Genomic DNA, 113764 nt, shown 5'->3' with positions numbered 1-113764 from the left:
TACGGCAGTCCTACAATATTTGAAACTAAATAGTTTTGTTTGAACAGAACAGAAACATATGACAAACAGAATGTTGCTTGAAACTGAGGTACACAAAACACTTAAAAGCGATCTGTTGCAACACAATCAATGTTTATCAACTACCATTAGTTGAATTATTGTTTATCACAATGGTAGTCACAATTTATCAACAGCTTTGATATTCTACACATACACAAAAAGTTGATATTTTTAGAATTCACATACTCAAACATTAGTAAAGTAGAAAAAAGTAGGATAATACATGGACATAATTTCAATTCTACTAGCAATATCATCAATGGACACCACAGTGAGAAATGGCAACCATTCATTTAAGTAACGGTAAAAAAGCAATTATGAATTTTTTTAAATGTTATATTAATTTGTTTTGGTTCTGGGAAATTAAATTTTACAGTAATGTGCAGTTTTATAAAAAGTAGTTTTGTTGTTCCTAAAAAACAAAATAATAAAAATTTATGAATATTTAGGAAATGAAATTAGTCAACTAAGATTAAAATTTATTGATCCAACATGAAAATAAGAACAACATCAATTATAAAAATGATAGAATTGCCAATACATAAACCCGCTATAGTATACGGAATAAAGTTTTCTTCTTGATCACGAACAGAATGTATTATACAAACTATACCAGATGTCATATAAAAAATTGAGCCAGGAATTTCATGTAGAAATTGTTTAAAATTAGAAGGTTCTTCATCTTCGCCTCCAAACATATATGTAATGATAAAACCAGTTAAAACCACCATATATCCTCCAACAGTAAAACCAAACAATACAGTAGTTGTAGGTGTAAATGGTATGAGATACCAATCCATATAAGACCATAAACTTACTATAACAAGGTTTATAACCCATGCAATAAATTTAAAAAGAAATACATGCTCTCTGATTGGAAAACTAAATTTTACCATTAGAACTACAAAGTGGAATTATCTTTTTTATAAAACATCTTGTCACAAAATAATAAAACTAAAAACACTAATAATTTTTTGATCACTAGTTCTAGTATTAATGATATAAAACTTGTAACCATGACAAAAATTTAATTCCTCTGAGAAAATTTTTATAATTTTTTAGATCAAACTTTATGTAACAAAAATACTGAAAATTCTGATATCTATTCAACTTCAATGCTGTAATCAAGAATGTAATAAAGAATTATTCATAAAAAAAAATTCTGAAAAAGAAAAAAGTAAGTTGATAAATAATCATGATTTAAGTAACCAATATCTAAAAAAAAAAAATAATACCAATATCTAATGAAAAATGCCAAAGTATGGGAACATCAGTGAAACTTCTTCATTAATTTTATTTAGAAATTAATCTCTAAACTGTAATGAAATTAACTAAACTAAAAAAAAAAAAAACTGAAATTAACTAAATTAATGAAATTAACTTTTTGACTAATAAATCGTATTTATATAAGCATTTTTAATCGTTAGTCTCAATATCCTGATTGAGCTGCGAACACATGACAGTTTAATCCATAAATCATTGCTACAGAAAGTCTTGTAAGTTGTTTAAATCTATCTTAAGAATATGAATCTTAGACATGCAGTATAGCTTTAGAGTACATAATGAATTACTAGATCTTCTTTGCAAAAAGATTGAATTTTTTCTCAAAATATTTTGGTAAATCACTTCTTAAGAAATTGTTATAGAGGTTGTTGGAACTCTTGACAGAGATTTTAAAAAAATTGTCAAACAAAACTTGTTAAAAATTTAATTTAAATTTAATTTTTAAAATTGTCTTATTCATTTTTCATACAATGCATTCTATATTAATTAAATACTGAAAAAGATGTCTTTCCTTCAAGAGATGTCAAGTCCTCCAAAAAGAAGCTCCAACCCCTTCTAACTAAATCACAAAATAACCTTAAGGAGTCCCTGGTTTTACTTCTAATAGGGAATCTTTAATATAGAGTTTCCAAGTAAGTAGATGCAGTTATGTTTCTTTACAGGAAATTTGAACACTTGTTGCAACTGAACTGTTTACTGATTTCAGTAGTAGTATATAGAACATCAAATTGGAATTCTTAAACTTTAAAGTAAGAATTAAGAGTTAAAACTGTAGTTTAATCAAAGAAGATGATATCTACAGATATATTCTTGCACTGTAGTTCACAACTAAGAATTACTTATATTTTATATTAAAACAACAAATATTTTCTTAAATCACTAAGTAATCATTTGAAATAATTGTCATATAATAAAAGTTTTTGATAGTGTTTAATTGGGGTTATGTGCTTTTAGTACTCTCTGCTTGCAATAAATTATGCCAGTCATTTTTACTGGCATAACAAAACATTATCTTATATTACACTTGTAAAGTTTAAAATTATTTTAAAAATAACATCTTTCATTGATTTTTATTAACAAAATCAAAAGAAATATTGAAGACGTTACTCAATTCTCATTTGTATAAGAATTCATGTTTAATTTTTAAGAATTTATAAACTTCGAATGTTGTTTTTTGAAAAAAAAAAATTGGCTGGTAACTGGATAACCATCTAACATGGAAATCTTAATAAAATTGGTACAAAACAAAATAATTTTAAAACATTGAAATTATTTGCATTCATATTTATTTGTTGTATATATTAAACAAGAACGCAGAAAAATGAGGTTTATTTCATGTTTTACTCAACAGAATACTGGTTTTGTTAAAATCAGTTGGGTCAGAAGTTTATCTTATTATGAATAGTGTAATTGAAAAATAATTGTTGTCTAGTTTTATATAAGTGTATATTGTTTTTAGCAGAAGTAATTAATTTATAATACAAAATGCATAAAATATTTCTTTTACAGCTGTATTATAACATTTGAATTATGCGGCTGGAAACTGTTAGGTAATTTGGGTCATTAGGAAACACATTTTCATTATGATACAGGTGTTCACAAGGCTATTCTTTTCAACGACTGACTGATCAGAAGTGGTTAGTGTTGTTTAATGTATCAGCTGTTTTTTTTTTTAGTTTGATTAAAATCTGATTTAATAGTTAGCAAGCAGAGGTTAATTTGAAAGTACACAGATAGGTAACTAAGTTTCTATATTTCACTGTTTATCCTTTCAGGATGACACTGATGTAAATGCCTCGGCAGACATTTACATCAATAAAATTATTATCTCATTGCAACATCTTCATTTTCGGATTCTTTCAGACATCTTCATTCTTCTTTTCTATAATATCACCCTCTGAAGCTACCCTGCACCTAGTCTAATTTTAATACCAACGCTTGTGACTGTAAATGCATCAAATGTTGACTAAGTAATGAGTTAATACAATGTTAAACACATACCATTCAAAATGTGTTATATGTAACAACGAAATTCAAACCTCCATCCCATCACCCAATATAAACATCATACCTGAAGACTGCCCTCAGCAAGATAGTACCACTCCTCATGGTTGCATGACCATGCCCTCGGTAGGGCAGTCACCCCCCCCCCCCCCTATGACAACAGTCACTCAACTTCAACAATCACTCCTTTTGAATTACCCGCGGCTCGTTGCCAAAATGCCAATCAAATCTCTTGGGCAAAACCCCAGCCAATGAAGTCACTATCAATCATTCCCTAAGGACCTTCCAATCAACTCTAGAAAGGAGTTCACTTTCTCAAGTTCTCTAACTACTCTGGTACATTCAGCCTCATATCGAGGACAGACATGGAGAACATGGTCCACCGTGTCATCAACCCTGCAATCCGAACATAGACCTGAATACTAAACAAAACCTAGCCAATGTGTCCTGAAAAGCACCATGTCCGGAAAGGAATTGTGTAAAATACAGATTGGGGTAAATTCACCTACCCGCACGCAAATCAGACACAATTGTAAATATGCTGTGCGTGCAATGAGCAACAGGGGAGGCATCCCATTTGGCCTGTCAAGATGTAAAACCCTGGTCTTCAATTTCCCACATATGTAGGCTCTAAAAAGAATGTCCCTATAACACTAAAGATCATGTGATGAGCCCAGACAGGTGCAGCGTATAATATCTAATGGGAAGGCCGGTCATTGAAACCCGCACTCAGCGTGAATTGGCCAACCGACACTTTAACAACATCATCGTGGTTTTTTCTGAACTAAAAATCATCTTATGCTGGAGACTCCACAACCTAAGAATCTCACATGTACGCGCAGATCGTAGCTCTATCTTGTTCCAAGAGTCTAGGCAACCTCAACTGTAACATAGAATCGAACTCAATTATTCAAAGAAGGACTCAGTACACTAACCTGTGGGTACCTTTGAATAGGATCTTCCCTACTTCTGAGCTGCCATCACAGAGGGTGAAGGTTCAATGGCTGAAATAACTTGAGAGAGTCTATATCATTCCACTTACAACAATGTTTCTGCATTTGAAACCAGGCAGAGGGCCACCATAAGTTATTAAAAGCCTGGGATATATTGAGAAAAACACCTAACACACATACACTGGAGGAAGAAATATTCATCACCTTCAATATGGGATTCTCTGTGCTCTTTCCGGGCCGGAAGGTACAGGAAGATTGGGCCTTCAAGAACCCTTACATGTTTTCTTGGATAGTTCTTACTTAATCCTTTCTCTAATAATGGTTCTGTGGAAAGAGGACAAACCAGTCTGGTTCAACATTTAGGGTTCTCCATGAAGAGTTAGTTCATCTGGTAGGAGTCTGGCTGTGCAATTTGTCACTATTTATCCTTCTAAAATAAAAAAAGTACAAAAAGTTAACAAATAGTGAAAAAATTTTAATTTTTTTATTAGATTTTTATCACCATCTCTAGTTTTTTCTATTTTTGAGAGAACTATTTGAAATACTATTATGTTGCTTTCTTCTGCACTGTATGTTGTTGCTGAAAAACCTTTCCCCTTGTTTTCACAACTATATTATGGCAGTTAAATTGTAATATTTATATAAGTTTCACCAATGATTTATTTGGATATTTAATTATGCAAAAAGATAATATATCGTGGTTATATAAATGTCTCTATTTAACTAGAAAATTTCCATTATTCACATGGAATAATAGAAGAAAAAATAAAGTACACTAATAATTCCAAGAAAAAGAAAGTTGTTTAATAATTCCAAAACTTAATATCTAAACAAACATTTTCATATAGAAGTTTAATCAAATAAAACACCATAAAACAGTATCAATTATAAAAATAATAGAATTAACCATACATAATCCAGGTATAATGTAAGATATAATGGACAACTTCAAATCAGTTGCTGTGACTAAACCACAAATTCCAGTTGTCATGAATAAAACTGCACCAGAAATTCCATACAGGAACTGATTAAAATCTGTAGGTTCTTCGTCTTCATCTCCAAACATGTACAAAATGAGTAAAACACTCAGAACTATCATATAACCTCCAGCAGTATTGGCAAACAATATTAAAGTCTGTAATCTAACATATGGAAATTGGTACCAACTTACAACAGACCATAGCATAACTATTATGAGGTTTATAACCCAAGCAATTAGTTTAAGGAGAAAATTGGGGTCTTTGATAGGAAAATTAATTTCTACCATTGAAATTAAATGAAAAACTATTTCTATTACTTCTTAGCATAATCTAAATCTCTTAAAATTTAAAAATATACTGTTTATTACATATATAAAAAATAATTAATGACCAATGATGTAATATTGAAACAATTCAAAATTAAATGTTTGTAACCATGACAGTCATTAATCATTGCCTATAAAATCTTTTTAATTGAGAACTTATATAAAATAATATTATTATTACAAAGTAAATTTGTTTCCTTTAAAATCTAATTTGAGAATAAGTATTAGTAATTCTTAAATAATAAATTTGGTTTTATTAAATAATATGAAAATGCAAAGAATGAGGGGTAAGTAAGAACAGTAAAAAATTGATGAAACATGTTTGTTTTCTGATAATTTTCATAAATTTTTTTTAACAGATACAGGTTAGCAGTATCACCTAATAACAGAGCTCTCAAAATTTCATCACATGTCATTTGACTGGTGATTCATTCATCTGTTGGGCTTATTGTACATCCATTAGACAGGAAGAAGATTCCCATGAATTCTTTTTAATTGTTCCATCACTTGATTACTCATGTCCTCATTTGATCATAAACGTCTTTCCTACTTTCTTTTCTATTACTAATGGGCCTCAAGTTGTCCATGTAATTAATATACAGGAGATAAAAGTTTTAGTTTTCTTTTGTTTCATTTTTTTTTACTTAGAAATTGTATACCAAAACCATAATTCAGTCTCGCGACTTTCTGAACAATTTCAACACTATTGCAAATCTTTTGTTCTTGTAAGGTGCACGGATAGTTTGAAAAACAATACACAACGTTACTACTCTTACATGAAGCACTGACCAGTCTTCACAATAAAAATTAATTTCTGAATACAATTAGCAAACTTTTAAATTTACTAAGTTGCACGGTTTAATATAATTTTTTAAGAAATTCAATGTTCATGATCTATTTCGTTATCTATTAATGTTTATTTACATGAATTTAATGTTCAAATGTAGAAATGAATTTAATTTAATGTAGAAATATACTTGTACTTTAATAAAACGATTTCCTAACACCATTACTCAGATTCTTTATTATAAGCTTTCGTGATTGTTACGGCTCTTATTAATATTACTAGCTGCAGGGCGTGCCTATGGCATGTCTCCGCAGCTCGGTCCCCGGGCGGGCGGCGTCTCGTAATGGGTGTTATGCAATTTTTTCTTATACGTGTTTGCACCCCACCTTGAGTAATCACGCATAAGAAAAATTTTTGAAAAACATCAGATTTTTAATTTCAAGCTATGACTTTCACATAATCTTACATATCATCAGGAAAGCTTGTTAAATCCATTGAGATACCGAATAAAATTATTTTTTATATTTTAGTGCGTTTAAGAGTGGTGTTTTAGTCTTAAGTTTATACTTTACAGCTGCAGTGGCGCACAGGTTTGAGCGTATTTAGCGAAAGATCGGATCGGTACGTTTTACGATGGGCGAGTGTAATCAAAACATAGAGCTAACGATTTAATTTCCCGATAACAAAGATCCTGTCGATCAAGAGTGTACCAGATGGGTTAAACGTTAGCGATCGACCTGATATACATTGGCCGTTTGAATCGTAAAAATCGGACGAGCGGTTGCCGAGATGAGATTAATGTATAGAAAACGTAAGAATGTAGTTCGACATCTATGATTATGCGCTAACTGAATCACAAAATTCAAAGAAAAACGAAGTGGAAATGAAATTCTGGTCTATCGTCTCTTTCTAACGCATGCATGTTTCTCTTAAATTCGTCCTTTTCCACTCGGGCGACGTAGTGGAAAAGGACGAATCCTTTTCACACTATCACTAAGAAGATAGTGTGAATTTTCAGTTCTGCGCACGCTATCCGAGAAGGTGAGAGAGACATCGATGTGGTACAATAGCCTTTAGTAGCAGTGTAGATATTTCACTGTTTACGACAAATTAGTAGACGAACGCAACCACACACTTTATTTGGGAGCGTATACATCCATTAGAGCAATACTGTCGTTTAAGGGGTTAGACACGGTATACATTCATCGCTGAAAACCGGAACTTTAAGCATCTAAGGAAATTTGAAACCAAACTCGGGACAGTCCCGGAAGGAAATTTGAAACCAAACTCGGGACAGTCCCGGGTAAACCGGGACGCGGTTGGTCATCCTAGCTGCGCTACACTCGCAGTCTCTCTTCTTGAAAAATATCAAAAGGTCAAAGCTATTCCCGCCATGCACATTAAAGGGGTATATGTTACCTATCTTTTGTATATTATTTCCACACATACACAATTGCTTAGCAAATGAATCGTACATACTCGCCGGTTGCTATGGTAACGAAAATAAATAGAATATTGCAGGTTATACCGTAATTTTATAATAAGTTTAAAATCCGCGCAACATATAAAGATTACATGTTAACTTTCTGGTGAATCGTTAAAGATCATAACCGTGAACAATATGTTCATTAATGTGTTAAAATAATAAGTTATATAGGATTCTTTACAAAATAAAGAAGAAATCTTTACGTGATTTCATGTCTGAACAATATCTACTTGTATTCTGATAATGTTACAACGAATAAGATTACTAAATAAATCTCTAGAAACTAATAGAATACAACTCAGCTGATCGATGATTAAAATACGTTTTACTCCAACAGAATTATACGGTGTAAATTAAGGTTTGTTTTCAAAATTTGTTCAGTAATGTGAAAATAATTTCTAATCTAAATTTCTAGTTATAAGTTGCTTTAATTTTATTTAATTTATTTAATCGTATTTCCGTAATGTTTACTGCAAAACTTGAAAGGAACCTTTTATTCTTCTATATTGGTACTATTATTTATTTTTAAATAAATCGCATAAAACTTTGGATAATGACAACACCGAAAAAACAGGTAACATTTTGAGTTGCATAGTGCTTTAATTTTATTTAATTTATTTAATCGTATTTCTGTAATGTTCACTGCAAAACTTGGAACTAAAAAAGGAACCTTTTATTCTTCTATATTGGTTCTGTTATTTATTTAAAAATAAATCGCATAAAACTTTGGTTAATAACGAGAACACCGAAAAAACAGATAAAATTTTGAGTTGCGTAGTTAGTTGATACGTTTTTATTTTGTTTCTGAGTGTTGGTTAATAAAAGGGTTGTATAATAATGGAAATTGAAAGTGAATACATATCTTTTAGTTATAGACAAAAATGTAATAACATATAATAAGTGCCAGAATTCTTATTTTCTTTTTTTATTGGATAGAAAAATCCAAGATTAACGTATCGAAAATGCGGTACAGGATACTCATTTTGAAAACTTGACGTAATCGGTATGGTGAGTCGATGAAAAAGCAACAAGAGTACAATAGTAGTCGTTTTAATTTTTTTTCAGGGAAGTTTTACAGTTTTGTTAGCCACGAATCTACAGCGATCGGTGGGCCAAATAGTTTTATTGAGCCTCGAGACCCACAACGGATCGAGAAAATATGGATTAATCGTTGAATGAGTAACAAACATGGAAGAGCAGCAAACATGAATCCTTTGTATCGGTAGGAATAAAAAAGGAAAATTTTGTATTATCAGCGATAAGAAAAAGAAATTCTAAAATATGCTATTAGTAAGTTATTAACCCAAAGTTATTACCATTTTGAACAGTGGAAAGCTTAGACAATAGTCATATGTACCATACACAACAATAAATTATACAGTGCATTTTGTTGATCAAACAATCTAGACAGTCTAAATCATACTCTAAACGTTGAAAGGATGTTAGCCTTCATTAAAAAAAATAAAGTAAGATAGTCTGATGATATTCTATATGTAACCATTAAAATGGGTCTAAATCTAGTATCGGGCTGTGGATTTTTGTTAAATTCAACTTTTATTACATTTTCTCTTGAGAAATTCCGTAGGCCTTCCACACTGTATAACGCTTCCGGTAAAAAAACACGATGTCTTATTTCGCGTTTTTAGGTAACACTTTTTTATTGTGTTTATTGGAAGATAAGCCACTTCCATAGTGTAAATATTTCAACTAAATATTTAAATTTTTGAAGTTTTGGTTGATCTTTTTTGTGTTATTTTCATTATTGGAAACTGTTTTGTTTTTCGAATACATTTGAAGACTAATTTTGTTTGCAAATTTTTTTTAATTGTTATAATTTTAATTTTTGTTTCTCATCGAATTACCGGTTCAACAAAAGTTAAAACATTTAAAATTAAAGATTTAGATTTTGTCACCATATTTATATTTTCAATTTTCTTATTTAGATTTTCCTATTCTTTTCTCGAATTACTTCTTCCAGAGCGTAATTGAACAACATTTGTGAGAGACCATTGCTTTGTCATGCTCCAGTTTTTATTTCAAACGGTTTACAAAGTAATTCCTCCTAAAAAGTTTAACTTTTGAATATGTTTCTGTTAATGTAATTTTAAAAGAAAGAAAAAAAACATTTTTAATAATTTTTTTTATTTTAAAACCGATTTTATCAGAAAATATTTTTTAAGCAACTTCTATAATTTATTTAAAGAAGTTCAGAATAAAACAAAAATAAATTTAGTAATCAAATTAGTAAATTTATTACTAAATTTATTTTTGCCATCTCATGACCACCAATTTTATAATCACTTTTGTTTTATCTCCATTCCGAGAAAATTACTTTTTTCTTTTTTTTATAATCATTTAGATGTTCATAATTTTATAAAGTCATTTCTTCATATTACATAGACAACGGCTATACTTATTTCCCCCCACAACGACATTTTTATATTTTTATAAATCTGTTAGTACTTTGTTAAACATTTTATAAGATACCTTTAGTTATTGCAACACTTTTAGTTATTGTCGGCTTGTCTTTGATGATAATTTTATACATATGTATAAATAGTATTAATGCCAAGCTGATCACAATAATGGGTCCTTCTTGAAATCCATATTCCCATTGAAGATGCAGTTTTGAGATTAAAATCGGTTAATTTTGATTAGTTAAGATTTTTTTTTACGCTTAATCGCTAAACAATGGACCGCGGACCGCTCAGAAGAAATTTCTGTACTCTTGTTCTACATCATGGTGACATCCTAAGGAAGTTTATCGGTCTTCAGACATAGCTACTACATCAAGAGGAAATGAACCTTTAATTTCGGCAAGGGATGTTTCTAATTTGTTCGGTAAAGTTTTGTCAATCACTATATTCAGAGATGGACACATTAAAATTGTTTCTTCACGAATACATTATAAGCTTTATGACAAAACTGTCAAGTGCCTACTGATAGCTACGTTTACGGGTAAAAGTTACAATTTTTTAAGGAAATAACACAAATTAAGAAAAAAAGTTTTATAATGGCATTATCTTATTTAGTAGCAGAAATTAATAACCTGAATTCTATCTGTAATCGCTAGATTCTCAACTAATATGAAATACGATCGAAAAAGGTTAACCTCGTAAATAATGTTCATTCAAGTATTTTTTCTACATTATAATTTTACCGAACAAAAAGTAGTAGTACGGAAAGAGGCATTCGGTCGTCAAAATCAAGATGGCCGACCTCAGCCACCTTGATTTCATGACGCCAGTGCTGCCAACTTGATTTATTTTGTGTTAGTATTGTCAACCTGGTTATAACCTTTGAAATATAGTATCGCTGCTGCCATCTTGAATTTTCCCTTTTTTCGCCGTGGGAAGTTCCTTTTCCGTTTTTTTGTTGAGTGAAAAATAAAAAATGTATATGTGACAGCTTGTACTGCACCACTAGTTTTCCTGATGACCACTAGGAGCGTGTGTCGCAGCCACCATCTTGGATTTTCCCCTTTTCCCGTGGGAATTTCCCCTTTTCCCGTGGGAATTTCCCTTTTCCCTTTTTTTGTATTGAGTGAAAAATGAAATATTATATTATGTGTATGCCTATGGTGTGGTGGTATAAGAAAGGGTAGTAAATAAAATAAAAAAGAGTATAAACTATAAATTTTTCTTCTGTTACAATGATACATGTTATATATCACATTTATATTACATTTTGAGGGTCGGGGGGCGTTAAGAGAATTTTTTCTTTTTGCGTAACAGATAATAATTGTTGCAAACTTTGTGTTCATCATTAATATTTAATTCCTGGGTGTAAATTTACTACTTTATTTGTAATAATACAAAGTTAGAGTATAGTGTGTGTGTTTGTGTGTTGTATGACGCTACTGTCGATCGTGGGAATCTTTTAACACACACACACACACAGCCGTAAACATCTAATAAAATATCTAATCAATGTTTACGGGATAGAGAGACAGAGACAGAGAGAGACAGAGACAGAGAGAGAGAGAGAGAGACAGAGAGAGAGAGAGAGAGAGACAGAGAGAGAGAGAGAGAGAGACAGAGAGAGAGAGAGAGAGACAGAGAGAGAGAGAGAGAGAGAGAGAGAGAGAGAGAGACAGAGAGAGAGAGACAGAGAGAGAGAGAGAGAGAGAGAGAGAGAGAGAGAGAGAGAGAGAGAGAGAGAGAGACAGAGAGAGAGAGAGAGAGAGACAGAGAGAGAGAGAGAGAGAGAGAGAGAGAGAGAGAGAGAGAGAGAGAGAGAGAGAGAGAGAGAGAGAGAGAGAGAGAGAGAGAGACAGAGAGAGAGAGAGAGAGAGAGAGAGACAGAGAGAGAGAGAGAGAGAGAGAGAGAGAGAGACGAGAGAGAGAGAGAGAGAGAGACAGAGAGAGAGAGAGAGAGAGAGACAGAGAGAGAGAGAGAGAGAGACAGAGAGAGAGAGAGAGAGAGACAGAGAGAGAGAGAGAGAGAGAGACAGAGAGAGAGAGAGAGAGAGAGACAGAGAGAGAGAGAGAGAGAGAGAGACAGAGAGAGAGAGAGAGAGAGAGAGACAGAGAGAGAGAGAGAGAGAGAGACAGAGAGAGAGAGAGAGAGAGAGACAGAGAGAGAGAGAGAGAGAGAGACAGAGAGAGAGAGAGAGAGAGAGACAGAGAGAGAGAGAGAGAGAGAGACAGAGAGAGAGAGAGAGAGAGACAGAGAGAGAGAGAGAGAGAGACAGAGAGAGAGAGAGAGAGACAGAGAGAGAGAGAGACAGAGAGAGAGAGACAGAGAGAGAGAGAGAGAGAGACAGAGAGAGAGAGAGAGAGAGAGAGAGCTGCTTAATTTAAAAAACTACAACTGCACAAGAGATACGGACCACATTATAAAACTAATATATGGGACCGAGACTTTTTGGATGTTTATTAGATAGCACTTCAAACATGAATGAATCGCTGGAATAATCAGTAATGTACGTGCGGCAAGGCATGTAAAATTTCTCTACAAAATTAAATTACGATTTAAAATCATACAAAGGCTACTTTTCGATGAAATTCGGGATTTTCGACAGTTTTTTCGGGACGTATTACAGAAATTTGGGAGTATGGTCACCATACTAAAAACATACATGTGTGGCTTAAATAAACAGTTGCCATGGAAATATATTCTGAATACTCAATAGAAATCATTTGATTAACTAAAGTGGATGGCTTAAATAAACAGTTGCCATGGAAGTTATCTGATTAACTAAATTAACAAAAGTGGAAAAATCTGTTGTAAGACATACTAATTATTTTATTAAAAAATTTTTTTATAGATTTATCTACTTTTAATTTACCTTCACTAAAATGGGATTTCAGTTTCCAATATTAGAATTACAATTCATAACCAAATTTATTGCATGGATCGTTAATAGCATAATTATGATTATCATAATCTTCCAATCGACTACACCTACTATACTTATTTTTAAAAATTATGAATTAGTACTCTTTTCTTTGGGACCACCAGCATTTCTCATTATTCTCACGGGGATTGTGATACAATTTTTAATGGGTAAGGAAAACAGACCGACAAGATTTCAGATTGCAGTTTATGATATTTTTTCAGTACTTACATTCCTCATTTCTGGGATTACAGGAATAATTAGACTTGTAAAGGACGTATCAGAAGAACTAAATGAGTTGGTAATAACAGTAATTGTATTAATAATCATTGTTCCTGTCATACTAATTGTTGATATAGTATTAGTTATCATAAATGTGTAAAGCTTGTACTAATCTTTGAAATAAAATATGATCATTTACTTATGTCATTTTTCTAAAGAATCATTGTTCTTACTTAGATTTAGCATGCTGAATCATACTGTTACCTGTATATGATGAAACTGCAGCTGTCATTCCTATTGGTAGCTATTACTTAATTTTTAGTCTGTGCATCACACTTCCAACAGTTTGTGTGACGTCTGGTAGTTGTTTTGAGTGTCTGTCATTATTAATTTTCTAATATTATGAAAATTTTATTTTTGTCGGTGAAGTCAAGAAATTTATTCTGATTATTGTATTCATACCATTTATTTAGTTTTTTAATTTGTATGTACTTTTTGTGTAAGTATGTGTGTAACAATTGTTCACAATGTTTTAAAAACACATTTGCACCAACATTATTTTATGAGCTTCTGTGTTTGTTTTTTTAGAATTTACTCCAGAACCTTTAGATGAAAGGTGCTACCTCTTTGCAACAGTGATCACATAACAAATAAAGTAATATAATTTTCACTTTAACCAAAAACTTTTACTGTAGTAAGTCTGCGGCACCCTGAAATATTAAAGTCTAGACAAAACATTAATAAAAATGAATTACAATATTAATAAAGATTAATAAACATTAATAAGGTGAAAAAAATATGAACAAATTTTAGAAACAATGGTACATGATTTCACCAGAATATTAAAATTTCTCCTTTTAACATGGAAAAATACAAAATTATAAGAGAGAATATAAATGAAAAGTGTGACCCATAAATTATAAAAATCAGTTTACAAGACTTTTTCAACCAAAATAAGTACAGTCTGATTTCATGTATTATTTGACTGTTAACAGGATACAAGACATTAACCGAAACTTCAAAATGCAGAATAGTGTAAAATTTGTGTTCTCAATATACTGGAGTAACATCAGATCAATTATTACACAACACATAATCACATCAAAGAAAAAATAAAATTACATTTAAATGCAAATATTAACAGTGAATACTGGTCCCCTTACACAGATCTCTGATGAGGAAAACAATCACAGTTGCCATGGTGTCAGAAATATAACAATGACTTAAATGGATTAATTTTATTTTTTTTAATTCATAACTTTACCCCCAAGGGTATTAGTCTATGGCTTAAAAACTTTGCTGGGAAAACACAACTGTATACTGAAAATTTGAAAGCAATAAGACAAGAGGCAGGCAGGCCGCCATACCAACCAACTTTTGGCTTTAAGTATAAAAATATATATAATATTAGATTTCAACCTAAATAAGTCAGTTAAGATGGAAAAACATTCTGAATACACTAACCAAAAGATATGTATCATAAAAAATTAAAGAAAAACATTTTATTTTATTCCTTTAAAAATATTTTATCATTTTTTTTTTAGATTTCACTTTCAAAGTTATATTATATACTTATGTTCATGAAGACAATCAATTTTCAATGATTTTTCAATAATTTTTTTGAAATCGATTTCTACTATACTTTCCCTTTACTATACTAACTATAGCCATGACTGCTATACTAACTGTATTAGCCATGAAAGAAAAGAAAGAAAAAAGGCAGAAAATTTACTTCTTCTAAATGTAGTAAATTTTGTTATTCAACATTAAACGACACCTCACAAATTCAGCTTTCTACTTTGATAATTTTAAATTGTGAAAAAATCCTAAATGTATTTCATTATCAGTTTGTTAATTTAAATAGATGGTTTTTCTCACCAGATACGGTACAAAATTCTTATCTACTATTTCATTCACTTTACAATCAGATGTTGCATAAGAATCTTGCCATCAGATTACAGAATGATAGTAGCCTAGGTAACTTATCTGTTTCAAACCAGGAGATACTAAAGAATGAAATAATTTTTTTTGAAATAAACTAGTGGCTCACTAAAATACTACATACAATAAACAATCAAAATCAAATCTTTTTAAGTTCTATACAACCTGGAGTTGCCAATTAGGCAAAAACATAGATGTTTATATGTGTACACTTGTTACACAACAGTACATGTAATGGCATATATTCCACTTCTGAATTTTTAATATCTAAATTAAATTTTAAAAAGTTACGTAGTAAGTCACGTTTATATTTATACTGACCGGTATAACTGTATTTTATATTGAAAATTATATTAACAATCTAACAAAAGACAGAGATGATAATATTATGAAAGCAGTGAACAATGTATGTATCTAGGAGAGCTTGCTACATACATGTTGGAGATGGTAAATGAATCACTGATTTTACATAGGATGTAGGAATCAATGAATAAATAATGAAAAGGCAGTATTTTAATTTCTGAATGTCTTTCTTTTAACACTGTTTTTCAGCAGCAAACAGCACGTGCTACTGCGTCATTAAATCAAGGTGGCTGTGGTCGGCCATCTTGAATTTTGACGACCGTATGCATATTTCCGTACTACTAAAAGTAAATGAGACTAAACAAAACAGCAATGACATTTTTTCATTAATCTTATTTACTGAAAAATTAAAACATATGAAAATATCACCACTATCACTACCACCACTAACAGCCATATCAGCTGAAAGTCTTATATATAATAGAATTATTAATTATAGCGCAACATGTACATAATTTAATATTTCAAAAAATTCTACAACATCAAATTTGCATCATCTGGACCGAAAATAAATTTTAAAAAACATATAACATGTTAAAGTATGACACATAAAATAATCAGTTATAACCGAAGTTATGTTTGGATAATCTAAACATTTTCCGTTGGTCTACTGGTGAACGCGTCTTTGCAAATTAGCTGGTTTGGAAGTCGAGAGTTCCAGTGTTTAAGTCCTAGTAAAGTATGTTATTTTTATACGGATGTGGATACCGGTGTTGTTTGGTGGTTGGGTTTCAATTGACCACACATCGCAGGAATGGCCGAACCGAGACAGTACAATGTTACACTTTATTTATACTCATAATACCATCCTCTTTTATCCTCTGAAGTAATATCTGAACGGTAATTACCGGAGGCTAAATATGAAAAAGGAAAAATATTTGCCGTTAACAATATAAATATTACTTGTTCTTACTTCATGACATGTAGACTGATGATCTTGTGGATCATCTGCATCAAAATGGCCTTGATCTTAATGATGAAATACTAAAAATTAATCAAATAATAAAAATTATGGCACTCAAAATCCATCCTATGAATTTTGGCAAGAACATTTTTTCATTTACGGGAAATGAAAAAAAAATTATACAAAAAACTGTATAATTAATTAATTTTAATTTTACATAAGAAAACTGTACACAACTAACTTTAGTTTGTTTATATATATACTTATTAAGTAACTATGGCAACATAAATTTGAAATCTATCACTTCATTACATTAATTTAAGATTGCCATACGGTATAATAAACAAAAGTATATTAATCAACTGTGTTATTCTTTAATTCTTGGGCCTTTTACCCATTATTACTTCCTTGTTCGAAGTAAGGAATTAAAGTATTGCGATCGCGAAAAATTTCGGTTTTTAGATTTCAACGGAAATATCCATTTTCACCATCCCTGAATCCATTTTATTTTCGGGGTGACGACTGTACGTACCTTACTCGCATAACTCAAAAACGATTAGCCGAAAGATTTTTTTTTAGGAATGTTATAACCTAATTATGCACCTCAAAAAAGCCCAAAATCAAAAAACAAAAATTGAATTTTGGACTTTTTCTTAACTGCAATAATAAGCTCTCATTGAGAGCTTTTCAACGATGTATCGTAAGTAGTACTTATTTTCATTGGTTCCAAAGTTATAGCCAAATAAAATTTAAATTAATGAAATATTTGGATCTCACAAGGGGAAAGCACATCGGTTCGAATCAGACATATATATATATATATATATACCTAGTTATTTTATTTTTAAATAAAACAATTTAAAGAAATATTAAATTATACCTTAAAATCAAAAACCTCAAACTAAATAGACCTATAGGATTTAACCTTAAATGTGCTGTTATCCGTAACGTTGGCAGTACCTAATGATTTTGCGGGACAATTCGAATTTCGTCCCGATTATCCACATGCTCAGAATTAGCAGGGATCAATATATCTATTTTCTAGTTACTATGCCGTTTGTTCCTGTTTTGAAATTTTAAACAATTCTGTGACATATTCTCATTCGTTGGATCAACTGAAATTTCCCGTAAAAGAAGAATAATAAGTAGTACTTATTTTCAATGGTTCCAGAATTACAGCCAAATGAAATTTTAATCGGTTCGAATCAGTCATATATATATATTTTTAACTTTAAATATATTGAATAATAACCTATGATTACAATAATTACTAACCTATAATTATTTATTTAAACAAATTTGTACAATAAATAATAATTCAATAATAACAATAAAAAAATCAGAAATTATAGAGAAATAAAATTTTATGTACTATCCTAAAATTCTAAAATTTTAGATCGATGTATCTATGGTTACGGATCCGACAGGTTCTCACTTACACCACATAACTAATTGAGCGACGTGAAATAGAATTAATATATAGTCTAATATAAAATGGTAATACTGTATACAATGTGGTGTCCACCACAATGCAATTGTGTAACTACAGTTTGTTAAAAAATTGGAGGATTGTATCTCACTTTCAAATGAAACAAGTGTAAATTAAATGCAGCAAAATATACTTTTCATAATTTTTTCAAATATTTTATAAAATACGGAAAATAACGAAATTGGCCTATGATTTATTTTTAAATTAGGCGTTGGTAAAGTGTAAGAAAGTAAATTAAGTAAATTAACCGTTCTTGGGGATAACAATACAATTCTTAAGGCGGTTGAAAAATACTCAGCAAACTCATTTATAAAACTTGTAAGAGGGACAACAACGTCAGGAATTTCATCATACCCGCTGAATGTTTATTATTTATATTTAGAATACTATTATCTGGGTACAGACGGGAAATAAAAAAACCGTAATACCAGAAAAGGATTTATTAAATTCCTTTTCTCCAAGATCACCTGATTATAAAACGTAACGCGAGGCTTTTATATTTTGGTGAAGGTATCTGATAAATTTTATTTTCAAATCTATTTCAACTTTTAATAACTTCTTGGACAGTACATGCGTTATTGTTTAAATTATCAGAAAAATTATACTTAGATATTTCACGGAGATTCCTTAATGTAGAGCTAGATTTTACGAGTATTCTGTTTTGTTTTTTTAAATTCTTTCCTAGAAGTTTCCCGCCACATGGATTTTGTTATTATTGTTAAAGCGATAGTTTATCTATAGTTTATGACATCGATAATCAGGACGTATTAAAGAAGTACGTTCTTCTAAGGTATTCAGATATCAAGTGTATCTTTATTGTCTAGGCCTAAAAGTTATTTTCCTTTCTAATAATGAAACCTACAGTGAAAGACATCTGAAAAATCGGTAGTTGGCAGAGGTTATGTTTTGTTACATTCTACGCTCGTTAGCCTCTCTAATTAACAATATACAAACTTCTGGAAAAGAACCCAAAAATTTTACGATAATGCCAGCATCTCATAAAAATATCTCTTCACGGGGACTAATTTATGAGCTCCGTGATTCGAATACTATTACGGAAAAACATTAAGTTTCTGGTAACCCTTCAAACAAACATTCAAATTTGCGTTTCAGGAGCTAAAATATTTTTCATCACTGCCTCATTTTTAGTTCTTGCCGAAGAAAATTTAGGTACGAATAATTTACAAGAAGATTAGTAGATGTACCTTCTAACGATCTAAAATGGTTGTTTTATCGTGTGATAGGAAATTTCTGCCTCTTTCCCTAGAATATATTTGCTATATTGTTGAATGATCTTACTGCATTGCGTGCAAAATGCAATGTATAGATTACGTCTTTTTGTAAGCCATCGTTAAATGTGCACTTACGTTTCTTGCCCTTTTAAACAAAATTCACATCTTAATAACTCTCACAAGATAATACACGCACTGCTTAATTAAAAAACAACTGCACAAGAGGTACGGCCACTTTATAAAACTAATATATGAGAACGAGACTTGTTGGATGTTTATTAGATAGTACTTCAAACAAGAATGAATCGCTGGAATAGAGCTAACTAAACAAATACATTAATGCGACGTGCGGCAAGGCAGAGGAAGTAAAATTTCTCTACAAAATTAAATTAAGATTTAAAATAAACAAAGTCTCCTTTTCGATGAAATTCGGGAGTATTCCGGAATACCATGATATGATCACCATACTAAGTAAACATACATGTGTGGCTTAAATAAACAGTTGCCATGGAAATATATTCTGATTATCGGAAATATATTCTGATTATCAGAATACATATCATTTAATCAATAGAAATCATTTAACTAAAGTGGATGGCTTAAACAAACAGTTGCCATGGAAATTATCTGATTAACTAAATTAACAAAAGTGGAAAAATCTGTTGTAAGACATACTATTTATTTTAAAAAATTTTTTTTATAGATTTATCTACTTTTAATTTACCTTCACCAAAATGGGATTTCAGTTTGCAATATCAGAATTACAATTCATAACCAAATTTATTGCATGGATCATTAATAGCATAATTATGTTTATCATAGTCTTCCAATCGACTAAACCTACTATACTTATTTATAAAAATTATGAATTAGTACTGTTTTCTTTGGGACCACCAGCATTTCTCATTATTCTCACTGGGATTGTGATACGATTTTTATTGGGTAATGAAAACAGACCGACAAGATTTCAGATTGCAGTTTATGATATTTTTGCAGTACTTACATTCCTCATTTCTGGGATTTTAGCAATCGTTAGGCTTATAGATGAAAAGGGAAAACAAAATGAGTTGATAATAACAGTAACTGCATTAATAATGTTGGTTCCTCTCATACTAATTGGTGATTTGTTATTAGTTATCTTAAATAAGTAAAGCTTCGACTAATATTTTAAATAAAATGTGATTATTTTAACAATAAACGATTATTTTTATATGAGTAATTATCATTTACTTATTTGCAATTTTTCTAAAGAATCATTGTTCATACTTAGATTTTAGCATGCTGAATTATACTATTACCTGTATGTGATCAAACTGCAGCTGTCATTCCAATTGGTAGCTATTAATTTTAGCGAGTGATGGACAGATACATACAGATTTTAAGTGATTTTTTATATATATCAGAACTTTGAGATGCATAGTTAGTGATGATTTGATATTGATCTTAGCTTGGACGAGTTAACTAGTTCTTTAGGTCTTTAGGTATATTTCAATGTAGTTAATAAAAGTTTTTTAAATCAGTGATTATACACTTCATTTATTTTTTTGTATTACAAAATTCATTAAACATTTATTTAGTGAAGTGTAATTTGGTGTTATAGCAATTTGTTTAAATATTTAATATATAATGTTGAGTTCCATCTGGTTTTCAGATAAAACGGGTACGTTAAATAGTCTGTGCATCACACTTCCAACAGTTTGTGTGAGGTCTGGTAGTTGTTTTGAGTGTCTGTCATTATTAATTTTCTAATATTATGAAAATTTTATTTTTGTCGGTGAGGTCAAGAAATTTATTCTGTTATTGTATTCATATTTATTTATTTTTTAATTTGTATGTACTTTTGTGTAAGTATGTGTGTAACAATTGTTCACAATGTTTTAAAAACACATTTGCACCAACATATTATTTTATGAGCTTCTGTGTTTGTTTTCTAGAATTTAATCAGAACCTTCAGATGAAAGGTGCTACCTCTTTGCAACAGTGATCACATAACAAATAAAGTAATATAATTTTCACTTTAACCAAAAACCTTTACTGTATTAAATCTGTGGCACCTGAAATATTAAAGTCTAGACAAAACATTAATAAAAATTAATTACAATATAATAAAGATTAATAAACATTAATAAGGTGAAAAAAATATGAACAAATTTTAGAAACAATGGTACATGATTTCACCAGAATATTAAAATTTCTCCTTTTAACATGGAAAAATACAAAATTATAAAACAATTGAGAGAATATAAATGAAAACTGTGATCATAAATTATAAAAATCAGTTTACAAGACTTTTTCAACCAAAATAAGTACAGTCTGATTTCATGTATTATTTGACTGTTAACAGAATACAAGACATTAACCAAAACTTCAAAATGCAGAATAGTGTAAAATTTGTGATCCCAATATACTGGAGTAACATCAGATCAATTATTACAGAACACATAATCACATCAAAGAAAAAATAAAATTACATTTAAATGCAAATATTAACAGTGAATACTGGTCCCCTTACACAGATCTCTGATGAGGAAAACAATCACAGTTGCCATGGTGTCAGAAATATAACAATGACTTAAATGGATTTATTTTATTTTTTTTAATTCATAACTTTACCCCCAAGGGTATTAGTCTATGGCTTAAAAACTTTGCTGGGAAAACATGACTGTATACTGAAAATTTGAAAGCAATAAGACAAGAGGTAGGCAGGCTGCCATACCAACCAACTTTTGGCTTTAAGTATAAAAAATATATATAATTTTAGATTTCAACATAAATAAGTCAGTTAAGATGGAAAAACATTCTGAATACTCTAACCAAAAGATATGTATCATAAAAAATTAAAGAAAAACATATTATTTTATTCCTTTAAAAATATTTTATCATTTTTTTTTTTAGATTTCACTTTCAAAGTTATATTATATACTTATGTTCATGTAGACAATCAATTTTCAATGATAAAAAGGGCTGATTTTTCAATAACTTTTTTGATTCAATAATTTTTTTGAAATCGATTTCTACTACACTTTCCCTTTAGTACAGCTACTAACTGTATCAGCCACGAAAAAAAAAAGGCAGAAAAGAAAGAAAAAAGGCAGAAAATTTACTTCTTCTAAATGTAGTAAATTTTGTTATTCAACATTAAACGACACCTCACAAATTCAGCTTTCTACTTTGATAATTTTAAATTGTGAAAAAATCCTAAATGTATTTCATTATCAGTTTGTTAATTTAAATAGATGGTTTTTCTCACCAGATACGGTACAAAATTCTTATCTTCTATTTCATTCACTTTACAATCAGATGTTGCATAAGAATCTTGCCATCAGATTACAGAATGATAGTAGCCTAGGTAACTTATCTGTTTCAAACCAGGAGATACTAAAGAATGAAATAATTTTTTTGAAATAAACTAGTGGCTCACTAAAATACTACATACAATAAACAATCAAAATCAAATCTTTTTAAGTTCTATACAATCTGGAGTTGCCAATTAGGCAAAAACATAGATGTTTATATGTGTACACTTTTTAATATCTAAATTAAATTTTAAAAAGTTACGTAGTAAGTCACGTTTATATTTATACTGACCGGTATAACTGTATTTTATATTGAAAATTATATTAACAATCTAACAAAAGACAGAGATGATAATATTATGAAAGCAGTGAACAATGTATGTATCTAGGAGAGCTTGCTACATACATGTTGGAGATGGTAAATGAATCACTGATTTTACATAGGATGTAGGAATCAATGAATAAATAATGAAAAGGCAGTATTTTAATTTCTGAATGTCTTTCTTTTAACACAGTTTTTCAGCAGCAAACAGCACGTGCTACTGCGTCATTAAATCAAGGTGGCTGTGGTCGGCCATCTTGAATTTTGACGACCGTATGCATATTTCCGTACTACTAAAAGTAAATGAGACTAAACAAAACAGCAATGACATTTTTTCATTAATCTTATTTACTGAAAAATTAAAACATATGAAAATATCACCACTATCACTACCACCACTAACAGCCATATCAGCTGAAAGTCTTATATATAATAGAATTATTAATTATAGCGCAACATGTACATAATTTAATATTTCAAAAAATTCTACAACATCAAATTTGCATCATCTGGACCGAAAATAAATTTTAAAAAACATATAACATGTTAAAGTATGACTCATAAAATAATCAGTTATAACCGAAGTTATGTTTGGATAATCTAAACATTTTCCGTTGGTCTAGTGGTGAACGCGTCTTTCCAAATTAGCTGGTTTGGAAGTCGAGAGTTCCAGTGTTTAAGTCCTAGTAAAGTATGTTATTTTTATACGGATGTGGATACCGGTGTTGTTTGGTGGTTGGGTTTCAATTGACCACACATCGCAGGAATGGCCGAACCGAGACAGTACAAAGTTACACTTCATTTATACTCATAATATCATCCTCATTTATCCTCTGAAGTAATATCTGAACGGTAATTACCGGAGGCTAAATATGAAAAAGGAAAAATATTTGCCGTTAACAATATAAATATTACTTGTTCTTACTTCATGACATGTAGACTGATGATCTTGTGGATCATCTGCATCAAAATGCCTTGATCTTAATGATGAAATACTAAAAATTAATCAAATAATAAAAATTATTGCACTCAAAAAATCCATCCTATGAATTTTGGCAAGAACATTTTTTCATTTACGGGAAATGAAAAAAAAATTATACAAAAAACTGTATAATTAATTAATTTTAATTTTACATAAGAAAACTGTACACAACTAACTTTAGTTTGTTTATATATATATACTTATTAAGTAACTATGGCAACATAAATTTGAAATCTATCACTTCATTACATTAATTTAAGATTGCCATACGGTATAATAAACAAAAGTATATTAATCAACTGTGTTATTCTTTAATTCTTGGGCCTTTTACCCATTATTACTTCCTTGTTCGAAGTAAGGAATTAAAGTATTGCGATCGCGAAAAATTTCGGTTTTTAGATTTCAACGGAAATATCCATTTTCACCATCCCTGAATCCATTTTATTTTCGGGGTGACGACTGTACGTATCTATCTCGCATAACTCAAAAACGATTAGCCGAAAGATTTTTTTTTAGGAATGTTATAACCTAGTTATGCACCTCAAAAAAGCCCAAAATCAAAAAAACAAAAATTGAATTTTGGACTTTTTCTCAACTGCAGTAATAAGCTCTCATTGAGAGCTTTTCAACGATGTATCATAAGTAGTACTTATTTTCATTGGTTCCAAAGTTATAGCCAAATAAAATTTAAATTAATGAAATATTTGGATCTCACAAGGGGAAAGCACATCGGTTCGAATCAGATATATATATATATATATATATACCTAGTTATTTTATTTTTAAATAAAACAATTTAAAGAAATATTAAATTATACCTTAAAATCAAAAACCTCAAACTAAATAGACCTATAGGATTTAACCTTAAATGTGCTGTTATCCGTAACGTTGGCAGTACCTAATGATTTTGCGGGACAATCCGAATTTCGTCCCGATTATCCACATGCTCAGAATTAGCAGGGATCAATATATCTATTTTCTAGTTACTATGCCGTTTGTTCCTGTTTTGAAATTTTAAACAATTCTGTGACAGATTCTCATTCGTTGGATCAACTGAAATTTCCCGTAAAAGAAGAATAATAAGTAGTACTTATTTTCAATGGTTCCAGAATTACAACCAAATGAAATTTTAATCGGTTCGAATCAGTCATATATATATATTTTTAACTTTAAATATATTGATTAATTATTAACCTATGATTACAATAATTACTAACCTATAATTATTTATTTAAACAAATTTGTACAATAAATAATAATTCAATAATAACAATAAAAAAATCAGAAATTATTAGAGAAATAAAATTTTATGTACTATCCTAAAATTCTAAAATTTTAGACCGATGTATCTATGGTTACGGATCCGACAGGTTCTCACTTACACCACATAACTAATTGAGTGACGTGAAATAGAATTATTATATAGTCTAATATAAAATGGTAATACTGTATACAATGTGGTGTCCAACACAATGCAATGTGTAACTGCAGTTTGTTAAAAAATTGGAGGATTGTATCTCACTTTCAAATGAAACAAGTGTAAATTAAATGCAGCAAAATATACTTTTCATAATTTTTTCAAATATTTTATAAAATACGGAAAATAACGAAATTGGCCTATGATTTATTTTTAAATTAGGCGTTGGTAAAGTGTAAGAAAGTAAATTAAGTAAATTAACCGTTCTTGGGGATAACAATACAATTCTTAAGGCGGTTGAAAAATACTCAGCAAACTCATTTATAAAACTTGTAAGAGGGACAACAACGTCAGGAATTTCATCATACCCGCTGAATGTTTATTATTTATATTTAGAATACTATTATCTGGGTACAGACGGGAAATAAAAAAACCGTACACACGGAACGGCTTTGTCAAAACTGATTAATATTACTGTTTGTAATACCAGAAAAGGATTTATTAAATTCCTTTTCTCCAAGATCACCTGATTATAAAACGTAACGCGAGGCTTTTATATTTTGGTGAAGGTATCTGATAAATTTTATTTTCAAATCTATTTCAACTTTTAATAACTTCTTGGACAGTACTTGCGTTATTGTTTAAATTATCAGAAAAATTATACTTAGATATTTCACGGAGATTCCTTAATGTAGAGCTAGATTTTACGAGTATTCTGTTTTGTTTTTTTTAATTCTTTCCTTTTTATTAAATGGCAAGCTAAAATGACATGTTTCTTGAATTGTGATTTTTTAACACAGCTCTAACCCCAGTGTTTTCTTTTTTATCCCCAAAACAGAAATATAATTTTAGATAAATCTTCTTTAGAACGAATGAATCGTCGTACATTGCGCGCAGATTAAAGAAGATACGATTAAAACGATTGCAGACCCACGGTTGCAAACTAGTCTTAACACAATTTATTTTGCTTCGGTCGCTTCAAGGATTCGACATTCAGCGGACCTCGCCACAATTAGCTAATGTTATACAACCAATTGCTTCCATGGCTCTTATACTTGTTGACGAGGCGGAAGTGGTACGTGTCATTCAAATGACATGAAAATCACTTGAAATTGATGGGGTATCTCTGTGTGGTTGCTAAAGCAGAGCTCCGGGCACATCATAAAACCACTTACAGAGACGATCAATTGTAACAGGACTTTTTCCTGACTCCTTAAAAAACAGCGAGAGTAGTTCCAATATTCAAAAAAAAGATGACCTACAATAATTCCAGTTCTGAGTAAGATGGAAACATTTAACATTCTTGCTGCGGAGCAATAAAAAATAAAAGCACAACTGATGCTGTAACAAATTTTTTCAGGGGGCATTTTCAAGGGGTTAGATGGGTGATTTCCTTGACCTTTCTAGGGCGTTTGACTGTGTGTTTCACCACTTAGGACACCACTTAGGAGAACGTGGTGTGCAGGACCTGCCACATAATGAGTGGCCTCTTGCCTCCAGGACCGTAAACTGTGTGTCCAGATCTCAGGTGCTACATCTAACAAAGATTGACAATACGTCAACAACCTGAAATCGTTTGCCCAGCATGGAGGTATGATCCATACCTCCATACTTAAAAAGATAAATCTTTTAAATTTAAATTATTAAATTTTATAATTTACATTAATATAAATTTATATTAATGTAAATTTATAATTTACATTATTAAATTTTATCTCAGAGCATGAGCATACCTTCCGCGATGGTTGATGATGAACTCTTGAAAGAATCTGCCAAATTCCTCGGTATGCATCTTGATCGAATGCTGATCTGAGATAAACACATAGATCATGTTTGCGCTAAGGTTTTATCGAGCATCTTTGTCCTGCGTAAACTCGCAAGTGTATGCTCTTTAGATCTGTTGAAATATTTCCTGCAAGATTCGAATTGGGGATATTGTGGTCGGAGCTTACTGATTATTATGTATCGGCTGCAGAAGAAAGCTGTTTTAATGATAAGATTAAGAGAGTCGTGTAGGGACGCTTTCTCGGAGCTGGGATTTTCGAATTTGCCATGTTTTTTATATTGGATGTTGTGGTGTAGATTGTCGTTCAAAATTCAATTTAGTGCGGAACGGTGATGTACATCTTTACGATACCAGAGGAAGGGAACACTTGCGTGCCCAACAGCACAGTTTCGAACGTTTGCCGTCGCAAATTAGTGTCAAATTAATTAGACTCATTAGACTCCCAGAGGATTTCAAACAGATTCCCATTCTGAGTCTGCTTAAATCTCGACTAAGGCGCCTTTTGGTTTCTTAAGAAACCACGAACCATACGTTTTATGAGTTGGGGCGACGGAATGGATAGGTAGGACTTTTAAAAGTTTAATAATTTCTGTGACCTGTATTGTTTTTGTTTTTTACGCAATAATTATTATTATTTGTCCGCTCTACGTCAATAGGAGCTGAAATAAAAATGTGAACACACACACTATCCTTTTTAATGGGAAAGAAAGAAGAAAGATTACCCAACTGTTTTTTATTATATTGATTCTTGATGAAACAAATTTAATATTACATTCCAGTAAAACTCTTTAATACTACATAGCCTATAAAATCGTTTATAATTTAGTTTTAATCGTCATAATTTAGTTTTAACGTGTAAAAATAAATAGAAAATATTAAAAAAGGACATGTCAAAATAGAGATTATGAAATTAAATATTAAAATCATAGGGTAAACAGTGCAATTAAGAAAATTTTTCCTTTTCCATAAAAAAAGGGATGATGCGTGGGGTTTGTTTGTTTAATATCTATGCTCATATTTTTATTTTAGCTGCTATTAACGCACAGCGGGCCACGTGTGCGTCAGGCACACTTTCGTTTGAACGATTTATCTAACATTATATTTGTGTATTAGGGGTAATAAAGGTAGGGTTAAAAAATCACTCAAGAAACAACTAAAAATATTCAGCATTTTGAAGCTTTTAGTCGTTGTTAGAACTTTAATCCTTTTCAAATAGTCCACGAAACATAATCCACGTAAAATTTTCGCGGCGAGCCACAGGTCTCCTTTTTTCTCTAGAATTAGACGAACGATGGTTAGGTTATGTTGACCCTATATAACCCTCCGGGTCGGTCTAGTGGCGAATGCGTCTTCGCAAATTAGCTGATTTCAAAGTCGAGAGTTTCTAAGGTTCAAATCAAAGTAAACATCTTCATTCATTATCTGAAGTAATACTTGTTGATACATAACTTGTATCAGCACACAGAATCAACAATTCATTTGTTTCACATTTATTAACCTTTAAATAAAAATAGAGACTTTAGCATAGCATAAATTTATTATTTTTCCTGCTTAGCCTCCGGGAATCACGTCAGGCATTCAAAGGATGATATGTGAGTGTAAGTGAATGAAGTGTAGTCTTGTACAGTCTCAGATCGACCCATTTCTGAGATGTGTGGTTAATAAGTTTATTCTACTTAATTGTTGGTTAACGATGTTTTGCACCATACTTTTCTGAAGAAGACAATGTTTATCAGTTTTATTATTTTTTTGACATCTCTGGACAAGCTACAGAATTACAATTTGAATTATTAAAATAGCTTTTGCACTGATGACTTACCGAACCCCCAAAATTTATTAATTATTGAAAATGCTCTCTTAACGGAAGCTGATCTCATTTTGTTCCCGAAAATGATAGCAAAAACTCACATTTTTATTTAGTATAAGCCAATGTATAAATTAAGTATACGAAAGAATTTTTTATACTAACCTCCACACTATTGCAAAACTCCGACTGGGACACATGAACTGCATTGTTGATGCAGTTATTGAGAATTTTTATCTAAGGTTTCTTTTTAAAACTGAAAAAAAATAGTCCTTTAATTGATCGCTAGTCTCTCCTGGCAACGTTTCAAGTTCCAAGAATTGATACTTTTCTAGAAGTTTCCCGCCACATGGATTTTGTTATTATTGTTAAAGCGATAGTTTATCTATAGTTTATGACATCGATAATCAGGACGTATTAAAGAAGTACGTTCTTCTAAGGTATTCAGATTTCAAGTATCTTTATTGTCTAGGCCTAAAAGTTATTTTCCTTTCTAATAATGAAACCTACAGTGAAAGACATCTGAAAAATCGGTAGTTGGCAGAGGTTATGTTTTGTTACGTCATGTTACATTCTACGCTCATTAGCCTCTCTAATTAACAATATACAAACTTCTGGAAAAGAACCCAAAAATTTTACGATAATGCCAGCATCTCATAAAAATATCTCTTCACGGGGACTAATTTATGAGCTCCGTGATTCGAATACTATTACGGAAAAACATTAAGTTTCTGGTAACCCTTCAAACAAACATTCAAATTTGCGTTTCAGGAGCTAAAATATTTTTCATCACTGCCTCATTTTTAGTTCTTGCCGAAGAGAATTTAGGTACGAATAATTTACAAGAAGATTAGTAGATGTACCTTCTAACGATCTAAAATGGTTGTTTTATCGTGTGATAGGAAATTTCTGCCTCTTTCCCTAGAATATATTTGCTATATTGTTGAATGATCTTACTGCATTGCGTGCAAAATGCAATGTATAGATTACGTCTTTTTGTAAGCCATCGTTAAATGTGCACTTACGTTTCTTGCCCTTTTAAACAAAATTCACATCTTAATAACTCTCACAAGATAATACACGCACTGCTTAATTAAAAAACAACTGCACAAGAGATACGGCCACTTTATAAAACTAATATATGGGAACGAGACTTGTTGGATGTTTATTAGATAGTACTTCAAACAAGAATGAATCGCTGGAATAAACAGTAATGTTATGCAGAGCTAACTAAACAAATACATTAATGCGACGTGCGGCAAGGCAGAGGAAGTAAAATTTCTCTACAAAATTAAATTAAGATTTAAAATAAACAAATTCTCCTTTTCGATGAAATTCGGGAGTATTCCCGAATACCATGATATGATCACCATACTAAGTAAACATACATGTGTGGCTTAAATAAACAGTTGCCATGGAAATATATTCTGATTATCAGAATATATATCATTTAATCAATAGAAATCATTTAACTAAAGTGGATGGCTTAAACAAACAGTTGCCATGGAAATTATCTGATTAACTAAATTAACAAAAGTGGAAAAATCTGTTGTAAGACATACTATTTATTTTATTAAAAATTTTTTTTATAGATTTATCTACTTTTAATTTACCTTCACCAAAATGGGATTTCAGTTTCCAATATCAGAATTACAATTCATAACCAAATTTATTGCATGGATCATTAATAGCATAATTATGTTTATCATAGTCTTCCAATCGACTAAACCTACTATACTTATTTATGAAAATTATGAATTAGTACTGTTTGCTTTGGGACCACCAGCATTTCTCATTATTCTCACTGGGATTGTGATACAATTTTTAATGGGTAAGGAAAACAGACCGACAAGATTTCAGATTGCAGTTTATGATATTTTTGCAGTACTTACATTCCTCATTTCTGGGATTTTAGCAATAGTTAGGCTTGCAGATGAAAAGGGAAAACAAAATGAGTTGATAATAACAGTACCTGCATTAATAATGTTGGTTCCTCTCATACTAATTGGTGATTTGTTATTAGTTATCTTAAATAAGTAAAGCTTATACTAATATTTTAAATAAAATGTGATTATTTTAACAATAAACGATTATTTTTATATGAGTAATTATCATTTACTTATTTGCAATTTTTCTAAAGAATCATTGTTCATACTTAGATTTTAGCATGCTGAATTATACTATTACCTGTATGTGATCAAACTGCAGCTGTCATTCCTATTGGTAGCTATTAATTTTAGCGAGTGATGGACAGATACATACAGATTTTAAGTGATTTTTTATATATATCAGAACTTTGAGATGCATAGTTGTGATGATTTGATATTGATCTTAGCTTGGACGAGTTAACTAGTTCTTTAGGTCTTTAGGTATATTTCAATGTAGTTAATAAAAGTTTTTTAAATCAGTGATTATACACTTCATTTATTTTTTTGTATTACTAAATTCATTAAACATTTATTTAGAGAAGTGTAATTTGGTGTTATAGCAATTTGTTTAAATATTTAATATATAATGTTGAGTTCCATCTGGTTTTCAGATAACACGGGTACGTTAAATAGTCTGTGCATCACACTTCCAACAGTTTGTGTGACGTCTGGTAGTTGTTTTGAGTGTCTGTCATTATTAATTTTCTAATATTATGAAAATTTTATTTTTGTCGGTGAGGTCAAGAAATTTATTCTGATTATTGTATTCATATTTATTTATTTTTTAATTTGTATGTACTTTTGTGTAAGTATGTGTGTAACAATTGTTCACAATGTTTTAAAAACACATTTGCACCAACATATTATTTTATGAGCTTCTGTGTTTGTTTTCTAGAATTTAACCAGAACCTTCAGATGAAATGTGCTACCTCTTTGCAACAGTGATCACATAACAAATAAAGTAATATAATTTTCACTTTAACCAAAAACCTTTACTGTAGTAAATCTGTGGCACCTGAAATATTAAAGTCTAGACAAAACATTAATAAAAATTAATTACAATATAATAAAGATTAATAAACATTAATAAGGTGAAAAAAATATGAACAAATTTTAGAAACAATGGTACATGATTTCACCAGAATATTAAAATTTCTCCTTTTAACATGGAAAAATACAAAATTATAAAACAATTGAGAGAATATAAATGAAAACTGTGATTATAAATTATAAAAATCAGTTTACAAGACTTTTTCAACCAAAATAAGTACAGTCTGATTTCATGTATTATTTGACTGTTAACAGGATACAAGACATTAACCAAAACTTCAAAATGCAGAATAGTGTAAAATTTGTGATCTCAATATACTGGAGTAACATCAGATCAATTATTATACAACACATAATCACATCAAAGAAAAAATAAAATTACATTTAAATGCAAATATTAACAGTGAATACTGGTCCCCTTACACAGATCTCTGATGAGGAAAACAATCACAGTTGCCATGGTGTCAGAAATATAACAATGACTTAAATGGATTTATTTTATTTTTTTTAATTCATAACTTTACCCCCAAGGGTATTAGTCTATGGCTTAAAAACTTTGCTGGGAAAACACGACTGTATGCTGAAAATTTGAAAGCAATAAGACAAGAGGTAGGCAGGCTGCCATACCAACCAACTTTTGGCTTTAAGTATAAAAAATATATATAATTTTAGATTTCAACCTAAATAAGTCAGTTAAGATGGAAAAACATTCTGACTACACTAACCAAAAGATATGTATCATAAAAAATTAAAGAAAAACATATTATTTTATTCCTTTAAAAATATTTTATCTTTTTATTTTTTAGATTTCACTTTCAAAGTTATATTATATACTTATGTTCATGAAGACAATCAATTTTCAATGATAAAAAGGGCTGATTTTTCAATAATTTTTTTGAAATCGATTTCTACTATACTTTCCCTTTACTATACTAACTATAGCCATGACTGCTATACTAACTGTATTAGCCATGAAAGAAAAGGCAGAAAAGAATGAAAAAAGGCAGAAAATTTACTTCTTCTAAATGTAGTAAATTTTGTTATTCAACATTAAACGACACCTCACAAATTCAGCTTTCTACTTTGATAATTTTAAATTGTGAAAAAATCCTAAATGTATTTCATTATCAGTTTGTTAATTTAAATAGATGGTTTTTCTCACCAGATACGGTACAAAATTCTTATCTTCTATTTCATTCACTTTACAATCAGATGTTGCATAAGAATTTTGCCATCAGATTACAGAATGATAGTAGCCTAGGTAACTTATCTGTTTCAAACCAGGAGATACTAAAGAATGAAATAATTTTTTTTGAAATAAACTAGTGGCTCACTAAAATACTACATACAATAAACAATCAAAATCAAATCTTTTTAAGTTCTATACAATCTGGAGTTGCCAATTTTTAAAGTTACGTAGTAAGTCACGTTTATATTGCCAATTTTAAAAAGTTACGTAGTAAGTCACGTTTATATTTATACTGACCGGTATAACTGTATTTTATATTGAAAATTATATTAACAATCTAACAAAAGACAGAGATGATAATATTATGAAAGCAGTGAACAATGTATGTAGCAAGAAAAGCTACATATTCATAAAAGAAAACAAATTAGTTGGAGATGGTAAATGAATCACTGGTTTTACATAGGATGTAGGAATCAATGAGTAAATGAAAAGGCAGTATTTTAATTTATGAATTTCTTTCTTTTAACACTGTTTTTCAGCAGCAAAACAGCACAGGGATGGTGAATTGGATATCAAATGTTTTAAATCAGTTGAAGACTAAATAATTTAATATTATGCCATAAAACAAATTTTTAGAATATACATTTATTTCTTATTCTCCAGTTATTTATTAAATGATTATTATATTGTAGAGCTTGCATGATACAAACATAAAAAAATAGCAGTGTATGCACAATATAAACATTAGGAATAGATATTGAAAAATAACATTGTCATTAATCAAATTGGAAACTGTTGACATACTCACTGATAAACAAATGAAATCTCTTTACAATGTTTTAAGCACTTACACCTACAATGGTATTTGAATATTGTATGATTTTCTCATCAGTCTTGCTATAAAATTGTTTAATTTAATAACACAAGAAATATTTAATAAACTTAAAAATACTGAACGCTACTTGAAAAATAAAAAGTAACTGTATAAAATTTTCTTAAATGGTAAGCAGAAAAAAGAACATAATATAACATAAGACATAATATTTAATCTGAAAAAGCCCTTATACTATTTATTTGTTTATTCATATAGTGACATCCAATTATAATTACTTTACCTGTTTTAACCAGATAAGAAATTAATTTTGTAGTTTATGAAAAATTACAAGTCTGCATGGGAAACAAATCCTTAACCTACATATGAAGAGGAGAGATGCAACTACTCTACCGCAAAAATTAGCGAGATAACAGCTACACTTAGGTAAAACAATATGGTATTTCACTTACTTTAATACAATGTAATACATTCTGTATAATGTAATTTATCAGGATAAATGTATGATTATACTTCTAATTTTACATAAAAAATTATAAAATATTGGTACTCAAACTTAACTTACCCTTATTGGTACTTTTGGAGAAATGCCAGAGAAAAATTGTAAAAAATAGTAGCCAAAAAATTCAACTATATTGTTTTGTAAAAAGAAGTGCAGAAAAACAAAAATTTCTTCAGACCTCATAAGTAAATTTAATAGTCATATAAAATAATCAACAGTAAACATGCCCTAAGAGTTCATTAATGTTCTGACTTCTGAGTACGCACTAACACTTTCACGTGACCCATAAAAAAAAAAAATCACAAAAATTCATGAGGTATTTGACAGGCTGTGCAAGCAGTCCCAACTTTGGTCAATTCACCGATTGGAAACTGTTCTATCCTGATGATAAATAATAGGGTGATAAAAATTAGCTCATGCTCTATCATTTTGGAAAACACATGTGTTCATGCCATTACATATGACATTCTATGAAAATATGGAAACTCATTTAAAGGAAATTTAGATAATAGTGTACTGTCATACTACCTTTGAAAATATGAGGTGCAACATGAATTCACTATTATACCACCAATAAGCATTTATTGTAAAATCAAATGATACTGAACTATTTTAATGGTTTCATGAAAACTGCTATTGTTTCAAAAAGCATGTAGTACTGCTTATAGCATCATGCATAAAACACCGATTCATATGTAATGAGGCTGTGGAAGGATAATATTTTTTTTTTCTATCCACTGATAATAATTCAGGCACTGATTATTAATAACTGTTCCTTCTGTAATACGTTGAACAGGTTGAGGGGATTGTATAGATATAAATCTTTATTGTATGAAATGTAGGCATACTTACTCTTGGCACCAAAGTTTTGTTGAGACAGGTTGTTCCATTAAACATACAAAATCACCAGGATACACAAGTGTCCCTTAAGCTGGTATAGAACAACTCAGAGAAAGCTTTACATGTAGTCTGAAGAAATTAACTCAACATGCGTCACATGAGACTGGCAAACCACAAACTACTGTTTGCACGTATTATATAAACGACTACACTTGAAGCCATACAAACTAACCGTGATTCAACACATTACAGATGACAAAAACAAAGTTGCACGGTTACAGTTTTGTGTGGAAATGAGACAGAATTGCAGACTATATATCTTTAGACAATGTAATTTTTATTGATGAGTTGTTTCATATCAGTGGCAAGGTGAACACCCATAATTGCCAAATATGGGGTAGCGAAAACCCTCATGAAACTTATCACATTTGTGATAGCTTCAATAAGATCAATGGTTTTTGTGCTCTAAGACTGTATGGCCTAATCTTCTTCCAGGAGGCAACTGAAAATGGTATTGTTTATTGGGATGCTTTAAAATCTTTTAATTCCTCAGTTAGATGATGATAACCAAAATGGAGCCATTACAATCAGCAAGACAAGGCATCACCTCACTACTGCCTAGAAGTATCAAATTTCAGTTTCCCCAAGGCAGCCTACATTTTATATATACTGGGAAATACTAGTTTACTGGCAGCAACTTATACAAGGACAGTCCTTATACAAGGAAAGTAACTTATGTTTATGCCTAGCGTGGAGATGAGTGGAAACCATCTTGACATCAAAACATTTCTACATTCAGTACACATCAAGCTGTTGTAACGTGTGAACTGATAATTAAATCAATAATTAAAATCAATGATAAAATTTATGAATTAAAATCAATGATAAAATTTATGAAAATCGCCGCATTACAATTACGGAACTTTTGCTTCATTTCCCCCAAATTTCATGAAGTTTACTGCATGAAACTGCAGCAGGGAAGCTTGGTTATCACAAGTTTTGTGCAAGATAGGTGCTAAAATTCTAAATTTCTATAGAGAAGGAATTGAAAAACTTGTGCATTGTTATGACAAGTGCCTCAATTTAACTATGTAGAAAAATAGTTTTAAGATTGTTGCTTTCAAATGTATATAATAAAATTTCTTTTTTTAATTTGGTTGGCTTTTTATTTCAAAATGTAAGTTAACTTTTTGGACAGCCCTTGCATAATATTTCTGTTTTTTGTAAATGACTTTTTGAACCATAAATGACCATTTTTTGAGTGATTTCCATATAATTAAGACTTTGTTCATTAATGTTTTGTAAATTATTTATTTTTCAAATTATTCATAAAAAAAAAATAAAAAAAAAGATCTATGTTTACTGGTGAATGAATGTGATGGAAGGATGAAGAAAATACTGCTGAAGTTCGTGGTGAATTTAATACTAGGTTTCAAGACTGAAATTATAATTTTCATAAAATATGTGAAAATTAAACATAAAATTTGAAACAAAGGTAAATGTATAGACATCAAGGTTTGAACAACTACAAAATCAGTTTATATTAAAAAAAAATTTACAACTAGTTGCTTAGTCTTTTGTAAAAAGGCCTCATAAATTAGACATTGGCATCCTTTGAACTAAACATATTCCAAAGAAGTATGCAAAGAATATTGAACGATTTAAAATTTGATATCTTCCCTTCCATCTTTACTTAATTTCCTCCATGATAATGATTATGACAGACAAATGGAAGAATTTTGTAAGTTATTTGTGTCTGTAATAAAACAGATCAACATTTCACACGATTGATTTTACAAACTGATTGTACGTTTTATAATAAAACTAATGGTCATATATTATTTACAATCAATATAAATATATGCACTGGTCAATCCTCATATGCTCTGGTCAATTCAAAATGGCTGATGATATAATATGAGAGGGATTTCAAGAAATAGACTAATAGAACCTGACTTTTTGAACTGTTACATAGCAGCCTATAGAAATGCTAACAGTAACTAGTGTTACTGGAAAACAAACTTTCTAGCAATGTTAAAAAAACAAAAAAAAACAATTGAAAATATGAAATTCTACAGTTTTTCTGGCAGCAATATGGAGATCTCAGCACATTTTGAAATGGAAGTTCCAAAATATTTAATATTTAAAATATTTAATTAGCTTTTGTGCTCTCTTGGACTCTACGGCTTGTGGATTTTCTCTTTAAGGAATGTTATTAAGAATTTATTTTTTTCACTACCAAAATAGACGAAGTATAAGAACATTAAATGAATTGAAGAGTTAAATAGAGAATACCTTCGACATAATAAATCAAGATAAACAACCAATGTTATACAGTTATCAATGATCAGTTTACATTGTGCAAAATATATAGAAAATGGAAGAAATTTTAAACAAATTTTTAAACAAATTAATAAACATGTAATACATAAGTACAGTTAGTATAAGAAAATATATTTATCTTATCAATAATTCATATAGCTGCATTTTTCATTAAAATAACTATTGAATTGTGTGCCACTCTGTAGAATAGAACAAGTGTAAAAAAAATAAATACGGCTAAGAAATTAAAAAATTAAAACTAAAAAATTAAAATTGTTTTTGTAAATTAATAACTCTACTATCTTCAATTTAAGATATTGTATTTTATAATAAGCAAGTATATAGCAACATAGATTTTGCAAAGATTAACTTGTAAAAAATACTAAAAATTAAGCTCTTAAATTAAGACATTAATATAAAAATTGTGTTTTGATAATATTTTTTAAAAGTAATGGTTAGATTATTAAAAAAGAAGAACATATAATTCTTTGAAGCTAGAGTACTGCTCGAGGTGTGATATAAACAAGGATACATGCACCCAAACTAGAATCAAGATGAAAGTTTTATTGTGTGAAAGTTTTTTTCCCTACTTATTAGGTATAATAATTTCACTCATGAAATACTTTGAATTTAAATGATCATGAATATGGTTAGTTGTGATGTCCAACACTGTTTGTATATAATAATTATTTATGTCATTTGCGCTATGCATTAAGAAGATGCAAGAATCATTTATTTGACTGGTTCAACAGATTAACAATTTATTATTAATTGTTGTTTGTAGGATATGTGATTTTTATTTTGGTTTTTCAATATTATTGTACATTCATATGTGACCAACTGTGGTTAATGAGTTCCTCAGAAATTAAAAATTGAAAAACAAACAAATAAAAAAGAAAAAGTTTTAGTTTTTCTTATGATTTTCCTGTGCCGGTTGGTAAAGAGAATTATTTTAAAGCGCAACAACAAAATGAATAATAAAAACTTTTATAATAAAAAGTTTCCAATCTTCAGAGACTGATGCTGCTGTTCTCAATTAGACTGTGGTCAAAAGGTGTGTTTGATTTGAATTGTCTGTTCATTTAATATACTGTTATGTGTTATGTTTTATAATATTCAAGTGTGTTAAGATATGGTTCTTCTTTGTGAACTTATAGAATTTAAAGTTGTGATAATGATATCAGATGTATTTATAAGTAGTGTTAGAAAATGTAGACTCTAGTAAACAAGCATACATATTCTAAATTATACATCAACATCTATAAAAAACATATTCATTAACAATTTCAAACAACATAAAAAATATGATGTAGGCCAATCTAAAACAACAAAATTAAATTTTTAGGTCCTAGTAGGGGTAAGCTTCAGTCTCTTACAACACATTTTCTACAAAACCTGAGGACCAACTCCGGCAGTTAATGTTATACCTTGGAAAATAATAAAAATATTAAGGATTACTGGATCCAGAGGTAGAATACAAGAGATACACTCAAATGATTTAGGGTCATGTATCTTGGTTATCTTGACTTACCAAGATACAAAAGGATTTCACAGTTAAATTAAAATTTTTTTATTTATTTATTTAAAGTAGAAAGTCATTTAAAACTGACTGTAACAAATAATACCACTTCAAAACATTTTTAATTTCATGCTAACTTTTGATTTTTTAAAAATAATGACTAATATGTAGACATGAGGAGTGTCTTTATTACCCAGGAATCTATAAATGGAACATTTTAGAAAATACAACTAGTAGTAAAAAGAAAAAAAGTTTGGTGTCAGTAACTTCCCTTTGTACTCTCTGAATATTCTGTGTGAGGGACTATATGTATTCTCTTGTATATTATGGTTAGACCAATTGTAAGTATTTTCTTTAAGCTCAATTCAGAATTTAAAAGAAATATAAACAAATAATTGTTTTTCAATAATTTTGGATGCCAAAACAGCATTAATCCATCAAGCGATACCTTAGTCACAAGGATTAACAAAATATAAATATCATTACACACAAAGAAACTCTTGACTGGTTTGTCAATGCAGTACATATACTTTTTCTACTTAACAGCGGAATTTCACAATTACCAACCATATATAAGCTTAATATAACATTAAATAAAAGAAGGAATGTTAAAAGTTTAAGAACAACAATGTTAACTCTACTGATGGTGATGCTCTGCTAGTACTCAATTTGCAAGAAAAGGATACACTGTCTCAATGCATTAGTCACAACAGACCTAAGAAAAGTGGTCTATTGTTTTTTTGGGCAACAATGAAGGTTCATTATTATTGCCCAAAAGCAATGGTTCTACAATATATATACTAATTTTATAACAACATGCAATATGTAAAACTATTATATACTAAATAATGGAAAACTAAAAAATAAAATTAACTAACAAACTGCACAATAACACAGGATAAGTAGGAAAAAAAAAGAGCACAATATAAAATAAAAACATATTTTAGTAAGTATTAAATAATCAAATACAGATATCCAGCTTTAAGAAATAAGATATTTGATAACATCCTAAGACTGTGCTTCGTAAAATATCTCAAATGTTAGCTTCTAATTTAAATTTTCAACGCAATATCACATAACACATGCAGTCCACAAGGATGTGGTGTATTTTTAGTTGGCAGTCACAGCAAACACAAACGGGTACATCAGTGTGATTCATTACATGGTCTAATGTTGGACTCCTAAATAGTCAGATTTAACTCTGTGTGACTTCTTCAGAATTACATTAAAAATACTGTGAAGAAACTGTTTCTATTCATAATTATTGATGAATTAAAATACGCTTAAAATTACTATTATAAAATTATTGACAAGACATAGCAGATGGAAAAAAAATTTAATATCGCTTTTTCTGGTTCTTCAAATTATGGGAATCAAGTATTGCAATTAAAAGATGAAACATAAATTTTAATGTTAGTTCTTTTAATTAATGTCCCACTATTCAATATGCATTAGTAAATTAAAAACATTTAATTATTTAAAATTGGTTAAATAATTTTTAATTACTCTGTACAATACTAAAAAACTCCCTCTATGAATCATGAAACATTGCCAATGGTGAGGGGGCTTGAGTTCTCAGTGATACAGAGTAGCTGGACCAAAGGTGCAACCATATCGGAGAGGTACCTGTTGAGAGCCAGACTAAGGATAGAGGGCAGCAGCTCTTACAGTAGTTGTTAAGGATGTAGGTCAGGACGACTTAAACGGCCATATCAACATTACTCAATCCTCTGAGTACTGCGCAGTTGAAAGCAATAGAAAACTATAGCTGCTTTTTTCCCAAGAAAATGTAGTTTTCTGAATTTTCATATAACAAAGATGGAGACGCATTCCTTGGTAAAATATTTCAAAGGTAAACTAGTCCCTTGTTCGGATCTCTGGGCAGGGACTACTAAGGAACGGGTCATCAGAAAATTAAAAAATAACATTCTACGAGTCGAAGCGTGGAATGTTAGAAGTTTAAAAAAAATGGATAGGATAAATGTAGATGTATTAGGAATTAGCGAGGTTCAATGGGAAGAGGAAAACGACTTTTGGTCAGGTGATTTTAGAATAATTAACTCAGCTTCAAATAATGGGCAGGCAGGAGTAGGTTTCGTAATGATCAAGAAGATAGGTAAAAGAGTATAGTATTTCAAAATTCATAGCGAAATATAGAATCATTGTAATAAGGATAAAATCAAAACCTAAACCGACAACAATTGTTAACGTCTATATGACTACAAGCGCCCATGATGATGATGAAGTAAAGTGTGTATATGAAGAAATTGACAAAGCAATTAAACACATACAGGGGATGAAAATTTAATAATAGTTGGAGATTGGAATGCAAGTATTGGAAAAGGCAAGGAAGGAAATATAGTAGGTGAATACAGGCTGGGCAAAAGGAATGAAAGAGGAGACCAACTTATAGAGTTTTGCATGAAGTATAATTTAATTATTGCCAACACTCTCTTTAAAAATCATAATAGAAGAATATACACATGGAAAAAGCCAGGTGATACTGCAAGGTATCAGATAAATTATATCATGGTTACACAAACATTTAGAAATCACTCTTCGACTGCAAAGCTTATCCTGGAGCAGAAATTGATAGCGACCATAATTTAGTGATAATGAAATGTAGATTGGGGTTTAAAAACCCGAAGAACAGGTGTCAGATGAATTGGTGGAATTTAGAGAAGCTTGAGGAAAAGGAGGTAAAGAAGATTTTTCAGGACATCACAAGCGGTCTGAGTAAAAACGATAAGGTAGAAAATGTAGAAGAAGAATAGGAGAATGTTAAAAAGGAAATTCTTAAATCAGTAGAAGTGAACCTTGGCAGAACAAAGAGAGCTGGTAGAAAACCTGGATTTCAGAAGATATATTGCCGCTGATTGATGAACGTAGAAAACATAAGAATGCTAGTGATGAAGAAAGTAAAAGGAACTATCGACAAATAAGAAATACTACAAACAGAAAGTGCAAACTAGTGAAAGAAGGGTGGATTAAAGAAAAGTGTTCGGAAGTGGAAAGAGAAATGAACATTGTTAAAATAAATGGAGCATACAGGAATGTTAAGGAAAATTTTGGGGTATATAAATTAAAATCCAATGTGTCAACCAAAAATGTTACACCGATTTATAATACGAAAGACAAAGTCGATAGGTGGGTGGAATATATTTAAGAGTTATATGGAGGAATTGAATTAGAAACTGGTGTTATAGAGGAAGAAGAAGAAGTAGAAGAGGATCAAAGTGGAGAAACATACTGAGGTCTGAATTTAAGAGAGCATTAAAAGATTTGAATAGCAGAAAGGCTACTGGAACAGGCGGAATACCTGTAGAATTACTGTGCAGTGCAGATGAGGAAGCGATTGATAGATTATACAAACTGGTGTGGAATATTTACGAAAAAGTTCCATCAGACTTCAAAAAGAGAGTTATAGTCATGATACCAAAGAAAGCAGATGCGCAGATAAATGTGAAGAACACAGAAAAATTAGCTTAACTAGCCATGCATCAAAAATCTTAGAATTCTGTACAGAATTGAAAAAAGAGTGGAAGAAGTGTTAGGAAAAGACCAATTTGGTTTCAAAAAATGTATAGTGACAAGGAAAGCAATTTTATGGCTCAGATTAATAGTAAAAGGAAGATTAAAGAAAAACAAACCAACATACTTGGCATTTATAGACCTAGAAAGGGCATTTGATAACGTAGACTGGAATAAAATGTTCTGCATTTTAAAAACATTAGGGTTCAAATACAGAGACAGAAGAATGATTGCTAACATTTACAGGAACCAAACAGCAACAATAATTGAAGAACATAAAAAGAAGCAATAATAAGAAAGGGAGTCTAACAAGGATGTTCCCTATCCCTGCTACTTTTTAATCTTTACATAGAACTAACAGTTAATGATGTTAAAGAACAATTTAGATCTGGAGTAACAGCACAAGGTAAAAAGATAAAGATGCTACGATTTGCTGATGATATAGTAATTCTAGCCGAGAGTAAAAAGGATTTAGAAGAAACAATGAACGGCATAGATGAAGTCCTACAAAGAACTACCACATGAAAATAAACAAGAACAAAACAAAAGTAATGGAATGCAGTAGAAATAACGAAGATGGACCAGAATGTAAAAATAGGAAGAGGAAAGATTATGGAGGTAGAAGAATTTTGTTATTTGGGAAGTAGAATTACTAAAGATGGATGAAGCAGGAGTGATATAAAATGCCAAATAGCACAGGCGAAATGAGCCTTCAGTAAGAAATATAATTTGTTTACATCAAAAATTAATTTAAACATAAGGAAAACATTTTTGGAAGTATATGTTTGGTGCGTAGCTTTATATGGAAGTAAAACTTGGACAATAGGAGTATCTGAGAAGAAAAGATTAGAAGCTTTTGAAATGTGGTGCTATAGGAGAATGTTAAAAATCAGATGGATGAAGTGACAAATGAAGTGGTGTTGTGGCAAATTGATGAAGAAAGAAGCATTTGGAAAAATATAGTTAAAAGAAGAAGCAGACTTATAAACCACATATTAAGGCATCCTGAAATAGTCACTTTAATATTGGAGGGACAGGAAGAAGGGAAAAATTGTGTAGGCAGGCAATATTTGGAATATGTAAAAACAAATTTTTAGGGATGTAGGATGTAGCAGGTATACTGAAATGAAATGATTAGCACTGGAAAGGGAATCTTGGAGAGCTGCATCAAACCAGTTAAATGACTGAAGACAAAAAAAAAAGAATTACACTAAAATAAATATCTTAACACAATAATCTTATTCAAAACTTTATCAATTTACAAGCTAAAGACTAAAATAAATATTATTTAATATAAAAAAATTAATGCAGTGTATTGAACACTTTATTTTACTTAAGGTTGTAAAATAAATAAAAATACACATTTGGCATTCATACAAAATTCTATAAGTTAATGGTATAAGTGTGTTGTAGCATTTACTTTGTTTCTTTACTTTGTTTGTATCTTTCCCTCTGACTGTAAACTGAACAAAATGTCTGACATATTTTTAAAGGAGAAAGAAAGAAAGAAAGAAAGGAAGAAAGAAAAAAATCATTTATAAAAATATATATAGGCTGGACTTAAATGACTGAAGTATGCTGGTAGCATGACATCCAAATTCAGTTACCTTCAATTAGATCTGCACTGAAATCTATGAAAATCAAATTTAGTCCAGTTGATTTTGCTAGTAATGAAAATGATTATAATAGATGAAAAATAATAACACAGCCAATTGTAAGCAGGCAACTGAACTTCTAAAACACATAAAAAAAATAATTTTTCTAAAAAAAAAACATTTTCTGTTAGTTTAACTATCATTTGTTTGACACTATGTGCTACTAACATGTTCATTTTTAACTAACATTTGTAAGCAACTTGTTCATTAACAATTAATCTCTCAGTTTTTAAGTAAGAAATCACATGTCAAGAGTAATTTAGTTCAGTTCACAGTTTTGAAATTTATTCCATTTTCCAAGTTATAAAATTTTTTGAGAAATTGAAAGTTTATTAACTTTTTAATTCTTGTTAAAAAAAGCTACTTCTTTCTGCAAAAAATAAACATTTAATCTGAAATACATGCTACGAGGGTCGTTTAAGTTCTTAGAAAAAGGTAGAAAAACAAATTAATTGTGTAGATTTTTTTTTCAGCGTAATCTCCTTTTAACTCTACACACACTTCCAGGCGTTTCTCCAACATTTTTAAGCCGTCCTACCGCCTCGTTCGATGTAAACTGCATTGCCTGCTGAACCATTTTTTTCAAGTTTGGAAATAAAAAAATAAAATCACTGGGGACCAAATCCTGTGAATACAATGGATGTTGTAATAATTCAAACTTTAATTATATAATTTTGGCCATCGAAACTGTGCAGGTCTGCACCATGCATTGTCTTGATGGAAGAGGATCTTTTTCTTTTTCAAATGAGGACATTTTTTCCTGATTTCTTTGCTCAATCGGTTTAATAACGATGCATAGAACTCTCCAGTTATTGTTTGTCTTTTTTCCAAGTAATCAGTGAAGATGATACTGTGTGCATCCCAAAAAACCTTGAAACCTTGGCCATCACCTTGCCGGCCGATTTCACAGTTTTCGCCTTCTTCAGAGTCCATTCACCTTCAAAAACCCACTCTGTTTTGACTGTTCCTTTTTCTCTTAAGTGCAGTAGTGTATTGTCCACAGTTATGTATCAATGCAGAAACTCGTCGGGATTGCAACGGAAGCGTAAAAACAGCCTCAGAGTCAACCGCACGATTGTGTTTATTCTCCACTGGGAGCAAACACAACACCCATCTTGCTGAAATTTTTTTCACACCAATTTTTTGTATAAAATTGAAAACATTGCACCTTGCAATATGCCTGTGGACTCAACTATTTCGCCCACTTTGATTTGTTGATCACTCAAAACCATATCGTTAATTTGGCCAATCATTTTGTGGGTGGTCACTTCCACTGGATGTCCTGAATGAAATTCATCCTTTGTGGATGTACGGCCACGTTTAAGCTCTACCCAATTGTAAACAGTTTCAAACACAAGAGCAGGTGTGCCATGAACTTTATCCAACTCGGCTTTGATCTGTTTTGGCGTTTAGCCTTTTATATACAAGTGTTTAATCACCACTCGAAACTCACTTTTTCCATTTTTTGAAATAAACAATAGCTTGTTACATCAATTGACTGAAAATGAAACCACGTGAATGATACAGCTGAAACAAATGAATTATTTGAATTTTCAAAAAATTATTATATATATATATATATAATCACATCAATTTTTTATTTTATAAGAATTATGATTTTAATGTTGCTGTCCAAGGTTTTACCACAGTTTTCCTTCCATACTGGAAAATTCTGTGGTAGTTTGTTTTTTTAATCCATCAGAATACAAGATTTAATTAACTCAATTAAATAAACACACTCTTGGATGCTAAAGACAGTAACATCCTGGAACTTAAATGCCAAGAGGAAAAATGGTCTGTCATTAATACTGAGGTTTTATGGCATAAGCCATACTGCTGGATTGAATATACAGGAATCTGTCAATTCATTCAACTATAAACAACAAAGTTGACTTTTTTTGAAGGTAGATCCTGCCAATGGGTAAATTCATGTTTGTGACCATAATGTTGTACAGACATCTACCGCATAGGTAATCGCGCAGCTAAAAGAAGAGTTATTAGCAGCAAATAAGACTAGTCATAAAATCTCCCTCATCTAAAGTTGAAATTGATTTGTTTAAGTCACACGTATGAAAGGCACAATTCTATTCATACATTTTGTAAATTAAGTACAGTAAACGATCGTTGCTCATTAAAATACAATAATTTTTTGACTTACATATTTTTTTGATATTACAAACATAGGTTACAGTGGATCAGCCATTCAAATGCTTCCAGGGTAAGATCATGGATGTCCTTTAGCGAGCCTCTAAATATAAATAAATATATAAGTAAAATAAATATTTTTTTACAAATGTAGATAAATGATATTACTGATAACATGGAAATTTTATGCATACATATAAAAATATTATTTCAATATGAACTTTAACAATATGAAATTTACAAAGACAAATGAAATGAAATAAAAGAATAATGATAAAATTTTTAAAAGGTTAGAATTAACTTACTCAGTTGTGTGCTAAAGGGATTGCCTCATCCTTTTAAAGTAGGCTCATTAGAAATAGTGCCACCAGTAAATAAGTTTTGACTAATAAAATGCATACATGTGTGTGTGTCTGTCTCTCTCTCTCTCTCTCTCTCTCTCTGTGAGAGTGTGTGTGTGAAATGTGTGATGCACAAGCACATGCGTCACACATTTCAGCAATTTTATATGCATATTAATAAAACATTCTCTGTTTATGATTAATATTTGTCATGGTTACAAATTTAATTTGTATGTGTATAATTTAAAATTGGCAAGTTTATTAAATTGGTGGTAACAAATGATGTTTTATAAATTAAAAATTATGTAAAATATAAATGGGAAAATTTAACTTTGATATTACGAAAGTAACTTTTCTTCTCAAACTAATTGCTTGGATTATAAATTTTATATTAATATTATTATGGTCTGTAAACTTGATATTAAATTGGACATACAACATACCATTTATAACAGCATCTAATGTAATTCTGTTTTTTCACACTGTTGGTGGATATATGATTGTTTTAAGTAGCTTCGTTATTTCATATGTTTGGGAAGATGAAGAAGAGCAACCGACTACTTTTGCAATATTTGTTTATGAAATTCCTGGATCAATTTTGTTCATGATAACTGGAGTTACTGGTTTAATGACAGTTATTCATCATGAATTATCAACAATAGCTCCTTATGCTATAGTTAGTTTATGTTTAGCTAATTCTATTATTTTGATGATTGATCTTGCATACATTTTATTAAAAATACCAACAAATACTAATACATATGAGTAAATTATTATATTAATGTCTAACTTTAATTTTCTATTATTATAATAAATAAAAATAAATGTAAAATTATTGGAAAAAGCCTTTTTACAATTCACAGCATAAGCTCTAACCTCGTATAACTCATATTAAATAGTTATTATTATGTATATGGAAAAATGTTCCATATACCAATTGATCCTAATGATCCAAATGGATCAATGGATCATTTGGAAGATCCAAATGATCTTCCAAATGAATGGGCAAAGTTCTTATTATTTATGTATTATCTGAGTACTTTTTTTGAACTATTTACACTTTTTTTATATGATATTATACCTTTTTAAATATTGTACTTGGAAATATGAAGTAGTTGCCCTTGAATCTTTGTTACCCTGGAATCTGTTATTCAAAACAGCTACCTACTTTGCCAACACCTGGTTGCTGTATTTTTTAATATGCAAAAGGCATACAACACAACTTTGAGAGGAATCCTGAATACACTGATGAAAAATGTATACAAGGAGATTTTCTTGCATTTATCAGGGGTTTCCTCAGTAGTTGATCTTTTCAAATTTGAGTTGAAACGCCATTACCCGAAAGTTTCACACTAGAAAACGGAATACCACAGGTAAGTTACTTTATTTGCCGCAGCCATAAATAGTATATAACAAACTGGTGAGAAAATATATTATGTGTTCTTTATTTGTTGATGATTATTCAGTTTACGTAGCAATTAGCTACAGTAGGCTGTTCCAAAACACAACTGCTTTTGCATTGTGAATCGGTTAAAACATGCACACGGGCTAGATGTTAGATTTTTAGTAATATGGACTAATGTGGGTAAGACAGCCGAAAGTAAAATGTTTAAAAATATTACACATGCCCAGACTTTTATCTAATATTCTATGGGTATTTGATCGAGTATACATGTTGCGCTTCTACTAAGCTCTAGTCTGTTCCCGCTTAGCCTACGGCTGCGTGGCTTATTTGTCCGCTCGGTCCACCACTCTTAGGTCCACCATTCATTCATCCATCTTGCTACAGGTGCATTTCATTCAAGCCCTGTGGTAAGCCTACTGGTGGACAGTGGTGAGCCGCCCCTTTGGAATAGACAAAACCAAAGGATCTGCACTTACATAGCTCATATTAAAGTACAACAAAGTCATTCAACTTTTGATGCGGTATTATCTAACCCGTATAGGAACAGTCAAGATCTACTTCGCTGAGTGTAAGAGCTCAGCACCTTTTCTTAGCTATAAATACACAATTACTTCCAGTTGTAGTTGTAGTTGTAGTTGTTAGGGTTGCTCCATGTTACTATTTCTCCCTTGGCGGCCTTCTCTCATTAATTACGGTTTTGGTCTTTGTCATTATTATAACAACACAAATCCAGTTATGATACAGTAAGAATTTTATAATATTTTAAATACGTGAATCCTGATGCTATAATTTATATGGTCAGCTTTAAAAACGTTAATTCAGTTGTTTGTGCTTTTGTGGTTGGCAGCAGAACACACATGTTTGATCTACCCAGAATAGTCAGAGCTGTATGTTTTTAATAAGGCCTTAAATATAATTAGCCCAATATTTTGACAAGAACTAGCCTGCTCAGATTCTATGACATTCTATGCTGCATGTGGTCAGTCATGTACGTTTTCCTTTCCTCTTTATTTTCAATATTAAGATGTTCAATATTTCAATATTAAGAATAGTAAACATCTTAATATTGAAAATAAAGAGGAAATGATATTCTTTTAAATATTATATTATATTCTTTTAAATATAAAAAAGTTTTTATGTTGCTGGCATGGTTACCCAGCTATTTATATTTAATACATATTATTGTACTCAGTTATTCTTCAGATATGTAAATACACAGACACGAACAGTAACAACTACAAATATTACACATAAAACATGTCATCATTAATAAATAATATACTCAAAATATGACTAATGGTGGGTGTTCTTAATTAATATCCGTTAATCAGTGTTATGATATAAAAAAGTTGATTTTTCATTTCTGGTCCTCCAGCCAATGGATATGTGAAGATTTATTGTGATACTCTTTAATTTGAAATTATAACTTCGTCATATCATTTAAAACTATATACAATATTTGCTAAATAGGCTAAAGGATACTTTGAGTATATGGTACCCATATACTCATTATTTTCTTGAGGTTAGAGTCCCAAGCTTTTGTACATCTTGACACTTAAGCCCTCACGAACAACACTGTCAAAGAAATCCTTGAGTTATGTGACTCTAAATACAATCTCCATTGGCATCATGATTGCTCTGACCAATGTACATCTTGACACATAAGGCTCCACAAACAACATTACCAAAGTCTAGATCTCTTGTGATTTGTGATGGCAGGTACAATCAATCTACATGATTGTCCTGGCCAATGGATACATCTTAACACTTAAGGCATCACGAACAACATTACAGAGTAATCCTAGATTTGTGCAATGCTAGGGTACCTACTGATTAAGATAAACTATATAAACTAATTTATATATGAGTTTTATGATTTATTGCACAGCTAACTTTACGATTCATTTTGTAATTAAATAATTGAAAGTATATGTTTTTGACTTGTGGTTTATTATATAATTAGATAACTGTTACATACTATTTGTCTACTAGTGAGGGATTGAAATTTGGTCTAAACATGAATTTAGGAATTTATTTCCATTATGATATTGTGGTAGTATGTACTTCGTAACTTTTTATTATCTTGATAAATACAACATTATAATTTTATACGTTATGTACAATTACATGATGAACTATATTTGTTGTTAATTGTTTGTTATTAACAAACAATTAGTAGATTATTATTTTAAGTTACTTCATTGTCTACACTGTATGATATATATGTTACAAATATTATTTCAATTGAAATTGCAATTCAAAAATTGTTGATGTTAACATTGTTATTACTTGTAAATTTTGACTACAGTACAATGGAGGAAAACATCATTGTAAGTTTGTTCGGCAGGCAGTATGGTCAATTCTGATGTTTTCCTTTCCTCTTTATTTTCGATATTAAGATGTTTACTATTCTTTTCTATAGATGTAAACAAGTTTGCTATGTTGCTGACATGGTTAACCAGCTGTTTATATTTAGCTATGTTTAATACGTATTATTGTATTCGGTAATTCTTTAGATATGGAACTACATTAACATGAATAATAACATCTACAAATATTACACATAAAACATCTAATCATTAATAAAGAATATCCATGAATCAGTGTTATGATGTAAAAAAGTTGAGTTATGCGATTCAACAGTACATGTCACTTATTAGTGAGTGATATGTACTCCAGACACTCTTTATAAGTGTGATTCAAGGTATTATTTCTCAAATGACTCGACAAAAGACAACTGTGAGCTTCTGCTGGATCCCAAGCCATATTGGAATTTCAGGTAACGAGTGCTCTGAGTGCAGCAAAAGAAGCTTTTTTCCAGCCTATTTTCACAATCAACGGTCTTTTCAATTACCACTTCTTTGAGGATTGTATATTTATGTGGCAATGCGTAGTTTAAACTACAGGCTGTCATGCGAAGTACATTGGAGAACAATGAGACATGCTACCTAATCTTTTACGATTTCTCAGGGCCATGTTTATTTTCAAATATTTGAGTACAGAGTAGAATAGTGGGTGGTAATTTTATTGTTAATTTAATTTTTAATATTTACTTGCATAGTAAACAAAACATTTTCCTAGGTGCTGATACTTTGTTTTGTGCCCAGGAAAAAATGTTAAGGGTACATACAGGTACAATATTTGATTAGCATCCTCTCTAGCTGAGTAATTGGAAAAACATTTACCACTTTTTTGTAAAAAAAAAATTGTAATTTATAAATATTAAGCAGCATCTAATTTTTCACAGAAATGAGTTATTTCTCATAATTTATCTTTATTATATGTGATAAAATTATTATAAGATGTTATAAAATATAACACCTTTTAATATATATTATTTTATAATATATTATAAAATAATATAAGACATTATTATAATATAAATAAAGTTCTATCCTATAACTAGTACCTAGTAGTACCGCTTTGATTGAATCCAAGTTTACAAATCCTGGCTTGTCAAAGGAGAGGGTCATTAACCAAGAGCCCAAGATATTTTACCCTGCATTCTTCTTTATTGGTAGCTTTTAATTTAAAATCAAATAACAACAGAAGCTTTATTTTTTTAAATATTAACTTGCTTGATCCCTTCCCAGACCTTAAATAATACAATCAAACAAAACAAAAGCGATTAAAATATCACATTACTCATTGAGTTAAATGTTTATTGGCAGTTCATGCAGAAGCAGTATATTAATTTTTATGACTTTTTTACATATAAATAATGTTGGGAGTGTTGTTCCCATACTAAAAGGTGAGGTTATATAAGGTTAGTGTGCAATATCCTGTGATGTTAATGTAGGTTAATTCTATATTTGTTAAACATATTTTAAGAGCAGTTTAGCTATTTATTGTACATTAGAAGAAATTAAGACATTTTTTTTCTTTCTAACACCTGTTAGAAAGAAAGGGTAAGTTTGTTTCTAAAACCTAGCCCCTTTAACAAGGATTTGGTTTTCTCCAATCATGGATAAAACAATATAATCAAGAATAATAGTCTCCATTATACATATAAGTTGAAATGTGAATTTACTTCAGTTGATTTGTACGCTCCCATAATTGTTTAAAACATAATTATATTAAAAATAAAAAAATGCAGTTTGGTGGTTAGTTTCTAAATAAAATTAACAAAGAAATTTCACTGACTTTCCCATTACTTGGCATTTTTCATTGTTATTTTTTACTTAAATCTTGATTATTTATTATAAACTTATTTTTCTTTTTCAGAATTTTTTATGAATAATTCTTTATTCCATTCTTGATTACGGCATTAAAAAGTTGAATAGAACAGAATTTTCAATATTTAAAGAATTAAATTTTTGTCATGGTTACAGTTTTTATATCATGAATACTGGAATTGGTGATAAAAAATTATTACTGTTTTTTGTTGTATTATTTCATGAAAAGTTGTTTTATAAAGAATATAATTCCATTTTGTAGTTATAATGATAGAAATTAGTTTTCCAATCAGTGAACATGTATTTCTTTTTAAATAAGATACCATTTTCTTCTATAATACACAAAATAACTTTAATTTTGTACACATCCAAAAAATCAGACGTTGGGATTTTGTGCAGATACCCAAACATCTGCATAAGAACGTTTGGAATCCAAAAGGTTAAGTTCCTGTGGATTTTGTGCAGATACCCAAACATCTGTATAAGAACGTTTGGAATCTAAAAGATTAAGCTCCTGTTATTTGATTTTTAAAAGCTACCAGTCTTGGGTTCTTGGTTAATGAATCCCCCCTCTCCTTTGTAACTTAAACATGAACAAAGGAACCTTAATTAAAAGATGCAGAAAACAAAGATATCAATGTCGTATTAAATTTATCAAAGTTAATCTTACAAATGAAGAATTACAATTACTAAATAAAAGCATGAAATTTTGAATAATGTCCAAAGGAGGATATTAAGTTATGGTTGACGTAAAAACAAATATTAAACATTTAAATGCAAACGATAAGTCTGAAATTAGAGCAAAGATTAAAAATACGCTGCAGGAAACGAAGAAACAAACCACATCTATGAGTTAGGAAAAAAGGATATTATATACAATAAAACAGATAAAAGTAATACAATAGTGATTTTAGACAAAGGGGAATATAACAAAAAAGTAAATGATGATTGAAAGTGGACCTTATGAAAAATTCAACAAATCTCTGTTACAGACTTTTACCAGAGAAGGATAATATACTGGCAAAATATAGTACTGCAATAGATAAATAACAAAAAAGAAATCTAGAAATTTCAAACACTAACATCCCTCGACTATACTGTTTACCAAACATTCACAAACCAGGAACACCAATGAGGCCCATTGAGTGTAAATGTACCAACATACAAAATATCTAAATGGTTATTGAACGAATTTAAAAAACTACCGCAGCAGGATAAATTCAGTATACGAAATAATTTTCAATTTATAAAGGAACTTAATAAAGAAAATATATAAATAGGTGAAATATTAATTTCATTTAATGTTACTGTATTATATCCAAGTGTACCCACTAAAATGTGCATCAAACTATTGATTGAGAGACTGGCTTACATCATGCAACTTAGAGGATGAAAAAGTTAATGAGTACATACTACTTCCTGAGTTAGGCATAAAAAAGAATGCATTCCATTTTTTTAATGAGTATTACAAACAAACAAATTGAACCGTTATATGCCGTTATCAAAGCTTTTGGCTAATTAATTCATCAGTCACACTGAGGATACTACTAAAAATAAATTTCAATATTTTCCAAGTTTTTGGAAAAGATACGTAGATGACATTCTGGCACACTTTGTATAACCTGAAAAACTTCATACAAAAAATCAATCATTTATGTCTTACAATAAAGTTTACACAAGAAACAGAAAACAATAGAACACTTCCGTTTTTCTATTTATTACTAACTAGAAATAAAGGAAAATATTAATATAACATTTACAAAAAAAAAAACCTATGTAGAAAGATATAATATCACTGGTGACTCGTTTCATCCTGCACAACACAAAAATGCTGTATTCAAAGCAATGGTCCAGCGACATACTATTATACCGCTTGAACAAGATGCTATAATAAAGAACTTGAGCACATCAAATATGTGCCAGTGGTCAATGGATATAATCCTAACATAATTCTCAGCATACACAAGAACTTTAGAAAAATAAACATTAGAATAAACAAAATATACATAAAGAACAGAGAGATGGATAAGTAGGCAACAGCTGAACATATTTAAGAAACGATCACAACTTCAATTCACTATAAAATTGTTGAAAAATGTCCAAAGTACAAGAGTTAGATGCATGGGAATCATATTTCATTAAAAACACTGAAAATATCATAAACAGAGAAGCTGGACCAATAACAAGTAAATTGATTGTTGGTTAGTTTTACGAAATAAGTGAGTTTATAATAAACAAGTGGTATCAAGACTTTAGTTCAATTATTGGGTACTTACGTATTAATGCCACTGCAGCTACAGCTTTATTTAAAATTGAGTTGAGTATTAATTTTATTGAGTCTCTTTATTAATTTTAAGAAATGGTTATTTATATTTATTTATTTTATAAATATAATTTTACCAAACTTAAATTATATTTATAAAATAAATATATTAAAATTAATAAAGAGACTGTTTTGAATCTATGTTAAACTTTATATTGGCCCATTTTCCACCGAAATCCGATTGACTACTTTGTTTTTAAATAAAGCTGTAGCTGCAGTGGCGTTAATACGAAAGTACCAATTATTGTTATAAATATTGTTTATATAGATATGTTTGAATATAGTTGTTTATTTTTTGTATTTTCTAAATTTAAAGGAATGTAATCACCTCACTTCCTGGTTTAACAACTTTCACCAATTTATATACAACCCTCCCCCCCCTCCATAACAACTCTTCTTTGTCTTCTAGCAACTTTTCTTCAACCTTGCCCTCAGTAACATGTAGATCTATATGGAGCTACATGTTCTCCTTTCCGTATTTCAAAATACTGATAATATATTAAGGTTAAAAAATTTTATTTTCTTTGTTATATTAGATGAAGATGAAATGTGATGATTCCATCAGAATCGAAATAGTTATATAGTGTTTTTATATAAAATAAAGTATCAATTTTGAAAATTTATACAAGTGTTTTTATTTTATGTAAATTTAGCTAAAGAAACCATTGTTTTAAGAATATTTGTTGTAGTTTTGAATTGCACATTATTATTTGTAATTAACCCAATATTTCATTGCTTTAACATTTACTAATAAGGTTATTCATAATCAAAATCTTTTATTTACAGATATTCTTGGCATTCATGCCAGTTAATATTCTTAATAAAAACATGTGTTATCAATGCATGCATGAGGTAGTAAAATTTCTATTTTATAGTTTAATCCCCAAAAAAACTTAAGTAGTGGGTTGTTTTAATATCTATTTATATCAGTGCTCCTGATAATGATTCTTATCATTAATAAAGGGGAGTTCAAATGCAAAATACTGTCAATGCAAAAAGAATTGATTAATAATAATTTGTCTCACCAATCTAACTGGGAAATGACATTACTTGATGTTAAATAGTTAAATCTTTTTTTCAGATTGGTAGATAGAAATAAAAAGATAAAAGATTTGTTATCTAGTTTCATAAAGGTAATTATAATAAAAAAAAATTATGGTACCATTCTTTTAGGAAAAGATTATCAATCTTTTGAACATATAAAGTGGATATAAACATATGGATAAGTTAACTTTTTAATTTCTAAACATCAGTACGTAATGGATAGAAATCAGCCCAACCATCCCAGTAGTTTAACAATGGTTTACAATTTTTTTGAGAAAATCTTAAGAGATGAAATTCTAGTTTAGACAAGAATATACCTGGACAGCATGATTAACAGTGTTACATGAGAAGTATATGCAATGGTTTTATTCATATCATTGTTAGAAATCTTATTGGCTTTTATATAAGTTTTATTACTTAAAAAATGTGTGTCTAAATTATATAATGAAAATTTGGTACTTTTCTCTTGTGCAGTACAGAATTTATTATGCAATAACTTGTTGGGGAGGTACATATAAACCAGTTATTGAACCATTAATTATAATCCAAAAAAAAATGTTGTGAAGTTGATTCCTAATGCAGCTAGGTTAAATTCATTGTTACTTATTTTTAGTAAATAAAAATAACACCTGTAAGACATTTGTATATCTTTAGTTTAATGGATATCTTGTACTTAAAAATAGGTCATATGGAACATCAGAATATTGTACAACCTGGTAGAAATAAGGTAAAAATTATTGTTCACTTTCCAAAAAGTAAAAATTACAAAAGACTGGTTCATTAAATGGCTTCTAAGATTTATAACTTAATATCTGATGATAAGCTGTAACTTATTCTGCGAGGAAAACATCCCTTTTGAATAAAATAATTCAAACATGATCCAGTGTTTCTTCCTGTCAATTGACAAATTGCCATGCTCGACTGGTTTGTGACTATTACAGCAGTATTATTTTAGTTTTGACAAATATATATTAATTGTTTCATATTGTTCAACATATGGGATACACAATTGATGGTGATATTGATCATGATATGATATTTGTCTTCTACATTGGAACGGTTGATTGTTCAAATTTGAATAAAGTAATAAAGACCAATATGTCAATTTAGTGTAATTCTAAGTTTCTTTAATGGGAAATACATAACGTAAGTTCCACTTACTGCCTTTAGGTTAGTATGAAATTGATATTTTATTTTTGCTCTTATGTTAATTAATTATAATGGTGGTAAACTATCAATCTGGTTTGCTTCTTGATATACCTAATTTGCAATATTTGGACTGATGTCTGAATTGTATTATTAAGTAACCTAAATTAATTTGATTGTTACAATCCATTTTGTGAATAATTTTTAAATTCCTAACATAGGATTTCAACTCTTAAACAACTATCTTCAGATATGGATACACTTGTCTAATCTGTTGATAGCATACCAAGAAATAGTTCAAAATATTGATAGTTAATAAAAAAGCAGTGGTTTGAGGTACCTTCCCTTGATTTCACGTGCCCTACTTACGTTTATTTCTATAGAAGAACATAAACACCTAAAACAATTATACATGCCGATTACATAAGTGAAGCGTTCAAGTGATTCTTTTACTACTAGCTAAAACATTACCCACACTTATATAAAAATTTAGGCCTAATGTTTATTTATTTGACTGATGCCTCGCTCAAGCTGCTACATCGGATCTAATGAGATAATAAATTATAATTAGTTTGACATTTAGGCAAAAACATACAAGTGAATCAATATTAAAAAAAACATATGCAAATATGGAATTCTGACTCTAGGACTAGAAATATTTTTTAACAAATTCTTTCCGCACATTAATGCCGGATATCTGGATTTAATTGAGAGTTCTTGAGTAAATCAGTAAATTTCACAATAATTACATAAGAAAATAGCAGTTCTAACCTCAATAATGGAATAAAACTTCACATTTTTCATTTCAATCCTGTAATTTACTTACAAGACATTTAGACTGAATGTAGTTAAAAAAAATTCAGTTTCACAACAGTTGGTTACTTAGTACCTACAATGATCATTTAATACAGACCACGGTATTGACATGAACATCTGTTCACATTCCTTTCGTTGTCAGCAGTTAATTAACATATCAAATGAAATTAATTCACATTTTAAAATTTAGAATTCTGAGAATAATAAGATTTACGTACAGAAAGATATTGTTAAATAATGCTAATATTGTTTAATGCTTTCATGTAATAAAATATAATTTAAAAAGAAAATGAAAAAAAATGGGGACATTTCTTTTTGTAGTTATGGTACATCTTATTAATTTAATTCATAAATTTTGTATGCTTGTTTTATAGTAGTTATTTAATATTGACATTTTTGACCGGTCGTAAGTGAGGAGTACTATTTTTACAATTAATGATTGATTCGTAGGTTTTTATTTTATTACTAAATGTTTTGTTAGCATATTTGCTGGGCCAAAAGTATTAGGTCAAGGTTATATTACGATTGTAATCAACGTATTCAGCAGTTATATTTCTCAAAAACTAATTTCGAAATGTACGTATATATGTCTTAAATCACGAATTAAATTTTCATTTTACAGTTTTTATTTTGTTGCAATAATTATATAATCAGAAATTATATTTGTTAAATTGATGGTTATCAAACCGTTTTGCGATTTATGTGGAAACATATTTTATAACAATATCAACATAATTCACATTTAAGTTATATAAATATTAGTTGTAATATGACACCATTGAAAATTTACTTTTAAGTAAATCGCCCATTATAAAAATATGTATTAACAATACAAAGCCCAAATCATATATTTCTTTGTAGTGGATGTGCCTGTACATACATCTCTAATGCAGTAGGCTTATCTTACATACACATTTTCTAGAGGAGAAAGTTGTCGGATATGTATGATTCTGTGCCGTATCTGCAAAAAATTGTTTATCAAATACCTTCCAATTCTAAAAAGAGAATAACATTATTTATTTACAATTTTATGTTATTTACAATGTTATGAGGGAGACTCAAAACTACATTTTCATTATATCACATAATTTTAACATTATAGCTAAGCTTATATTATAAATTCTATTTTCAATTGATCATGTTCATGTTATTGGTTTTATTCAATTTGTCATTTCATCACATGTTTAATTTACACTGGTCTGTTATTTCTCAATTTATTTATAAAAAAATTAAAAATTTGTAACAATTAAAATGTTTTGATGCCGCAGTCTGTATGACAATTTGAGCTACACCAAATATTACTGGATGTTAAATGTAATTATGAGGGCATTATTAAAATTAAGAGAAGTAATAATTATTGTGGCTATTGTTTTTCATTATTAATAATAGATATTAATAGTTCTATAATTATTAAATCAATTTTAATAACATGTAATTACTTGATAGATGAAACTGGAATAATCTTATGTAAATAATTTATGCTGTGACTTCTTATTTATTGTGTAGACGTAATGCAATTCATAATATTTGTACATAACAGATCGATTGTTCGTATTAACAGCTGTGTTAAGCTTATAAAGAGGATTATAATATGTATTATTTACCAGTATGACTTAAGATATATATTTAGATACTTACTAAATGTTGCATTTTAATTATCTAAAGTGCTCGCTAAAAAGTTAGAAGAGAAAGCTAGAGAGCATAGGGTGGTGACTGGTCCAGGAGTGGGGGTTGGAAGGCCAGCTCCTAGGGTTGGATGGTGGGAATCCTACAGGATCATTGTTGCTGAGTGCCCCTGGGGTACGCTGGAAGCTCTCACGGAAGGACAGCATTGGTGATAGGGCTGCAGACAAGCACGGTGATGACACTATACCTTGGGTAGTTCTGCCACCATGTTGGGAGAGGGGCGGAGGGTTCTTAGTGGGTCCCTGCTTCAGCAGAAACCCCACACACCCAGCAGTACCGGTTACTGAGGGGGGGGAGGGTCTGGTTGCAGATTTTCCCTCCTCCAATGCAAAACAAAAAAAACTTGATTAGCTTGGATATGTCTGAATGATTTTTTTGGTGTTGTGCTAGATTTAGTTACTTTAACAACAAAATTTGTTCTACTTTTTTGTAATTTTCAGTTTTTTGTAACAATTCATTTATTTTTAAATGAGATCATCATAATTAACTTTCTATGTACTCCAGAGAGAATGGGTCTTTTTTGTTATAGATTAACTAATCTGAATTATTCCCCATCGATACAATTAATATCTTTTTAAACAAAACCTGGATTTATATTAAACTATCTAAAGAATTTTATAATTATATATAAATAAATTTGTTATTCACTTATATAATTTTGTATTTAGGAACATTATACAGGTCACAACAGCATTAGAGTACCACTTTATAGAAAATGAACTATTCCAACAATTACTTGGAAAGAATCAAGGAAACTGCAGGGAAACATCAGTCAAAGCAGTATCTCAAACAATTCAATTATAAAGAAAGGGTTTTAGAATCCATATTACCTAGTATGTTTGATATGTAGTGATTAGTGGCTACTTATTATTTGATTTTGTCAGTGAAAAATTTCTAGCAATTTCATTTTTTTCAAAAATGTTTCATATTTTTAATGCCAATAATTCAGTGTCGCCTTTAAAAATTGGTTTTTGAGTGGTCACTAATCATTCTTCTTATGGAAGTGAGACTGTGTTTACTAAGAATTTGTTGAGTACAACCTTTTAGAGCTAAGTATTCACATATTGCTTTCATTTGAAAGTGTAAAAATATACATACAGTTTACTGGTAAAAATTTTTGTAATTGTATAAGATTTCTCAGTAGTCTTTTTAGTTATTAGGCAGATTTAGTAGAACAATTTTTTTAATATTTTTCAAAATTTTGAAGAGTACAGTATTAAAAAAATTATCAGTCAGATTGTTCTTTAATGTAATGACAGTTCATCTACAAATGATACAAAAATTACTGCGGAAATCAGAGGATCCCAATGTATGCGCCCTGGGGAGTCATTGGGGGTGTAACAAAATATTAAAGAATTTTCATAATTTTATTTTCATTTTCAATTTATAATTTTTAATTAGTAGTGAATTTGTTCAATTACATTTTTTTGTGATTTAAAATATTTTATTTATTTTACCTAACATTTGCAAAAAAATTGGCTATTTTGCATTTTACTTGTTAGAATTTGTAGTGGGAACCTTGGGAAAATCTGGATTCAGCAAGAGTGCCAAGAATCAAAAAAGTTTGAGAATTACTAGTTTAAAGGTATTTTTTTTTGTAATTATAATAGAAGACCAAGCTGCTGAATTTTTTACACCATATACATCATACACTGCAATTTATAACATATACCCTTATATATCTAGATTACTCCACGAGGGGAGAAGATCCCACTTCGTAGAGTGTTTGGTCGCTACACCACTCCTTCTGTTCCTTGCCAGTTGTGGCTTTTAACGGAGGTCATCTTCTTGCCCTCAAACTGATCACATTCCATAGTGCTCAGTCGGGCCTCGTGAGATGCCACCGAAGCAGATGCCCCGACGGACATCTACATCAGTAATTTCGACCCAGTAAATTTTGCCTTCCGAAGAAGACATCAGACACCTAATATTACCACGTAGCCCTCAGGAACTAAGCTAGAAGCCTACACGCGGAAGATCGAAGACCCCGCGCCTATCACCACTTTAAAGCCCTAAACTATAAGTACCGGTACGTACTAATGCAACAAGTATGCCACGACAGCAAATTAAGTCTAAATCACCGCAACGACATATCATTAATTGGTAGTAACGTATTAACGCCACCGCAGCTACAGCTTTAGGTTATGTTGACTTCGTGTACTGACAAATCGTACGTATATCAAAATAACCTAAGTAGTCAATCTGATTTCGGTGGAAAATGGGCCGAAACAGATTCAAAACAGAATATAAATGGTTATTTATATTTATTTATTTTATAAATATAATTTAACCAAACTAAACCTACGCTCGCTACCCTTCTTATTAACACCGTAATTTTTTGAGTATTTATTTAATAAATTCAGTAATTATGCATATTTAATGTTAATTATAAGAGGTTAGCGAGCGTAGGTTATATTTAGTTAGGTTATTTTGATATACGTACGATTTGTCAGTACACGAAGTCAACATAACCTAAAGCTGTAGCTGCGGTGGCGTTAATACGTAAGTACTCATTAATTAAGCAATTGGAGTGCAGCCAGCATAAACTAACTCCCAGAGAACCTCAGGTCTGGTCTGTTGGGAGGTGAGTGTAACCTCTAGTCTCCCACTTCAGCTCCAACTTTGAGGACCACTCGGAAAACCACTAGGTTGATCGCAACCAACTTATTACCCGCTTAATAAGTGTGCACTCCAATTCGACCAGTCGCCATGCTAAAGTTAGTAAATCACACCTCCATTGAAACTAGAAATCTAACCGAAGACGGTGCCTAGCTCCCCTCCCTCTGGCCAGTTCAACTGCCTGGGCGGAGCTCTAGCCACCCGAGATCCTAAACAGAACAAGGCACCCACAAACGACAACACAGGTTACAGAAGCAGCAACTCAATCGAAGACTGAGACTAGCGAAAATAAAAGACAATCCACTCTTGTCCGATGCGGAAGCGACTCTGCTAACAGAGTCTTACCACACTAGGAGCCCGCGGTCGAAACTTTATGTTGCCAAAGAAGCGATTTGGCGTCGCAAAAATAAACGTACAGCCCTCCGCATCAGAGAGGAGATGGATCATGATATCACAGAACAGACAACAAAATGACCTGGCAGATCACTCAGCTTGGATGGGCGTTGTAGAAAACAACCCGGAGACCCACAAGAACAAATTTCCTAACTCTGCGTACAAACACCAAGCTTCAACGAAGGATACTAACTATCCAAGGAATTGAAATACAATTCTACCGCACGTAACAGCCTTACTGTTGACCGAATGCTTGCACTCTTTGCGCAGCCTTTTACAGTTGACGCACGACTGAGTCTCTGTTTTCTGCAGACAGTCGTCGCGCTTGTGACTTTCCTCGCCATACTTACAGAATTTGGCTCTGTGATCAAAACGGAAGCACTTGAAGCACCTTTGTACATCCACGTATTCTTAATCCTACAGGACGTGAGATCAACGTACAACCTACCCTCAGACACAAACTTCTTAAAGAGACCAGCGCCAGGTTCAAAAACACCGTGATACCGCTGGGCATCACGCCTGCTAGTCTTGAAGAGTAGCTTACACTCTTTCCTGAATTCGGCCTCATCCATTTCGGTGTTCTGCTCCCTCATGAGAGACAGAACCTCCTCATCGGATAGCCGCCGGTCAATGTCGTAGACAATGACCCGGGGCCTACGCTTTCGCTTCGGTTCGACCTTAACCTAGCTTCTTTACTTCAGGAGACTCCGAGATGACTTGGACTGTCTCCTTGTCATTCGCAACCACTACCAGACCCTTGCTGGTCTTACGTATGTAAAAATTTCCCTGATCTTGAGTTTTTTCCGGTCTCTACGAAGAGCGATCTGGAAATCCTCCTTCAGTTGTCTACTAGGCTTAGTAGACCCCTCAGGCTTATTTACGAAAATGACCTCGGGCTGCTTCGAGGCCTGGCTAGTCTCACGCTTGTCTCTGACAACATCAGCGTAACGCTTCTGTTGTCTTAGAGCAGGCGTCGGGACCTGAACTACCTTGACCTCCAAGGGCTTGGAGGCCAACTTCTCAAAACCATCTGCCAAAGTAGAACGCCATTAACATAACAAACGTGGCAATATTCTGCTCTTCGCTCCCATGCTGACGCTGCGGGAACCTTTGACAAAGTCTAGAAGGTTATCTAGGCACTGATGAGCCGCTGCCAGCATCGCATACGAGCTACCAGGTTTACCCTGAGAAGCCACAAAATCCTCGACCATCGGGTCGCGTCTAACTTCCCGGGTGGGAACCATTTCATCTACCTCTGAGAGCTCGCTCTCCGAACACAAGAGGAACAGTGAAATTTTCGCTCTCTTCTTCCGCCCAGGCTTAACTACTAGCTGGTCCTCAAACATGGTCAGAGTTACCTTAGCCTCACTACCTTGGGGTCGAGACATACTCGCTGTCTTCCTTCCTACAAGAACTATGGGCGAACCCACGAACGTGACTACTGCTCGCAGCGAGCCACGGACAGCTGGGGACCTTCTCTATTCCCCTGTCACTCTTTGTACCTCTTGGCCGCTACTGGATCGATTGGGTGCAATACGTAAAACTCACGGCACGAAACCATGGATTACGGCCTCCTCTCTGAAAAGAGCACAAGCAGGACTAGGGAAAATCCCTTGCTTGTACCAGATTCTTACGACCAGGAATCGTTGCCACCTTACAGCCGTGATGAGGCGGGTACACGTTGTATAAAGCCACTCCTGTCAGCTCCGAAGATATCGCAAATGACAAGTCTATACTGTAAAAGCGCTAACTGTGTTCGCAGTCTAAAAGTCAGTAGTAGCCTGATACGACTGGAAGGTCCACACTCGACCAGCAGCCAAAAATTACTGAAAATAAGAAGAAAATATGAAGAGTGTTGTGGTGAAAACCACAGCACTCTGGGACACATTCTAGGAGACCAGAGTGACATATGCAATACATAAACATATACAGAGTAACACAACAATCTTACACTATTTCTTTCGCTTACACTTGGTGGTCTTGTGACACTTTTTCCCTTTATCCCCCTCCCCTGAGCCAGACCCACAGCTAACTAAAACTTAGCGCAGGGGAGCCCACCAGCTGTACATTCAGTAGGGCAGGACGGCCTGCCGGTTGGATCTTTTTTATTGTGCCAGCCTCTAACCCTCGGTGAGGAGACTCTGGATCCAGCAATGCTACCTTTTCTCCCTTGCAGAAGACCAGGCTCTGTCTTGTCTGTGCCTTATGCCTCAAATGATGGGTCCTGAAGAGGATTCCCTATTGGGACTCTGCACTTAACTACTCCCTATTGGATGTCGGGTTCTAAAGATCTTCACCTTACAAAATGTAACCGTAACTCAAGGTGAAAACTATCATGCCGATGGGTGGATGGCTCTATCTAGTGTTTCAAATGATGTCTTCTGGGCATCTGGCTGAACTCAGTTGTATTTAGTTCTACCCTCTGTATGCGTGAGCTCTGCAGAGATGGTCTTGCATTTCCCTGGTACTCGTGGAACCAAAATAAGAGTTTTTAGAAAAACCCTATGATGGTTGGTAATTGGTAGTCATCTAGTAAAACCATCACACAAAGCCATGTGAAAATATCTCATTCAGCTTTTTCTGATGAGGATAAGAACTCTGTAAATGATGATAAATCTCGTCCACAGTATAACAACATCAGATTTATACTTCACCAAAACAATCTGGAAGGTGTTTTGGAGACGCTCTAAACTCTCACTGTTCCTGATAAATAAAGTAATAACTGCTTAATCAAAAAAGTCAAGAAATTAAGAGATGGATCGGGATTAGTTGAGACATTTAATGATGAAGAATTGATCACTCTTGCATCTCACCAGTATGGATGATACCAATATAAAATCTGTATACAAAAATCTTTGAATACCAGCCTTGGTGTAATCTTTTGCCGTTACCTTCTGGAGATCAATATGACTGAGATTGTCAATGAGCTTCGTCCACAAGGTGTTGTCGAGATGAAACATATCATGAAACATCAGAGTGGATTGGAAGAACCTTCTTCTCTCTCTTACATTAACATTCACTCTTCCCATACCGCTGGAGAAAATAAGACTAGGTTACCTGTCGGTTTGTGTAAGACTATTCATCCCCAACCCACAGCAATGTTTCCAATGTCAAGGGTATGACCACACTACATCTTACTCGAAAACTGAAATTTGTGCTCGATGTTCTAAAGAGGGTCACAGTGTTACTAACTGTTTAAAACAAGAAAAATATGTTAACTGTGGTGGATTACATTCTGTTCACTCATGAGATATTCCAACATTTAAAGAATAAAAGGCACTTCTCAAAATTTTTACTATGCAAAAGCTATCTTTTCTGGTCTTAGAATATAAAAAAAACACTAAACTCTTGAAACTTGGTTAAATCAGACATCTCTTTTGTTGCTGCTATGTCAAGGCACGGCTCTGTAAATGTGGGTTAACAGTACAGATCCTGCAGCGAGTTCAAACAGCTTGTTCGGATGCTATCTGATCAGGTTGTTTCACTCGCAGCCACTATTTCTGAGGTAACAGAGTTCAAACAAGAAGAGCTTGATGGAAAGAGCGACACTAATTTACCGAAAACCATATTATACAGTACACCATCAAATAAAATTTCTGCTGCACCAACAACAAAGCAAATTACCAAGAACCCTTTAAGGGGATTAGTTAAAAAATTGTCGCCCGGCACAGTATCTAGCCTCCCAGGCTTCAAAGTCCCCACCACCATCTCGAGATCTCTTCGGAGTATATGTAGGCCGATGAAGTACCTGGAGAAGCAAAGCACTTCCTAAAAGTTATTAACAGCAAAAAGAAAAACTGGGTAGTATTTGAAAAATTATCTGCATGCAGATTTGTATAAAACAGGAAAAGAATATTTATGGGTACAAATGTTATTCATTGGAATATTGTGTCTCCATTCTTGTGTTGAGGATATTGAAATCCTAATAAAGAAAGAAAATCCTTTAATACTGTGTCTGCAGGAGGCTCATCTTCATCCACAGGATGATGTGTTGTTTTGCGGGTACTTCTGCAAAAGATGTAACTATCAAACTAAGGGGAGAAGATGTGAAGGTGTGGCTGTTTTTCTGAAGGAAATCGTAAAAGCCGTCCGTATTCTGCTGGCGACAAATTTCCCTGCAGCCTCAGTAAAGATATTGGTGCCATTCAAAATAAATATCTGCAACTTACACTTTCCTCCAAATTCTGATATCAGTGTCCAGTCTGTTTCCCCAATTTGTCCTACCTGACAATTGCCGATTTCAATGTCCATCATTATTCATTGGACTCATCATCATGTTCTTCCCAAGGCAATATAGTTGATCGACTTAGGCAGAACTTAGATCTCTGCTTATTGAACGATGGATTGTACACATTTGTTATATCTTCATTGGGTAAATTTTCATGCTTCGATTTATCCTTTGGTTCAGCAACCTTACTCATATATTTTATTTGGCGTGTTTCCTAAAACTTCTTTGGAAGTAATCATAGACCAGTTATCTAAGTCAGTGATAGTGATTTGCCATATGCAGTTACCCACACAGGTGGGTGGTTCAGAAACCCGATACAAGGATTCCTTTGACCAATATATGACAAGAGTGCTAGCGTGGTCCACACTTGTCAAGTTTACGCACCTAATTCTTGATAGCACAGATGAAATCATCCCTGTCACATCTGGAAGGACAAGGTGGCCTGCTGTTCATTGGTGCGATGAAGTCTGCAGGCATGCACTAAGGGACCATCACAGGGCTTTGCGTAATTTCAATCGAAGATCTACAAATGAATTGCTCTGCACCTTCCGCAATGTAAGAGCTCTTTGCTGTTTATTGTTTTGGTGTGCTAAACAGAAATTGTATCTGAACTATGTTGAATCTATTTCACGGACAACACCATTTTGTATTGTATGGAGAAAGGGTTGAGTCATATGTGGATCACAAAAATCACAGCCGATTGGACTGGAAAATAATGGCACCATTGTCATTGTGCCAATTGATGTGGCAAATATGTTTGCAAACTCATTTCTGAGTTTATGATGTGTAAGTTGCAGGTAGAAAATATCCAGTTTGTGATGGGAGACTTGCGAAATGAATTAAACATACTTGTATCTTTCTCTTTTTATGAGCTAAGGTAGGCCTTGAATAATTCACATGACACTTCCCCAAAATGATAATATCAGTTTCAGTATGTTTTCAGACCTCCCGGATACTGCATTACCATCATCTTTTGGTATTTACAATAAAATATTCTCTGATCAGGTTTTTCCAGATTCTTGTCAGAAGCATTCGTGATTCCCATACAGTAACGTGGTAAAGGTGATTGTAGTGCTCAAGTTATCATCCTTTCTCCTTAACCAGTACCCTGTGCAAGTTTATGGAACGAACAGTAAACCGTCATGTAGTGCAAGAGAAACGCCCTGATTGCTGCTACAGGACAATGTGGTTTCCACCAAGGTAGATTGTCTATCAATTACGTAGTTGCTCTCGAATCTGTCATTCAAATTACCTTCCCATTGCTCCAACACCTCGTTACTGTATCTCTCAGTATGCAAAAGGTGTAAGACACAGTTTGGAGGAGAGGAATCCTAAATAAACTGCGTGAATGGTGTATACAAGGAAATCTTGTATTTATCAGGGGATTTCCTCAGTAGTCGGTCTTTTCGAGTTGGAACGACAGTATTTGAAAATTTTAGACTAGAAAACGGAGTACCACAGGGAAGTGTCCTAAATGTTACTTCGTTCACAGTAGCCATAAATACTATAAAAAACTCAATGCGAAACCTGTATTGTGTTCTTTATTTTTGTAGATGATTTTTTAATTTAAATAGCATCTAGAACTTTAGCTATTGGTGAGAAGCTGCTCCAAAACACAATAACCCAATTAGAATCTTGGTGTAAAATGACTGGTTTCATTTTCTCTGGAGAAAACGAAATGCATATGCTTTTCACGCTTGAGGGAACATGTTGACCCTCAACTGTTTCTTCAAGGTGATCCAGATGAAGCATGCACATGGGTTAGATTTTAAGGAATGTGGTTTGACCAACGAGTAATATGGATAACACGTTTAAAGGAGCCGAAGGTAAAATGTTTAAAAATGCTAGACATGCTGAGAGTTCTATTTAATACTTGTTGGGGTGGTGATCGAGTATGCATGTTGCGCTTCTGCTTAGCTCTGATTCGTTCAAGCTTAAACTATGGATGCGTGGCTTATTCATCTGTATAGGCTACTGCTCTAAAGATGCTCGATGCAGTCCATCATCTATTTATCCATTTGTCTACTAGTGCATTTCGTTCAAGCCCTGTGGTAAGTCTGCTGATGGACAGTGGTGAGCCATCTCTTTGGAATAATGAAGTAAAATTATCGGCTCTTAGAAGGCTTGTATTAAAGTACAACCAAATCATCCAACCTTTGATGCGGTATTCTTCAACCATGTTAATCGTTATGAGGAACTGGCCATCATCTACTACTTTGCTAGATATCAGAGTTCGGTTCCTTTTCTTACCTCTGAAATATACAATTACCTTGAGTTCTTACCGTTGCTCCATATTATTAACCTGCTTAGCAACATTCTCAAGTAAGTTATTGGTTTGGTCTTTGTTGCTGTCATAAGAAGAACACAAATCCTGTTATTAAGAGAAACATTTTATAACATTATATTTAACGTGAATCCTGATTCTATAGTTTATACAGATGGCTCTAAAAACGTTATTTTTGTTGGTTGTGCCTCTGTGGTTGACAATAGAACATGATGTTTGGCCTTCCCAGCATCGTTAGTATTTTTGTTGTGGAGCTGTGTGTTATTAATAAGGCCTAAAATTTAACTAGACCAACATTCTGCTACGTACTTGTCTGTTCAAATTCCATGAGTGCCTAGCAAACCATTAGTATGTACTCTGGACACTCTGTTGTCTGTGATATACATTCTAGCATTTCTGAAATGACTCAATGTAATACAACTGTGAGATACCCAGCCTGCTGGATTCCCAGCCATATTGAAATTTCTGGTAATGAGTGTGCTGATCGTGTGGTAAAGAGGCTTGTTTGCAGCCTCCTTTCATTAATCATGTTGTTTCGAATGATCTTGTCAGTTTTCTGAAGAGTTTCGTTTGTGATGAGGGGCTGAGCGAATGAAATGCTGCTTACCATCAATAATAGAATTCATCTGACTAATTAGACATGGTGATACAGTGTCCTGAAGGACACGTATTTTCATGTTTGGTCAACTGTGGTGAGGACGTTATTATTTGCCGTTTGCAAATAGTGCACACCAGGTTCACCTACAGTTATCTAATGCACAAATGATGCACTGATGCAGGACTCTGACTGATTTACCTGTTTCTATTGGCTATAACTGCCAAATGACGATACACCACATACATGTGAATTGTCGTTGCAGCATTGCATCGGAAATTTAAATTTGGGTTTAATATCAGAAATATCTTAGGAAACAATGAGACAATGTTATCACATTTTCTAAGCGTTGTTCATTTATATTTAGATATTTTGAGTTTTCTGTAGTATGTATCAATTATTTATGTCATTTGCCGTGTGGCAAATGGTAAATTTATTGTTTTAATTTAGATTATTAATGTAATATCTCATTATTGTTTTATTTTGCTTTTAGCACATGTCACAAGCGCTGTGTTTTTGTTACTGGGTTTCAGTTTTTAATTTAATTGTTAATTTTTATTTACTTACTATATAAATATTGTGTCCAGACACTCATAACAATACTTTGTTGCATGACCAGAAAAAAAAAATTGTTTAACAAAATTGAAACAAAAAACATTAGAACTCTACTGTCATGACCTCTGTGGCAGAGTGGTAGTGTCTCTTTCATTCATTTTGATAGTTCTAGTTTCGAATGCTGTTCAGCTTGGTATTCTTCATATCCTTTTCTATCATCAACTATAACTGGGCATCACTTTATTGTTTCAGTATGAATAAATAATTTTTAATCTGTGAAGTTATATTTAAACTTTTGCATTTTGTGAATTGGTGAAAAATTCATGTTCTTATATGAATTATGAGTAAAATAATTAGTAAAGATAAAATGCAACAGAATAGTTGAACAACAGTACTAATTCAAAGCAGAAAATACATTAATGCATAAGTACGTAATACGTTAACAGCGGAACTCAATATGAAATTATTTCATAATCTTCAGGTGGAGTATATCTGTGCTGCATTGTTTCCAAAGAATTCCTCCACAATATTTATGTTCAAAATAGTATTACATTATCAGATTAAAGGCCAAAACAGGCTATTTTATATTGGATGAGTAATTTTATAATTTTGCTTTACTAGAAAAAAAAATGTAATGTGGTGTTTTTAAATTGTGTCTAAAGGCTGGGAAGATCTACATATGCTACTATATGTATGCTAATGTATCTCCCACTTGACATTAGCATACCTTCATTCAAACAAATAAAGCACTATGGTAAAATATTTCTTTCATTTCTACTTTACAAAGAGCATTTTAAACAAAAAAGTGAAATGAGCTCCACTTTATTGTTAAGAAAGATCCTTAGGATTCATTTAAAAATAATTGGCATGTAAAATTTTTTTCACTTTTAACAGTTTTTGTTTATTTAAGAATTGACTTTAGAAGTAAGTACGTAATATATTTTTTCATAAGTGGATTTATGTTTACCATAAACTGATGTTTTTGATCAATTTTTGTTGTCTTTATTTAGGGAATTTTTAGAAAGTATGATCCTTGTTTCTGAAAAAGCAGCAAATATTGCCAGAGCTGTTCGTGAAGAAAGTCATCTGCTTTCATTGTTAGTGCAAGAAAAGAAGGAAGGAGAGAAAAATCCCAGGTTTGCTCATGATTTTAAAACACTAGCTGATGTTTTGGTTCAAGAAGTGGTTAAACATGATTTGGGAGAAAAGGTACAGTTATATTAGTTTTATAAAAATATAATTTTGTTCAAATAAAGCTGTCTTTAAATCAATATTCTCAACCTTTCAGTATTTGTGACCCAATTTTTAATCATAATTTTCATCTCCCCCCCCCTCTCATACAATAATAATGTATTTTGATCCTAAAGCAACAAAAATATGATCCTAAATACAAACCTTACAAATTCCAAAATTCCAAGAATAAGTAAATTTGTTGATATTTGGCACTGATCTGCTGCTTTGACAAAACAGAATCAATGCTTCTCTATTAGTGTCTGTCTTATGTCCACCATATCGGACATTCTTGCGGCTTTGCAAGAAGTTCCTATTTGTCTTGAACATTCTGGAATGTCTGCACAACCGTCTGCGCAAATGTTTATAAATGCTGCACCTCAACATTCATTCAATTCCAGTCAGTCTCCGATTCTTCTATCGTTATTGAATCTAACGTGAATGTGTATGTTGTAATTTGCATGTTAATTGCAATTTACAGTATTAAATATTCACAGAAGTAGATTTATACAGAATCAAGGATAAATTTTTAAGTGGGTCTAAGCGACCATTAGATGTCAGTGAAGCATCAATTGCAGAGATGAGCAAGGTTCTGAAAATCAATCAAGAAAATATTCTCAAGAATACTTAAATTTTGGGTTTACCAGTACTGAGGTAAATGAAGAAGATAGGCCTCCCATTTGTTATTTCCTCAAAAATTTTGACAGCAGACAGGATGAAACCTAAAACTTAAACGACATTTGAAAACGCTTCATAGTGCTTTGAACTAAAATTAAAATTATATGAAAAGCAAACATCATTTTAAAAAAAAAACTTTGGCTGTGAGTGATCGACATTTACAGAAGTACACAAGCCATAAAAAAAAGCTATTACAGTAATATTAGGGGGGGGGGGGGGTTAAAGCCCCCCTGTTATTACTTACATTGTGGGGAGGTTTTACTTGCCTTTTACAAAGTCTCATATAAAATAGCCAAGTGTAAAAAGCCTCACACTACTGGTGAAGAGCTTATTTTGCCAGCTGCAATTGAGATTGTAGAAACTATGTTTGGAGATAATTTTGCCAAAAAGTTGCAGTCCATATCTCTAATCAAGTGATACTGTTGCCCGTCGAATTGGTGATGTAGCTGAAGATGTAAAATTATCAGCTTTTTGGGGAGTTGTATGACAAATTGTTTTCAATTCAGTTTGATAAGGCATGCTCATTTCATTGCCTATGTTCGATTTTGTAATTGTATGTCAGCAGTTAAAGTACTTCTTTTCTGCAAACCAATAGAACTAAAAGCAACAGCATTCGCATTATTTGCTATCTTAAATGATTTTATAAACGAGGCAAACGTAGAGTGGAAAATTGTGTCAGAATATGCACTGGTGCATATGGTGCTTGTGGAATTTCTGAAAGATTCCAAAGTATATAAGCACTTGTGAAACAAAAATCTCCACAGTGTGTCTGGACATATTGCATGATCCACAGAAAAGCTCTGGCTTCCAAAGAAATGAGTCCTGGTCTGAATATTGTGCTAATGACTGTTGTAACTGTAGTAAATTCTATAAAAATGAGACCCTTAAAATTAAAAATCTTTTCTGTACTTTGTAAAGACATGGTTGCAGTGCTGTACAACCTTTCTTTTTAATGTTTAGTCTTCGGAACCACCGTAAGGTATTACTTCAGAAGATGATATGAAGGTCGTTCAATAAGTCCTTAGAAAAAATAGAAAAATAAATTATTTTGTGTAGATTTATTTTTATTTTTCAACATATTCTTTTAACTCTATACATTTTTCTAAGCATTTCTCCAACTTTTTTAAACCTTCCAAAAGTAGGATTTCGGAAGGTTCTCAAAATAAGCATCTGTTTGGGCAATGACCTCCTCATTTGACGTGAACCATTGCCCGCTGAGCCATTTTTTTAAATTTAGAAATTAAAAAAAAATCACTGGGTCCAAATCCCATGAATATGTTGGATATTTTAATAATTAGAACTTTTAATTCCATAATCTTTGGCCATCGAAACTGTGCAGATGTGCACCTGTGCATTGTCTTGATGGAATCTTTTTATTTTTCAAATGAGGATTTTTTTTCTTGATTTCTTCGCTCAACCAGCGCAATAACGATGCATAATACTCTCCAGTTATTGTTTATCCTTTTTCTGAGTAATCAGTGTAGATGATACTGCATGTATCCCAAAAAACTGTGACCATCACCTTGCCGGCTGATTTCACCATCTTCGCCTTCTTTGGAGCCTATTTGCCTTCAAAAACCCGCTGTTTTGACTGTTCCTTTGTCTCTGGAGTGTAGTAGTATACCCATGTTTCATATCAACACAGTTATGTATCAATGCAGAAACTCGTCAGGATTGCAACAGAAAAGTGCCAAAACAACCTCAGAGTCGACCACATGATTGCGTTTATTCACTGAGAGCAAACATGGCACCTATCTTGCCAAAATTTTATTTTACAACCAATTTTTTATGCAAAATTGAAAACTCTGTACCTTGCGATATGCCTGTAGCCTCACCTTTTTCATACAATTTGATTCGTCCATCACTCAAAACCATATCATGAATTTTGTCTGATGATTTTGGGGGTGGTCACTTCCACTGGACGTCCCAAACTTTTGTGGATGCACAGCCAAGTTAACTCATTTACCCAATTGTAAAAAGTTGCAAATACAGGAGCAGATGTGCTATTAACTTCATCCAACTCAGCTTTGATCTCTTTCAGTGTTAAAACTTTCAAATATAATTTTTAATCCACTCAAAACTCACTTTTTTCTATTTTTCTAAATAAACAACAGCTTGTTGCTTCAATCGACTATGTCATTGAAACCATGTGACGGATGCAGCTAATACTACACTCTAGTGACAAATGACGCTTACTAAAAGCAAACTATTTTCGATACTATGAGCGCCATGTCTTGGATTTTCTAAGGACTTACTGAACCACCCTTATATGTATGAATGCAAATGAAGTGTAGTCTTGTACATTCTCAGGTCGACCATTCCGAAGATGTGATGCTAATTGAAACCCAACCACTAAAGAATATTGGTGTCCACAATCTAGTATTCAAATCCGTATAAAAGTACATGGGTGCAGTACATTCAGTATTACTATTTTATTGTGAAGCAAGTTTGTTATTGTGTGGGAAATTTTTGCAATGTGTTTATGAATTAAGAAATGAAATCGCTATTTTTCTAGAAGAGGAAAACTGACTGGAAGCCAAGAGATTTCAAGATGGTTTATTTGTGATGGGATTGAGCTAACAGGTTGACATATTTGAGAAATTAAATACCTTGAATCTTCAACTCCAAGGAGCAAATACTCATCTGTTGGATATTAGTGATGCAGTTAATGATTTTTGTAGAAAATTTGAATTGTGGAGCAGAACTTTATAGCAAAAAACCTAGAAATGTTTGCAAATGTGGATAAATGTGTTAAAACTTAAGGCTGAAGAACAATATGTGAAAGTTGTTTTTGTAACCATTGAAATCATTTAGCCATGCCGGCAAAGAATTTAAAAAAGTATTTTCTTGCTGACAACAACTTAGTAACGAGTGGGTTAAGGATCCATTTCAAAATACTCCCGAAGGGCTCTCGACTGCCAAAGAAAAAAATCTTCATAGACTTCACAGTAAGAGATGAAATCAAAAGACAATTTAGTAATAAGTCATTCTTTATATTTTGGGCAGGGGTGGATGATGAGTTTTCTGCACTGAAAACAAGAGCATTTCATATACTATTACCATTTTCAACATTCTGTGATGGCTGTTTTGAAGACAAAATATAAATCAGCTAAATATAGAAAAAGAACTCGGAGTGTCTATTTCTAATATTAAATTTTCCTTTAAAAAACTTTGCTTTGTAAGACAGGCCCTAGGGAATTCACTAATAATTATTAAACTTGTTTTTAATTTAGTACTGATAAGTTAATTATTAAATACATTGTGTAGTACTGATACAGTCCTATTTATAAGTTTATTATATCAGTGTAAATGTGTATTTTATTATTTATTATGTCAGAATGTATTTTGTTTTGCTTTCCTTTCAGTAAATTAATATATTTTTATTTAATAATATTTTCTTCTCAATATGTTCATGCTCCCCATTTAGTGTTTTCATGGTTCCCGTAGGGGAGTGCGCCCCACAGGTTGAGAAACACTGCTTTAAATAGAAATGATCTTTTTTTATCACACCATTAAAACTGTATTTTATTAAATAACTTTATCTATCATATCACTTGATTTTTAAACATATCTGTTTTTGTAAGAAAATATTTCTATTTTGCTAAGTCTAAATATATATATATATGCCTGTTCATATTATTGTCACTGTTCATATTATTTGTTTGGCACTGCAATCCTGTATGATAAAACCTGTATTTAATAAAATCTGAAATCTGCTGAAACTTGTCTTATCTAGTGTATACTTTTTTTTTTAAAGAGAAAGGGTTTTTTATGTTCGGGATAAATAAAAAACTATCCAATCAATCACAACAAAGGTTTTACCAATGTTTCTCAGCATAACTGAGAAGGTTTGTAGATATAATTCATCTCAAAAAAACATTAAAAACAACAGTAAAAAATTTAGTTAAAAAGATAATGCTTCTTCAGTACCTTCATACGGTAGTATGTTGACTCTCCACTTGGTGATGGATATGTTGTGCTCAGGCAACAACTTTTTACATAGTCCTATTGGCTCTGCTAGGTGGTGGACATGTTGCACTAAATTCAGTCTTGTAAGCTGCCAGTAATTGTTAATTATTGATTATCAGACAATTTTAATTTGTTTCTTTGATATACTTATAGAACGTTGGTCAATACAGTTGTATTCAATTTCTCAGGTTATATGATATATTGGTTCAGTGATAGGCGATAAATATTTTATTATTCAAATTTATTTATTTATCTATATTTTGGCAGTATTTGTTGAGTTCTTTTTTCTAAAATCATGTTGAAACGGAGTAGATGTAATATTGGTAGAAAATGTACAGATGTGAGGCGAATGACTACATCTTGATGTAGAAATTCGCCTCGCATAGAAAAATGTGAGGATTTGCCTCGCATAGTCTCATTCGCCATGAGACTGTGGCAGAGAGTGAGGATCTATTTTATGATGGTCTACAATATAGGAAAGCCACTTTAAAGTTCAGTTCTGCTTTTGAATATGATATTCATTTGGATTATATTAATAGTAAAAATTTACAAATTGGTACAATGATTACAATATGAAATCATTGTTTGCAAAAAAATGAAAGATGAAATACCTGGCATGTGTTGTTCTGGTGGGAAAGTTTCACTTCCTACACTTAATGAGATACCAGAACCAAACAAACAATTAAGTTTTAAGATCTCATCCTTTGTCAAAACATTTTGTTGATAAAGTTGGTAAATACAACATTTTTATTTCAGATGACTTCTTTTGATGCTAAACAAATTGTAGAAGGGAATTTAATGCCTGCGTTTAAAATTCAAGGTCAGGTTTACTACTATCTTTTGGCAAACATTGCCTGTCATCGCGAGAGGAACAAGGGCTGATGTTGTTCAGGCATGCCTTAAATCATCAGCCTTATGGAAATTTTTCCTCACTATTAATTTAAGAACTAATATGAGAATTCATCTTGGGGGTGACGATGCTAACTTTCCCTTACAACTACTAAACTGGGAATAAGACACTTCCTCACAATGATGGTTACATTTCTGTAGATGGAAACTTTGGTACCATTGTGCATACAATGGATGATCTCATTTCCAATATTTATGCAGAAATTAGTATGCTTTTACAAAAACTGTATGAGTGGCTTTGCAAATGATCTGTCATAACTCCTTGAAATATTTCTGCATTTTAAATTAATAATATGATGTTACAAAAAGTTGAAGGGCAAAGCAAAAAATATCGATCTGTAGATTCTGTAATCAATACTGAGGATGCAGTCCACTATCCTCCAGAATTTTTGAATTCTCTTAATCCTGCAGGTTTTCCAGCTCATAGTCTCAATCCTAAAATGGGAGTTCTGATTGTTTTACTATGAAACCTTAACCCTCCAAGGTTATGTAACGGCACAAGGTTGCAAATCAAAACTATGTGAAATCACATCATTGAAGCTAGTATTTTGACAGGTCCAGCTGCAGAGAGTTTGCTCTTATACCCTGCATCCCAATTATCCTAATAGACTTTATTTCAATTCAAGATGCTGCAATTCTGTACAAAACTTTAGTTTGCTATAACAATCAATAAAGCACAAGGCCAGACATTCAAACACATTGGTATTGATTTACGATCAGACTGCTTTTCTCATGGACAATTATATCTTGGACTTTCCAGAACTGGTAATTTGGAAAATCAGTTCATTCTGCTACCAGAAAATCAAGACGCTGCAAAAAATATCATATACCCAGAAGTTCTATCAATTTAATACTGTTAGAAAATGGGTTGGCTGCATTATAATCTCAGGCAAAGCCGAGATGGGGGATACTATATATAATATATATAAAATAACATGTCATGATTGATAACTGAGCAAAAACTACCAAAGATAAATTGGTGAAAATTTGTATATACTTTCTCCTTATGGTGTAAGTGCATGCTAAGAAAATCCTCTTTGAAATTCCAAGTTTAATGGGTTAAAATTGAGAGTACAATGGAATTTTTATTTTTTATTTTTCAGTAACAGACAAATCAACTTAATCTTTGGTGTGTGTGATCTTGGTATGAATATCTAAAAATTGATTTTTACATTTTTTTTTAAATTCAGAGATTAAAAGTGTTAAAATGGAGTTTTGATTTTTTTTTTAAACCCTGTTATTTTTTTTTATTTTTTGGCAACAAATGTAGAAGAAATCAACCTGATTTTTGATGAGTGTAATAATATTCATGGCAATAAACCAATTTCTAGATTTTTGAAATTCGATCTTGAAATTCGATCTATAGTACGTATATGCGAAGGTATACAGCGCTGTGGCTTAACCAACACAGTCGCTGACTGTAACTGTATGTATGACTGGCTGCACCCCTCTCCAGTTACTTAACTAAAGAACATAAAATAAAAGAATTGACTGCTATGAGAAACCCAAGTAATCATATAGTGCAGGTGAAGCTGTGTTGTGGTGCTAATAATAGAATATAATATTTGTTAACTTGCTTTTTAACCAGTAGTATTGTTATTATTGTAACTTTGAACCCGACTGATATATTATCATTCGTCAAATCTCAATAACGAAGAAAATATCTCCCTTGAACAGTGAATTTTATTTAAATATTTTATTCAAGGAAATATATTTGCCTTGTAAACTGTAATTTTTTTTGTAAAACATTATTATTAAATAACTTGAATAAAGTTAAAAATAATATCTACTGTTGTAAAAAAAAATCAATTTTAAGCCTGTTAACAGGCTTAAAAATGACAATTGTGTCTGTAAAACAAAGTAGTTTGACTTGTAGACAAAGTAGTCTGTAAAATCCACTACCAAATTATCAATCATTGCAATCATTGTGTAGATATGTAGTTTTACTCGTAGTATATCACTTACCAAAGATATAAATCATGTCAGTATATGATGTTGCTTTATTCTTTTTGTCTTTATTTAGCGCAGATTTTTGTTATTTTAATTAATATAACTGGCACCTAATTATACATAATAATTTGTAAACAGTTGCAGGGAAGACAGTGACAAAAACAATAAAGTTCATTGTGCCCCACCCCTTCATCAATTTTTTTTACGTTGTGGAAGTTTCATCAAAAGTTCACATTTGCAAAATTGTAAAATTTTCAATGAAATAAAATAAATTTTTTTGTTGGATTTCATTGAAAATATTACCAGTGTATATGGCTATTAAACAGTATGTTTTTGTATATTTATATCTTTTGTGTAGCATTATAATAACTTCAAAAAGAAGTAATAAATGTTTAAAAATAACTAATTGAATCACATTTGTTTAAATTAACGAAAAATCTTATACTTAGACCAATAAGAGTTATTTTATTATTATTATTATTATAGTTTTTTAAATGTGAGAAAAGTATAATTAGCTTACTTAATATCATGACAATAACTTTTTGCTGCTGAAATTTATTGTGTATATTATATATATCAGGGGTGGCCAACTTTTCTGTATATAAGATCGACTTAAAAAGTGTGTCACAATCGACTCGTTGTCATAGGTGTAGTCTAAGGGGAAGAAGGAGTGTGAAATGCATTCTATGTTTATACACTGTGCTTCAGTATAAGGTGCATTCCAGCAAGGTATGGGTAGATAAGTAAAATATATTGCATCAGATCAATTATTTAACCACTTTTTTTAGTATTTGTTGGCAGGGTTGTAACTTTAGGCTGATGATCTCTTTATAGTTTATGTCAAAGGTATTTTTAAAGGTCATTCATTGAATGTTTAAAGTTGCTTTAACAGATCCCATTTTCTGTGGGAACGTAATATGAACCTATATGAAATATCACTAAAGAAATATTTACTTGATTGAATTTTATTCAATTGATGGATTCATTTTCTTAAAGAATGTAGGCAAAATAATTTTAAATATTATATTAAGATAATGTTCGTATGTGAATTATTGCATATTAATTTTAAGTTTTATTTATATTATTGCTATGTGTGTTTCTCTAATGTCAAGAATTTATTTCTATAAATTTACATTATAAGACAATGTTTATGTAATATTTTAATATCATTTTGCATTCTGGGGAAAGAAATAATGATTATATATGAAGTTTTGTAATTTGAAATATGTCTACATGAAAATTATGATTGAGACATTATAATTATTAAAAGTATTTAATGGTTGGGCAAAATAATTTGGAATAACAAGTTTGATATTTAAACTTTTTCCAATAAATTATTGGCTATATTACCTTTTTCTATAGATTTACGAGGTTGATTATTTTTACAGTGCGTTTCTTATTAATTAAATTTATAGACTTTAGATTAAAAAAAATGTATGTGAAAATGTTTAAGAATAAAAACCAGCTTTCCTATGAAACCTCTATATTTGTAACATTAACTGGACAATTTTTTCATTGTCTGTGGTTATATTAACCACACTGTTATTGAGATAAATAAATTCTGTTTAACAGAGAATTGAATATGTTTTAACGGTATTTCAGTATTGTTGTATGTAGAGAAGTATATCTGACATTGAAATATTATCAGTAACTTACTGCCATAAAAGTAGTGACAGTTGTTTGGCTTCCTCATTTACATAATACACTAATTTCTTATCTTCATTTTTAATTTTTGAAATGTTTATACATTTACTACTTTTATTTCATTTAAAAATCATTTTTCTAGAGTAATTTTGTCAGAATTGATTATGATTTATTAATAAAACTTGGCATTAATATTAAATAAAGTGGCTTATATTATATTATGTGATACCATCATTGTTTATATACTGCCTTTTATCTTACTGCTTTATAATTGAACAATATAGAAATGTAATTATACTTTTGTTATATTGACAGTCAAAATCATGACTTTTTTTTACTTTTTATAAAATATTTTTTATTCATAATGAAAATTATTTTTTTGGTAACTATAAAATGAAATATTTTGCTTTTTCACATTTAAATTTAAAAAAAAAAAATACATTTTTTCACATAAAAAATTAATAGTAACCTAAGTCAAATTAGATTTGTAATTAATCCTCAATTCAACCTGTACTTTTTTGGCTTAATCTTTCTTACTAACTATTGTAAATATGATTTTTTTTAATTACGTACAAAAATTTCCACTTAGTTTCACTAACAAAAAATTACATAAGTTTTATAGTGGAAGATTTGATATGTAAATATTTTTTTACTACCATTGCATAGTTTAATTGTTATATTGTTGTTAAATATATTTTGTCACCACTTGATGTCAATGGTTTTTTTATTGAGAAGATTTTGAGAAAATTGGTTTGAGAACTTGACGTATAAAAATTATGTATATTTCTTTATTACAAAGAACTGTAACCTAAGGATATGTTATTTCTTTGTTTTTTTTCTTAATATTTGTTATTATTATGAACTAAGTTTCTTGACTTTCTGTAAACAGTTTTTATAGATTAAGCAATGACTGTTTTACTTTTAGTTTTAATTTTAATGTCAACTTTTAAACACTAAATCACTAAATTAAGGATTAAAAATTGTGGATTAAAAATTTTGTACCAAAATTTTTATTTTGGTACAAATTTCAAAAGACTTTTTGTTTGCATTTTTAAAGAATTTAATTTTTAATGCATTTGATACATTTAATATTTTAATGCATTTAAGCTTATTTAATGCATTTTTAAGTTTATTTTATTATTTTAAAGAAAATTATACATTATAATAAATAAAGCTTAATACATTTTTTGCTTAAGTGCTGGTGTATAGATTAATTTATTCTTTTTGTATAAATTTTCATAATAGTAAAGTATTAAAATGTTAAAGTTTAAAATAATTTTCTAGTTGTGTAGATCACGTGAACAATTTCTATAACAATCAATAACTACTAAAACTCATTGTTAGAAAAAAATTTTCGTATGTTTTGAACAAGGAAGACCCTGCCTAGAATAAATTCACATAAATAAATGCATTTAAAACTATGTTTTGTCTTATTACAATATTAAGTCATTTTGATTTTTTTTTTTTTCTAGTTTCCTGATTTAGTTGGACATATTCATGGCGAAGAAAGTAATGAATTTACGTCATCATCTGGTGATATTTTTTATCTCCGTGTTGGTACTACAATGAATGAAACAAAAGAACTTTTAATTAAAGTACTTAATGATGAAATTGCTGCAGATGTGTTAGCCAATACTGTACATTCACCTGTTTCTCGTAAAGATTTGCCTGACTCTTCTTTGATTCTTCCTAACAACATTCCTGATATACCTCTTGAAAATACTTCTATTTGGATTGACCCAATCGGTAGGGTAAGGTCTATCGCAATATTTTATTTAATTATTATATAAGTTTGTAATGTTTTATGTATTTATGATGTATCGGTTTATGCATTTATGATAGATAGAGTAGTGTGAAAATTAATCTGAACACGGTTATTAACAAAGTTAATTTTAATTAGAAATATTTTTATTTTACAATGGCTTGCAGCATTGCTTGTCTACTTTATTTTAACGTCACACACTCTGGAATAGCGTTAACAAGCCTTTCATACAAGCCTTTTTTCATATTATAATTTTTTTTTTACTTAACATTTTTACTTAACTCCAATTATGACATAATACTGACACAATTATCGTACATTTGAGACTCTCTTGTAGCTCTTCTTTCAGTGGGGAGAAAATTATCATAAACGCTTGAAATCAGATCAGGACTGATCAATGGGTGATCCAGCTGCTCAAAACAAAGATCTTGAAGACAAAGGATTGTTTTGTTGGTTTTATTAGTTATAGTGTTATCCTGAAGCAAAATCATCATATCTTTTAAAGTTTACCATGCATTTTGTACTTGATTTTTGCGTTTAGTGATCACAGTAGTTTTCACTATTCACTGTTTTAGTTTTAGATGTGAACTGAATAAAAAAAGTGGACTTCCAATATTCCAGAATGGTACAGGCCTACCTTGAGATTGTTCCTTGTAGAGAAAATTTTACCTTTTTTAACGCAGTCTGCACGTTTGTAGATCTTGGTTCCATTCAAATAATTCTATGAATAATCTCTTCTTGCTTTTAATGTTTTAAATTGAGAAAATGTAACACTGCTCACATTTTTTCCTTGGTCCATTGAAACAAATGAACACTTATTTTATATTGAGTTTTAAATACAGCTGTAGATAGTTAACAGTGAAAGAATAATTCCAATAAACAGATGATGTGACAGTGATTTATAGCAGAACAGTCAGTCAATTTACTTGGTAATATAGAATCTTATATTTTTAAAAATCGTTTAAGTCGTTAAAAATACACATTTAAATACATATATTATTATGTTTAAAAAAATTGAACAGTTTTAAAAAAAAGGAACTTGTATATTTGTCATATACATCTAGTTAACATTTCTGTTAGTTAAAAGTGATTTAAATTAATTACGTCTTCTACAGCATGTTGTTGACTGTTATATTTCATTATATTGTAACTGTTAAACATTTTCAGGTTATTTAAATATGAGATTGAATGGTTCATAATTACTGGATTGGATTATATCATTAATTTTTTTTATTAACAATATATGTGTTAGGGACTGCCTAGCCAGAGGGTTCTCTGCCCCTGTGTTCATTAAACTCATGTATGTGAGTATAATAATATAAAAATTAAAGCCTGTTCAATTTATAGAAAAACTATCAATGTATTGTAATTTCTTCAGAACAAGTTTGGGTCAGTACTGGACCCACTAATTGGTTTTTAGATTTTTTGTTGCAGCTTTGCTCATGGAATTCATAATCAGAATTACAAGTATAAATTACCATTGTATAATTGCCAAATCTCAAAGATTGATTAAATAGCGGTAGCATAAAACAGCAAAATTATAAAATTCTGATGTGGACACCACATGACTTCCTTGTTTGCCTATTAAATTACATATACACATTTATTTAAATGAAAAGTACTTAAACATTTTATATCATTAATAATTTTCTTTTTTTTCATATTATTTTTTTTTTGTTATTGAAATATTATTTATTGTAATGAACTTTTTACAATTAGAGGTTAATAATTATTAATAAATCAATCTATTTAAATTAAAAATATGTATATATATATATATATATATATATATATATTATAAAAAAAAGGGAGATGAAGTTGGATTCGAACTGATCTGCCCCTTCCCCTTGTAAGATCCAAATATTTGATTAATTAAAATTTTATTTGGCTATAACTCTGGAACCAATGAAAATAAGTACTGCTTATGATAAAGCTCTCAATGAGGGCTTATTACTGCAGTTGGATTTTGGGTGTTTTTGGATACTTTTGGTTCAGTCAATTGCAACCAAAAAGGGAGATGCTCAACTAAATGTTATAACAGTCCTAAATCCATAATTTCAACATACTGTGGCGAATAATTTTTGAGTTATGTGAGATACGTACAAACGTCACACTGAAACTAGTCAAAACGGTTTCAGGGATGGTCAAAATGGATATTTCCGTTGAAATCTGAAAACCAAAATTTTTCACGATCACAATACTTCCTTTACTTCATACAAGTAAGTAAAAAACAATTATGTTTTTTAAGAAATCAAAAATCTCAAAAATGATTTTTAGAGTTTTATCTGAAGGGTTTTTGCAAGATCAAATTGAGTGTTTAGTATCGCACGGAAATGGGGAAAACTGGCAGTCATTATTCAAATATTTTTTACCTTTCAAGGTCAAATTTTTAAAAACTAGAAATTGGGTTTAGATATTCACATGAAGATTACACACACCAAAAATCAAGTTTATATCAACAATTGCTACCAAGAAATTAAAAAAAATTGTAAATTTCATTGTTACTTCAATTTAACCCTCTAAACTCTGAATTTCAAAAATCTTTTCATAGTGTGAAATTACACCATAAGAACATGTATACAAATTTTCATCAATTTATCTTCATTTGGTTTTGCTGGCCATTGATAAATCGGTCAGTCAGGACAAGCTGCTTTATAGGTACAAATATATACTCTTTTAAAATAATTTTTCTGTACCATTCATGTATTTTGTTTATATATTTTAAAACTGACAGTTTTTTATTTCATAATTTATTTTATTGGTTTTTTTTATTAACTAAGATTTTAGTCATTTTTTTTTGTCTTCAGTCATTTGACTGGTTTGATGCAGCTCTCCAAGGTTCCCTATCTAGTGCTAGTCGTTTCATTTTGGTATATCCCCTACATCCTACATCCCTAACAATTTGTTTTACATATTCCAAACGTTACCTGCCTACACAATTTTTTCTTTCTACCTGTCCCTCCAATATTAAAGCGACTATTCCAGGATGCCTTAATGTGTGGCCTATAAGTCTGTCCCTTTTTTAGCTATATTTTTCCAAATGCTTCTTTCTTTATCTATTTGCTGCAACATCTCTTAATTTATCACTTTATCCACCCATCTGATTCTTAACATTAAGAATCCTATAGCACCGCATTTCAAAAGCTTCTAATCTTTTCTTTTCAGGTACTCCAATCATCCAAGTTTCACTTCCATGTTTCACTTCCATATAAAGCAACGCTCCAAACATATATTTTCACAATCTTTTCCTGACTTTTTTTTAGTCATATTAGATGAACTAATTTTATATTTTTATCTTTGTAGTGTTTATATTTTTTAATAAAATTAACTACTTATGATGCTACATTTTTGCCATTAATTTCTTAATTATTTGGGTAAATTTATTTTTTGTAATTTTTAATTTAAATATATGTTTTTTTTACATTACTGTTAGTCTTAAATATTTTAATGTATGGATATTTTTAGAATATTATATTTAGTCACATTGTTCTAATTAATTTATCACTATGATACATTTAGAGCGTGTTTTAAAGATTTAAAATGTTATTTTAGAGCTATTTTGTGACCCAATCTTAAACTTTGTTTTATTAGTAATTTGAGTATTTTAATTTTATTTTTAAGGTAATTTATTTTTTTATATTGCAATAGTTACTAATATTATTTTACTATTAAATATGCTTGAATTACATTAGTGACTTGTGTAATAATTCTGGAATTTAAATCATACAAATCAACTGTTGCAATCTGTTGTTTATAAATAGGTCAAGTCGTTAATTAAAATAAATATATTGAAGATGCTACAAAGCTTTGAAAATAATAAAAAAAATTATATATTATATTATATTACAGCTAAAAATTTAGTTAATGAGTACTGCAGAAGATTAATAAATGAAAAGTTAGAAAATATTATAAAGAAAAATTGTAAAATATATATTGCAATATAAAATATTATAAATATTGTGTTACAAAATATAATTTATAAAGAAAATAATTAATAAAATAATCCAGTTTATTTTAAATGATAAACTATTCCTCTTTATATTTAAACAATAACAAATTAAAGTTTAAAATTCATAATATCCTGTCTGTATAAAATTAGTCCATCAAATGTAAACTTATTTCAATTAATTACTTATCTATAAACTTGTAATTAAGTTATATTAAACAGATTTTTTTATGATGATGCATATGATTCAAATGCTCTTTTACCTGTGGGTGTTAAAAAGGTGTTTTAATCTAAAATTAAAAGAAAAAATTTGTTCCACAGCAGATTTCTAAAAATGCAGGTAAATAACATTGTACATTACATTTGTGTGTTTAGTCTTCAGACTTTTACTGTCTTTTCAATGCTAGTAAAGCTGCTAAAAAGAGTTTAACAGAGTATTCTCTCTAGTACTCATTGGTGTTATTATTGGTTACTTAAAAATTTACCCTGAAAATTAATATTCTTCAACATGTTCTGATTCACAAATGTTAATAAGATTCATGGTTGGAGAGATTTCATGTTATATTACGTAGCTTTTACTTTCCTTTATTTTCCTGTAATTTATTACACTAATATTGATATTACTAAAATACTGTGAATGTGATACTGCTATCAGAAGGTTTGTTTTTAGTGAAGCTGTATAGTATTGATGCTGCAAAATTTTTAATCTGACAGAAATATTTATAAGTGGCACACAATTAAAAAAGTAAAAACCTAGCTTAATGTCAGTGCAGTAATGTGTTTATTAATTTGTATATAGTGTGTATTAGATGGAGAAATGTTGTCATTTTATGTAAAATTGGATGTTTTTTGACCAATTGCTTTTTTAAGTTTTTTAAAAACGCTTTAATTTAAAATTAAAAGAAGCAAATTCCACTAGAGATATCCAAAAAAAAAAATCTAGTTAAATAAAATTATATGCATTATTGTTAAAAGAGTTATGGGAGATATTCTAAAGGAAATTTTTATTTAGTTAATTTTAGTATCTTTTAACAACTTTATTATTATGTAATAGAAAGGTGTTGAGCAGTTCATTCAAAAGATCTTAAATGTAGTTTAATTGAAGATAAGGGAACATTTATTGAGAAAATGTTTGTAAAATAAGTAATTTGTAAACTGCATCTCAAAGATAAAAATGAAGAAAATGATTTTATTAATCAGTCAAGAATGAAGAAAAGATTATTTCTAAATGAGTTATTAGCAGGATTAGTTTGGCTTTAAAAGATGTTTCATGTTATTTGTTGTCATTTCACTGGGATGACTTGATGTTTTACTTTCATTTCAACACTAATCTCAGAGAAATTGTATAAAAGTATAATGTAATATTAGGTGACTAGTTCTCTAATTGAGAAGCTTGACATAAAATTTAAAGTGTATGAGTCAGTCACTTAGAAGGGAAATGACTTCGCATAAAAATGATTATTTAAAATTAATGAATCATTTATAACATAGTGAATGTTACTGAAAAAAAAGTGAAGATAAATACTTAAAAAAGCAGTTAAAGAATCTTTATATGTGGCATATGAATTATAGTAAATCTTTTATGATTTGAAATAAGTTCACATTGTGCAGCTAGGAAAATTCTAGCCCTGGCTCTATAATCTGTAGTAAATAATGTAATCAATAGAAGTATGTTGATTAATTTCCAACATTCAGATGTGCTAACTCAGTTTGTTAAAAATGTTTGTAATAAAAATATGATGATAGAAATGACATTAATGGCCATAAAGAAAACTTTTGTACAATGTATAGTGTTATAAAAATAATTTTTTAAACATTGCAAGAAAATATGAAATTGTATGATGTAATGGTGTATTCATAAAAAAAATAATGGATTTCAATAAATTTTATTGAATTCAGATGCACATATACGAATATTATATATAAATAAGCATGGCATATTAGCACATTGACTATGTTGGATTGCAACATGTTATATATTTATTCATTCTCAAAGCAACAACAGTTTTATGTCAAATTATAATAACTTCATGATAAATGAATTTTGCAGCATATAAAAATTACCATGTCTGACCAGGATTTGTACACAGAAGAACCATTTGGTTGAAAATAAGTGTCTTTACACTACCATGGAAGTTCAGTCGATTGCAATCAAAAGAGGAGGGGCACAACCAATCATTTTTGAGTTATGCGAGATACATACATCACCGAAACTAGTCAAAATAGAATCAGAGATGGTCAAAATTTCCATTGAAATATGGAAACCAAAATTTTTCACAATCACAATACTTTCCTTCATACAAGGAATTAAAAAAAAGTTTAAAAAAAAATATGGATATGAAGTCTAATTCGGAACCAATGTGTGTATTTTTACGGATCTGACACGTTCTCACTTAACACCACATATCTACTTGAGCGATGTGAAACAAAATTAATATATAAACTAATATAAAATACTGATATGGATACCACAAATAAATGTGATATAATGTGGTGTCCACCACAATGCAATTGTGTAACTGTCCACTTTATTAAAGAACTGGAGGAACATATCTGACTTTCAAATGAAAAAATTTAAATGAAGTGCACCAAAAAAATGTGTATATGTAATTTAATAGGCGTACAAGGGTATGGTCAAGCAGTGTAACCACAACATCGAAATAAACAAAAAAAATTTCTGTGTTTGGATTAATTTGCACACTACTCTTTGTATTAGAAGTGAGAAAAAACCATTTTTACTTTATTTAATTAAACATTTAGCTGATGCTATTATCTATTTTGTAAACTTTTGCCAGCAAATGTTAATACAAAATACTTTTATTTTTAAACCACTGTTATATTATTAGTTTAGTTTATTATAAATTTAATATACTTTTTATATTATCTTTTATTTTCTTTATAATTTTTTTATTTTTATATTTTGTTAATCAAGATTCAACTGGTGAATACATAAGTGCAGAGAATAAAAAATCTGATGGAGTCTTTACTGCTGGTTTGCCTTGTGTGACAGTACTAATTGGAACATTCCTTAGAGATTCTGGTATTCCTGTTGCTGGAGTCATCAATCAACCATTTTATTATTGTGATAATAATGAAATGTATGTAACATAATTTTCTTCTTGCTATTTAAAAAAAAGTATTTGAAAAATTACACTTGAAAAAAGTTTGACCAATTTCTAAAATTAGTATGTGATATTTTTTATTGTTCATGAGAAAATATTTTAAAACATCTGAATAGATTACATTTAAAAAGATTTGTGTTTAGCCTTAAGTTACTTAACATATGTTTTTGTACACTAAGGCTTTTTTATTCTCTTAACCATCTGATTTTTCTCGCTCAGGTTATTAGTGAGCTCAGGTTATATTCTTAGCTAAATGTACATTACTGGAATATCAAATCAAAATTAATACCAAGGGGAGATTATATTGATGATTTCTTACATTGATTGAGAATCTTTCTGATGATTTAATTAGTCTTCATTATTTTGAGTTTTTCTTTAAAAATTTAAACAAATAAGATGGTAAAAATGATAAATCATAAATTCTAATGCCAACACTGGCTTCAGACACAATATACATGTTGCATTAAGTTGCAATTTAAATAGAATTATGGCAAATTAGAAGGAAAATCTTCAATTAGTTTTACAAAGTAGAAAATTATGTCTATGCTTACTTATAAAATGCCCTTGTTCAAATAATATTGGGCAATACTTTGATGAGAATAATTTAATAATTCAAAATTTTCAGAGATTCTATGTAACAATCGTGGTAAACAATATAATCTCTTCCTTTTTTTAAAATATATATGATTTTTTTAATTTTCTAGAAAATATAGCTAGAATAGATGTATGAAAAGGGAAAGTAATGGTGGTCATGTTAAAAATGAGCTATTGGGATTTTTACAAATATTTGTTTTATCCAACTAGTTCACCTAGACAAAAAAAAAGTATGTGTATATATATGTGTACGTATATGTCCCACTGCTTTTGGCCTTTTATCTCAGGTTTGATGTAACGGATTTTCTTCAAATTTGGCTCAAATATTTCCATATATCGGACGTTGATCATATTCATTTTTTCAAAATTAGTTTTAGGGGTGGGGATATCTCGAAAAAACAGATTTTCTTCAGACATTTTAGAAAAAACTTGAAAGTAATTTTGTTATTTACGATGCCTATAAAAATAATTTGAAAATTCAACCTTAACCTTTTATAACTAAAGTATATGGTTTTTTTGTCTATCTCCCTTCAGTTTAAATATTTTTTTAAAGTTTATACTTCATATATAGAGGTACCAAGAAACATCTAGAATTTTTAGAAATTTTAGCCCCAGAACTAATATGTAGAAAATTTTTTTGAAGATTTTCTATTTCTTATTTTAAACTCAATTGAAGTTAGATTTAGAGAAAACATTACTTAAGAAAATTTGTTAAGTTTAACATGTATATGAATATTTTTAGAAAAATCTTTCTTAAAATTTATTTCATACCTCTAAAATATTTACTCTGTTATTTTATTTTTTGGATCTAACTCTTTTATTTTTATTATTCAATTTTTTTTCTTCATTGCTTATAAATTTTTTTTTTGTATTTTGCTCATCGCTTAAAGCGCTATTAAAATTAAAGTAGATTTAGCACAAATATTTTATTGTAAAACGAAAATGAAAGGCAATTTATTTCATTACTTTCATAAAAGTTATACTTTATTTTTTTTGTTAAGGATCACATCTGATAAAGAAATGTTTTCTAAATGTTCCTCACAGAATAAGGAAGCTCCGAAAGTCAAATATATTTTTATTTGAAATGATAAAATTTATTTTGGTCATCATGACTTGATCGGCATAGCCGAGAAAGTCATGCAATACTTTGCCAGCATTTTTCATTGCCAATTAGTTTTTTAAAATTGATATTCAATTTTATTTAAAAATAATTTTGTATTCTATTTTTCTCATATGTAATTTAAATTGCTCTGATGGGAGTCTTACTTTTATGACTTTGGTCGGGGGGATGAACAGGGGAGGGTTCTAGCCTCTACAGCTTTACTTCCTGCTTCGCAGTTAATGAAACTCTCACTTTGTGAAAATACTTTCCAATTTTACTATTTGTTTAATATGATATATATATATATATTATATATGCATACACAGGTCTGAAAAGTTCCCAAACTAAATTTTTGTAGTCGACACAAGTACACCATCTCTTGGGCAACCAAGGAACTATGTAGTTCAATGTCTGATGAGTATGTGCACAAAATTTCATCATGTTTCATTCCTCCAGTTGGCTGCGTTCATTGTGTTCATGTGACCTTGTACGAGCTCGCAATATGAAACAAAGAAGTGCGATAAAATTTTGTCTTCAACTTCAAAAATCTTTCATTAAAACTTATTCTATGCACCGCAAGCATTCGGTGATGAAGCTGCATCTCATACTACAACATACACTTGGTGGAAGTGGTTTAAAGATGGTAGAGTCGTTGGATGACGATGAACAAAGCAGGAAGCTGTCAACAGCTGTTCATGACGAAAACGTTGCAAAAGTGCGCGCACTCCTGCTTGAACAGTCTCATCTTACCTTTTGTACGATAGCAGAAGAGCTAAACATCCTGAAAGATGTGATACGTACAATTCCAACAGAAAAAATAAACCACTGAAAGTTGTGCTCTCATTTCATTCCACACTTCTTGACTGAAAAATAAAAACAGGTGCATCTTTCTTGCGTTCAAGACTTTGTTGAAACTGCCGATAGCGACCTGAATTTTTTGCAAAAAATTGTAATTTGGGATGAAAGCTGGTGCTTCATGTATTATCTGCAAACAAAGCGTCAATCTTCTGCATGGTTGAGTCCTGGAGCACAAAGACCGGCGAAAGTCAGGCAGCAAAAATCAAGAATGAAAACGATGTTGATTGCAGTCTTAGACTCAAAGAGCCTGATTTATCATGAATTTGTCCCAACTGGTCAAACTGTGAATTCTAAATTTTGTTTGGAACTAATCAAATGCCTGATGCATTTGATTAGAATCCGGGCAGTTGGACTTTTGCACAACAATGCTGCAGCACACATGACAACAGTTTCAACACGTTATTACACCGCAAATCAAATCATTGTTTTATCTCACCCAACTTGGCTCCAGCAGACTATTTTCTGTTCCTGAAACTCAAGTTGAAAATGAAAGGCTGCTGTTTTGACGACATCCTGGCCATCTAAAGGTCTTGCACCATGCAGTTGAAGGTGATCCCACAAAGTGATTTCTCCAGAGTATTTGATGGGCTCTACCAGCACTGCAGTGTGTGTATAACTAGAGAAAGGTTCTATGTAGAGAGCTGATGTGAGTAAATTTGTTTATCTTTAAATCTGTATTTAATTTAATTTAGTTCGGGAACTTTCCAGACATACTGTGTGTATGTATAAAATAAGCATATATAATAAAAAATTACAGTATTTTTTTTTTTAAATAAAGAAAGAAGGTCAACAAAATATAGTTCTGTATTAAGCTAGTATACTTATAGTTTGGTTTACGCTGTAAAAGTTTGTTCATATACTATCATACTGTTTACTTTCCCGTCCAGATAGCGGCTATAGCAGAGCTATAGGCTTTACATGGGAAAGTGTTTTAATCTGTCCAATTTGGGCATTGTGGTTTTCAATGGATCTTGACATTTTGACACCTAAGGAATCCAAAAAAACGGGATGGAAATTTTCCAGATGTTAATGATTGTATATATATGTGTGCTTGTTCGATGTTGGCCTCTAAATCATCTTATATCTCCAGAACTACTGGACCGATGTTGACCAAACTTGGTCAGATTACTTCTGTATATAGGGCATTGATGCCATTAAATTTTCAACTTAAAAGGTCAAGGGGGTGAGGATGTAGAGCTAGGTTACCTTCAGTATTTTGAGATTTCACCTAATTAAGGTCATATTTTTCTAGGCACATTTGTTAACGATTAAAAAATAACAATATTTGCCAAAAAACATTTTGCAGAATTGCACCTTTACCCCAAAAAATGCTGTTGTAGTTGTCTGCTATGTTGTGACGTCTTAGGTAAGCAGTATAATTAAATAAATGAATAATATTTAAAGTGTAAAAGATTAACTCAGTCTGGCTGGGTCTTAACTCGATCGCTCTGTCGACTCGGTACCTGGTATGTTAAGCCTCGCAAATGCATCAGTGTAAACCATACAAGCGAAATTTGTTCTATGTAAGATGTGAAATTACATTAGCTAGTTAATGCCGACCATTGCTGCTAGTACCGTCATATCTGCGGGAATTAAATACGGTATGCGTGCGTGCTTTATTTAGAATCATTGAATTAAATAAATGAAAAAATATGTTTAAATAAAATAATAGATATTTTAAGTTAAGTTGTGTGTAAGCCATGCATCAGAAACAACCCACAGTTGCAGGACTTTCCCAGAATATGGTTGGAGCCACGTGATGGGAAAGTCCTGGGCTGACTGTGTTGTCAGTCTTTTTTAATTTAACTTATATAATGAATGCGCAGAAAACTTTCTGTTATTAAATAGTTATTCTTAAAGTGTAATTAAACTAGTTACAGATGAAGAATTTTTATACTAATTAATTGTAATTTCAACATTTATTAAAACCACTTGAAAGTCATTGAGTGTTTACAGGTTTTTGCTTTTAGTATTGCAATATAATCCTTTTATTATTGGATTACTTATAGTAAAGTGGAATTTGTTGTCTCACTGATAAAATGGGATTAACATAAAATGTTAGATATCTTTTTCTGCTGCCAAAAAATAATAAAGTTTAGCAGATAACTGTGGTTTTTTTTCAAATTGTAGCTAGTTAAATTGTAATAAAGATTTTACAATTGTTTTATATTTTTCATAAATGAACTACCATGTTCGCCAATAGTCGTGACAGTTGTAAACCATTAGATTAAAGATGTAAATATTTTTTGTACACTGTTCATGAATTTTTTTTTCTTTCAAGGACTACACGTAAAAAATTTATTATTTTTTTTTTATACTGTTTTTTTACTCTTACTGTTGACTAGAAAATTAAGAAATAATTTACTTAAGCACTTACATCATGGAAATGAAAAGATTGATAAATACATACATAATGAAACTCATTTTCTGTGAATATAAAATAAATTATAAATTTCTGAAAGACTGAAGAAATAAAGGATCATAAATGATTTTTATTTCCGGATTTTAAAATTCAGCAACAGATTTATATAAACAAAGAGAACAATGGCCATCTATCATCATTTAGTGAAGCAGATATGCAGATTATATTGTCCATAGCCTTGAAGATATAATCCAAAAATAATTTCTTTAAATAATTTCAATATAAATTTAGCTCAGTTTATTTTAAAAGTAATAATTTTGTACTGTATAGCAAGTATATAGCTGTATATCATACAAAAAACAAACAAAATTATGATTGAATCCACAGAGTTACAAATACTTATTTTAACATTAAAAATAAACAGCCACAATTAAATTATCAAAAGTAAAAATAATCCGGAATTGTTTGCAATATTTTGTGATTTATCAAATCTGCAGCAAGTTTTAAATTGTCTTCTAATCCCTTCTATATCATTTAAATAGCAGTAGGTACTGGTATCTAAACTGACATTGCAACTTTGTTTTTATCATGATTGTCATTGGATTATGTTTAGAAAATCACATCTGAGTAGAGAATGTAAAACTGTATAAGTTCAACATCGTGTTATAAATTAGCAAAAATGTGAGCTTTGAGTGAATTCACTCAGTTGGTTATTATTATTCCACTATGATTAATTTTTTAAATTATGCTCATCAGCATGACTTTACATTGTATTAAAAATAGAAATAAATTGAAAAGATTGTTTTTGAGAAAACATCTCAAAAATACACAGGTAGATACTTTATATTAAACAGAATAATGTATTACTTATTTTTATAATCATATACAATGATGTATTTAAATGTTGGCTCACTCTTAATTGTATCGTATTCACATTAGCAGTGTTGCACACAGTCTAGTAGCATTCATTCAAACTACAAGACAACTGCATGTCAATTTTCTTAACTGGAGACCATTTTATCACACTTTCCCATTAATAGAAGATTCATAAACAATTACAGAAAGGTTTCTGCAAATTTACATTAGATTTCAAGCCTGCATTGCAAATTTCAGCTTCCAAATTCTTTTAGTTTTAAAAAATCATTCTACAAAATGTGGATCAATGGGTATTAATAAGAATGTTAGTTTTGTAGCGTGTCCAATTAGTATTACATACGAAATTAGTATTAGAGTAATTTTGCATATTTTTAAACATTAAATTATATTCCTAAAGAATATTTGCATTAATTTTATTAATAAATATAGTATAATTATCTTCGATTATCGGATTATTTATTATCTAACATAATTTTTATAATCAGTGAATTAAAGTACAAGTTTAAAAATTAAAAAAATAAAAATCTTTATAATATCTATAGCTAATCAGTTTAGAATAAGCTATACTATATGGATTATGTTATATATTTAATTTCAGATCATCAAAACATGGGCATATTGTCTGGGGTGTTAATTATGGAAGTTCATTAATATCATCTGTACATCCTTCTAAAACTTCTTCTAAGGTAATTAAATATTAATTTACAGTTTATTTTAAATTAAAAAACAATTTCTATTTTAGTGTATTAAAAAAAAAAAAAATTATATATTTTATATTAAAAATATTATATCTCTTAGAATTCATATTTAAAGGTGATCTAAAAATTTTACGTTATGAAATTATTTAAATTCTGATTTTTTAAAAAAATTTGATGTATTATATTTCTGTTGATTTTTTAAAAAAATTATGGAACTACTTTATACTAGAGTATGATACCAAAGGTCAAAGACTAAGAAGGCCCCAAAAATCAATCAAAAGAAATGAGAAATGGTATATTTTTTGTCAAGTAATTACATTTTTAACAATATTGGTTCAAAATATGAAATATCATTGTATTTTATGAAAATTATAAAGTTTTTACCGGTAAACTTTATCCTTGTAAAAATGAATTTATGAAAATAATAAAATATTATATGAAACATAATTATGTAATGACTATTCTGTGATAATTAAAAATAATTTTTTATGTATTTAAATATACAGAATAATTCACAATTGCATGACACTACTTTGAAAGTTGATTTTAGGTATTTAATATTAAAAGGTTAATTTTTTTTTATATAGAAAGGCTTTTATATACATAATAAAACTACCAAAGATTGTTAAAAAAAAATTACCTCAATATAGTACAATATAAAAAAAATTCCAACATGGAGTTTAAAAGAAAAGAAAAATAATACTATCCTGGACCTTAAAGTGTGAGAATGTTGTTATAAATTTAGCACCTAAAGAAAAGATCTGATGTGAACACCATATGACTTTTTTGTACACCTATTAAATTTCATATACATATTTTTTGCTGCACTTCATTTAAACTTATTTCATTTGAAAGTGATATGCGATCTTCCAATTCTTTAACAAAGTGGACAGCTACACAATTTGTAAAATATTAGTTATTAGCATCAAATATTTGTACAGTTATTAATTGAATAATCTTATTTGAAATATTAGATTAGAGTAAAAGTCCCTTTATACTCTATAAATAAATGTAGGTCTTATATCTAATTACTGTTCTTTAAATTATTATGATCAAACCATCAAAATGAAAACAAAAGCAAATAATCGGATGTTTACCAAATCTGATATGGACACTACATGACTTACTTGTACACCTATTAAATTACGTATTCACATTTTTTTTAAAATGAAAAGTACATAAAATTTTATTTCATTAATATCTTCAGATTTTTTTTGTTGTTATTATTGAATTATTATTTATTGTAAAGAAAATGTTACAATCAGAGGTTAATAATTATTGATTATATTTAATCAATATAATTAAATTTAAAAAAATAAAAGTCTGATTCAAACTGATGTGTCTTTGCCCGTATAAGATCCAAATATTTAATTAATTACAATTTCATTTGGCCATAACTCTGGAACTAATGGAAATAAGTAACACTTATGATATATGTTGAAAAGCTCTCAATGAAGGCTTATTACTGCCATTAAGAAAAAATTCAAAATCCAAATTAATTGTTATTAATATTAACTAAAATTTAATTATTCCTCTATGAGTATTATATTTAATTATTAAATTAAATATAGTTTAATTACTACACTTGGACAATATTCTCCCTAAGTTGGAGTTGATCATCATTTCGTTGTTTTTTGTTGCCAGTCATTTAATCACTCTATGGTTTAATATAATTCTTCTAATCTTAATTTGCGTACATGTTTTCTAGTTTTCAAATTTTTCCTCTCTTTATATTCAACATCCACTCTCTTAATCGTTTTATTCTTTCTTTGGTTTTAACATTTTCTTCCTCTTTATATTTATTATCTTCTTTTAATTTTTTTATTCTTCCCTTATTAACATTTTCTTCCTCTTCATATCCATCTTCTTGTAGTTTTTTTTTTAGACGTATTTCTTCATGTTATCTTTCTTTTTCCTGTATGATTTTCTTTTTCATTTTTGATTATTCACCAAATAATCCAATAATAAAAACTGAATATTTTACACCGTAAGATCGAAATTAACATTTGTAACCAGTATACAAGAGTTCACTAAATGGAATAGTTTAATTATTAACTTCTATTTATATAACACACTAGAAATCTGATTTTATTTATATGACATACCAGAAATCTGAAACTTTTGTTAATCAGCAACTCACGAAGATACGGACAATACTGATAAAGAATACTGATAGAAATAATACAAGTAATAAAGGGACTTTTATTCTATCCTAATACATTAGCAATTGTGTAACTATCCACTTTTATTAAAGAATTGGAGGATCGTATTTCACTTTCAAATGAAATAAGTCTAAATAAAGTGCAGCCAAAAATGTGTACATATAATTTAATAGGTATATAAGGAAGTCATGTGGTGTCCACATCAGATTTTTTTGTAAATTGTTAACTTAAACAGCAACACAAATACTTAAAGAAACACACATGTAAACAAAACTTTATTGTTGAGCTGTTTTTTCAAACTAAAGAAATAAAAATTTTCTTATAATTTAATTTGTTTTAGAAAATCTGTTTATGTTGTTTATTTTAGCAGTATGAACAACATTAATTTATGGCAAACCTCAAAAAAAGAATTATTTCTAATGGAGTCATTAATTGATTTTCATAGGGTTTGGATAATAGATAAATTGTATTTTATAGAAAAGAAAATATGTATAAAAAATCTGGCATATATCATTTTTAAAAGTTAGCTAATCTTTTAAAATTTCTTATAAAGATCAACTTTTTTTCATCTGTGATTTTCTACTTTTCATTTTGTAAATAATTAGTTAGCAGTTTAAAGTTCATATTGTCATTACTATTAACTGTTTTCTTATTTATTTCAGATTGTTGTAATAAGTGCCAGTGAAAATGAGTTTATAAGAAATTGTTTAACTGAATCTGGTTTTAATTTAATTGAAGCAGCTGGAGCTGGTTACAAGTTGTTATGTGTTATAGAAGGAATTGCTGATGCGTATGTATTAAGTAAAGGAACAACATTTTTTTGGGATACTTGTAGTTGTGATTCTATTTTAAGATCACTTGGTGGTGGTGTACTAGATTATACAAAAGTTATACAAGGATCAGATGTAGAGGATAGTAAATTAAAGTATTCTGACCACGGTAGTTTATGCAATTCAGGGGGCATTATTGCATATGTTGATAGAAATATCTGTGATATTATAATAAAAGCGTTAAGTGATATCAGTTAATTTATATGAAATATATTATTGAAGAGTAAATTACTTTGTTGTAGTTTACTCTGGTTTATCTGTTGGTAAAAGTATTGATATGGTAGTACAATTTATTAATAATATACATTATTATTCACAAATATTATTTCAAGATTTGTACATATTTTTTATTGCTCCTTTGTTTCTCAGAGATGATTTATGAGCATTAAGTTTTAAATATTTTTTATTCTTTTAATGTTACTGATTTTTAAAATTTAATTTACTATTATTTGTATATTCAATACTACTTTATTATTTATATATATATATATATATATATATATATATATATATATATATATTACATTAAAGTAATTTCACAGAAATCTCTGTTTCTTCAGAATGAAGTTTTATAAAAAATTACAAAAAATATCAAAACTAGTAAGATATATATATATATATATATACTGTATATGTTTACTACATCAGTCATTGGATTAAATTAAGCTATTCTGCTGCTATTGCTAAGAATTATATTTATTATTTTTTCTAATTTTTGTTGTTAGTTTGAAAAGCAATTTTATAACTGGTTTTTTTTTGTGGGGGATTTTATGACCACATTGGATCACTTATGCCAGTTTTCCTTCTGACTTTCTTCATTGGCTTGTTCTGTATTTGCCAATATTTCTTTAGGTTATCGGATCAGATCATTCATAGTTTCACCCAAAAAGCTTATATTTTGGGTTCTTTTGGTGGTAGAAAAAAATATTTTTTTTTAGAATTTCATTGATATCTGGTTTATCATTAGCATCTTTAATTAAGTCTTTCTTTATTTCTGTTATGTATTTCCCACTGTTTTTCAAGCTCGAGCTTCTCATTACCAGTTGTTTTAGTAGTTTAATTTCTGGCTTTATTATTATTTGGAAAAAGTGGGATTACCATCGTTTTTTTATAATTCTCATCTTGGCATTATAATTTAAAGGAATGTAAAAAAAATTATATTTGATTTTTGTAATGCTGTGAATTAATTCATTTTATGGTTGTGTGTAAATTGACACATTTAAATTAGAAGCATTTTTAGTTGGTTTGTATTTTATTAAATTCTTTATTTAACTCAACATTATCATCTATGTAGTTAGGGGCTCTTTTGATCATAGTACTGCACGTAATAACTTCTATATTTTTTTTTTTTTTTATTAATTCAATACTTTATTATTTGTTGTTACTGGTGTTATTGTTACTTTTTTTAATAAATATCTATTTTTAATTTATTTTTCAATGTTGATTTCTAAAATGTAAAGTATGTTACTAATATCTTCAATTTTTAAAGTATGAGGAGTAGCTAAAATCTAATGCAGTCACTAATAGCTTCCAAATGAAAAGAGATGGTCAAATTAAACAAATATGGTATCAAAGTACATTGTATCTTCCACAAAGACTTAGATTTATTTTTCTACATAGTACCATTTACAACTACACAATTCTCCTAACTGTGAACCAGTTTCTCAATCTGTCAATAAAGAATGCTGGCAGCCTTTCATTCATCCTCAACTGTGTATTTCAGTTCATCATCTGTGTTGAAATGAATAGCCTTAATATTTCTCTTAATTACAGAAAGAAGTGAAAATCACAGGGTACCAAATCTGGTGAATTTGGAGCGTGTAGAACGGGTTAAAATTCAACTCTCAGTAAAAATTCAACATGCCTCAGTGATTCATGTGATTATATGTAGTAGAGTATTATCACATTGTTGAATTATTGGCTCCATGGATTGTTGAACATGACACACACATCTCCTAAGGAGTTTTAACAAATATCACACAGAATTTACAGCTTCCAGGTAGTTAGTCACATACACTTTTGTAAAATCTCTGAAAATTCTCAAGAAAACGTTTTTCCAAGAGAATTGTCTCCCACCATATGTCTCCCTCATCATGATGGCATTTCATTTCAGGAGCTGTTCACAACACTCCTTTTGTTGTTATTTGTTCTTTTCTGTGCGTTTGCATGTTATCCACTACAAACAGATTTTAAATAGCCCAACTGTGCAATAATGTCTCCTAGTCGTTCTTTTGATATGCCTATTAGGTGGTAATGCATTTTTGTATTATGTTGCATTATTTTGAATCGATTTATTCACCTCTTTTTAGTTTTTCCATCAGTCAGAAACTAGTTGGCCGCTGCAAGGTTCATTCTCTACATTCACTTTAGTGGAGTCTGATGCATGAAATTTTATTACCTACCTACTCACATTCCTTCAAAATTAATATTTTCATCACTATAAACAGTTTTTATATGATGAATATCACTAGCATTAATTTTTACTCTGTTAAAAATTTAATCGCTGCATGATGTTTTAGAAGCGTTGACATAGCTTATTTGACTGCGTAATAATGACAACTAAGAGAAAATGGGAGGACATGGATCAATGAGGTTTGAAATGTTATAGAAGGGTTCTGGTAGCACCTGTTTCTTTGTGCAAGATTTTGTTTTTTTTGTGTTGTGTTCTAGTGGGTATTACTTTTCAGCCGACCCTCCTATGTACAACATATTTTATGAAGATGTTTACTTTTTTAAGTTTTCTGTTATGTACAATGTGTATTTGTATTTTTTTTATAAAAATATTTTCCAAAGAAGCAGAGATCTGTGAAATGAAACTCATTAACAAAAAGTAAACAAAATTATGTTCTATTCCTAGGATGCATTTTACTAAGCGATACATTATAGTGTTCATATTTATTTTTAATCATCAGTTAAAAAATTACGTGATTGAAAAATGACAGGGACAAACCGTTAATCATTTTAATAAAAATTTTGAGATTCATTATCAAATTACCAAGGTTTCAATTGCATTATGGTTTTTTTTGTGAAGCTCTACTAAGTTTGTTGATTTATTCATTTTATAATAATATTAAAATCAAAAGTATGACTGGTTAGCATGTATTTTAGATTAAAATAAAAAGATTAATAAAATTTTAGGTTGCAAAAAGACGTAGCCTTTTTTTAACAAGAATGAAAAAATGTTAATAAACTTTCTATTATTTTATAAAGTCATTTCTCAAAAAAAATGTCATAACTTTGAAAATAGAATAAATTTCAAAAATGCAAATAGAACTAAATTACTTTTGGCACGTGATTTTTTTTTAAAAACTGAGAGATTAATTGTTAATGAACAACTTGCTTGCAAATGTTTGGTTAAAAATGAACGTGATACTAACACAATGTGTCAAAAAATGATAACTAGGAACTAGAAATATGATTGTTTAAGAAGTTCAGTTGTCTGCTTACCATTGGCTGTGTTATTATTTGTCATTTATTATAATCTTTTTCATTACTAGTAAAGTTAATTGGATTAAATTTGATTTTCATATATCTCATAGCAAATCTAGTTGAGGGTAATTAATTGAATTTGGATGTCATGTTACCAACATACTTCAGTCATTTAGGTCCAGCCTGTATATATTTATATAAATGATTTTTACCTTTCTTTCTCTCTCCTTTAAAAATATATCAGAGATTTTGTTGAGTTTATAGTCAGAGGGAAAGATTATTATAAACTAAGTAAAGGCTGCAACACACTTAATATACCATTCGCGTTAACTTATAGAATAATTTTTATTATTTATTTTACAGCCTTAAGTATTTGTAGTTTACCAACATTCCCAAAAAGTATTATAAAATGTTTAATTATTATTTTAATAAAAAGGTTATAAATAATAATAAAATGTTTAGAAATATAGTATATTTTATTGATAGTACATTTAATTAGCAAGTATATAATATTGAAAAAAAAATATTCTAGTTCCATTAATACCAAACACTGCATTAATTTTTTTTTATATTAGTTATTTATTTTAAATAGATATTTATTTTAACATAATACAGTGTAATTAGAAATGATTTAACCAATTTCAAATTAGCAAATATTTTTAATTTACAAATACATAATGGATAGTGGCATATTAATTAAAATGACAACTATTAAAATTTGGGTTTCATTTTTTAATGGCAGTATCTGATTTCCATAATTTGATGAACCACAAAAACTGATATTCTAATTTTTTTCCTCATGCTATGTCTTGTCCATTGTCAATGATTCTGTTGTGAATAGAAACATTATGTTCACAGTATTCTTAATGCAATTCTGTAGAAGTCACACAGTTAAATCTGGTTATTTAAGAGACCAACAATAAACACCATCTAACGAATCAGATCTATGCACCTGTTCGCTACAGCTGCCAACTGATGATAACACCACATCCTTGGGAACTGCATGTGTTATGTGGAATTGCATCGGAAATTTAGATTAGGAGCTGACAGCAGATATATCAGGAGCTGATATAAACAATCTGATGATGTTATCTTGTTATTTTCTAAAGCTGGACGTCTATATTCAATTATTTAATGCTTATGTTTGCATTTTATATTGTGCTTCTCCTTATTGTACTTTTTCTCTGTTATTGTGCGGTTTGTTTATTAATTTAATTTTTTCTGTTATTTAGTTTATAATCATTCATTATACATTGCACATGTTGTTATAAAATTAGTTTATATATTGTAGAATCATTGATTTCAGGCGCTAATAATGAACCTTTGTTGTGCACAAAAAAAAAACAAACAAATAGACTACTTTCCTTAGGTCTGTTGTGACTAATCCATTGCGGAAGTATAATATCCTGTTCTTGCAAATTGAGTGCTAGCAGAGCATCATCAGTAGAGGTCTTTATTAATCTTCTTAACTTTAACATTCCTTCTTTTATTTAATGTTATGCTGGCCAATATATGTGTTTAACCTGTATTTTTTCTATGGTTGTAAGGCATCTGAGCTAAAATTGACACACTAATCAAGAGTTTTTCCTTTGTGTGCAATGATATTCATATATTGTTAATCTCTGTGACTAAGGTGTTATTTGATGGGTTGAATATTACTTGCATTTTGACATGCTAATATGCAGTTATTTACTTAATTAACTCACTTTCTTTATTAAATTGAGTGTGGAACACTTGTTATTTTTTATAATGATTATAGCATTTTCAGTAGTGATTATCTCATACTGGATCATCATTAAATATTTTTTTACTGCACCTAATATACATATACAGACAAGCTTATTTGAAATTAAATTAATCATTTTGAATCACCCTGTAAATTTTTATTAAATCATTCTCTAGATAATTTTGTACATAATCATATAAGTACTAATGTGTTGTACCTGCAATATAAGTGTTGGTGTAGAGTATTGTTATTTTTTTGTAAAAAATAAGATTTGTTAAAGTTTTGTACTTAATATTATTACAGAAAATCAGCATAATCTGTCCATAAAAATGACTACTTTTCTATATTAATTTTGATTATTATTTTAATAATCTTCTAAGCTGAATTTTTCATAAATTATTTTAAGTACATTTAAAATATATAATATGTATATTTGTAGTAATTGTAGGTTTTCATAAAAATATTGAAAAACAATTATTTGTTTATATTTCTTATAAATATGAATTGAACTTAAAGAAAGTACTTACAATTGGTTTAAAAGTATTATACAAGAGAATACATGTAGTCCCTTATACAGAATATCCAGAGAGTACAGAGTGAAGGACACTGTTACAAAGACTTAACTCTTATAATTTCTTTTTAACATAGTGAGTAGGTAAGAAAAGTGTTACAGACACCCAAACATTTGTTTCTTTTAAATAACTGCTGGTATTTTCTAAAATGTTCCATTTATAGTGACTCCTGGGTAATAAAGACACTCTTCATATCTAGACAGTAGTTATGTCCAAAATAATCAAAAGCTCTAACATACCAAAGAAATAAAATTTTTTTGAAGTGGTGTACTTGTTACAGTCACTTTTGAATGACCTACTTAATGTTACTCAACTAAAGAGAGAGACTTCATAAGGATTTAAATAAACTTATATAATCTACTGGATTCAATTTATTAAACACAACTTTAACCATTTTAATTTACTCTTACTTTATTTAAGAGGATCCAGGATAAAAATGAAATGAAATTTATTTAAACTTAACTGTGAAATCCTATTGTATCTAGGTAAATCAAAATACATGAAACTAAATCATTTTAGGTATATCACTTGTATTTTCCTCTATTTTTCAAAGTGTAACATCTAAACTACTTGAGTTGGTGTTCAAGTTTTGTAGAACATTTATGTTGTAAGAAACTGAATTTTACCCCTACCAGGACCTAAATATTTTATAGATGGCCTACAAATTTTTTATGGTGTTTAAATTGTCTGTGAATATATTTTTTTATAGATATTGATATATAATTTATGCTTGTTTACTAGGTTTATTATGTCTTTTATCTTAAATAATGTCAACATAATTGTTGCACAATTATGCCAAGAATTAAGCCTTAATTTTATTTTTTGAGTTTAAATTTTAAAATTTAAATTCAAAGAAAAAAAATTAAAAGAAAGATAATTTTGCTTCTTTCTTAAAAAGAAAGAAAATTATATATCATTTAGTTACCTTTTATCATGGAAATGAATATTAGGAAAAAATGTATATCTATTCTGTTATAATATATTTATTTTAAGAATATTGCTGTATAAATGTTTCTATAAATATAATTATATGTAAAGTATTCTTCTTCCTGATACCAAATATCTCCATCCAATTATGTACTTGTATTTCTTACCAAACTGCCATTTTCTTTTTTAATTTTCTATTATCTTATAATTCATTTTAGTTACTATTGATTTAAATCATTGTTTTGTATTTTTTGTAAACTTTAATAACCACAGCTGTAAATTACTTCTTGCTTATAATTTTGTATGCTTTTGAAAATATTCAAAAGTAGTCTCTTTAAAAACAAAAAGATTTATCGATACATGTTCCTCATGGATTTCAATGAAGGAATTATTCTTTTACGTTGTTTACTGCAATACTATACAGTTAAAATTTTTTTAACACTTTGATTGTCAGCTGTTTAATGCAAGAATTTTCTTCCAATGCTGACTGTTTTATGTATTTCAAAATTGTTTTAAAAACTATTGGTAGTAGAGGCATACTTCTAACAAAATTACATAAACAGATTTCTTAAATTCATTCATTCCTCGGATCTCCATGATTATTATTTACACTAGTTTATTGTTACTTTATTAATTTTTGTTTAATTCACCCAAAATCGCATCATCATCATAATCATTACTTACTTGCTATGTTTACCATAACATTTTGAAAATAAAAAAAATTAATGCTGTCTAGCAGCATTTATGTCTGCAGCTAATACTGAATAATATCTAAACACTTTCAGAGTGTACTATTATACTGAATTTATTTATTCTATTACAGTTTATTACAAAGTATAGAAAAATAGAAATGACAAAATGTCATTTTGTCTCTGACATTTTTCATGACATCACTGCTAACAAAATAGTAAAGTTTTGGTAGAAGATAGTATAACTACATTTCTTGTTTGTAAAGTGATAGTGCGTATATAAATTTTTTTTTAACTATGATTACCAAGTTTAATTAGGACCAAGCAATAAATATCTGTTTGTTAAAATTCATAGTAGTATAACTTCACTGATACGTCAAGACATACAGTAGCTGGGCTTCAATAAATAAAGAAGAGTGTATTAATAATTTACTCATGAATTTTAACATTTCCATTCCACAAAAAATTTGGATAAAATATTTACGTACTTATATTGATTAAAAATATCATGCATTATATGTAATAAATGTCAATGCACTAAATTTTTATCTTATCTTAAAATGTTTCTCTTGAATAAAAGTGGATGATTATTATTGTGTTCAAATTTAATTCAACTACGTTTTAACAAAAAAACATTACCTCAGCAGTAAACTCATCCTTAAGCTTCTTTTATGTTGAATTGTCAAAATGGATCTACTCATTAAAAAAATAAGCAAACAATTTATACAATACATAGATTGTATTATATAACTGAGTTTTTCTTCTGCTATTGTAATAGTTATACTCCTGTAATGTTCATTTCTTAAATTTGTAACATAAAATTGTAAGTGGAGATATTTTTAGTTTTACATGATGAATCTACCCAAAAAGAGTTAATATATATGTGTAAATTTTTGTAAGTTCTTAACAAAAAACTGCTCCTTTCCCCCAAAAACAAACAGAAGCTGCCTCCTCTTGTTGTTTACAGAAAAGTTGCCTACGCATATACTTAATAAAGTCACATCGAAAATCATTCAATTTCATATATTATGTATTTTCAGTATTGTGCATAATATCTAATGTTTTATTTGGCTAATATATCAAACAAAACTGTGTGAAACAAAACTATTTCACACTGAAAAGAGTCGCCAAACAAATTTAATATCTCTGGAATATATAAACTACTGTTCAGACTGCAGAGTATTCTGCATTGATCAGATGGAATTCAGCTTTAAACAAAGATGCAGTGAACATTTGAAAATCCACCACAGCAGTAATTTAGAGTTAAAATTTCTCAACACTACTTATAAACACATCCATCCACTATCATTATCACAGCTTTAAATTCTTTAAGTTCACAAAAAAGAATCACATCTTAACATACTTGAATATTATAAAATATTAACATGTAACAATATATTAAACAAAACAGTATTTTTGTCAGTATTTTTTTGTTCATTATATTTGAACAGACAATTCAGATTCAACACACCTTTTGAACATAGTCTAATACAGATCTGCAGTGCCGGCTGCTGAAGATTAAAAACTTATTATAAAAGTTGATTCAGTTTGTAGGTGCACTTCAAAATAATTCTCTTTTCAACCATAATAGGAAAAAACATAAAAACTAGAACTTTTTGTTTCTTTTTTAATTTGTTCTTTGGTTTCTCAATTTTTAATTTCTGAGGAACTCATTAACCACAGTAGGTCAGGTATGAATGCACAGTATTGAAAAATCAAAATAAAAATCATATACCCTGCAAACAATAATTAATAATTGTTAATTTTTTGAACCAGTCAATAATTTGTTTACCAGTCATAAATGATTCTTGCATCAGTTTCATAAATAATTGTGACATAAATAACATAAATAATTGTGTGACATAAATAATTGTTGTATACAAACAGCATTGGAAATCATAATCACCTATATTCATGATCATTTAAATTCAAAGTAGTTCATGAATGAAATTATTATACCTAATAAGTAGGGAAAAACTTTCACGCAGTGTAGAATTAAATATAGTTTCTTGATCCCAGTTTGGGTGCATGTCTTCATGTTTATACTACACCTTGAGCAGTACTCTAGTTTTGGTCTTATTTAATATTTTTAGTAACAATTATGCTAAAAGTAAAAAATTATATATTTTTTAGCTTTATTTTTTACATCTGTTCTATTCTACAGAGTGGCACACAAGTCAAAGCTGCTGTAATGAAAAATGCAATAATAAGAAAAATACCTTTTCTTATACTAACTGTACTTATCTATTACATGTTTATTAATTTGTTTAAAATTTACTCCAGTTTATATATATTTTGGACAACATAACTGATCATTGACAACTGTATGACAATAGTTGTTTATCTTGATTTATTATGTCAAATGTATTCTCTATTTTACTTTTACTACTTTACTTTTCAATTCATTTTACGTTCTTATACTTCTATTTTGGTAATGAAAAAAAGTAAATTCTTAGAAAAAAGTAAAGTCCAAGAACACAAAAGCCAATTGATGTCACAGCTTCTAGTTCATTAATTTTTTTTTTTTTTTTTAAATTTGGAACTCATTTCAAAATGTGCTAAGATCTTTATCTTAACTGATAGAGAAACCATAAAATTTCAATTTCAATTTGTTTTTTTTTTTTGTAGCATTATTAGAAAGTTTTTTTTGCCAGCAACACTAGTTACTGTAGCATTCCTGTAGACTGCTGTGTAACAGCTCTTTAAAAAAAAAACAAGTTCTATTAATGTGTGTTTTGAAAACATCGGTTAAGATGTGGCCATTGGTCAATATCATCAGCCACTTTGAACTGCTGCATTACTTCATGAGGATTATTGATTAATCAGTATAAATTATGTTTGTTATAAATAAAACATGACTATTAGTTTTATTATAAAACATGATGATCTGTTTGTAAAATCGATCATCTGAAATGTTGATCTGTTTTTTTACAGATCACAAATAACTTAGAAAATTCAATTTGTCAATCATAATCGTAATCATTGTCATGGAGGAAATCATGACAGTCTATCATGACATGCAGGAAATGAAGTAAAGATGAAAGATAACGCTTAAATTTTAAATCTTCAATATTCTTTGCATACTTCTTTGGAATATGTTTAGTTCAAAGGATGTCAATCTTCTTCAGATTAATTTATGAGACCTTTTTACAAAAGACTAAGCAACCAGTTGTAAATTTTTTTTTTAATATAATTCATTTTGTAGTTGTTCAAACTCCTCTGATGTCTATACATTTATTGTTGTTTTAAATTTTATGTTTAAATATTTTACTAAAAAAATTATAATTTCAAAATTTGTGCCACCTGTAGTGTGAGTATTTATGAATTTTGTGGTTACTAATGCGTTTTTAGTAACGTCAATAAAGTATGGCCATAAATAAAAATATCAACTAGTAATTTAGTAACAATAATGACTAGAGAGATTATTGTAATTTAACACCAATTGTATTTAATAGTATTCATGTGTTTTTTTTATGAGCAATACTATGTGATTCAAAAAGGACTTCAAAACTTTAAAAGTATATAAAAATTTATTGAGAACTTACAAATTCAGTTGAGGTCTCATTTCATAGAAAAACACATTTAGTTTGGGTTTGAAAATAATCTCATTCCAGACTGTAGTCAGCAAGTCTGGCGTTACCACTGCACCTGCGGCATTAATTTAAAGTTTTAGCTCTCAACAGGCAAAGGTGGTAATTGGACCTAAACAACTTCTAGGTAGTAGTGAGGTGATGCCCCTCGCCCACCCCCCCCCCATTTTGCTGGTAGTAATGGCGTTCAAGATGGACACCATTACTCCGATGAATTATTAATGAAGACTAAGATGCCCATTATCATCTAACTGACGAATTAGAACATTTTGAAGCATTCAGATAAACAATAATATTTTCGGTTGCCTCCTGGAAGAAGAATGGACCATACAGTCTATTTGCATAAGGCACATAAAAACATTGACCTTAGGACTAACATGTATGTGCTGCAAATTTTCATGAGGGTGTTTGCTACCTTATTTGGCAGTTATGGGTACTCACCTTGCCACTGATGTGAATGACTCATCACTAAAAATTGATTGTCTAAAAATATATTGTCTGCAATTCTATCCATTCATTTCCGCATAAAACTGCAGCCAAGCAATTGTCATACAACCATAATTAGTTTGTGTGGCTTCAAGTGCAATCACTTATGTAATACATACCAAACAGTCATTTGTGGAATGTCAATATCATGTGATACAAATTAAGTTGATTTCTTCAGGCTACATGCAAAGCTTTCTCTGAGTTCCACACCAGTTTAACTGTCTCAACAAAGATTTGGTGCCAAGCGTAAATTGTATGCCTACTAGGAGGCTCGCTACAAAAATTATATTGAACTGCAGTTGCTGACTGCGAATTGTGAAACCAAAACAATCACAAGCACTTCTGCATTAGTAAATGTATGCATTTTTAAAAGCAATGGTGACAGGCTGGTGGCCGAATTTGGTAATAATGAACTACGTTAATCAAAACTTGATTGTTTTGCTGTGAAATGAGACCTCAACTGAATAGGTTATCTAAACAAATTTTTTTATGCTTTAAAAGTTATGAAGTCCTTTTTGAATCGCTTTGTATTATACATTATTGAAAAAAATGTTTATTTTAACTGAAAAAAAAGAAAAATGTATTTACTGATATATTTTACAGTGATTGAAAATATAATATTGTATAGTATTATATGCTAGTGGTTAAATAACAGTTTAGAAGAGAAGTTTACTATGATGCATGAACTGTTATTGATGATATATACTCAGTATATTTGTTGCAATTACTTATTGCTAGATTTTATTATATCATACCTAAATCAATAAAATTTCATGCATTTGTAATTAAAGTTATCTTAATTAAAAAATAATAGATCATAATGTATTTTAATGGTTAACTTATAGCTAGAAATAACTAAGTTTCTATTATTATTAGAAATATTTTTTTTATTTATTTATTGTTGTTGAATATGAGTATATATATATATTATATAAACATTATATGTATTTAGTGTGTGAATTTATATGTATATTAATAATGATAAGTATGAGTGAATTTTATAAGTCCAATCTAAGAAGTAAAGAACATTGGTGTTTTAGTAATAAATTAAAAAAAAATTAAATAATATATATTGGATATTAGTAAAAAAATTTCAGTGTAGTTATAATTTGCATTTAAACACTTATGATATTTCACCAGTTTTCCAGTTCCATAGAACTGGAAAATTATAAGAAGAAACTCACCATCAGTTTTGTCAGCTGAGTAGTGACAATTTTTTTCACTTCTCTCATTTTCAGAATGGTGTAACCTAAATATGCTTTTAGTTTAGGAAATAAATGAAAATTATTGGTAGCCAGATGATGAATATTCAAATAGCTTCCCAGTTCCTTGTCAATATTTATAAACAATCCTAAAGATGTTGTATTCAACTGTAGTTGACAAGATGTTTCAAAGTAGATGTTTCTATTAACAAGTAGAAGACTTTCCAGCCACAGGAACACTCACTATCATTTTCATGAATTCAATTATTGACTTTCAGATTTCTGTAATTCTACATTCATTACTATCTTGCTTTGAAATATCAACTCGTGCAAAGAAATACTCAGACCTCTCTAAATTACTTTAATCATCTTTTTCAGTTACTAGCTGAGGAACCCATTAGCCATAAAAATTTTTTTTATGGAAAATGCTTACTTAAAATTTGAGGTAATTTAACCATATATTCCAGGAATAGTAATTAAAAACTTTACCAAACTGAATTTATTTGAGTAGATTTAGTAACTTAGAACCAAACTGAATTTCATTAAATATTTTTTGATTACAAGAAAGAGTCATCCAAAGTGATCTTTCACATGAACATTTCTTTATTTGAAAGTAATGCATTTCTCATCGTGTTCATTTATCATCTCATTATATTAGTACAAACCTTTTTCCATTTAAAAACCAGATTACAATTCACATTTTATGTGATATTTTTTTTAAAGAAAAGAGTATAAGATATTTAAAGTTAAAACATTTTTCTTAGGCTAATATGCTAATTAAAAGGGGTCTAATTGACTTTCCTACATTGGTGGGAATACTGCTACTTGGCATTGATGATAAGTGCAAATAAATATTTTTCACTTTCTGGATTCTCATACTTTTACTTTAATAGTAAAATGAACTAATCACACCAACCTTGTAAATCTTGGCCTAGTATAACCTTTGTTATTTAATGTTTAAGGATAATCTTTGTTTTTGTAATTGCTGATATTAATGTTTAAGCTTTTGTGTACTACTAGCAATAGACTAATCAAGAATTATATGTTATAAAATAAAATAAAAAATTATAAAAACAAAATCATTTAATAAGAGGATGAAAGTTGTATGACATACTTATTCCTATTCTCCCTTTATAAACAGCTAGAAGCAGAAACTTTGTTTTAAATTTATTTCACTTAGCAGAATTTTAATAAAAAAAACAAGAAAGTTATTTACCTCTACATAATAAAATCTCTGCTGTTTTTATCTCATTGAATTGACTGAATGTTATAATTTTATATAGTATTTTAAGAGAACAACCTGAAATTACAGGTTTCTAAGAACTTCATTAACCAAAGTTTTTTTAAAAATTTGACCACAAATATAAATATACATACATAAACATGAAATCCATCATCCATTCTAGTATCTCCTAAAATCTCCATAGAGATTTTCTATGAGATTATTTCTATTTTCTCATAGAAAATTATAATTTTTTGGTGATTGTGTACCACATAGCAAGCCCAGCAGCCCGCACATACTGGGTGTGTGGGGTTCACTGCCTATGCGGTGGGACCCACTAAAAACCCACTCCCTCACACAGGATGGTGCTGGAATTGACGTAAAGGCTTAACATCAGCACCATCCGCAACACAGGCACACTTCTCATTCACATCAATATTTACATAACACATTCAGACACTATTTACACTCAATATTTTCAGTTAATAATATATACAGCTCAGAATATATATGCTATAGCTATATATATCATCACATGGTATCTCCTGCCTCCATCTGGGGCACACAAAGGTGTGCTCCACCGTATCCATGTCTTCCCAATACTGGCACAGTTTTGTGCGCCTCTTTCCGATCCTACAAAGGTAGACCCCGAACAACCCATGACCCAATAATCACTGAGCCATCCAGAAGTCCACCTCTCCATACAGTCTATTGCTCCAGGCAGCCATCTCCAGGATCAAGGTGTAGGTCCAGTGTCCCTCCACACTCCGCCACCTCTCCTGCCAGTCAGCCAGGAAGCAGCCCCTCGCCTCTTCTCTACCATCTGTGGCTCTGTCTCTTATCTTTTTGGCCAGCAGGTCCAACAGTGGCATACCAGCCACCACCAGTGAGGCATCCAATGATACCGTCCAGTAAAGCTGCACCACTCTTATTGCCAGCCTCCTATATATGCCATTCAATCTCTGGGTATTTCTCACCACTCCAAAGGCCTCCCACCATATTGGTGCTGCATACAATATCATCAATACCAAGGTAGACGCCGGCATTCTGTTTGATTGTCTTAGGATCCCCGGCATTGGCCATAAGCCTCAGCAATGTTGAGGACATGTTTTCCACCTTCACGGCCACTT

The 113764-nt window shown here is 30.1% G+C and overlaps 1 protein-coding gene and 1 long non-coding RNA gene across 2 annotated transcripts; one reads left to right on the top strand and one right to left on the bottom strand.

Annotated features, from left to right (window-relative positions):
• Window positions 1-40084: 40084 nt before the first annotated feature.
• LOC142330027 (uncharacterized) lies at window positions 40085-57866 on the bottom strand. The gene is made up of 3 exons (XR_012757651.1): window positions 57695-57866; window positions 46503-46592; window positions 40085-40403 (listed from the first exon to the last, which is right to left on the bottom strand). It is a non-coding gene; the product is annotated as an uncharacterized LOC142330027 (long non-coding RNA).
• A 259-nt stretch (window positions 57867-58125) lies between these two features.
• On the top strand, window positions 58126-99018 carry Ipp (inositol polyphosphate 1-phosphatase). The gene is made up of 6 exons (XM_075375440.1): window positions 58126-58315; window positions 71110-71308; window positions 81952-82225; window positions 89120-89285; window positions 95700-95787; window positions 98624-99018. Coding segments are annotated over exons 1-6 (1095 nt in total). The 5' UTR covers window positions 58126-58313; the 3' UTR covers window positions 98990-99018.
• Window positions 99019-113764: the final 14746 nt, after the last annotated feature.

The sequence above is a fragment of the Lycorma delicatula genome, chromosome 9 (genome assembly GCF_047948215.1).
Source record: "Lycorma delicatula isolate Av1 chromosome 9, ASM4794821v1, whole genome shotgun sequence".
In the NCBI taxonomy this organism is placed as follows: Eukaryota; Metazoa; Arthropoda; class Insecta; order Hemiptera; family Fulgoridae; genus Lycorma; species Lycorma delicatula.
The sequence above is the reverse complement of the archived record's forward strand: the minus strand, read 5'-3'. Positions and strand labels throughout refer to the sequence as shown.

Excerpts from the sequence above, each read along its gene's own strand:
- Ipp (XM_075375440.1), top strand. Across the intron at positions 82,226-89,119 it reads TATTTGGATTGACCCAATCG|ATTCAACTGGTGAATACATA; the intron begins GTAGGGTAAGGT and ends TTGTTAATCAAG. Across the intron at positions 95,788-98,623 it reads CTTCTAAAACTTCTTCTAAG|ATTGTTGTAATAAGTGCCAG; the intron begins GTAATTAAATAT and ends TATTTATTTCAG.